The sequence below is a fragment of the Podarcis filfolensis genome (genome assembly GCF_964270895.1).
Source record: "Podarcis filfolensis genome assembly, chromosome: 12".
Classification (NCBI taxonomy): Eukaryota; Metazoa; Chordata; class Lepidosauria; order Squamata; family Lacertidae; genus Podarcis; species Podarcis filfolensis.
The window spans coordinates 26,636,269-26,779,816 of NC_139614.1; the positions used below are offsets into that span (position 1 = coordinate 26,636,269).

The 143,548-nt window shown below is 43.6% G+C and overlaps 4 protein-coding genes and 2 long non-coding RNA genes across 11 annotated transcripts; 3 read left to right on the forward strand and 3 right to left on the reverse strand.

Moving 5' to 3' along the window:
- Positions 1 to 9,319: 9,319 nt before the first annotated feature.
- TSPAN13 (tetraspanin 13) lies at positions 9,320 to 29,199 on the reverse strand. Its single transcript, XM_083578921.1, has 6 exons — positions 29,066 to 29,199; positions 17,910 to 18,077; positions 15,116 to 15,196; positions 12,364 to 12,477; positions 11,900 to 12,010; positions 9,320 to 10,723 (listed from the first exon to the last, which is right to left on the reverse strand). Exons 1-6 carry the CDS (start codon positions 29,126 to 29,128, stop codon positions 10,649 to 10,651), a joined length of 612 nt encoding a protein of 203 aa, XP_083435047.1. The 5' UTR covers positions 29,129 to 29,199; the 3' UTR covers positions 9,320 to 10,648.
- On the forward strand, positions 26,228 to 34,010 carry LOC310745861. Its single transcript, XR_014540399.1, has 3 exons — positions 26,228 to 26,427; positions 26,523 to 29,685; positions 33,884 to 34,010. It is a non-coding gene; the product is annotated as an uncharacterized lncRNA (long non-coding RNA).
- Positions 34,011 to 45,240: 11,230 nt separating this feature from the next.
- BZW2 (basic leucine zipper and W2 domains 2) lies at positions 45,241 to 92,013 on the reverse strand. Of its 3 annotated transcripts, none has more exons than XR_014540325.1 (12): positions 91,852 to 92,013; positions 74,087 to 74,151; positions 72,941 to 73,117; positions 71,359 to 71,462; positions 70,859 to 70,924; positions 64,774 to 64,909; positions 61,255 to 61,364; positions 59,553 to 59,723; positions 57,826 to 57,972; positions 55,747 to 57,333; positions 49,998 to 53,642; positions 45,241 to 45,684 (listed from the first exon to the last, which is right to left on the reverse strand). XR_014540325.1 is itself a non-coding variant. In XM_083578795.1 (12 exons), the coding sequence occupies exons 1-12, from the start codon at positions 91,965 to 91,967 to the stop codon at positions 45,647 to 45,649; spliced, it is 1,392 nt and encodes a 463-aa protein (XP_083434921.1). In that variant the 5' UTR covers positions 91,968 to 92,013; the 3' UTR covers positions 45,241 to 45,646. The 3 variants fall into 3 exon arrangements, 2 of the variants coding, with proteins under 2 accessions (XP_083434921.1, XP_083434922.1); XM_083578795.1 differs by having other exon boundaries at positions 49,998 to 50,120; positions 57,195 to 57,333; XM_083578796.1 differs by lacking the exon at positions 91,852 to 92,013 and adding an exon at positions 76,234 to 76,308 and having other exon boundaries at positions 49,998 to 50,120; positions 57,195 to 57,333.
- LOC310745896 lies at positions 81,494 to 91,941 on the forward strand. Its single transcript, XR_014540438.1, has 3 exons — positions 81,494 to 84,232; positions 84,627 to 89,662; positions 90,130 to 91,941. It is a non-coding gene; the product is annotated as an uncharacterized lncRNA (long non-coding RNA).
- A 231-nt stretch (positions 92,014 to 92,244) lies between the features above and the next one.
- Positions 92,245 to 109,860, forward strand: ANKMY2 (ankyrin repeat and MYND domain containing 2). The gene is made up of 10 exons (XM_083578800.1): positions 92,245 to 92,572; positions 95,518 to 95,582; positions 98,872 to 99,010; positions 101,058 to 101,156; positions 102,607 to 102,767; positions 103,948 to 104,162; positions 106,906 to 107,041; positions 107,827 to 107,955; positions 108,288 to 108,429; positions 109,186 to 109,860. The coding sequence occupies exons 1-10, from the start codon at positions 92,506 to 92,508 to the stop codon at positions 109,407 to 109,409; spliced, it is 1,377 nt and encodes a 458-aa protein (XP_083434926.1). The 5' UTR covers positions 92,245 to 92,505; the 3' UTR covers positions 109,410 to 109,860.
- Positions 109,861 to 111,430: 1,570 nt separating this feature from the next.
- LRRC72 (leucine rich repeat containing 72) lies at positions 111,431 to 131,420 on the reverse strand. 4 transcript variants are annotated; one of them, XM_083578885.1, is made up of 10 exons: positions 131,254 to 131,411; positions 129,500 to 129,573; positions 127,307 to 127,326; positions 126,234 to 126,323; positions 123,464 to 123,545; positions 122,117 to 122,230; positions 115,539 to 115,628; positions 114,167 to 114,325; positions 113,106 to 113,133; positions 111,431 to 111,611 (listed from the first exon to the last, which is right to left on the reverse strand). In XM_083578885.1, exons 2-10 carry the CDS (start codon positions 129,528 to 129,530, stop codon positions 111,446 to 111,448), a joined length of 780 nt encoding a protein of 259 aa, XP_083435011.1. In that variant the 5' UTR covers positions 129,531 to 129,573; positions 131,254 to 131,411; the 3' UTR covers positions 111,431 to 111,445. The 4 variants fall into 4 exon arrangements, with proteins under 4 accessions (XP_083435011.1, XP_083435010.1, XP_083435009.1 ...); XM_083578884.1 differs by lacking the exon at positions 127,307 to 127,326 and having other exon boundaries at positions 114,167 to 114,250; positions 126,234 to 126,303; positions 131,254 to 131,419; XM_083578883.1 differs by lacking the exon at positions 127,307 to 127,326 and having other exon boundaries at positions 126,234 to 126,303; positions 131,254 to 131,416.
- Between the last annotated feature and the right edge of the window lie 12,128 nt (positions 131,421 to 143,548).

Here is a 143,548-nt window from a genome sequence, read left to right on the forward strand (position 1 = left end):
TTCCCCATCCCTGCACTAAAGTAAATATGGGTCCTTGAATAACAGAGGCCTATCAACTGAAGGCAACTGTGGTTGTCTATTGGACCAATAAAGACCAAGAGTCCTCAGACTGAGCCCATTCTGGCTCAAACCATAATGAATGGTTTCATTCTGGCTCAAACCATTCCTGCCAAATATGTTCCCATTCCATCAGGAACATATGAACTACTCCTGCTGAAAGGAGGAAAACCAGTCAAATAACTAAGTGAGTTGAAAGAGGGCTTCCCACAAGTCAGTGTGCCAGAAAAGTCTCCATTACCTCACAGGCAGTCTTAATTTACATAAAAGTGCTGAATAGTTAATGTTTGATTAGCTGGCTCGTTATGTCACACATTCTACATCGGAGCGTGTAAATAAATAAGTTGTAACCAAAGTCTGGTCACCTAATAAATACCAGCATTTAAATATTCATGCTGTACATTGCCTGACCAGGATCACAAAAGGCAGACAGGGCAACCAAACACCACCATCCATTCCACAGCTGAATCTTCATACTCTGCTTGCTCCTGCCCATTCCAAAACACACACAAATGCCTGAATCTTACTTCAACACACCAGCAAAGGGACAGCATCCTTCACTGTACCTCAGTCTAACAGGCTAGCATTATCATCAGCACTTTCTTTCAGCTGGAACTTGCCGGAACTGAATTCCGGCCCCTCTCAGGTGGGCACCACTGCCATTCTAAGAGAATGAGGGGGATGTTCATGGTGAGTTCTGGCACCTCTTTTTCTGGAAAAAGAACACATCATCATTATTAAAATGTTTATACCGCCCTTCACCTGAGGAACACTGGGCAGTTTACAGCATAAAAACACACAAATACATAACATAGAAAAAACAAAAACAATACACCTCCCCCCTCATACACAAAAGTTGTTTAATTAACCAAAGGCCTGTTTAATTAACCAAAGGCGAAGATGAATGACTTTGCCTGGTGACTACAAATATGTAACTGTCAGAGGCTCAGGAGCAGAAGAGCAGGGGAGAGAGCAAATAGAGAGCGGAGGAGAGGAATCAGAGGGGAGCGTAGGGGAATATGACAGTGGACCGAGAGATTCCATGAGCTTCTCCAGCGAATCTGAAGATTCCCAGGAGGGGGCGCCTATGGTAAGGGCGAGGCGAATCCCAGAGGGGACGATCCATAAACAAGGAACCAGAGGGGAGTCCCAAGGGAGTAGCGGAGCTGTAGGGCCAGTTCCCCCACCAGAGCACAGTGGGGGGGAAGAGTCACGTGAGTCAGGACCAGCTTCTCCTCCATCGGGGAGTGGGGAGACGGAGGGAAGACCAGGTCCAGCTAGCCTCCCCGAAAGGGGGAGCAGTGACACAAGTGTAACGGTCAGAAGGAAAGTGGGAGGCTGCGTGCGCGCGCCAAGTTCAAATGTGGAGGAGCGCGGGATAGCAGAAAACCCGGATTGGGAGCCAGGTCCTAAAGCCCGAAAGAGGGGGGGGGGAGGAGTCGGGAGAATCAGCGTCAGAAGAATCTCGGAGGGCTGAGACTCCGACTAGCAGAAGGACCCAGAGAAAGAAGGAACAGAGGAAAAGGTGGAGTAAGGCTAGAATCGTAAGCTGGTGTCAGGGGGGAGGAGATTCAGATGGGAGTTCTACGGTCTGACGGACAGATGTAGCGTTGCACGCTGCGCGTCTAGAAATGAGACTGAACTTCAATAAAGACTTTTAAACTTGGGCAAGGAGCAGCGTTGGTCTTGTGTGAGCTGGGACCTTGGGCAGCGCTGACAGTAACTCCCATCCCACTAAACTCTGCAAGCTCACGGAGATAGGCAAAGATGACGACTGAGGAAAAAGTCAAGCAATTGCAGGAAGCGGTGTCAACGCTCTACGCAGAATTGGCTGCGTCTAAGAAAAAAGAAGAAGACACAGCTGCGCTCTGCCAGGATCTGCAAGCCAGGTGGGAAAAATGGGGAAAGGAGGGGCAGCTGGGAGCCAAGCCGGAGGGAGTTAGCCTCGGGAAAAGGGGGGCGAGCCTTGTGACCCATTTTGACGGGAACCTGCAGCAGTACCCTAACTTCAGAGCAGAAGTAGTCTTCGCGCTCAATTTGCTTCGGAAAGATTTTAGAGATGAGGAGGAGAAAGTGGGTTTCATAATCACTCATCTGCATGGGGAAGCTAAGTCGTGGCTGCGAACCTTGCTACGCGAAAATGACCCCGCCCTCAAAGATTCAAGCGCTTTTATTGGAGCCATGGACGCTTGCTTTAAATCAACGGTGGATGTGGATGTCGCTAGAAGGGAAATGCATGGATTGCGACAAGGAAGAGCGACGGTGCGCCAGTATCATTCCCGCTTTTTTGGGTTAGTAAATGTGCTGGGCTGGCAGAAGGACTCAGCTGCCGTCAGGGATCTGTTCTGGGAGGGGCTGAATGGAGCCGTGAAAGATGAGCTGGCCAGGGGAGAGAGACCCCAAAATACAGCAGAAGTAGTCCAAAGGGCGCTCGCAATTGGGGTGCGCCTGGAAGAACGCCCGTGGAGCAGGGAGGAGGGGCGAAGAGCAAACACGTCAGCTAGAACGACTCCCTTCCTACCCAGAGAGACAGAGCGCGCTCAGTCCACGCCTCCTCTGATGAGTGGAGAGGAGCCAATGGAAATCGGAGGTGCAAGGGCTCAGACAGCAAGCAGAGCCCAAACACCAGGAGCAGTCAAGGCGAAGGCTCCTAGAGGGAGCAGGAAGTGTTACATCTGCGACAGTGCACAGCACATGGCGAAAGAGTGTCCCCAGAGGCTCCAGAAGCACACTGCAGCCTCAGCAACTGTTAAAGGAGGAATTCAGCAGGGAGTAGAGCAGCAGGGAAAAGGCGACGCCTGGTTGGAGATGGAGGCTCTGGGGCTCAACCAGGCGAGTCAGTGAAGCAGTCCCCAGAGATTTTGCAGCCCACAGACCCCCTCCCACCCAAACCAGTGGTGCAACTCACTGCATCGCTCCAGCTGCCCGATGGGCTCACCCTGGAGGTCCCTATTACCATTGACTCTGGTAGCAACGCAGACTTTGTAGGGTTGGACTTCGTCAAGCAGCATCGCATAGCACTCCTGCCAGCCACGACGCCCCTAAATGTTGTCACGGTAGATGGCAGGAAGATACTGGGAGGAGAAGTGGTACAGCAGACACCGCCTCTGGTGATGCAAATTGGGAACCACCGCGAAGTCATCAGTTTCAACGTCACCCACCTGTCGGACACGCCCATAGTGTTGGGCATGAGTTGGCTGGATAGGCACAGCCCGGCACTAGCGTGGTACCAGCGGCAATTGACCTTCTGCTCTTCCTACTGCGCAGCGCACTGCATCCAGACCTGCCAGGAAGAAGAGGGGCAAGAGGATGCACCGCAGCTACACCTAGGCATGGTGCAAGCGGTGCCCAACAAGTACAAGGCCTTTTTGGAAGTCTTCTGCGAGAAGGAAGCAGACAAGCTGCCTCCCCACAGACCCTACGACTGCAAGATTGACCTCCTGCCAGGGGCGACGCTGCCGACTGGGAGACTGTACTCCATGTCTGAAGACGAAATGCAAGAACTCAGGGAGTTCATAGATCGCAATTTGAAGCGGGGATTCATCCGGGAATCCAAAGCAGTGGGGGGCAGTCCCGTGTTTTTCGTGAAGAAGAGAGACACGCCCGAACGCAGGCTTATAGTTGATTATAGGCTCATAAATTCCAAAACAAAGCCCGCAGCATTCCCCATGCCCAAGATCGACGACCTGCTCGCGACAGTGAGGAAGGGACGGATCTTCACCAAGTTGGATCTACGAGGGGCCTACAACCTTATACGCATGCGGGAGGGCGACGAGTGGAAGACAGCCATGTTTACGCCTTTAGGAACCTATGAATACAGAGTCATGCCGTTTGGTCTCCAGAATGGCTCCCATTGTTTCCAAGCTTTCATGCACCACGTGCTAGCGGGACTCCTCTACAAGAAGTGCGTCTGTTTTTTAGATGATATCCTGATCTTTTCGGACTCGCAGGAGGCGCACGAGGAGGACGTCAAGGAGGTCCTGCAGAGACTACGGGAGCACAGACTTTATGCCAAACTGGAGAAGTGCCAGTTCGACACGACAGAGGTGGATTTCCTGGGCTACAAGCTGTCCGACAAGGGACTTGCCATGGACAGCGCCAAGGTCCGCTCAGTGTTGGACTGGAAGAGCCCGCGCAACCGGAAGGAGGTCCAGAAGTTCGTCGGTTTCGCCAACTTTTATCGCAAGTTCATCAAGGGGTTCGCGAAAGAGACGGCGGCCATCACGGACACCCTCAGCTCCAAGAAGAAGAAGTTCACCTGGACGGACCAGGCGGAGCAGTCCTTTCGGAGGCTCAAGCGTCTCTTCGCGTCCGAAGAACAGCTGCTACACGTAAACCCCAGCAAACCGATGAGGGTTGAAACGGACGCCTCGGACAGAGCGGTGGGGGCGGTCCTGTTGCAGCAAGATCCGCAAGGGGACTGGAGACCGTGCGCATTCTACTCCAGGAAGCTCAGCACGTCGGAGCAGAACTACACCATCTGGGACAGGGAGTTGCTGGCCATTCATGCAGCCTTCAAGGCGTGGCGGCACTTCCTCGTCGGAGCCAGACACACAGTGCAGGTCCGCACGGACCACAAGAACCTGGAGTACTGGCGCACGGCGAAGTTCCTGAACCAGAGACACATCCGCTGGGCGGAGTTCTTTGCAGATTTCGATTTCCGGATAGAATACATCCCGGGAGACAACAACGTCATGGCGGATGCGCTATCCAGGAAGCCGCAGTATCTCGAGGAAGCGGCACCGGCAGAGGCCAAACACATTTTCGCACCAGAGGTGTGGGCGTGCGCTTCAGCCGCAGTGGACCTGGACGCAGTCCGTCGCGCGCTACAGGCGGATTCGTTTGCGCAATCCAAGATGGAGGAGGTGCGAAACGGCACAGCGAGGGACGACGAGTTCCAGATACGCGACGGACTACTCCTCCACAAAGGGGCTCTCTACGTACCGGGAGACGACCTTCGCGCGAGAGTTTTGCAGCAGCTGCACGACGCGCCCAGCGCTGGGCACTTCGGCAAGGACAAGACGGCGGAATTAGTAACCAGGGACTTTTGGTGGCCCAAGGTGCGGGGAGAAGTTGCGGATTACGTTTCCAGGTGTGACACCTGCCAAAGGGCCAAGCCAGTACACAGGAAGCCGGCAGGTCTGCTGGAACCGCTGCAGACGCCGCTCGAACCATGGGAGAAAGTGGCCCTGGACTTTGTTACAGATCTGCCCAGTTCGCGCGGCAAAACAGCGGTACTCGTGGTCGTAGACCTCTTCACCAAGATGGCGCATTTCATTCCGTGCGCGAAGGTGGCCACAGCGGAACAGACTGCCAAGTTGTTCATAGACCACGTGTTCAAAGCTCACGGCCTGCCGCGGTCCATCCTGTCCGACCGGGGCCGCCAATTCATCTCGAACTTCTGGCAGAAGCTGCTGGGCATCCTGAACGTCAAGATCAACTTAGCGTCGGCACGACACCCGCAGACCAACGGACAAGCGGAGAGGGTCAACGCCATCATGCAGCAGTACCTGCGATGCTACGCCAATCAACAGCCCTCGACCTGGGTGGACTACCTACCGCTAGCCGAGTTTGCCTACAACAACACGAAGCACGGGTCTACAGGGGTGACACCGTTCTTCGCCAACAATGGGCGCCACCCCAGAACCTTCCCGGGGTTGGAGACCGAGGCAGAGGGGGAGCCACGGGGGGCAGAGCACTTAGCCGCAGAGTTACAGGAGGTCCATGAGCAACTCCGAAGGCACTTGGAACTCGCGAAACACGCCTACAAGATGCAGGCAGACAGGCACAGGAGGGTTGGGGAAGACATACAGGTAGGGGACTGGGTCTGGTTAGCAGCTCAGGCAGTGCCGGCCAGAACGCTAGCTAAGAGGAAGCTAGGACACAAGCAGCTGAGACCTTACCAGGTCGCGGCACAAATCAATCCAGTGGCCTACCGGTTGACACTCCCGGAGGGCTCCAGAATGCACCCAGTCTTTCACAGGTCAGTGCTCACGCCTTACAAGGCGCCCCACAGGTTTCAGGCGCCAGGGACCGCACCAGCTCCACGTAGCCCATCGCCAACAGGGGAGGGACCACAGAGGGCGACCCCACTCAACGAGGTCACACAGATTTTGGACTCCAGATGGGGGGAAGAGGGAGTTGAATATCTCCTCGCCAGGGAGGGTACTCCGGCCAGCGCCAACGAGTGGGTGCCGTGTTACGCCGTGGAGGAGCACTACCTCAAAGACGAGTTCCATTCGATCTTCCCACACAGACCCATGCCGGAGGAGTATTTCGACGACTGGCTTTTCACACCCACACTGTCAGCCAGCACGTTCCAGGGTTTCTCCTCAGATGAGGAGCCGACGCCGGGGAAGAGCTCCCCGGAGGGGTCGCTCTCGGGGTTTGCCACGGACCGCTCCTATTGGTGGGACACTCAACCAGAAGTGGGGTGGAGCAGGGAACTGCTGAGGGAGCCCTTGCACACAGCCTCACCCGAGGGACCGGGTGGAGAGGAGGACATGGACGTGTGGGGGGAGGATCTTGGTTTTGAGCACGACAGCAGAGAAATGGAAGCAGAGGAAGTCGACGTCGACGAACCCATCGTGGGGGGGCCTGATCCCGCTGGCTGGTTGCACACCAGGGGGAGAGAACGGAAGCCAGCACTCACACCCCCAGCGCTGGAGCACCTGGAACCCACACCCGAAGAGGGGGAGGGGGGAAGGGGGGGCTTCGAGGGGGGGATGGATGTCAGAGGCTCAGGAGCAGAAGAGCAGGGGAGAGAGCAAATAGAGAGCGGAGGAGAGGAATCAGAGGGGAGCGTAGGGGAATATGACAGTGGACCGAGAGATTCCATGAGCTTCTCCAGCGAATCTGAAGATTCCCAGGAGGGGGCGCCTATGGTAAGGGCGAGGCGAATCCCAGAGGGGACGATCCATAAACAAGGAACCAGAGGGGAGTCCCAAGGGAGTAGCGGAGCTGTAGGGCCAGTTCCCCCACCAGAGCACAGTGGGGGGGAAGAGTCACGTGAGTCAGGACCAGCTTCTCCTCCATCGGGGAGTGGGGAGACGGAGGGAAGACCAGGTCCAGCTAGCCTCCCCGAAAGGGGGAGCAGTGACACAAGTGTAACGGTCAGAAGGAAAGTGGGAGGCTGCGCGCGCGCGCCAAGTTCAAATGTGGAGGAGCGCGGGATAGCAGAAAACCCGGATTGGGAGCCAGGTCCTAAAGCCCGAAAGAGGGGGGGGAGGAGTCGGGAGAATCAGCGTCAGAAGAATCTCGGAGGGCTGAGACTCCGACTAGCAGAAGGACCCAGAGAAAGAAGGAACAGAGGAAAAGGTGGAGTAAGGCTAGAATCGTAAGCTGGTGTCAGGGGGGAGGAGATTCAGATGGGAGTTCTACGGTCTGACGGACAGATGTAGCGTTGCACGCTGCGCGTCTAGAAATGAGACTGAACTTCAATAAAGACTTTTAAACTTGGGCAAGGAGCAGCGTTGGTCTTGTGTGAGCTGGGACCTTGGGCAGCGCTGACAGTAACAAAGGTGCCAGGCAGGCCTCTCCCTGGGGAGAGCATTCCACAAATGGGAGCCACTGCAGAAAATTTAATAATAATAATAATAATAATAATAATAATAATAATAATAATAATAATATTTTGTTATTTCTACCCCACCCATCTGGCTGGGTTTCCCCAGCCACTCTGGGCAGCTTTCAACAGAACATTAAAAACAGAATAAAACTTCAAACATTAAAAACTTCCCTAAACAAGGCTGCTTTCAGATGTCTTCTAAAAGTCAGATAGTTGTTTATTTCCCTGACATCTGATGGGAGGGCCTTCCACAGGGTGGGCACCACTACCAAGAAGGCCCTCTGCCTGGTTCCCTGTAACCTCATTTCTCGCAGTGAGGGAACCGCCAGAAGGCCCTTGGCTGCTGAACGATGGGGGTGGAGACACTCCTTCAGGTATACTGGGCCGAGGCTTGGTCCAAAGATGTTTTTTTAAGAAGCAGTTTAATGACCGCCTCTTTCAGCGGGGCTGGGAAGACTCCCTCACAGAGTGAAGCATTCACCACCCTGCAGAGCCCATCACCCAGCCCTTCCCGGCTCGCTTTTATCAGCCAGGATGAGCAAGGATTAAGGAGACAGGTGGTTGGTTTCACTTGTCCAAGCAGCCTGTCCACATCCTCGGAGGTAACCGATTGGAATTGATCCCATGCAACTTGACTAGACAGGACTTTAGAACTCTCCCGCCCCAGCCCTGCTCCCACGGTGGAGTCCACCTCTTTCCAAATCTGAGCAACTTTGCAAAATCATTGCAGGAGATCTTGGGGGCCTTGTCAGGCCCCGATGGCACAGGTGGTTCCGTTAAATTACGAACCACCTGAAAGAGTCTCCTGCTTACATGTTGCCACCCTCCTTGTGTAGGGGGCACAGGAAGAAGGGTGTCAGATGGTGATGGCAGGATCCAGAGCTGGTCCTTGGAGCATTGTAGTCCTGAGCCCATGTAAGGCTTTAAAGGTCTAAACCAGCACTTTGAATTGGGGCTGGAAACTAATGGGCAGCCACTGTGGTAGGGCCAGGATTGGCGTAATATGCTCAACCTTTCCTGCCCCAAGTGAGCAACCTGGCCACTGAATTCTGCACCCGCTGAAGTTTCTGGACCATCTTCAGAGGCAGCCCCACGTATAATGTACTGCAGTAATCTAACCTAGAGGTTACCAGTACCTAGACAACTGATGTTAGGCTATCCCTGTCCAGATGTTCCACCAGCTGAAGCTGATGGAAGGCACTCCACACCACCAAGGCCATCTGAGCCTCAAGCATCAGCAATGGGTCCAGAAGTAGCCCCCAAGCTGCATGCCCCCTCCCTCAGACGATTTGCCTAAGCTCCTTTTAAAGCTGTTCACGTTGGCGGCCATCATGGCATCTTATGCTAGCTTGTGCCAGAGTTTTAAGTACATGCTTCCATTGAGGCTTTCCACAGTCTGTTCCTTGCAATGAGTTTACCCAGCTGCTCCTGCTTTGCATTTTGTTATTTCCTTGCATCTCGTTTTCGTTCTGGGATTTTGTAAGGCTCCCTACCCCTGAAATAATTCACTCAGATCTTTTACTATTAAAAAAAAGCACAATGCCTAACTTCAAGGTGTTTTTTTTTGTGTGTGTTTTTAAGCGATCCACGCATGTCATTTTAGAACGACAGCTTTGACGAGGAAGCACAGTGCTTTCCAGTCCAGCCCTTCATTGGGAGCTCTCAACTACAGTGCATGACACTTGACTCTACCTGTTTTGTTTTTTTTAACATACTTCCAAAAAAAGTTTTATTTTTTTATCCATGTGCTACAAAGATACATAACTGTAATGTTCTAGTTCACATTTACGATCAAATATTTTAAATACCGAGTGCGGAAAAAGTATTTTAAATAGCAATGACTGAGCATAATTAGTTCAAGACCAACAGCAGTATCACAATTAACTTACTACACCGATTAAATTTATATGAGAACTCTAGGCATCAAGACTAGTTTTTCTTAGTGTGACAAGCTAACTAAACATTCTTCTCTCTTTTAGCCACTTTAAACTACACACAGGTCATTCAAATGCAAGTTATTGGGTAATACAATGAAGTTTCATATCCCTGTTCATCATCACTTGTTGCATGTTGAAGATAAACTCTATATCAAGGGTAAACAAGCTGGTGCCCTTCGGATGTTGTCAGATTCCACTTTCTACCAGCCCAGTTGGCAGGGCCATTGGTCACGGGTGAGAGATGTAATCCAGTACATCTGAAGTGCACTACATTGGCTACCCTTGTGCCACACTCTAAAGCCAATGCAGAATCTAATATGAATTTTAACCATTCTGAATGGCAAGGAGCCATTGCAATCCAGTGTGTTCATGTGTATGTATACAGAGTTGCAGTGAATTAAGACGCTCACATACAATCCATTAATGCAGTGAAATGACAAAACAGGGCTCTGGAATGGAATCACTACGTTTCCATGGCAATTCTGAAATAGACGGACAACACTAACTAATGTACACAGGTTTTCACATTGCCTATGGAAACAAGGGGAGAAGCAGAACACAGGGTGGGAGATGATTTTCTACATCCCATGACGTCTATGTTATTGGGTGGTGGTTGTGGGGTTTTTTAAACACCCCATAATACCAAAGTTGGAAACAACAGCATCATAATTTACATCAGGTTTCATAACACAGCTTTGGGCATTCAAAACTGATCTTTCAGAAAGAATTTCTGGCAGACAAATCAGATCAGAAATCTCTTTTCTCCTCTTTGCCCACCGAAGGCAATAGCAAGCAATTGTCAAAGACCAGAATGCAGGGTTGGACAGTGTAACATTAGAAGAGCTCCTACAAAACTCCCCCCACATTCCTAAAGTATCCAGATTCTGATTAGGGGCACAGGTGACATTCCAAGCCAGCTAATCCAAGGGCAATACAAGAAAAACCAAGATGAGAAGCAGCTGTAGGCAGGCCATCTTATCTCAAGTGCACAAGGCCGAGGCTGATGTGGAAAGCAGCCAATTGGTAGAGAATTCATGGTTAAAAACACAGGAAAAGAAATATTCAGTCCCCCGAGAAAGTTTCCAGGTCAAAGAAATGCACTAGGATTTGCCCGAGGATCCTTCTGGTTCCTGTATCTGTAGGTGAGCCACACACCCAAGATCTGAAGAAAGGGAGGGGAGGGAGAGAAAAGAAGAGAAGAGAGGAAATAAAACATTTGTTGGGGATCATAAAGTTCTCAAGTTCCATATCCTACCACCACCACATTTTACCTAAGTAGCCAAAACATAGTAAACATAGCTGTCCCGGGAGGCCAGGTGGGGGCCAGACTGCCATCTGGTTGTGTTGAAACAGTGAGCAAGGGAGGCAAATCCCTGAGGTTGGCCTGTCTGCATACTTGGCTGGTGTGTGAAGGGAGCTCCATTTGACTGGGCCACACTCCTCTTGCATGAAAGAGCTCTATGCACATCTACGGTATAAGTATTCACATAGAGCAGATAATGGTAGATGTCAAGCTTGATGGACCTACTTTGTTTTGTTGTGGTGGTTTGTATTTTGTTTCCACAGAATGGTTCAGGAGTCAAATTGCAGATGGAAGCAGTGAATGAACAATGCCTCAGAAACAGTTCAGATTTTTAAAAAAATGCATACCCTTATTATTTCCCAAGTGGTAACTTACTTGAGAAACCAATGATCAGTTGAATGATCAACTACCGTACTTTTTGCTCTATAGGACACACTTTTCCCCCTCCAAAAATTGAGGGGAAATGTGTGTGCGTCCTATGGAGCGAATGCAGGCTCCTTGGCTTCAGCGATACCAATGCTAAGCCTCCCAAAAGCTCCAAAGGCTTCGCGTTGCTTTCGCTGAAGCCTGGAGAGCGAGAGGCGTCGGTGCACACCAACCCCTCTCACTCTTCAGGCTTCAGGAATAGCCCTGCGCAGCTCCTCCGGCAGGGAGAGGCTGAACGGCGCTATGGTTTCTTTAGCCCCGCGCAGCCTTTCCCAGCAGGGAGAGGTTGCGTGGGGCTAAAGAGGAAGCCGAAACAGCCAGCGGGATCCATCCTGCTGGCTGCCTTGGCTTGTGACATAGCAGCGCGCAACCCCTCCGGCAGGGAGAAGCTGCACGGGGCTATGGCTGCTTTAGCCTGTACGCTGCTCTTTGGGGCTGGGGGGGGGGGAAATAAGATTTTTTTCTTGATTCCCCCCCCCCTAAAAACTAGGTGCGCCCTATGATTCAAGAGGAGAGCTTGCAATTATTTTACGTCAGACATTTAGCACTGAAGGCTTCTCCCCAAAAACCTTGTTGCTTTTTACAAAGCAAAAGCCGTGTTTTTCTTACCTCCGTGAAACTAAAGAAGAGTCCAATGCCTCCTACAAATCTTAACACCATCCCAGAATATTCTTTGATTATTGGTGCACATGGGTGACATGACTGTAGCTTAACACAGCTCTGTAATGAAGCAAAGATTAAATACACTTAAGATGTCATATATCCCTACACATCAAGATCGTTTTCCGTATACAAAGAATACTTCTAATTTATGTCCTTCCCCTCAAAAAAAATGCCGTGTGGTGCTGTTAATTTAATGGCCAAAATTCACAACTAGTGTCCAAAGGTTATGAAAGTTATAAAAACCCTCTAGGTGTGATTAAACTCCAATAAAATGCAGGTACCTCACATGCAAGGTAAACAAATTATTTCTTTCAAAGACAGGCAACTGTGGATACTTGATAAGAGTTAGCTGCCCAGTACTTCTAAAAACAGGCTTTGGAGTGGAAAGTGGAACAGAGTTGTTTACTCACGGCCAAGCATGTGTCCGCTTCACTGACATTATTGAATCCGCAACAGTTTAGATTCCTCTCGATATCCTGCTTGGCGTTGTTTGTGTTGTTCCACCCAACTTCTAGAAGCTTGCTCTAGAATACATAAAGAAGTTATTTAGCAGGTGGGTACCCTTTCTTTGTCAACCATTTGACATGACAGTTCTTATTCCCCAGCATGGTTGTATAGTGAGATGTGTTGGTACTATCACCATTGTTCCAGATCGGACATTTTATGTGAACTAACCACACAGAAGAAATTCATGTTTCCCTGTAGCTTTATGAAGGACACAGCTATTTATCTTCCTTCACTCATATCTTTATATGCCTTTGACCATCTAGGACCTACGTTGTATGCAACGTAGTGCTAAGTTAAAGTCCCTTCATGGTGTACAAGTTGCACTGGTGGAACACTGTTGTGCAAAGCAAATTGCAAGCACACTACCAAAGGTTGTCACACAACAGATTGCACAAAAGAGCTGTTGTGCAACAAGCTTCCACTAGTGCAACTGTTGCACTGGGATTCCTTTGTTGAACAACCTTTAGACTTCTGCCATGTGCTAGCAAATGGGCTATTTTCTTTTCGGACGATTATCTGGCAATTCTTTGCATTACTACTTTCCTGGCCTACAGCACACTCATGCTGGTCTTTTCAATGAGCTTTCTATGACAATGCAAAATCACTTTCCTGAGTCATTGCGGCAAAAACCAGAAGAATAATCAGCGCTATGTGCAGAAGCCACTTCCAGCTCTCTATGCAAAAACCCTTAAATATATTAGGTTAACAGAGTTTCATGCCTTCACAGAAGATATTTAGTTCTCCCAAGTTGTACACATCCCAATCTCTGTTTGGGGCAGTTAATTTGCAAGTGGAGGAACCCAAAATTGAGACGTACAGGGAAGACAAAAATCAGATCCTTCCTCTGGAAGGAGGGTCAGATTGACACAGAAGAGTCAGATTGGTTAACTTGATGGCTGGTATGATGGGTGTGAGGCTTGGGCCATACCTAAGTGTGTGGCAGCTTTTGAAAATTCCTGGACCCTCTGTAGCTTCCAAGTGGCATGCAGAGCATTCAGCTGTCAGTGGTAATGGGTGGAGGAATAAGTGTCAGCTGTGACGGTTCATATGTGTGTGAGAGACAGTGGCTGTGGAGCTCTATAATGCTGTGTATCTGTCTGCTGAGAAAGGGGACCATTCTTTTCTTCAGTGACAGATGCAGATGGCCCCTCTCGGGAAAATGGAGGAGGGTTAATGGGCAAGCTTTAAGGCTGGCCTCTTGATATCCACAACACAAGCACAGGAGGAAGGAAAGACATACAGAGCAAGAGAGCAAAGTAGTTAGCTGACCAACCATCATCCCATAACAGCTGTAAGAAACCCAACTACTAGCTCCTGTCTTGGCCCTTGCATGGGGCTGGTAACTGGTTATACTGTTGGTTAATCTGACTATAATACTGTACTATACTATACTAAAGGGGCATGGGTGGTGCTGTGGTCTAAACCACTGAGCCCTGGGCTTGCTGATCAGTAGGTTGGCGGTTCAAATCCCCGCGACGGAGTGAGCTCCCGTTGCTCGATCTCAGCTCCTGCCAACCTCGCAATTCGAAAGCATGTCAAAGTGCAAGTAGATGAATACCACTGTGGCAGCAAAGTAAACGGCGTTTCTGTGTGCTGCTCTGGTTTTGCCAGAAGCAGCATAGTCATGCTAGCCACATGACCCAGAAAAACTGTCTGCGGACAAACACCGGCTCCCTCGGCCAGTAAAGCAAGATGAACGCCACAACCCCAGAGTCGTTCATGACTGGACTTAACTGTTGGGGTCCTTTACCTATTTATACTATACTAAACTATAGTACGGTGGTACCTTGGGTTAAGTACTTAATTCGTTCCAGAGGTCTGTTCTTAACCTGAAACTGTTCTTAACCTGAAGCACCACTTTAGCTAATGGGGCCTCCTCCTGCTGCTGCTGCACCACCGCTGCATGATTTCTGTTCTCATCCTGAAGCAAAGTTCTTAACCAAAGGTAATATTTCTGGGTTAGCGGAGTCTGTAACTTGAAGCGTATGTAACCTGAAGCGTATGTAACCCGAGGTACCACTGTATAGTATAAAGGGCATTGGTAAAGGACCCCTGGATGGTTAAGTTCAGTCAAAGGTGACTAGGGGTTGCGGCACTCATCTCACTTTCAGGCCGAGGAAGCCGGCATTTGTCCACAGACAGCTTTCCAGGTCATGTGGCCAGCATGACTAAGCCACTTCTGGCACAACGGAACACCGTGACAGAAGCCAGAGCACATGGAAAAGCTGTTTATCTTCCTGCCACAGCAGTACCTATTTATCTACTTGCACTGAGCTCAACCTGTCGCAGGGATTCAAACCGCCGACCTTCTAATCGGCAAGCCCAAGAGGCTCAGTGGTTTAGACCACAGCGCCACCCACTCCCCAGTATCTCGGGCTTATATAATTGAAGCTTGATCTTATCGGTGGACAATGAGTTTCAATGACTGCACTTGCCTACTCTGTAACAAATTTTAAATGCTACTAGAGGAAAATATTTTGATTGTTCTGTATGTTTTGAATTGAATAGTTACAAGATTATTTCTAGCAATGACACATATTCCTGCTCTTGCCCTGTTGCAAGACACTCTCGGTGCTTCTCTACGGAAAAGCAGCACACAGATTTAGCCACGGCTATGAGCGGTTTTAGGCAAAGAAGTCACAAGCCATCTCTTACCTGCTGTTCCTTGTTCAATGTTAAACAAGCACAGGAGACCGAAAACTGTATAATAAACACTAGCAAGAGAATAATCATATACTGAAGTTACGTAGTTAAGGTCAACAAAATCATGTGTATCATTCATGAAAACGCAAAGTTAACTGTATGCACAAAATGGGGTTCTTTAGCCAAGAAACTAGGCTCTCTTGGCTTGGAAGAGATGGAGTCCAATCAAGAGGCAAAGTAAGGTAATGAGCACAGACAAGAGGATTTTTTCTGGTGCCATTAAGGGTGAGAATCAGAAACAAACTACTCTAGACTATTCTCTGTTTTGGTTGATTGACCAGCCTGCCAGTCTGCCTGCCTTGGATCAAGTTGCTCTTTAATCAATCTTGGTTCAATCATTTCTTCATATTACCTCTACTGACAAGTGGCATTCCTAAGCCTCATTACTGGAAGTGCCTTTGCTAAGCCCCCACATGACACAAATGCAATGGAGGGTGGGGTTTATTACCCATCAATCATTTTTAAGCAGAAAAAGGTCTTTTGTTTCTTATCAAAGAAAGGGTGGGATGGTGTATGGGGGAAACTCTCTACTGACACCATTCTCTCAAAATGCTGGCAGCAGTCAGATGAGCTATTCTATGCATGTCTACTCAGAAGTAAGCCCCACTGAGTGCAAGTTCAATGGGACTTACTTCCAAGTAAGTGAATCTGGGATTGTAACCTGAAGTATTTTAGTGAGTAACCACTTTTCTTCCCAACTACAGAATCATCTGAAGGAGGATCACTGGCTGTTACCCAAATTGGTGGACGCTCATTTCACGATGACAAAGAAATAGAGTCCTTCATGTCCTAGACCTGATATTGGGGAATACTGTGCTAACAGAGATTCATCAGGTGCCTTCTGTTTCAACTTTTAAACATTTGCTGAAAACTCTTCTATTCCACCAGGCCTATGCAGGCAATTAAGAACATATCTTTCCATAACAGCTAGCTGATTTTTTAATTTCTTATTTCATTTGCATGGTTTTATGTATTATTGTTGTAAACCACTTTCCTTTTTATTAATGCAATAGTGGAATATAAATATTTTTACAATTAAAAAATAAATAATCATTTTTCCTACATTGGGGTGGAGAATTTGTAGCTTGCCAGATGTTGCTGGATAACCATGCTCATCATCCCTGACCATTGGTCATACTGGCTGGGGCTGATGCGAGTTATTAATTAAAAAATATATAATTAATATTAACATTTATCATCATATTTCTCATGTGATTTAAAAAAAACCCCAGACATCGCAACTTACAAAAGTATAAAACATCCAAAATTTAGAGCAAGGCAATAAAAACAAAAACAATTAATTCATATTATGCAGACACAAACTACAAACTCACTTTGCCCCATAAAGGTTGGCACAATCAATATCAGCACAATACATAATTAATAACCAAAGTCCATTAGAAGCTGGTAGTTAATAATGAACAGCCCATCACATCTAAGCAGAGGAGTGTCTTAATTTGGTGCTGAAAAGATAGGAATGTTGGCACCAGGTGGGTTTCACTGGAAAAATTATTCCCTAAGTAGAAGGTCACAACCAAAAAGTCCCTGTCCCTTGTCACTAACTCTGAAACTATCTCAGAGGCGGCTTTAAATGTTAATTTTAGGCATACACTGGACACTTGCAAGTCTAAATCCACTTTCTGTAGGGAGGAAATGCATGGTTGAAAAGTCTAACAGTGGACAGATCATGCCATAGCCAGTATATGTACATGATAAATCTATTCCAGCTGGGAAGCAGCTAGGTAAGTAATTCAAGCAGGGCTTTTAGGCAGCTGGGAAAGGGCAAGCAGGTCTCCCATGTACAAGAATTCTTCTCTCACTGGGCTTCTAAGTATGCACCCTACAATATTGTGCATGACATAAGCAGCGCTGCCTTCTAAAAGAAAACAGGATTGCTGCAGGAAGCATAAGGTATATAATTGCTTCAGAAAGCCCAGAAAACAAGCTGGCATTCCTTATCGGTGATCTGTAACTATTTCAAGGAAACCAGTTGTACCACCACCGTCTTGTGACCCATTTGTAGATGGAGAACTGTTTGCTTTACGAAACAGCTTTTTTTGGGGAAAAAATAAAAATGTCATAACTGGGTCAAGGGCCAACCATGTGATCAATGTTCCTTGTGCTTTAGGTGACTGCGCATTTAGACTGAGCTGCAATGCAAGGAGTTGTCGAGGCAGATGAAGGGGGGAAATAGGGTTACAAATATATTTTTTTTAAATAAATATTTATTAAGATTCACAAAAACAAACATACAAAAATACATAATAACAAAAGAGAAAAAATAAAAAATAAGAAGATAAATAAAACATACAGAAACAACAAGAAAAATTAAGAACAATTGTTTTTCATAACATAAAACGCGTTTGCTTGTTTCTTTGACTTCCTCACACCTCCCCTTCTTGTATTCCCATTTAAATAATCAAATCAGCAAATCCTTACCCTCTTTCATTTATCTTATCTCTATAACTTAACATTTTATAACTCAGTATTTTCATACATTATCAATCCATTTTGGCATATTCTTATTAACTTTGTTGCCAATACCACTTATTTCCAATCCAACACCATTTTAGTTATTTTTTAAAAAAAAAACCTAATTAACCCTTCTTCCATATTCTTAAAGCATTACAGCTGGAAACCACTCAATTTCTATCCAACATCATTCTAACATTCATGAAATAGGGTTACAAATAGCTCCGTGGAAAATGGGTTGTGTGTTAGAAAAACTGCCCAGGTCGAAGGATACGAAGAAGAGCAACACCTGGTGGTGTTTGATGGCGCCGATCAACCCCACCAGAGCAATCAGGAAGAGAAATATCCCCACAGCAATGACTACTCCAACCACCCGAAAGCTGGAGATGAGGCCAAAACCAATGCCCCATGCTGCGATTCCAATCAGCAGCAGGCTCACCAACTGGAAGGAAAGTGAGAGAGAAAAAAAGGATTACTGGGATTTCCTAAAAAGCAAAAAAGAGAAAGATATAAAGCTGAAATCCATGCACATTGCAATTAGTCCCATGGAGCTCGCTGAAACTTACTACTAAGTTCAAGGTCTTACCTTTAATATAATTTGGGACCTTAATATTTTGGGACCAGTTTCCCTGCAAGATCACATCACCCCATATATACCCACTCGACTGCTCCACACTGCAGAACAGTGGCATGTAATACTCACTCCACATCTGTACAAAATTGACCTCTGGAACTCCCTGCCTTTTGACAGCAGGCAGGCGCCTTCACAGCACTTCTTTGTGGTGCCTGCAAAGCCTATCCAGATACATAGAATGATAACAGGTGCTTTAATGTGGATTTTAGCTTAATGTGGAGTTTGCTTGTTTTTAAAGTGTTTTAAATAGCAGCTTTTAACTGTTTTTTTTAAAATTTACTGATAATGTCATCGTTTTGTCCTGCTCTGATGTTGTTGTTTAACAATCAATTGGTATATAAATTTTATGAAATAAATAAATAGAATAAAATTATCAAGCCAAGGATTGGGTTGCATAGCTCATGTTGAAAACTTTAAGTGAAAGTTTTGGTGTGTGTGTTTTAAAAAAGAGAGGAAGAATGGGGGGGGCACATGGAGGAGCGGTGGATGGAAGGAAAATAGCCTTCATGCCCATTTTCCTTTTATACAAGTTTTGCTTCCATGGAGCTTCCATTATGAACTGCCATCTACTTGTCCCAAAACAACCAGGAAAAGATTGTTACTCCAACCAAAACAGACTTTTTGCCAACTGGGATGAGTTCTTTCAAGTCACCAGTGTCTACAAATAGCCGAGGGAGAGGGGTAGGGAGTTTTTTCTCATGGGCAGGTATCATTCCTATAACATTCTTGGAAATATTCTACTAGGAGGTCAGATCAGGCCGTTGTGTAATGACCCAGAAGGATGAATAATATGTTGTTGATTTGTTAGGTGCATTGTTTCGACACCCATGAGCAAGTGAAAAGAAGTGCTTTAAATTCACAACAATTAAGTCGCACAGGAAATTAATTGTGAACCTCGGCTGTTCAAACAGCTTGAGAAATCTCACACCACAGAAGCGTAACTGCAGGCTGAGCTGCCAACGTGTTATCTTCAGCATTCTCTATATTGCTGACACAGGAGGCAGCGAGATGAAGACTTGACCTAAGAGACGTCATTTGCTGGGAAGAGTGCATCCAATATTGTTAATAGGAAGACAGCTTTTTACTGTCACCAAGCCCTTCTTGTCTGAATTTGATCAAAGCAAGTTTGAAAACCTTGGGGATACAGCTGTTTTTCCTGTTCTGGATGACATTTTGAAGTGGAAGATTAGGTTCAGTTAGGTCAGCTTGCAAGGTCATGTTTTATATGCAGGAAGCTCCTGCCTTTCCTGTGTTTCCGTAAACCACAGTACGTTTGTTTGTTTTTTTTAAATAATATTTATTAACAGTTTAAGGAGTATAAAAGAAAAAAAAATAATTCAACAAAACAATACAATACAATACAAACACAAAAACACTACATAACACTGACACTAAAAACATTAAATTAACAAAATACAACAAACACAATTTAAAACACATCCATAATTTCAGTATCTTATCTTTCATTCACTTATTTCCATGACTTCCTCACACCTCCCTTTTTGTATTCCACTTCAATTAATTGTTTCAGCAAATCCTTTCCATCTTCCTCAGTTTTCTGTCCTGTATTTTATCTTAACTTATTTTAACCTTATTTTTTTCCCTTTAATACATAAAAAATCTATTTATACTTAATTCCTTATAACCTTTCTGCTAAAGCCATATAACTTTATTCCAACATTTTTCTAGCATTCATTAATTTTACAGTATTTTTGTAAATAATCTTTAAATTTTTTCCAGTCTTCTTCCACCGACTCTTCTCCCTGGTCTCGGATTCTGCCAGTCATTTCCGCCAGTTCCATATAGTCCATCAACTTCATCTGCCATTCTTCCCGGGTGGGTAAATCTTGTGTCTTCCAATACTTCGCAATAAGTATTCTTGCTGCTGTTGTTGCATACATAAAAAAAGTTCTGTCCTTCTTTGGCACCAATTGGCTGACCATGCCCAGGAGAAAGGCCTCTGGTTTCTTCAGGAAAGTATATTTAAGTACCTTTTTCATTTCATTATAAATCATCTCCCAGAATGTCTTAATCCTTGGGCATGTCCACCAAAGGTGAAAGAATGTACCTTCAGTCTCATTACATTTCCAACATTTATTGTCAGGTAAATTATAAATTTTTGCAAGCTTGACTGGTGTCATGTACCACCTGTAAAGTTTGAGCCACCTAAGTCTCTGCTATAATGTGGGAGAAGTGAAGGCAACGTTAGATAGCAGTGAACTGAGAAGGCCAAGAATTTATCTTGCAGAAGTATCTGAAATTTGAAGGTTCACCTAGCAAATGAACAGACTGGACTGCAACATAAGTTGCAAGGTTTCGATTTTCAAAGAAGGTTCTTCCCAAACCAGTGATGATTTCCTCCAGTACTCTAAACAAGGAAGTCTGCTAATGCAATTCACAAAAACAGGAACCACCAACTTTCGAAAGAAGCCAGAATCCAATAGTTCCCATTGTAATTTTCCATTGGTCATCAGGGCCATCTTGTGAAGCAGGCTTGAGTCATCCACGCACCTTCTAAGTTACAGGAGTTATTACAAGGGCCTTTGGTGTAGCTCACACATCTTCTACGAGATATGCCAAGCAGGTTGAGATGTTGGTTGACTGCACAAGTATTGCTAACTACTTATTGTTTGGCATATCAAACACCCCATGAAGTCAAAAATCTTTTATGAAGGGAGGGGCCTACATTTATCATGGTGTTACCAAAGAAAGGAATGAGGGCTTCTTGCTGTATACTCCATTAGGAGCCTAAATATACACACGTGAACAGCAGTTACATTTTTTACATTCGCCTGTCACATCGCCTTTGAAAGCTCCCAGTGATTTCTGCGCAAGAATTAATTCTTTTAAAGCAAAATTGGTAAAACGGTCCCCAAGTTTCCAAAATAAAAGCCAAGAAGAACCATACAGTCTCTTGAGTAACATGCTCACCGCTTGATAACAAAATTGGAGATTTGGTGATTCTTATAGGTCAATCCATACTAATGCTGCAGAAAACTCCACTGAATTCAGTGGTGGCTTACTCTCAAGTAAATGGGTACTGTGTTCAACAACACACTCCCAAGCATAGGACCACAGCCTAAATAAGCAACAAACACTTATTAGAAACATCTTTCTTGCAACATAAGCTAGAAAAATCTGAAATCTGCAACCCTCTGAAGCAGTGGCAGGGAACTGCAGAGCTGGAGGTTAAATGGGACCCTCAGAAGTCTCCTCAGGCCACAAATCCCCCCTGCTCTGTTTCACACCCTGTGTGACTGGAATGTGTACCAAAACACTAATGATTTCTTGCTTTCCTGGACAGAGAGGGATGTGAGAATGTGCGTAGAAACTAGTCTACCGTATAAAGGTAACATTTACATTGGTTTCTCGGCACATTTTTGCCTCTGGCATTCACTGACATGTGGTCCTTGAAAGGTTGCCAAGAAGGAAATGTGGCCTTCTGGCTGAAAACCATTCTCCGTCCCCGCTCTAAAAATGTGCCTAAACCACTTATCCAGTTGTGCAAGCCAGTCACGAATGTGCCCCTACCCACTTTGCCTAAAGGAAGAAATGGTTTAGCTCAGTGGTGTCCAAACTTTTTCAAAGAGGGCCAGATTTGATGAAGTGAAGGGCCGTGGGGGCAGGATTAGGGCCACGAAACAGACTTTGGACATGCCTGGTTTAGCTCAATCCATTATTGATGCCAAATGTTCCACCTGTCCGTGTGCATGAATGGCTATTATGTTACAGCACAACAGAAGCTTCCTCAAGGAAACTAGCAGGTCTATGCCATGTTCCAATCAAACTGAGGCTGCGGGTGCAGCAACTACATCAGAAAGGCTTGACCCTGACCCTTATAATAATAATAATAATAATTTATTATTTATACCCCGCCCATCTGGCTGAGTTTCCCCAGCCACTCTGGGCGGCTCCCAATCAAGTGTTAAAAACAGTACAGCGTTACATATTAAAAACTTCCTTGAACAGGGCTGCCTTAAGATGTCTTCTGAATGTCAGGTAATTGTTTATCACTTTGACATCTGATGGGAGGGCGTTCCACAGGGCGGGTGCCACTACCGAGAAGGCCCTCTGTCTGGTTCCCTGTAGTCTCACTTCTCGCAATGAGGGAACCGCCAGAAGGCCCTCGGCGCTGGATCTCAGTGTCCGGGCTGAACGATGAGGGTGGAGACGCTCCTTCAGGTATTCAGGACCGAGGCCGTTTAGGGCTTTAAAGATCAGCACCAACACTTTGAATCGTGCTCGGAAATGTACTGGGAGCCAATGCAGATCTCTCAGAACCGGTGTTATGTGGTCCCGGCGGCCACTGCCAGTCACCAGTCTAGCTGCCACATTCTGGATTAATTGCTGTTTCCGGGTCACCTTCAAAGGTTGCCCCACGTAGAGCGCGTTGCAGTAGTCCAAGCGGGAGATAACTAGAGCATGCACCACTCTGGCGAGACAGTCTGCAGGCAGGTAGGGTCTTAGCCTGCGTACCAGGTGGAGCTGGTAGACAGCTGCCCTGGACAAAGAGTTAACCTGCGCCTCCATGGACAGCTGTGAGTCCAAAATGACTCCCAGGCTGTGCACCTGGTCCTTCAGGGGCACAGTTACCCCATTCAAGACCAGGGAATCCCCTACATGGGAATCCCTTATGGAAAAACTTACTTGCCAGCTGAGGGGGGAAATCCAAGGAGAGGGGAAAATGTTTGTGTGTGTTCGTGTACAATGGTTAGTTTAATTTATTATGTTTTGGGGAAAGGGCATGATTAGGACTTCCTTCATCAACTCATGTGGGGCTTTACACAGAGATATTATAGGAGGACTAAGTTAATTTTCTTCTTTTTACGTTTGGCTGGTTGAGTACTTCTATGAGGGTTCCCCAATTGTTTCAGTTAGTGTCTATTTTTGTATGTGTTGTGGCCTGTACATTTGTGAAACATTTTCTGTCAGCTACATGTTTTTCTCTTACATTTGCTGTAACCAAGTAGGTGTATATAAGCTCTGAGTTTTGTTTCTTTGTTTGTTTTTCTTTGATATGTAAAGTCATAATAAACGGTTCTTTCTTTTTTAAAGGGCTTGACTCTCAGCAGTAAAGCCAACCCAAGTCGGGTGTTAAGTAACCAGAACTAGAAATTAGGTACAAGCACCCAAAGCAGCTGTCCAGAGCATCCATGTTCCAAAGGGCACCAATGAAGCAGGAAGTTCTCCATGAGGTGCATTCAAGGGTGCCTTGAAAAGGATACAACTCATACTCAGCCAATTCAGATACAAAGCTCACAAGATTACCACAGAAATTAGAGAGGTCCCTATTTCAGGTCAGGCTCTTTATCCATGTAGCCTAGTATTACAGACTCCGAGACCCTGGAGAACATCTGCTAGTGAAGGCACCCCCAAACTCGGCCCTCCAGATGTTTTGGGACTACAACTACCATCATCCCTAGCCAGTGTGGTGTAGTGGTTAAGAGCGGTAGACTCGTAATCTGGGGAACTGGGTTCACGTCTCCGCTCCTCCACATGCAGCTGCTGGGTGACCTTGGGCTAGTCACACTTCTCTGAAGTCTCTCAGCCCCACTCACCTCACAGAGTGTTTGTTGTGGGGGAGGAAGGGAAAGGAGAATGTTAGCCGCTTTGAAACTCCTTCAGGTAGTGATAAAGCAGGATATCAAATCCAAACTCCTCCTCTTCTTCTAACAGGACCAGTAGTCAGGGATGATGGGAACTGTAGTCCCAAAACATCTGGAAGGCCAAGTTTGGGGATGTGTGTGCTAGTGATTCCTTCCCATCACTTATTACCTGATTCCCCCATCCCACTCCAGCCATTTTCAGCACGCAAAGCATGGTCCTCTACCCATTGAACGATGGCTCCTTACATACAGTCTGTCTATATGAGCCTAACCTGGTGCTGTGAAGGTAAAACACTACTTATATATGATCATTCTGCCATATAAGCCTGTTTACTCCATAAGAGCTGTTGAGCAGACTAGGTTTTTTTGTTTTTGAAGAACAACTGCAGGGAGGAGAGTGACATTTTTAGGTCAGAGGGCCACAATCCCCCATGAAAACCTTCTGGGGGAGTTGGAGCGGCAGGTGGGGAACCTGCCAGTGTGGCAGGCAGGGCCAGAAGCAAAAGTAGGCTGGGTGAAAAGTAAACAGGGGCAGAGCAAAGGATGTGACTCACCCTTGGACGGAAAGCTACATTCCGCCCATGCAAAAGTCAGGAACTTCTAGATACGCTTCGCAGTTCAAGGACACATTCCAGCCAGGCAAAAACACTTGAGGGTTTATGAGGAGCGTGGTCTGGGAGGAGGCAAGGCCTAGAGAGTCCCAATGGCCAGTTTCAAAGTCCTGGAGGGGTCCTTCGGTCAAAGATTCCCCACCCCTGCACAACTGGACACAGCAGAGGGCTTACTCTGTGCCCCTGCCAAGATAGCGGGACTCCCTTAGGAGTGTATTCCTGCAGACATTTAACATGCCCTGTTAAGATCTTTTCAAGGGATGGATACCACCCACCCACCCCATCCTGTTTCTAGGCAGACAGGTACAGCAGATGACAAAGTTATTGCTCTTCCGTTGTTTAACTGTAGTGTTGTTTTATTTTCCTCCCAGCATTTCATCACAGAATCCTAGAGTTGGAACGGACCCTGAGGATCATCTAGTCCAACTCTCTGCAATGCAAGAATATGCAGCTGTCCCACACAGGGCTCGAACCTGCAACCTTGGCGTTACCAGCACCACGCTCTAACCAACAGAGCTGCTCCAGTACAACCTGATATTATTATTTACATTATTGCAGCCCACCCTGAGTGCTATAAAGAATGCCGCAATTCTTCTAGTTAATTAATTTCAAAAACTACTCAAGCGTCCGGATTTTTAACCAGTATCAAATTTTAACTTCAAATGGCTGCAGTAATCCCTTGGAAATCCCTAAATAGCTCTCCAGAGTCCAGCATTATTCAAACACCTTGTTTACCAGTCTCCTTGATCTTGTTCCCCCGCCTACTCCAGTTCCCTGCTCCAAGTACATAAAGGCAGGTAATCAAACTGAGCTGACAGGTGTAACTTACACGTCCCGTAATTAAATGCCTAGCAGATGACGAATGGCCAGACCCAGAGATGTTCCACACATTATGGGGCAAGAGATGCACCTTTGCCATGGTTACATCCTTGCCCACAGTGTCCAAATCACACACATGTATCCGTGATGTTTTCTCCTTTTTTGGTCAGGATGTAGTGTATGGTGTGGCTTTTGACATATTACGAAGAACGTCCTTGGAAGGGATACACCCCTGGCTGACACAGCATGGTCAGCTTTTTCTTTTTCTAATAGCACAGGTAAGATCCTGCTCCATTGTATCCGCCCCAGGCTTTCCTCTACTCCTCCAGTCAGTCAGTCAGTCAGTCAGTCAGCATCTCATACCATTTAACACTCTAAGGTAGCCTTTCTCAACCTTGGGTCCCCAGATGTTGTTGGCCATCATTCCTGACCACTGGGTCTTGCTAGCTAGGGGACATCTGGGGACTCAAGGTTGAGAAAGACTGCTTTAAAGTCTCACTGGCATATTTTTAGTTGACTGTCTCCTCCGTCTTCCATTTTGGCTTCCCCCTACCCTGAGGGGAAAAAAGTCCACAGTTACATTAAAATCTTGGATATGTCTGTCAATGTCTATGGAGAACTCTCTGTTCTGTCCCTGGGGACATTTTTCAGTGTGGACCAAGGAAAGACCTATGCAAATATTCTTTCTACATATGTTTTTTGCCTCCTTTCTTTCCCGCCACTTCATTCTATTCCCCCTCCAACTCAGTTGTCAGTATACTTCCTCTCAGACTCTCAGGATTATGCACTGCCTTAACTTTTCTGATTCCTTTCAGCTTTCCCTTTTTAGTTTGGTTCCTTTTGGATTTTCCTTTTAGCTCTTTTCCTTTAAAGTTTTTCTTTTTTTCTTTTTAAAGCTACAAACATTGGCATTACTCCATGTCTAGGGGTACCTCTCTCTTGACCATGACTGATGCTGGTAAGTGTACACATGGGAAGACTTGAAGCAGTATTATTCTCTACGGTAACATTGCTTGAGCTTGGTTTTTTAGGATGCAATTCAGAAAGTGAAGTTACTGCATTGCAGGACTAATATCGTTATAATAGCCATCATTATTTACAGGGCCGTCTTTACTCAGGGGTGTAAAGGGTGCAGGGCACCCAGGCGCCGAATTCTGGGGGGCGCCAAATGTATACCTACTGTATACCGGTCCCTCTCAATTGGCGGCAGTGAAAAGCAATGGAACCAAAGTCCCCTCCCCCTGCTCTGTTACTCCGTAGAGTCCAATATTCCTGACGAGTCAGGTAACAAAAGCATTTTGTTGTTGTTACAGGTGAGCGATCCCCCCCCAAAAAAGCTTAACAACTTTGAGTCCCCCCCCCCTAAAAAAGGTCAACAACTTTGGCTCCTTCCAAAAAGCTCAATAAAAGTTAATTTTGGGGTGGCAAAACTAAATTTGGGGGTGCTGGGTGGATCTTTGTGCCCCGGTGGCGCATATGCTAAAGATGGCCCTGATTATTATTTTTTGGGGGGGGGGGGAAGCAACTGCTGTAAGAAGTGGGCACAGGGATCCACCCATTCTGTTTGTGGAAGCGTCTGTGGAATGTGAGATTACTCTGAGGTAGCTCATATGAAGTCTATCTACTCCAGGAGAATGTCTTCCACAGTAGTCAACCGATGGTCTTCTCCAAGTCCACAAGCAGGTCGTGAGGGCAACTGCCCACTCCCTAGCAACCAGTATGCAGAATCAATCTAATCTCTGAACCTGGAAGTGGGATATATATATTGATCCTGACTTGTGGCCACTGACCGCCTATGGAGAGAATTTGACCAACGCCATTTTAAAGTCATTTAAGCTACATATGATCCAGTGTCACATTTTGCAACAGCAATTTCTGTAGGTTAACTGTTTAAACATGTTTCACTTCCAGGTGGCTATCACGTTGTACAGTATTTTATCCTGTTCTATTTTGATATGGTCTGTGCCCTATTTCCAGTGCTTTTGGGTGGGAGTGGGGGGGGGCATACTCAGAGGTAAGTAGTACCAGCACCTTTTTCTTCAAATGTTAAAAGTATGGAACTTGCTGTAACAACTTTGTGGTAAGTACCAGCACCATTTTTTCCTAGAAAATAATTATGACTGATTAATTCTGTTCAATCCTAAATTACCATTGTACTATAGAAGTCCTCAATGTTTTGGGGGTTGGAGACATAGTTGGAAGCTTAAGGAACTTCCACTGGCAGCTCAAAATATCCATTTCACAGAAGAAACAGTGTCTGAGGTGGCGGTTGTGCCCATGGGCACTGTCTTGGAGACCCCGGAACTATATGAAGTAACAGCAAAGACTGTAAAGCATTTTGTAAACTGAAGTAATTCTGGCCCACTTAAGTGCCGTAGGTTCCTACTTCTGGCTCAGTTAGCCAGATGTAGCTTCCACTGATTTCAGTGGAGCTCACTTTCAAATAACTGTGCTTAGGGATACATACCAGCAGTTTTGTTTTTAAAAAAACAAACAAAAGTTTTGTCCAACCTACAGTCCCAGTCAAAACACAGAGATACAGGGCATCTTCAACAGATTAAAGAGTTCACTGCTGCCACATCAGGGAAACAAAGAATAAAAGCTGTGATCACATGGCTTATAGGCAAGCTTCCTAAACAAAAGCACAAGACTTAAACTTAGCAGGAAATTACTTCTCTTTATGTGTTTTAAAGTGAAAGGGATTGAATACGAAAAATAGGTTCAAGAGATTAATAAAGCCTGTGGCATTCAAAAAATATATATCAACATCAAAAACATAAGAGACCATTTTCCATAATATTTACATGTTACTATTTTGCAACAACAAAACAAAGGGAAAAAAGCAAGGCAGGCAGCACAATCCTAAACATGTCTACTCAGTTCCATCCAGTTCAGTGAAATTTACTCCCAGGTAAGTCCAAAAAGGATTGCAGCTAACATCCTGCAGTACCTTGGAAACTAGGGAGTTTATAAGGTTCCCGGGGCAGAATTGACTTCCTCACCTGGCAGGTGTAGTAAATATGGCATGTAAAGGATAAGAGCTAAGAGGGAAAGGTAGATGTCGAGTTTACCTGCTGCCTGGCCCAGTTCTTTTTTTTTAATATAAGGCTACGTCATGGAAGATTTTCCAGCTCAATATGACCCACAGCACCCCTTTTGCCATTTTCTCCTGGCAGGTGTCTGCTTGTCCCTGGAAACAGATGCCTAGCAGGCAGAAGCTCAACAAGTGAAGCTTCCCCCACTGTTGGGAGGGGGAGAGACCACGCTGAATTATTACTGCCTGCTCTGCAGTCGTGTTAAAGGCATAGGGGCAAGGTGGGCAACCTCGACGGGGGAAATTTCAGCGCCACACAAAAAAACCAAGCGAGGAGTTCGCTTCCGGAAAAGGGAACACCCCCCCCCCAAAAAAAAACCCAGCTTGTGGCCACGCAGCCCTTTACACCGGCGTCAAGGCGCTTCCCGGAGCGGATTGCAAGCTGCCCCCTTCCTCCGCCTCACCCCAACAGGTGCAGCCGGCGCGCCTAAGGGGCCGGGCGGCTTTTCAGGGGCCGTTGTCTACCCGGTTTCCCAGGCCAACTCGGGAGGCTCCGCTTGGCGACCGCCCAGGCCTCAAAGGTGGCCCTTTCCCGACCCACCGGAGAAAGGGAGAGGTGGGGCCGATTGCCTCCGGGCGGCGAGGGAAAAGAGGCGCGCCAGGCTCCCCGCGTGGGCCAGAGAGGCGCGCCCCGCCCGGCTCCCCCCGACGTGCGCCTCCACTCACCGTATAGAGCAGGTTGAGGGCGCACAGGCAGTTCTTGGAGCAGGAGAAGCCGCCGCAAACCATCGCGCCTCTGCGCTTGTGGCCGCCGCTACTGCGGCGATCGCCTGCCGATCGAGTAGCTTTCAATAGCTTGGGGTGTGGGGTGTGGATCTACTCTACCCCACCCGCTCTTTGGCTGGCTGAGGAGCGGTCCTCAGCTGCCGGAGGATCGCACGCTCCTGGCAGAAAGGATCAGACGCGGCGAGGGCGGCGGAGAAGCCCCTGTTTCCCAGCGAGCTGGAAGAAGCGGTGGCTGCACCAGCTATGGGAAGCTCGAGGGGGCCGGGCCAGGAGCAGCAGCCAGGCGCGCCCATTGGCTGGCCGGAGGAGACAAAGGTAAAAATATGCAAATAGGCGCCCGGCCCGCTGACCCGGCGGGGGCCGAGATCCGGGAAGGGAGGGGCGCCTCGATCGTGGCTGCGCGCGAGGAAATGGGAGAGCCAGAGGCGCCCCGAAAGCCAAACAGGCGCACGCCCATTTCTGGTTGCTCCAGGAAAGGAGGGAGCGGCTAAGAGCACCGGCGTCAAAAAGAGCTTTGCGCCATTTTCTGCGGGTTCGTGGGTTTCCAGTGATCGACCACGGTGGAAGGCCAACGTGGTGCCCTCCAGGTGGTGGTGGGCTCCAGGTCCAATAGTCGGTGGGGATGGGAAGTGGAATCCAATAACATTGGAGGGCACCAGGTTGGCTACTCCAATCAGTTGCCTACCATCTGTTCTAATCAATCACCTTTGGTTGTGTGCAGTCTAATCAATCAATCAGCCTTCAGGAAATCGTATGGGTCTCTGTGGTCTTTCGGAAGGAATAGGTGCATCCCAATAGTTATCTGGACCATTGTTTAAAGTATGTTGGAGGCTGAATCGTTGTATTTTGAAACTGTTCTTTTATATATATATATATATATATATATATATATATATATATATGCCAGGTTCCTTGCCACCCTGAGACTGAAGGCAGCATCGACATCATCAGAATAAAATTTTGGTTATGGTGCAATGCTATGGGTTTTTGGGGGTGGGGGTGGTAAACCTCTTAGACTTAGAAGTTTGATTACAATCAGGCAGCTTTTAAGTGTAGGGGAAATATGTGTGTTTACTCAGAAGTAAGTCCCACTGTGCTCAATGCTGTCTACACTCTAGTAATGGTGTTTAGGATTTAAATCTTTGTAACAACCTGTCTCGGGTTATCTTAGCTACAACAGCACCCTTAACACAGTACAGCTCCCAGAATTCTTTGAGGGAAGCAATAACTGTTTGATGTCATAGCGCTATAAATGTATATTATGCATATGGCCAAAGTGAGCACTACCGGGCTTTCAGTCTCTATATTAACCAACTCCCAGAGTTCCACTTCTGCCATGTATTTGACAACCTTTATGAACTCTGTACTCCATTATGCAGTTGGTCAATATAACATGAACGGTTATGAGTATCTGCACACTCGAGGCGTTTTATTTCAGTGAATCGCCCAGCTAGCTAGGGTGAAAAGATAAAGGCCTGTGTCAATATTTGGAGTGGCAAGTCCACAGTTTAAAGAGCAAGCTGACACAGATGCTACGTCATGCACAAATTTCACATTTCATGCAGCAAAGTCAAAAGGAGGGAAAATGCACTAGGTAGAAAGATGCAAGTAGGCTGCCCATCTGCAAAGGTTAGAACATATTCGAACTGGTATGAGAAGCATTATGGATGAAACATGTATGTGGGTGAAAGGACAAAAGTCAGGGATACCTGGCTTACTAATATAGAACATGTGAAAAGGATCTAGGGGTCTTGGTGGACCACAAGCTTCACATGAGTCAACAGTGTGATGCAGCAGCAGCAAAAAAAGAAAGAAAGAAAGAAAAAGCTAATGCTATTCTAGGCTACATCAACAAAAGTATAGTGTCCAGATCAAGGGAAGTCATAGTACCACTCTATTCTGCCTTGGTCAGACCACATCTGGAATACTGTTTCCAGTTCTGAGTACCACAATTTAAGAAGGATGTTGACAAGCTGGAGTGTGTGCAGAGGAGGGCAACCAAGATGATCGAGGGTCTGGAAACCAAGCCTGATGAGGAACAGTTGAAGGAGCTGGGTGTGTTTAGTTTGGAAAAGAGGAGACTGAAGGGAGATATGGTAGCTGCAGTGGACCCACCACTTATTACCACCAATTAATAATGTGGCAGATCCACTAACTGCCCTCAATTAAATATAGTGCACCCACCTTACAGTATACCAATTAAACACATTTCTACAATTTACCACAGATTATCTAGTGGGGGAATTGTGTGAGGGAAAACTTAATGATTTAGACTCTAAAGAAAAGCTTTATTAAACAAAAAGAAGTTTATTAAATGAAGTGAGTCAAGAAATGCATTCTTTCAGGCAGACGTTAACTTATTTACTTTAAGTAACTATGAGATGACTCAGTCTTAAACACAATGCTATAGGAACAACTCTTTGTAAACTTCAGTTACAAAAAAAATCAGGTGTTAACACTTCAGGTGGTAAATATCCAGGTTTCTAGAAAAGTTGGTAAAATGCTTGACTCCATTTCTGTCACTTAGATATTACAATTAAATACTTTTGACACCATCCCGCTTCCTTTATACCTTAATACTTTGGTTCACTTCTCCTCTGTTACCCACTCTTTTAACAATCCTATACCTGAGGTATTCTCAGACTCAGGGGATCACCTCACCCCATGGGCTAGGAGTCTTCAGTACCTAGAAAAACTCTTCCCTCCTGGCTATACTGGCACCCAGGTAGCCTGCACAAGATCTACCTTTCCTGGTTCACTCACAGCCTTCCCAGGACACTCTTGTCTCTATACCTTTCCCAGACCCTCAACCAGGTCTCCCTATCCAAGCTGCAACGCTCTGTCCTCTCACTATGGATAGTCTCCTCAGTGTGTAAGTTGAACTTCACTCAGAACCAGTTATCCTTATCTCATTCCCTAATTCCCAACTCCAATCAAACCATATTTCTTAACCTGAACCTTTGCCCCTTCTCAAAACCAAACCCCTGTCTAATCTTCTCCCTCAGAAACTGCTCCTTTTATTCTTCCCCCCCCAAACTGACTCTGTAGCCAGTCCGTGAGAGGCTCTAGCACACTGGTGGAGTTTCAAAGGAACTGCATCACCAGACTCTGCTGTCCGTCACAAAGTCATCTTCAAATATCTAAAAGGCTGTCACGTTGGAAGATGAAGCAAGCTTGTTTTCTCCTGCTCTGGAGGGTAGGACTCAAACCAAGTTACCAGAGAGGAGATTCTGACTAAACATTGGGAAAAACCTTTCTGACAGTGACAGCTGTTGGGACAAGAGCTGGTGGACTCTCCTTCCTTGGAGGTTTCTAAGCAGAGGTTAGATCATATATGACCTAGTTGAGATCCCTGCATTGCAGAGGGTTGGACTAGATGACCCACAGCGTCCATTTCAACTCTACAGTTCTATTATTCTATTATTCCTCTTGTTGTGAGCCAGAGTAGGTAGTAGTTGTGCACCTGATCCACATTGGGCTCCTGGCGTGCCTGTTTGATGTGACAATCTGCACTGGTTTATGCATGTGAGATGCTCTCTCTTTTTTTAATTGGTCCATTTTTCTGAGTGCAATAAAACAATGTAGGAATGCATGCAAGGAACTACCATCCTGTAAGCATGAAGCTGTTCACTGGGATCCGTGCATTTTCTGAAATGGGACTGCAGTGCAAATCCGGAAGGACGTGCAAGTTTGAGTTTTAAGGTGGTTTACAAAAAAAGATCTGCTGTCTAGACATATTGACACAACTTCATAGTCTTTCCTGCAACTCCGATACTTTACACAAGCAGATGATTTGGTGGAGCCAGCAGAAAAGCAGAGATCAAATAACCAGAGTCATGTTCCCTTTGTCATAGCTCTGAATTTTTCAGCATCGCCTTCCACTGTCCTGGTCCCTTTCCATCATGCATTATTAAGAGGGGATCCCCTCCCCCAACTGACTGGCAGTCTTTTTCTCACCTGGAGTGGGGCTGGGGAAGCAAGCAGGAATTGGGGAGAATTAGGAGCAAGCAACCAAAAATAATATTTGCAACTTCACATTTTCACAGGCACAAATAACTTTGTGTGTGTGTGAGGACAGTTTCACTCTACAGACTGCAAAGTTTAGGAAGTAAAGTAATCACAGCTGGAGGTGAACTTTGTACTGTGAGTCCAAATATATTTTACCCAGTTTGTTTAATCTGATAAGGAGAAGTCACATTTCCCCCCAAGACTCAAACAAGTTGCTGGGGAAATGCTATCCCCTTCCTTCGTGAAACCCAGCCGTACACACTTATTTACCTGGATGTAACTCCCATTGAACTCAGCGGAGCTTAATTCTGAGCAGAAATAGGTAGGATTGCAGTGCAAAATTAGTTATTGTTATCAAAAGCCACATGTGTGTATGTGTGCAAGATTCAGCTTTTGGCACGCAACTGCACGTGTTGATGGACAGCAATCAACAGACAAATGGACAAGATAAACCTGGTTCACCCAAACCCACTGAATATACTTGTAGCTGCACATAATATTTTTGCACACCTGCAAAAGTGATGCAAAGTCTATGGTGCAAATATTCTAAGACAGGTGGTGCTATGTGTCAGATGCAGCGCATGTGTCTTCTTCCCAAGGCTGATATTTTATGCATAGCACAGTTCTTTTGCACTCGCGTAATATTGCTGCTGCAAGCAGACTTGCAGTGTCTGTATTCTTGCTTGCTTGCTTTGTTTTGAGCCTCCTTTATCCCTGCTCCGTCTCACGCACAGTCCTTGTTTCTTTCAGGCCCCTTTGTTGTCTTTCAATGGCATCGCTGGCAAGTGGACAATATATCTAAGCAGCGGGAATCATCGCTTCCATGGGAAAGGGCAGCAACTTTCCCCTGGTGACCCCATGGCTTCCCTGGCTACCCATGAGTGAATTGAGCAGACAATTGATGCTGTTAGGATATTGGGGTTCAGGACTCAATAACCCATGGGTTCTGCCTGGACAGCCCATGAGATCCAGTTGTCAGTCAAACAGGACATTTTTGCATACCCTCCAACATTTTCCCAATAAAAATAGGGACATTCTAAATAATAATAATAATAATAATAATAATAATAATAATAATAATAATATTAATAATTACACCCCACCCATCTGACTGGGTTGCCCCAGGCACTCTGGACAACATCTAACATATATAAAAACATAATAAAACATTTAAAAAACTTCCCAATACAGGGCTGCCTTCAGATGTCTTTTAAAGGTTGTATAGTTACTTCTTGGTTTGGGGTTCACATAACTCCATATGCTCCAACGTTTCTCCGATGAAAATAGGGACGTATAGTAGAGGGTGAAATACCCATGAAAGTGCTTATTCTTTTCCTCTACGCAGTAACAGCGGCCAGAATAATTTATGCCCAAAGGTGGAAGGACAAAAATAGTCCCACAAAAGGAGACTGGCAGAATAAGCTAATAGAATGCGCTGAGCTAGCAATGCTGACTGCAAAGATAAGAAATGGAGATGAGTTGGATATAAAAGAAGAGTGGGAATACTTTGGCGAATATTTAAAGAAACATAACAATCAGATAAGCTTCCAAGTGGGGTTAGATATATGAGCAGCAGTTAAAAATAAGCAGAAGAGGGGTGGTAATTGAGGTGATGCAGCTCAACAAGGACTTAATAAGACCCCCACAGAGGGATGTGTGGGGGAGCCAAAGAGTGTAAGATAAACAATGACAACTGTATAATTGATATACTAAGATATGTAAAATGCATAAATGAAAGTGTGTGTGTAAATAGGGACATACTAAGGACGCGGGTGGCGCTGTGGGTTAAACCACAGAGCCTAGGACTTGCCAATCAGAAGGTCGGCAGTTTGAATCCCTGCAATGGGGAGAGCTCCCGTTGCTCGGTCCCTGCTCCTGCCAGCCTAGCAGTTTGAAAGTACCTCAAAGTGCAAGTAGATAAATAGGTACCGCTCTGGCGGGAAGGTAAACGGCATTTCCGTGTGCTGCTCTGGTTCACCAGAAGCAGCTTAGTCATGCTGGCCACATGACCCCGAAGCTGTACGCCGGCTCCCTCGGCCAATAAAGCGAGATGAGCGCCATAACCCCAGAGTCGGTCACAACAGGACCTAATGGTCGGGGGTCCCTTAACCTTTACCTTTAAGGAATTTGGACCTTCTGGATTCAGATACCTGACGGCTTCTGTAAATCCTGGACTGTCCCTGGAAAATAGGGACACTTGGAAGGTCTGTTTTCTTAAACACAACATTGTATCCAGCAAGTAGTTGAAGGGTAGCACAGCAAATATGAGAACAGCACACGCTTTTATACACTTCCAAGCAAAGGGAAGCAAAAGGGCAGTTAGGCCTTTTATGGCTGTGCTTCCTTCTACTATAATCATGAGGTGTAGCAGCTTTCTTATCTTTCCTTCCTTCCTTTGTCCTTAACAGTTCTAGCAATAGCTCCTGCATACCTGTTTTTCCATCCTTCTCTTGCAGTGACAACCTTCGCATTCCAACCTTCATTGCTCAACCTTGCTCACCCACATTTCAACCTTTAATGTTCTCATTTATGTATATTTTTCCCCTCCAGCAACACAAGGCAGTGTTGCAGACTTTCTCTTTTTCTTTCCATGGGCAGGGCAGTTGACCATGATCGAAAGGGATTCATCCATCCTAAGACCATTTGGGACCCTGCTATTTCTGATGGTTTTCAGTTGTGTGGATTTCTTGTACAGTTTACCTTACCTTCTCTCGCTAGGCAGCTGTGTAACCCAACAGAAGGCAACCCAACATGGTCCATGAAATATGTGCTGAGGCCTCTTCAAACCTGGAGCTGGTCTGGCATTTGCTCATTGTCCAACCTGGTGCAGAGCTTTGGTTTGCTGGCTTTATGGTGACTTTTGAAGTGGAACCTAATACAAAAGGTTGACGTGACTGCAGCTTTGGGGCTTTTACATATTTAGGGGGTGAAGATTGTGTATATATGAGTATTGTCAGAGTTTTAAGGTCAGTATAGGGATGAACGAATCTGTCAGTTCAGCATCTCATTTTTCCCCATCTTAAATTCATGGCTCCTCATTTCTGTAGCAAGGAGAAAATAAAATTTTACATCACTGTAAAATTTACCAGCATCTTAGTGCAAATTTCTCCCACTTTTGGCACGCATTTTGACAAATATACACAATTTTTGGTTAGCATTTTCCCCTAATATAATGCCTTTTTGTGTGTTTGTTTCACTAATATATGCATTTTTAGTTACGCTTTCCCCTAATACATCCATTTTTGCACGCGTTATTTGGCTGGAGAACTGCACCGCAACATTCTGAGAAGTGCAAATTTTGAAGCACAACTGCGCTTCAGTCAAGTATCAGTTGCAAACAAAATCAGATTTCAATCCCATCCCTGGCAAGTCTCATTTTCTTATTTTTGTACCTATTATTTTTAACACTAGGCTAAACTCCTGTCAGCTTGTCAATACCAGGGAGCCTATTCAGGCGGAAGCGAACTGTCGCAGCTCGCCTTGCAGGTGACAAATCCCCCAGCACAGCACCAGATAAGGCAGATTGCGACCTGACTTCCCAATCTGAGCCTCTCTGGTTGGTGACAGGCTGACATCACCCAGCAATATGGCAGCAGCTGATGGGGAAGCGGGAAAAACAAGACCCGCTCACTGTTAAATAAAACATCACCAGTTGAAAATGAAGGTCTGCTTAATGAGCTCGAAGGAGCTGGAGAAGCATTTAGCAGCCCAGAAGGCCTCCTGCTGTTCTGCCATATGGTTTCAAAAGGCACATATCCTCTCATATCTCTGCGCCTGCTCCAAGAAACGTAGCTGTCTAAAAGAACCAGAAGAGTGTGAAATAATCCTATTTTAACCCATCAAGCAGCTTGGCATGGCCTACAAAGTCCCCCCCCCCCGCCTGCTTTCTTTTATCTTCACAACAACCCTGTGAGGTAGCGCAGGCTGAGAGAGAATTAACTGGCCCAAAGCCACCCAGTGGGCTTCGTGGCTAAACAAAAGATTTGAACTCTGCTCTCTTCACTTCCATTCCCCCCTTCTCATCTGTTTCAGCAGTGGTTCCCAGATGGAGACCTGTTAATTTATTGTCACATTAATTTTGGAAGCGCGCATAGAATCGTAGCTGGAACCAAGTACTGTTTTGACTTTACCCCTCTCAGAACACCCTTACATCCTGGTCGTTGCGTACCATCGATATTGAACAGAATTAAAGGATATTCAGGATTATCAGAGTTGCTTTATATTTCTCTCCCCTCTTCCATTTTCTTTTTTGTCTGATACTGCTTAAAGAGCAACCCTAGGCACAAGTGTAAAGCAAGCCAGAGCAACTTAAGCCATGGTAAATTTATGCCAGATCAAATCTCCATTTGGCAGCTTGGCTGCAGTGGCGTAGCAAGGTCAGGTGGTACCCGGTGCGGAAAATTTCTTGTCCCCCCCCCCACATTAAAATCTAGTTGGACTCCCAAGAGACTGCGATCCACTTACAGTATAAAAATACTGGCTGTGATCTCTCCATTGTCATTGCCAGGAGTTGTTGAACTTCTTTTAGGGAAGGATTGACCAAAGTTCTTGAGCTTTTTTTAGGGGAGGGTTGGCCAAAGTTCGTATCGTATCGTAAAACCTTTTTTGGCATCACATACAACACCCAAAACAAAGCAATACAGAATTACCACTTCCCCAGTGGCACAAAACATTTGCTAAAAGAAAGGAGGCAGAGCAGTCTATCGTTATATCTCTTAGTCTCCAGGGAGATCAGACGTCTGCAGTGTATTTTGATGACAAAAAACCAAATAGAGATATTTAGCCACTAACTTGGTGAGCTCCTGATCATTCCCCAGTAATAGAAAATGTTGGTGAACGTTGTTGAGCTATTTTTAGGGGAGGGTTGACCAAAGTTGTTGAGCTTTTTTGGGGGGGTGACAGGGTTTGGGTCCTGACTTGAGGGGGCTTCTGCTTCTCCCCTCCCCTCCCCTCCCCCCTCTGTTTGCTTGTTTGCTTGCCCGGGAGAGTGGGGTACTGTCAAAACGAAGGGGAAAGGCCGCCAACAGAGCAGCACAACTCACCCCCTTCCCCTGACGGCTCAGGGTAGGTGGGAGTCATGGGCAGGTGGCGCACTGAATGTCACCCCCTCTGTGATGACACCTGGTGTGGTCCGCCCCTACCCTGCTCCACCCCTGATTGGCTGTTGCTGCTGCTCTGCCTAACCCTGGCCGGCGGGGGGGGGGGGCCTTTACAGGAGTGTTCTGTGCTGGATTGCTATGTCATGTATCCAAACTAAATGAGTTTAAGAGCCCACCCTAGGAATGTCCCTTCTGAGGGATTTACACTGGCTGTCCTTTTTGTGGGTTTTCCACAAGCATCTGAAAGGCTTGTCTTCTTTACGTCCTTATTCTAAACTTCTCGTCCTAGCAGGTCTTGCCATAGGATTACCCCCACAGATTGTTAAGAGCAGGGCTTTTTTCTCAGGGGGAACTCACAGGAACTCAGTTCCAGCACCTCTCAGGTGGGTGCCATTGCCATTCTAAGAGAAAGAGGGAGGTGTTTGTGGTGAGTTCCTGTACCTCTTTTTCCAGAGAAATAGCACTGGTTAAGAGGAAAGCATTTTAATGAAACGCCGACCAAACTGAATGCCTTGGATGAAAAGCAGCACATAAATGTGGTAGATAATTAAGAAGAGAATAAATAAGTATCTGACTTCATTTTAACTTGACAGTGAGAGCCCAGCCACTGAATGACAACTGTGCTTTTTTTTTGTTCAGATGACTTGAAATATAAATGGAATCTGCATGTAACACCCAGTAAGTCACACTAGAGGGCACAAAGAGTCTACTGTATGTCTAGAATACTGCCTGACTAGCTTCCAGCAAGGGAAAGACTTTCCCATGCAAATAAATAAACGAGCAGGTTTCACAAAGTTGCTGTTTCCAACTGCAGGGTTTAGATAATATGCAGGATCAGTTGCTTTGCAATTAATGACACTTCAGACTAAATAGAACCCAAAATTGTTCTTTTTTTCACCAAAGGCTTCAGTGCAATTTTTATTCTGGCTGGTTTGTATTAGATGAGGAGCAAAGCAAGTCCAAAGAAACCACAAACTTCCTTTATCGGCAGATCAGAATGAAGCTGCAGCTAAAAGATCTTGGCTAAGGCTTATGCCTGTGAAGATGTTCATCCAATGCTCATCTACCCTATTTAAATAAATAGTCCATGCTTCCTCCTCAAGGTAGATAGCTAAGAAACAGCAAAACTCTAGCAGAGATTATTATGTTAAAATGCAATGCAGCTTAACACACCATGACATCGTAGTAATCATAGGAGTTGTGTGCCTGCCTCTTCCATTTTCCTCATCCATTCTTTTTGTGTGTTAACTGGGGCTGATGGGTCCGACAACATCTAGAAGACTACAGGTTCCCCACCCCCACTGTAAGGGAAGTCAGTATTCTTATCCCTGTGTTATAGATAGGGGTCAGAGGCTGAGAAACAGGCTCACCTCAGGCAACTCACTTTGTTCATGGCGGAGACGAATATTTCATACATACCGAGTGTACACACTGCTATAATAATTTATAATAATAGTAATAATAATAATAATTTATTATTTGTACCCCACCCATCTGGCTGGGTTTCCCCAGCCACTCTGGGCGGCTTCCATAGAAACCAAAAATACACTAAAATGTCACACATTAAAAACTTCCCTGAACAGGGCTGCCTTCAGATGTCTTCTGAATGTCAGGTAGTTGTTTATCGCTTTGACATCTGCTGGAAGGGCGTTCCACAGGGCGGGCGCCACTACCGAGAAGGCCCTCTGCCTGGTTCCCTGTAGCTTTGCTTCTCGCAATGAGGGAACCGCCAGAAGGCCCTCGGCGCTGGACCTCAGCATCCGGGCAGAACGATAGGGGTGGAGACGCTCCTTCAGGTATACTGGGCCGAGGCTGTTTAGGGCTTTAAAGGTCAACACCAGCACTTTGAATTGTGCTCGGAAACGTACTGGGAGCCAATGTAGGTCTTTCAAGACCAGTGTTATGTGGTCTCGGCAGCCGCCCCCAGTCACCAGTCTAGCACAACAAATTCACTTTAAAAGGAAAGTGGACTGTTTGCAGTTAGGAAAGTGATGGGGAAATGCATTGAAAAGTGTGAAATAAACAAATGATTAATAGGAAGATATATAAACACCCTACAAGTAAATCAGGATGAATGCTCATTGCCATATAACCTCCCTACAAACAACTCAGAACAAATGCTCAATGGAAACTAGATAGAATCTAACCGTTTCATAAGCTTTGTGCAAACAGATTTCAACAATTATTCAATGAACAGGTTGCCTGGTCTGGAGGAGTGGTCTAGTCTCCCATCTTCCAACAAGGAAGCAAATACAGTTCACAAATTGAGACCTTTGTTGAGGAAATGTTAGAAATGTGAGGAAGAAAGTCAACTCTTTGAAGTCATGTCGATTTTGCAAAAAACTTGCATCTGCTTCCTTCCGCAACACCAGCATCCTAAGTCAAGATCTGTGTTTAAGTTAGCACTTTTCATCAAATATAGGCGTCAGAATCCAGTTCAAATGATGGGATATGAATAAGAACAACTCGGAGAACAAAGCACCAGATGCTGACACTTTAGGGATTTCCTCTTGGCCCTTAGTAACTTCTCAGGAAATTGCTACAGAAACAGACATTTAATAACATCCATCCAGCAAAGCAACTCTTCTGCAGGATAATTTTCTATTCCTTCCTTTTTCTTACAGACTGAGCCATGAGTCAACAAAGGAGGCTTTAACAACCTTTGAGTGGAGTCGAACATGCAAGTATCCTTTTATGACTATTAGGAAGATCAGTTTCAACCAAAATAAAAAAGAAAGACCCTTTGTTTCCATATAAACATATTTGTTTGAATAACGCTATTGCATGGCTTGGCACCGAGTGTTTGTGCATAAAAGGCTATTTGTCCTTGTCAGGAATGTAAGGATCCTCTGGACCCACTGATTCCTCAAGAGAAACACCAGGAGAGTTCTCTTTTCTACACTCTTCTGATGGTAATGCTCCTTCCCTGTTTCCTAGACTGTTGAAGTGCAGAGCAGCCATTGATATTTCACGGTCTGGGAAACAAACGTGAACACACAGAGCAGGGTCTTTGGGGGAGGGCTACAATTAAATAGGAACCGTTCTGGCGGGAAGGTAAACAGCGTTTCCATGCGCTGCTCTGGTTTGCCAGAAGCGGCTTAGTCATGCTGGCCACATGACCCGGAAGTTGTACGCCGGCTCCCTCAGCCAGTAAAACGAGATGAGCGCCGCAACCCCAGAGTCGGCCATGACTGGACCTAATGGTCAGGGATCCCGTTACCTTTACCTTTACAATTCAGTGGTAAGACCTTGCATGTTTTTACATGCGACCCACTTCCTGTTTATCCAATTAAAAGGATTGGATAGCACTGAAACTATCCCCAGACCTGAGACTCTAGACAAGACTGATCTAAATCATAGGTGAGCAACTTGCACCCCACAGGGCCATGTTGAAGCCCTTGGTGCCACCGGAGTTCCTTTTTTCCTGCTCATTTCCTCATTGTTTTTCTGTTTATGTAGTTTAAGACTACATAAGGGGCATTTTAACACCCACCCACTCCTGTTTTATGGATTGGAGAAAAGAAGCTGCCTGAGAACAAATTGCAATGTAAAAGGTTGTGTATAAATGTGAGTAGCACACTAAAGTCAGGAAGAAATTACTTTCACTGCCTTTCTAGAACAGTAACTCCATTGGTCTGTTCTATCTACATTATTTTAAATCTGCTGCATACTTTTTTAAAAGAATAACCCCACCAAACCCAGCAGGGTTTACTTCTGAAGACAGCCATATAGGATTGGATATTCTAATATGTGGTAGACATGACAAAAATTGAAACAGGTAAATCTTTTTTCCCCTGGATCGGTTAATCTAGAACACTTGTCTTTGGCTCCACCCATTGCCGTCAGACTACAAAAGGCTGCCCCCTCCTGGTCTAGCTGGACAATTATTCTGATGTAGTATAAAGCAGATTCCTGTGCACTACTCTGTGTTTCACAACTGATTGTTTATTTTGACATTTCAATGATGGCTTTAAAGGAGCGGGGGAAATGGCTTAGGCAGCAAGGTGGATGTTTTGGTTTCTCAAAAATGGGTTTACAGAAGATGCCAGCAGGTCAGTTCTATCCAAAGCAAAAGCCAAATTGTCTAGCCCATAGTTCTTCCCCCACTGCAGATTCCTGATGCTGTTTAGACTGCTCTGGCTAAAGGTAAAAAACAGGTACTCTTCAAGGTCAGCCAACATGCTCAAGATGTAATATATTGTACTGTGTGTGTGTGTGTGTGTGTGTGTGTGTGTGGACACATGCATACATATAATATATGCACATACATCATCTAGTATATATACATACTGTATATATATATCTATATATATATATATATATATATATACACAAACACACACACACATTTTGTATATACATATAAATATTGTATATATACTCTCTCCCCCCCCAACATACACGCAACACACATACACAAACATATATATGTGTGTGTGTGTGTGTGTGTGTGTGTGTGTGTGTGTTGTGAACTGCCCTGAAATCTATGGGTATATGGCGGTATACAAATTTTAACAACAACAGGAGGTCCTGTTATTGTGGGCTAGAAACATGCACCCCCAATGAGAAAGTTATCCGCTTTTCAGATCCTGCAAAATACTATTGTTTCTGATGCAGATTAACATGGCTACCTCTCTTTAAAAAAAAAAAAATCCCACTAATGGAGCTGACAAGTATTTAACAATATTCTCTGTACTTCAGTGGCTTAAAGACAGCCCTGTTTGCCCACCGTGACATCACTGCATAAGGGCACCCTACCACTCCTCCCTGTTTCCCTGCAGGCATAACTGGATATGGTCACACACTGTTCTATTAGCAATTTCATTATTTAGTTGTCATAGTTACCGTAAGCCCTTTACATTTTGCTTTCAGAAAGCAATACACCTTAAATTACTACTTGGCCAAGAGCTGTCTGCTAGCAGGATTTTGCTTTCTACTTTTGGTGCTGCGACTTCAGTGAAACCATGCTATGCTATTCTATGTTCCACTTAGATGACAAAGCTTATACAGTCTTACCTTGGAAGCCAAACGCATTGGGAGTCAAACGTTTTGGCTCCTGAACGCCGCAAACCCGGAAGTGAGTGTTCTGGTTTGGGATCGTTCTTTGGAAGCTGAACGCCCGACGCGGCTTATACTTGCGTGCAGCAAATTGGAAGCCTTGGTTGTCGAACGTTTTCGGAAGTCAACCAGACTCCCGGACCGGATTCTGTTCAACAACCATGGTACGGCTGTACTTTGAATCAGAAGCAGTGGGCTTTAATGGTTAAAGCCTTCCTCCAACCTGGTGCCCTCCAGATCTTTTAAACTACAACTCCCATCAACTTCAAGGGATGGTGGGAATTGCAGTCCAAAACATCTGGAGGGCACCAGGTTGGGGAAGGCTGATTTCTATCCCACCACAGCACCCCCTTTTCAGGGCATATGCTGGCCTAATATCCACTGGGATCAGCTCAGCTGGCCGGGTCCTGGCTGAGCCAGGATTGAGGAGTTACACTGAGGTCTCTCTCCAGATGAGGTGAAGATGACAGAGCTAAGCCGGCATAGGCTGGCTGCGTTGGGAATCTCCTGGCTCAGCTGAAGATCTGCTGGATCCAGTCCAGCAGATCTTGCTGTAGGATAGCTCCCTAACCATAAATTGTATAACCAATCAATTACATTCATATTTATTTTCACAAGGGTAAATGCAAGTTTTTTAAATAATACGCCTGTGTTGTAGCAAGCATTGTTTTAATAAAAGGCTTTCCCCACCCCTATCTTGTGAAAAGCAAATTGCCTCTTGAGATGATGCTTGCTACCTATTTACATGTCCTTGTATTAAAAAATACAGTCATACCTCATGTTACGACCGCTTCATGTTACGTTCTTTCAGGTTATGTCCCGTGGCAACCCGGAAGTACTGGAAAGGGTTACTTCCGGGTTTCGCCGCTCACACATGTGCAGACACGCAAAATGACGTCACGCTCATGCGCAGAAGCAGCGAATCACAACCTGCGCATGCTCAGACGTGCCGCTGCACGTTGCGTTCTTTTCAAGTAGCGAACGGGCCTCTGGAATGGATCCCATTCGCAACCAGAGGTACCACTGTATTGTAGTTCTTTTTTTAAAAAAATAATAATCCTGCCAATTAATCAGTCAGTGTTTTAAAATTTATTTATTTAACATATACAGAAGTCTCTTAAAAGTTGTTTTAATCGATTATTATAACCAATTACAGGTTCAGATTAATAAAAATGGGTTTTAAGCTATATAGAATAGAATGAAAAACAGCAATGGATGACTTGTATGAGAGAGGGCAGGGAATTCACAAAGTTGTTATTTCTTATTTAAAAACAAAGCAACCCAAACTCAACTCTAATATAGGTGTTTTAGGGTTGGTAAACATGCTATTAACATTTCCATGTGGAAAGTTGTTTTTCCCTTTGCTGTAACACAGGACTAGGAGATCTGTGTTCCATCAGCCCCAACCGACATGGCCAGTGGATACAGATTATGAGAGTTGTAGTCCAGAAACATTTGGAAGGCCACAGGGTTCTCATCTCTCCTGGAATAGATAACCACCACACATTTTTCCTGGAAACCCTGCAAGGACCCAAAGAGTTTCGAACCCAGCACCATTTGTTCCTAGAGCAGTCTGTCATGGGTGTAAAAAGATGATGCAGAGAGAGTCACACCAAGTTTGCCACATTCACCAGGTGGAGCAGCCTTTGCCTATCTGGTTTCCTACAGATACTACAACTCCCATCATCCTCAGCCAGCTTGGTCATGCTTGCTAGGGCTGATGGGAGTTGTAGCCCCAAATACCCAGAGAGCACAAGGTTGGCAAAGCCTGAGGTAAAGTGTAGACTGGACCTTCCAAAACATCTGCCACAGTGGCTGGGGCAACTCAGTCAGATGGGCAGGGTGCAAATAGCAAAATTATTATTAAATCCTTCTGCAGAAGGTTAGCAGTAGTTAGTCACATGCAAGCCCACTTCTGAAGCAAAAGAAAAATGCACAGAAACATGAAAGTAAGATTTTTAAAAGCCATTTAATTTCCCCAAAATGTGATTATGTCAAATCACACACAAGCAAATATTGAGCTACACGCACAGAACATCCCTATGGAGAAACACTGAAGTGTTCATATGTAGTACCTGAAGACTGTTAATAAAAAAGGAGTCCTTAAAGGATATTACTTCAGTTTTCCTATATGTTGTTTCCTTGCTGAATGCCTCTGCCTACAATAGTGTACAGTGCGCCAGAGGTAGAGTCTCAGCATTTAATGTCTCAAGGCTCCAACATTTTATTCTTCTAAACAAAAGGAAAGCCTAGCCTAGAATTTTCGGTATGACACTGTAGTAAGAGTCTTTCTCTTTGAATGGTACAAAATTCCGTAAGAAGCAGCCAGCCACAACGAATACATTTTGTGCTTTGTTCAGCCATCTTGGTTTTCTTCCCCTTCAGATTCGGATTCTGAGAGGTGAGGGAGGGAGGGAAGGAAAGAGAAAGAGCAGAGGAAAAGTGAAGATTTTTCTCCAACTATTAAAACAATTCATGTGGCAATATTTATACAGTTATTCCTTTAACAAGCCCCAAATCTTATTTTAAGGCTGGATCTACTACACACAGGGGAAAAACCACTATAAGTAAGTCATAAATTAAATCGTTACAACAAAAGAGAAAAACCACTCTATTAAAGTCGCATGGACAAAGTTTTGTGCTCTACAGCGCCATCTGGTGCCACATGTTTATAACACAGTTATAGTGTTGTAACATGGCTAATGTAGCAGAGTCCTCAATCAATGAATCAAATGCACTATATTGTACTGCAGCAGAGGTGGGAGATCTGTAGACTCTCAGGTGTATATTGGGCTCTATCTTCCATCAACCAGCAAGTCAGGGATCATGGGAATTGCAGTCCTGCAGCAGTCGTACGCTAAGGATACGAGACCCCTCTCATAGCCCTTGGGACGAAAGGCTTTCTCCCCACTCTCATGCCCACTGTCTCTCAGTGGCTCCTCAGCATCCCACATGGAGGCTTGACCCCCAATGGCAGCAGCTTCTCTGGCACGAGAGATGGGACAAGTCAGTCTTACGCTACAAAGGGATAGAGCAGGCATAGGCAAACTCGGCCCTCCAGATATTTTGGAACTATGACTCCCATCATCCCTAGCTAACAGGACCAGTGGTCAGGGATGGTGGGAATTGTAGTCCCAAAACATCTGGAGGGCCAAGTTAGCCTATGCCTGGGATAGAGCCAAGTTTCCCAATGCATTGGGGTGGATCAGGATCTGCTAGTAGATCTCTGGGCAATTTGAAGCAAGGATCAACAAGGATCTCCCACTTCCTAACTGTATAACAGTGGCAACAACCAAATGATTCATCCCATAGACTGTATGGCTGCTGAACTGAAGGAAGCTGGTTGTGTGGTAGTTGGGGATGAGGGAGGGAGAGAGACAGATCAGATCAGATCAGTTCAGTTCAGTTCTGGTATTCAAGGTAAAACCCAGGGCCAGATTTTTTAAATTCTAAGCATATGTCTTTTGCACCTGGCTTTGGCTGGTGACTCTCAGGGTAATAATAATCATCATCATCATCAACAACAACAACCACAGCAACCTGCAAGCCTTCTCAGAAATATACTGTATCTGATTCACAGCAACACAAGCACATTGCAAAATGTGTATTAAACCAATTATCTCTCTCTTTCTCTTGTATGTATGTATGTGTGCATTTGACACATTCATTTTGATTTTCCAGAGCCTTCTCTTTATTCTGATTTCAGCTACACTTTCTGAAATTGCTAGAGGCAGATTAAAGACAGAAATCTCTGCAAGGAAAGGAGGGAAAGCAGGGTGCCTGCTGTTTGCCAAAATACAAAAAAAAGAAAAGAAGAAAGCCCCAAGATATTTTTAACTAAAAATAATGTTTCAGGGCTCTTTGACATTTTGGGACAGAATGTTTTTTGCTAACATTTCTATTGGAATCATTACAAGATCTTGACACAGGTTGTTACTCTCCACATCAATTCTAACAAGTAAGCCCATTGCCGTAAAAAATAAAATAAAAGGAGGGAACCAGCAACCTTTGATTGTTGATAAAAACGGACGAAAAGCAAATAATAAGCTTGGATTTTGCAGGGGAAGCTGGCGAGCCCTAATAATTATAACCTGCCAATCTCGTGCAGCTAATATGGGATTAGTCTTCAAGGGGAGCTGCTTAAAGACTTTCTGCAGAAAGCAAAAATAACTCTCCATGGGTGGTCATCAGAAGAAAGGTGGGGGGGAAAGCAGCTCTTGGAACCAGAAAAACGACTCTGTATTACACAGTCCAACTCAGCTTCTACAGTTGAGTTGGCGCCTTAATTTTTTTCTTTTTCCATTAGAGTTTTTCCCTCCCAGTCACTCCCCTCCCTTTCTAACAGGACTCGTATGACAAAGCACGGGGAGTTTTGCCTATGGGTTTGAATCCGTATCTAACCTTCACTCCAGTGACTCTGGCAAATGTGCACAGATTTGTATGCAAATTGTGTGTCGCACAAACACTCCCCGTGCTCCTCCCGGGGCTGGGAAAAGGTTAGTTTAACCTCTGGTTTGCTAGTAAATGGGACGCGGGTGGCACTGTGGGTTAAACCACAGAGCCTAGGACTTGCCGATCGGAAGGTCGGCGGTTCGAATCCACGCGACGGGATGAGCTCCCGTTGCTTGGTCCCAGCTCCTGCCAACCTAGCAGTTTGAAAGCACGTCAGAGTGCAAGTAGTTAAATATGTACCGCTCTGGCGGGAAGGTAAGCGGCGTTTCCGTGCACTGCTCTGGTTTGCCAGAAGTGGCTTAGTCATGCTGGCCACATGACCCGGAAGCTGTACGCTGGCTCCCTTGGCCAATAAAGCGAGATGAGCGCCGCAACCCCAGAGTCGGTCACTACTGGACCTAATGGTCAGGGGTCCCTTTACCTTTACCTTGCTAGTAAAACTGAACTACTGTGTTGCAAAATGATGCACGCCCAAAAAGTGTGTCGCCAACATAAAAAGTGTGGAAAGTTCTGGGACAGCTTTTCCTTTAAGTGTTTGCAAAGGCCTGGCCAGTAGGTTTTGCACTCACGCACCTTAGCTAGGCAATTGGGCCACATCCGTTTCACAAGTGATTTGCCATAATGCACACAGAGGTGCTGATTAAGACAAATCAAGAGTCTGGGTCAAATCAAGAGTGGAACAGCTCATGCTGGTGAAGAGCTCTGCACATATTGGAGCCATGCTAATTGTTTGGTTCAGGAACAGAGTAAAGCTAATGTCCCCATAGCTATCACTGAGAATAGTTCTTCGCATTGCAGCTGAAATCATGCTCAATAAATGAGCTCCTGGTCGAATCCCCCTCACCCCAAATAAATACATATTTGTGGCATGAAACCCACAAATGTTTTTGAATCACATATCAATACTGTATCCTGTTTTATATATAAGCTATACTGTAGTGGGCAAACTTGACTGACATCTTGTTTGTCATCTGAACTCCTTTCAGAGGCTGCTGCAAAAGAAGCAACTGCTTATTTATAAACAACCATTCCTTCAGAATTATTTCCCGACTAGAATGAGGACAAGCTAAAATTCCCAATTGGGGGCGGGGCAGGATTCAAGCCATTTAACCAACATAAAGTGTATTTGGGTGGGTGGGTGTGGCCACATTCACACACATTGGGGGAGGTTCAGTTTTGCACTGCTGTGCAAAAACAGCCCAGACACATGAAAACCCACCAGCTGGAGATGACCAGTGCAATCTGAGGGTTGGGAACATCAGGCCTGGAGGCCAGATTGTCAGTTTGCATTTCTTTGTGCAGAAAGTATTGATCTGATGTGCAGAGATCTCTCCTATTCTAATTAATTCAAGAGGGTTCTGGAAGCTTCTTTGTGTGAAAGAAACAAGAAGAAAGTTCCTGATGTTTGGGTTATTCCTTCAGAGAAGTTGAGTACAGCTGGCTTAAACTGGTTCTGTTATCTCTTCTGTCAAGGTCATGCTGACTATAAAAGTAAGACCAGAAGGAGACTGGGTTTCACTTTCTGTCTCTCTTTCCTTCTGGTGTGGTGTTCTGTATGTAGTGTTAAGGTTTAGTCTTACTGTAAGTTATTGTAAATTTAAGTTAAGTCTGCTGCAACTGGATTTCTTATGGACAGTACCAATCCTGAATGTATATTGGATTTGTGACCATTATGTTCATTTGCCTTTAGTAGCAGTAAAGCTCTGCTGGATGAAATATTAATTGCCTCTGGCCTATTTTTGGGGGAATCCTGCAACGTGTTTAAGTTTTTACTCTGCTAACTATACGCTGGAATCTGCTCTGGATCAATATTGAGTAGAATTCCATGACACAGATGTGGCCCTCCAGGCCTCAGGACTCTTCCTAACCCTTCCTCCTCTGGCTGAAGCCCTCACTGGTTCTCCTACACACCCTCTCCAGGTTTTTTGGCTGGCTGGAACATATCCTGAGCTCTCAATAATGCCTTTTGCTTTCCTGGATAGAAAGTTGCAGGCATAGAATACCTCTGAGGTGCGTGGCTGGAAGACAAAAATAAGAATCGCATCTGTTGCACCTGCCCACCCCTGGCATGTGGCCCCCAGAAAGTTGTCCATGAGGGAATGTGGCCCTTGGGCTGAAAAAAAGTTCCTCACCCCTGATGTAAATCTTGGTCCCATTGCGGAACCTGGGTGATGTGAAATGAAGTAGACGTTTCCTTAATATCCCAGATATACCAAGAAAAACGAGGAGGAGGAGGAGGAGGAGGAGAACCTTACCTTCTTCAGCATTTTGTAGCCACTCAACAAACTTCTTCATCTGGTCAAGGAAGACACTTTTGCCTTTGGCAACATGTGCCTCTTTGTACCACTTCAGGATGGCTTCTTCACTTAGGACATCAGCTGCAATTCAAAACCAGGGAGTATACGGTTAGGAAGTGTTTCTGGGCAGAGAATTAACACACAAAAACCCTAAAACTGCTGCTTTTTTGTTTCTGTTTTTTTTAAAAAGGGGGGCTTTAATGTGACTACACCACTTCAATCGTCAGCAAAGCCTGACAGGAGGGGCTGCAGCTGGAAATGGAGAAACAAGGGAGACTTAACTGTGCCGCTAGTATTCAGTGATCAAGCACTTAAAATAATTTCACGTTACATAAAATTGCTTCCTCCATTTCTGGTTAAAACGTTAACGATCTGCAACACCTCAGCCATGCGAGCGGCCGCCAAGAGGAAGGCCAGTTGCCCACCTGGTGTTGCCTATTCAGTCTTCATCAAGGGCAAAGATAGCCATCTCTGTGGGAGCCATCTGGTGTCTATAATCTAAACATGGATTCTTTGTTTCAGGTTGCCATGGAAAGTAAGCCCCAACAGAGCATCAGAAAAGCCCTGCTGGGTCTGACCAAGGTTGTATCTAGCCCAGCATTTCTGTTTTCACACAAGCAGAACGGAAGCACAGCAGCACTCTCCCACTCATAAGAATTCAGAGGCAGGCTGCTCCAAAACGAGAGGATACCATGGAATCATAGAGTTGGGTGGGACCATGAACATCATCTAGTCCAACCCCCTGCAATGCAGGAATCTTTTGCCCAACGTGGAGCTCAAACTCATGACCTTCAGACTAAGAGTCTCACGCTCTACTGACTGAACTATCTCTCATACTAAATATAATATTAAATGTAGGCATCATGACTAGTAACCACTGGCAGCCTTATTAATTTACAACTCTCCTAAGTTGGTGACCATCATGACATTTTGCGGTACTGAGTTCCAGAGTTTAACTGGGTGCTTTCTTTGGTCTGTCCTGAATTTTACCACATTAGGAATGTAGGAAATTGTCTAATACCAAGCCACCCTATTGGCTCCATCTAGATCAGTATCGTCTACAACAACTGGCAGCAGTTCTTCACAGTTGCCCCAGTCCCTTTACTGTTTTGGTTGCCCTTTCCATACTCTAAGTAGCAGGGATCTATCTTCCATAGATTCCCACAACCATTTTAGAAAGCCGGTCATATCTGCACTGACTGTGGCAAGGAACTCAATAGGTCCAGGGCTGCTTTGGTACACTCTGCCAGAATTCCATCACAGAAGCAGCTTCCACATGAGGGTTTTCATGAATGTCACATGAAAACTTACACATGTGTCATTTATTGTTTGCAGAGGCCAATCACTGATGCTTGCAGAGAAAATCCAATGACAATCATGTACATCATCATCCTTATATGGGATTTACCAACTTTGACACAGCAGAGACTTCTATATAACTGAAGTAACTTTAAGACTGGGCCCACCAGATGCTACTGGACTCCAACTCCCATCATCCTTTGCCATTGGCAGTGCTGGTTGGAATGATGGGAGTTGGAGTCCAACAGCATCAGGAAGGCCACAAGTTCCCCAGCCCTGCTGTAAGCTAACAACATCTGTTCCCAGAACAAACTAATTGAACAGCCGTTTCTTGATTTTATGTTCCTTTTAAGGCTCGCTGCACTTATTCTGTGAATAGCTTCGTCGCATTTGTTTTATGTTGTGCTGTAATAATCATATGCATTGGCTTTAAACTGGAATCAACAGTAATCCCAGTTCTTTGCTTCTGCTGGTTGCACTGCAGACCCGCACAGCAAAGGCAGCCTCTTCTGCACGCCCAGGTCATATGAGACCCTGTGAGAGTTCCCATCGTCTCATTAGAGCTCTGGAGTGGGTGGATGGAATAGCAGTGCATTGAAAAGCATTGGCCACCCAGAGAGCTGCCTTATGGTTTCAAGCAGAAGACAGCGAACCAGAAAAGGGTGTTGTTACCCCAGGATGATTTGGGGGGATTGGGTAGGGATGAGGAACCCATGGCTCTGCAGCTGTTGTCGGACCCCCACTCCCATAAACCTCAGATGCTCAAAGGTTACAGGAGTTATGGTTCAACATCTGGTGAGGAAGTCCCTGAAACAGGGACACAAACTCTTCAATGTTGCAGGTGCTGAAGAATGGATTCAGCTTCAGTTAATAAGGACCATTTTACACACATTTTCCTGACTTGGCTAGGAAGCCTCTCAGCTAATCTCACATGCCCACCGGGACATTGTAATTAACTGCAAGACAAATGTCAACAAGTATTCTGTGTTGGGTTCTGTTCAGATCATTTAGCGCTTATTTTATGTACTGCTTGAAGTCCTACTGACTGCAAAAATTTGCAGGCAGGTGCTAAAACTGACTTGGATCTCTCATCTGGTCGCTGCCGGGGACTGGAATCCATTTAGGTAGCTAGAGCTTTCTGAAGGAAACAATAGAACTTGTAAAAGGAAAAAACAGGGACCACATGGAAGTGGAAAAGAACTGTCTTCCTTATGCACAACCTGCTTAAGAGTCAAACAAGAATGAAGGGATCTTGAACAGGCCTTGAACAAGCACAGAAAAATAGACTGAACGAGTCACCAGTGCGAATTAAAAGGTCAACTGAATTTTCCTTTAATCTCAAGAAAGACAACTTGTAATTTATTCATGCCTTCAGTAGTTCCCAAAAAATATAATATTCTCTTGCCAGAGAGTTGCTCAATTAAGCAATCATGCAGGACAGGGTGCACTTAATCATACCCCTAGGTTGCTTTCTGAAGTACAAGGAACACCAGAGGGGGGGATTTATAGTTAGCTATTTATGATTAAAAATGATTAAGATGACATTTTAAATGCTGCCGCAATTTTAGCTGAGCAGTTGTGGGAAGTGTAGCTCCCCCGTTGCTGCCCCAAGTGATGTCAGTCTGAGCAAAGCCCATGAAGCAATTCGTGGCGACATTCCCGGTGGCTGGAACCAATTCCAACCACCCACTCCTTCGGCCCTAGGGGACTGTTATAGAAACAAGGAGCAAAGGCCCGCACACATGCCTTTAGGGGAATCTGCAAGGCAACAGATAGCTCCTGTTTTACAAATCTGGGATGTAATCAATTTTTAAAAAATGAACTTAAAATTAATTCATATCATATTTCTGGTGGACAAGAGTCAGGGGCACTGGGTTAGTTGGCAAGATATCTCCAGTTGAATCGAACACATGGCGGTTGACCATGTGATGCAAGGACATCTTTTGGATAGTTGTAGTTCTGCAAGGGTGGCCTTACAGATCAGGGTTTGGTGCTGATGATATGCATCAGCCTTTGCCAACTTGGTGACTTCAAGATGTTTTGGACTACAACTCCCATCAGCCCCATCCAGCACAGTCATAATAGTAGCATTTGTAGTCCAAAATGTCCAAGGGACATCAAGTTGGCAAAGGCTGGAGGGACATTCATTATATTTACAATATGAGAACAGACCAATGGCACATCTAGTCTAGTGTCCTACTCTCATAATGGCCAACCAGATGCCTTTGAGAAGACTATAAGCAAGGCCCGAGCACAAGACAACTCTCCAGCAACTGGTATTCAGAAACATTTGCAAGCTGCGAGCTTCCGGGTTGGTGCCACTGTTTAATGGCGGATTCCCTCCGAGCTCCGGAGGGAATCGGCTCCGTAGCGTCTGGGTCTGGCCGCTGCGGCGAAGCGGGGACCCTTAAAATCACAGGCGCGGATGCCTGTGAACACAGAGACTCGGCGGGCACCATTTGCGCCCCCCCAATCCGCGACGGAGCCTTTTTAAAGGCTTCGGAACGGAGGCAGGGTAAGGCGTGGTGCTGAGAGTACTCCCTCGTCTACGGAGTGAAGCCGCAAGCCATTGACAGAGAGCGCCAACTTCTTCTAAGAGTGATTGGATCCTAAAACATCAACCCGTGAGTAATACGGAGATTGGAACTTTAAAAAATTTCTTATCTTGGATTTGGAACGAGCGGGAAGGGGCTAAAAAGGAAGTCCACCCCCCCCCTCTTTGTAAACAACTTAAAGCAAAGGACTGGGCAGCTAAGGTCGAGAGAATCTGTTTCTTGCTTTTTTTAACAAAAGATCCTGACCTCACGGTTTGGACATTATAAGAAGATATTCTGGAGGATAAAAAGAATTTTGGGAGCTGAAACTACACCCCCCCCTAGACCCGGGAACGTCCGATGAGAAAGCCTGTTGCATGGAAGATTTTGACAGCTGTCAAGTGAGCTGCTAGTCAGCTAGTTGTCAGCTGGAAAAAGAGAACATTGTTTCTGCTGTTTTTGCTGGTTTATTCGGGATAACTTGTTGAAAATAAGGTTGATACAAAATAACTGGACTTTTGGTTTTTGAGCTGAAAGGAAGATCAAGGAATTAAATCCCCCTAGAGGGGTAACAAGGATACTACATTACAAAAATGGCTGGAGTGTCTAAATTCCAAGCAGAATTGGACAGAGCACTGGTTCTCTTGGGAAACTTACAAGATGAGTACGATGCTTTGTCTACAGAGGTATCGCTATTACACTGGACAGTAAACAACAGCTTGGAGTCTGATAAGGATTTGAAACAGGAAGCCTATTCAACTGAACAAATAAATGAAACCGAAAGCGTAGATACGATGGAGCAATATGTTCCTTTTGAAGAAAACGAAGGAGGAGATGGAGGTTTGCAGGAGTCAAAGGAGAGCTACAATATGAGGCCTGACATGATGATAAAAAAGGACAATAAAAACTGGATGCGGAAAGCCTGGTTTGATTGGGAATTTGGAAAATGGAGAGATCCTCTTTTGAGGAGATCTGAAGACCTGAGGATTATAAATTTGTTGAAGGTGGAAGCTGGAGCTGTGGGGACATTTGGATTTGAAAGAAATTTGAAACAAGAGTTGGAATACCCCATAGGCTTTGCTTTTGCTTTTAAGTATGGAGGACTGGCTAGAAGCAACACCGATTCTGTTGGGCCGGAGCCCCTCCGAGACCTGGGGCTTAACATCAAGGTCTATCAAAGAGACCGGCAGAAAGGAACTGAGAGAGACATAAGGGCCTCGGACCTGAGATCTCCAGGCTAAATAAATAATATAAAGACTGATGGATATTGGTTGGGGACTGGAACCGGGAGAAGGGTGGGTGGAGGTTGGGAATCCAAAGGGTACATAAGGATAATTTGCATTGCTTTGTTTGTTTTATATTTTGTTAGTGGTAAGGAAATTGGGTAAACCGTGGAAGGGAAATTTTGGTCGACCTTAGGAAAAAGGTTTAAGAATAAATTAATGAGGTATAAGTATTGATGTGTAATTTTAATAAGGTGAAATTGGTTTTTTTTTCTTTTTTTTTAAATTAAGTGAAAATAAGGCTGTTAAAAATAAATGGAGGAAATGGAAAAAAGAAGTAAAGTAAAATAACAGTATGTTAGAATAAATGTTTAAGTTAAGGTGAAGAAATAAGTTAAGGACTTGCTGAATTGACAATTTAAATTGGAATACAAGAAGGGGAGGTGTGAGGAGGTCTGAGAAACAAGGTTGAGGAAAATAAGTATCAGAAACTGTATGTGTTTTTTCTATTTTTCTGTTTAGTTTTGAATATGCTTTTTTGTGTTGTCTTTATTTTGTTTATTCTTTTGTTTTTGTTTGTTGTGTGTTTTTTGAAAATACCAATAAATATTTAATTAAAAAAAAAAAAAAGAAACATTTGCAAGCTGCAACCACTGCTTTTGAAGTAGCCCAGTGTCTGTCCTCACTAGAGTCTTCATTCCCCCTCCATTTTGTTAAGGGCCTGAGTGTTGTCTTTTTTAGCTACATCAGTGAGTGAGAAGGCGGCTCAACAACTTCCAGCTGCCAGACCCAAATGCCTCGGTCTACTGTTGTCATTATGGCACTACAATCAATGCAAACAAGGAGCATTATGAAACTTCCCTGCTGAAGACTTTTCCACCTCCTTCCACTATTTATAGCAACAATGTCATACTATACTCTTAACACCTTGCAAAAGAAAGACAGATAGTCTCTATGACAACAAGCCACGGACCCATTCCCTTATATAAAAGGAAAATGGAGGGGTGGGGGTGGGGATTTGACAGCTTAGCTAAAGAATTGGAAGTGCCTTCCTGGATCTTCCTGAACAAAGAGATAGAATGAGAGATGTGCTGTTAATTGAAATTTCCAAGGAAAGCTATTTAGAGTCTGTTAAGGTGTAGGATCTTTGTTTAGCTTTCAAGCGCTTTCAGTAGAGACACAATTGAAGAGATGCTCAGCCACCAGTTAAGAGTCGACAGCCCCAAGCTACCGATTACAAACCCTCCCCAAACCTGCTTCTGGCCTTCTGCAGCCCTCAAGGCAACTCATGGGATGGCTCTCCTTATCTCCAGGAAGCCTATCATGTGAATGGAGCATAGATCATCGAATGAAAATTGCTTCTCACATCCTGCACTGCTCCTTAAACTGAGCAATAAAGAGGTGGGGGGGGGGGAGCTAACAAGGAAATGCAAAAGAAGGGGGCAAATTAGGGCACACAAATCTCCTTTACTGGAAAGCAGGAATACGTGAAGTTGAAGAGGATGCAGCAAGAAACAGCAGCCTCCTTCTGGATGGGGCAAGGCTGTGGGTCAAGCGAAGAGCAACTACCTTGCACGCAGAAGGTCCCATGTTTGATTCCTGACATCTCCTGCTAAAGCTGGGAGAGAACCCTCTCTGAAACCCTAGAAATGGGCTGCCGGTCAGTGTAGACAATACTGAGATACGAGGAGCAAAAGTCCAGCCCAGTATAAGGCAGCTTCTTGTGTTCCTATGTAACAATTCCAGCAGACAAGTCCCAGGTTTAAATGCACCTGTATTTCATTGCACTGCAAGCTAAAGCAGTATCACCAGACATCTCTTAAATGGGAAGTATTACAGCACAATAACACTGGAGCTGCAGCAATTCACAGGGCAGGAAGATGCAGGCCAGCCCGCAACTTAGCAGCACAATCCCGGCACATTCAGCTTTTATAGAACATAAAGAGAAAAACAGGCAGCGGACACATCCTTTCATGGGCCTCATGCTAACCCTATTGGAGTCCTGATGTTTTAACTCGGAACCCTCTTTAAACATTTTATGTAAATTGAATAATGGAAAAAGGAAGGAAGGGAGGGAGGAAAGAGGCATGGTCAAATACCTTTATAAAAGAGCACCACAATCTTCTGAAAGGCTTTCATAAAGTGGATGTTATCATAACAGTACTCCTGAACCTTCTGGAGAAGGATCAGCTCTGATTGGCCCTGGGTGCTGAATACAGCCAGTAAAGGTGCATATTGCTAAAACAACCAGAGAAGAAATTAAGTTATTCTTTCATAGGCTAATACAGAAGAGAGTGTTATGTTTTGCTGCAAAACAACAACCACCACCAATCCCCAGGATATTCTTTTAAGGGTGTGGGCATGCAGAGTATTATCATCTGCAAAACACACCAGTGGGATATTCACTCTGGATAACCTGTCCGTTGCATGCCTGCAGTTATCCAGTAAACTGATTTACAATGAGCTGCTCTCATAGAGCCTTGAGTGAATAAACCTGGGAGCTCTCCATGCTCCTCCTATTTTGAATAGGCCTGCAGGCTTTGAGAGGATGAGATCTATCACTGCGACCAGCGCATAATGCTAGCCTTCCTTGTCAATGTAAAGCAAGCTTTCTATTGGATGTGCATCTCCTGTCTTTGACAGCCATGCACACACATGTGCTGGGACTGCTGCACAAAAAGAGATCCAACCCTCCGTTCTTACTGTACAAGCCAGCCGTCACTTGCACACCTTCAGATGTTTCAGTGCTTGCTCCGCGACCAGCTCTTCTTTCTTGTTCCATTCAACAGCGTTCATTATGCAGGTCCACAGGAGTCCAATCACAGCCGGTTCTGGCAGGTCGTTCCTCTTCATTTCTTCTTTTACATAAAGCACCATCTGCAGTGGAAGATTTTATTTTATTTTTTAAAAAAAGAAGAATAAACTGAAGCCGTTCTCTTAAGTCACACCTCCTGTCTGCTGCAAAACTCCCTCCCAATGATTTTATTTGCAGGGCTGGATGAGTAATAAAAGAAAACATGTCTTATATTTAATATGAGTTGCTGATTTGGTTCAAATGCCAATGTTTAGTGAGAACACTCAGGCCAGGGATTCATTCAAGAGTATAAATTTTAAAGAGGGTGCACTGCACTTCACACCATGCCGCAAGTGAGCATTTGTACTAGGATACTGTCAACACACCATATGGGGAGTAAAAATAATTCTCCTGGCAGCCACTAGAGGACAGCCACCACACTGGAAAAATAACAACAAGCAGCACTTCTCCCAAAAAACTGTTCCATTTGGCAAGGCCGAGGCGGCTGCACTGCTTTCTGCTCATCCAGTGCAGTGCAAGCCTACAAGGTAGCCTATAATAAAATGTTGCTATTGTTCTTGTCATGAAATTCCACTGAATACTGTTCCAGAGCAGAACTCCTGATGTTTAGTTAGCAGAGTAAAGACTTAAAACACATTGCAGGATCCCCCCAAAATAGACCAGAGGCAATTGTATTTCATCCAGCAGAGCTTTACTGCTACTGAAGGCAAATGAGCATAATGGTCACAAATCCAATACATTCAGGACTGGCATTGTCCATAAGAAATCCAGTTGCAGCAGACTTTAAACTTAAACTTACAATAACTTATAATAAAACTAAACCAGGCACAGGCAAACTCTGGCCCTCCAGGTGTTTGGGACTACAATTCCCATCATCCCTAGCTAATAGGACCAGTGGTCAGGGATTATGGGAATTGTAATTCCAAACATCTGGAGGGCCAGAGTTTGCCTATGCCTGGACTAAACCTTAACACTAAGCATACTATGTACAAAACAGCACACCAGAAGGAAAGAGAGACAGAAAGAGAAAGTGTGAAACCCAGGCTCCTTCTGGTCTTACTTTTATAGTCAGCATGACCTTGACAGAAAGAGATAACAGAACCGGTTTAAACCAGCTGTACTCCGCTTCTCTCAAGGAATAACCCGAACATCATGAACCTTCTGTTTGTTTCTTTCACACAGAGAAGTTTCCAGTACCCTGTCTACACATCAGATTGATACTTTCTGCACTAAGAAATGCAAACTGACAATTCTCATGCCACAGTAAGCAATGATGCTCTCTTGGCAACGGCTCAGCATCAACAGCTGCTTCTATATGTGACAACACACCTTCCCACAGAGTCAAGCAGCTAAAAGAAGCACCTAAATGTTTCTAGCCACTTCCAAAGTCTGCATTCTGAATTCAGAAAGTGCTTCTCTCTCACACACACACAGTTTGCCACAGTCTTTGCCAAACTAGTGACCTCCAATTTTTTGAATCACAACTCCCACCAGCCCCTATCTGATGCATGCACTTACAGAATATATTTTTAATACCAGGTAGCTATCCCTTTCTTAATAACTCAGTATTGCATCCTCTTTTGCAATCAGCATTCTTTTAATCCCCCCCTTTGTTTGTTCTAGTTTGAAAAGCTTTCCCCACCTCTTTAATTGGGCATTCCTGAGAAAGGCGCTCCTGAAGCTCTTTCTGTAGTTCTTTCCGAGTCCCCAGCGACTGCTGGACCCGGAGGAAATCTGACAACTCCTTAAGGCCAGCATCAGTGAAATACTTGGCAAAATGTTCCACATTCTGCCGGTTGGGTGGAAACAGTTCCTGGAAGGAGGAAGAAATTCACTTACTTTTTGCAAAACCACGTAAAATAGATGTAGACGTAAGGGAAGGGTATTTATACAAAAGAGAAACGCAGAACCTCTTAGTAACTTGCAAAAAAGCAGAAGCAGTGCAAGGAGGCCATTTACTACAGTCATACCTCGGGTTACGAACACTGTGGGTTGCGCGTTTTCGGGTTGTGGACCGTGCCGAACCTGGAAGTACCAGAACAGGTTACTTCCAGGTTTTGGTGCTTGTGCATGCACAGAAGCACAAAATGATGTCACACGCATGCACAGAAGCGCCGAATCGCGTCACGCGCATGTGCAGACGCAGCACTTCAGGCTGCGAACACTGCGGGTTGTGAACGTGCCTCCTGCACAGATCACGTTCGCAACCCGAGATATGACTGTACCTAGTCGGCAAATGGATCTGTGCATGTAAGTGGCAAAGCATTCCTGGTAGCTCCTTGCAAGGCTCCAGAGATTGCACATTTCCTTAAAATCACCCAAAGGAATGAGATTGGTTTAAAAAGAAGAGCCTTGGCTAAGTACACAGTTGGGGGTGGCAGTGTGCAGTTCTGGCTAGGAGCGCTTTGGACGTGTTGCACTTCCCATCCTCATGATGAAAAGGCATTAAAAATGACACCATGGAGCATGGTTGCACAAAGGCAAGGTGGCATTTCCTGTGGTTCTCTCCATGCCTTCTCGCATCAGATAGCAGAATGTGCACCAAGCACGGATGCTTCCCATAGTTCTTTTCCTAATCACGGTCAAAAGGCAAGAACTGAATATAGGAAGTGGGGGTTTCTTTGTTTTTCTTTTTAAAAGAGTAGTCTTTGCAAAGGCAGTTTACAATTTTGAGATATTCCCTTAGTATTAAGAAGTTGGCTATTGGAGTATTTGCCCTAAGGTCACATGACCTAGGCAGTTCCAAAGGCCTAGTTGTCATTACAGTGGCTTGCATTAGAGGCTCTGGAGAATAAAGCTGTTTTCAAGTCAGTCTTCAACCCTCTTGTCTGTTTGTAGCAGGGATGCCAACTTGGGCCCCAAGTTATGGATGCTCAATGGCACCCGTGATGTAACATGATGTTGTGATGTCATGACATGACGTTACATCAACGTGCTGCAGCGCTGCTTCTGAGGCTTGGCAGGGCCTCTGACGTGATCTCTGAGGCCTTCTGAAGCCTTGGAGATCATGCACGAGGCCTCGTGAGACCTCTGATGTGACTTCAGGTTTGCATTGGAGGTTGGGGAGGGCGTCCAACGTCACCTTGGGGGCCCGATGTGACTTTCGGTAGAAACCAGAAGTTGCATCACAGAGCCCACGTTGTGGGTGCTGAGCAACCCAAAAAAACTTTGTGGGTATCTGGGCCTCCAGGACCCCCTATAGCTGGTTTGTAGGGTATGAATCATTATAGTACTGAAGTCATCAGTTGTATTTCCTAAGGCAGGATCCAACCTGAATACACAGTAGGAGAAATTACATCCATTTCGCAATGCCCCAGGCAAACATTAGGAAAGGAAATACTTACTAGCAACCTCTTGTCTAAGTTAGCTTTTCTTAAAGCGGAGGTGACCGAATTGGCATCCTTCTCGAGCATCCATGCTTTAAACAATTTGACAGCGAAAGAGGCTGCAATACCTAGAAGAGAAGCGGGGGTACTCAAAAGTACATCTTGCTAATACAGTCATATTTAGAAGGATCTTGCAAGAATCATTGAATCTGAAGCAATAACATTAATGATGGGACTGACACAAATTGCAGGCAGAAGTTATACCAATGAGAGGCTGCTTCACAGATTTATGGAACTCTATTACAGCTACCTGCTGCGTGTACCTACTAAAACCGTAACGTGGGGACTGTAGGCAACACAGGGCCGGAAGGCAAGGCCAGCTGGGCCTCTGCTGTGTTTCCATGGAGATTTTGATGCCTCTCTTGCTGCCTATGTTTAGGAGTGCAGCTAAAACTTTTTAATCAGGTTTCTGAGCCCTCTTAGATATATCTGTCCATATTGTAATTCATGAGATAGGTCTACATCTTACACCATCTACAGCAGCAATAGGGAACCTTTCCAGCTCAGAAGCCCCATTTCAAAGTGCTCCTTTACCCTGTGCTTTTGAGGATCTGACAGTCAGCTGATGGCTGGGACTTCAGAAGCCCTGTTCAAAGCAAAGGGAAATAGAGCACTCTGAGAGGTGCTTCTGAAGGCATCTTGGAGGTTTAAAGAGTGGTGTAAGGAGAGAGAAGTGGTCTCCATTTTTTTAAAAAAGGAATTCTTGCCAGAGTTGCATTTCAGAGGAGGGAAACTGAGCAATAAAGATAAGAAAAGCTAGAAAGGAGGTGTAAAATGGACTAATTAGGGCATATAAACCTCTTTTACTGGAAAGCGGGAGTAGAGAAAATCTAAAAGAGGATGGGGCAAGAAACAGCAGGCTCCTTCCAGATGGGGAAAGAGTGTAGCTCAGGAGAAAGCATCTGCTTTCCATGCAGAGGGACCTAGGTAGATACGACTGGGAGAGACCCATCTGAAACCCTAGAGAGCCATTGCCAGTCATTGTAGATAATACTGAGCTAAGTGGAACAAATGGTCTAACTCAGTTGAAAAGCTGGATGATTCAGGACAAATGGGGAGGCCTGCCAGGCCTAATTCGGCCTGCAGCCTAGGGGTTCCATATCTCTATAGTTACACAGGACTACACTGCATATGACAAGAATGTAGGCGCACTTTTGTGGGGATGGAGTTCCACAGCTTGGGGGTCTCCCAGGCCACCACCCCTCAAACTTCTGGGAGTGGTGGAACTACCAAACGGGCACCCTCCATTGATCTTAGCACCCAAGATGGTCTGAAGTGAAGGGTGTGGTCTTTCAGGTATTTGGAGCCCGAGTCATTTAGGGCTTTAAACACTAATGTGAGCACCTTGATTTAGGCCAGGAAGTGAACAGGCAAACCATGCAGATGTTTTAAACTAGAGGTTATATGAGATCTAAATGCAGCCCCAGCCTTGGCTGCTGCATTTTGGACCAAGGTTAGACTAAGTCAGGCTTTTATTGAGCATTTATTTTTATTCTTTGCAGGGAGGTTATACGACAATGAGCATACATCGTAAATTCATCCTGATTTGCTTGTGTGGTGTTTATATATGTTCCCATTAATCATTTATTCATCTCTCACTTATCTTTGCATTCCCCACTCACGTTCCTAAGTTCTTTTAGAAAAAGAAAAAGCCTGTTTCTTTTTCAAAAGTGTTTTCCCCTTTCTCTAGGGCAACAGAGTGCTTTAATTGCACAAACCTACATTTCTGGTCTTCGCTTGAATCTCTCCCACAGAATACAGACAGTCTGGAGGCAACCCTAAATATTTGGGTGGCCAAATGTCTCTTATTCCAGAACAAAACGGGGAAAAGGAAAGAGAACGGCTTGTCGCTATAAGCAGTTGAGTTACCATGGATATCATCTGTTGAGAATGACTAAAATGAACTTTGCTATTATGCCGTACTTTTGAGTCTTTTCTATATACAAAAGTGGCACGAAGCACAACAAAAAGCTATACTGAAAATGCAATGCTTTATTTTGGTTCTTTAAACTGGAAGTGGCTTTTCATTTAGCTGAATACCTCACACTGCAATCATGCCTGCACATGGTATTAAGTCTAAGGTCCTATGCGCACATGCAGAAATCAATTTCCAAGTCAACCTGCTTAGGAACAGGGTGCAAGACTAATGATACCAGAAGTTTTTAGTTGTACCCCACCTCCCTCCCACATCCAACAATGAAATGAATGCATTCAACCCCAAACACTGGGGAGCAGGAAGGAGGTATAAACAGCTCACATCAGTCAGTGGAACATATGCAAACCAGTCTCTTCTGCACATGCCCGAGTGATTTTTAGTCTACCGTCAGCTTTGAAATCATAAACACACCGAGCAGAAACTTGTGTCCAAACAGCCATGCTAGGTTTCTATTTTGTGCACCAGGAAGCTTCGATTCAGATCAATCCTGTCTTCAAAGCGAGTGGGGACAAATCACTATGCCAGCAGGTTATTTGGGTAGCTCAGTTGTGGCTCCAGTGAGAAAAGGACAGGCTGAAGATCAGAGCTTTCTAGCAATATCCAGCTGATCCCTGCAGGATCATGGCCCTCTGCAGATACTATCTCATCAGGAGGTCTGAGTCATTAGTGTAGCTGCAGCTACCCTTTCAAACTCCCTCCCATTACATATCAGAGGGGCACTTTGGCACATGGGCAGTAGAATTCTACCCTGCATCAATGCTGTCCTTCTGCTTAAAATCACCCCTTTAAAAGATGCCATTTGCCCCTAAAAGTCTTCAGGGAGAAGCATGAATTCTTATTGAACAATCAGCAAGCAGGGAAAGATTAAACCAGGCATGTTCAAAGTCCGTTTTGGGGGCCTAATCCGGCCTCTGTGGCAGTTTACTTCCTGGGGTAAAATCCTAAAAAAACCTCAGCAACTTCAATCCTCAAAAAATGCCAACAACTTTGGTCAGCCCCCATGGCCCTTCACTTCATCAAATCTGGTCCTCTTTGAAAAAAAGTTTGGACACCACTGGGTTAAACCCTCTCTTCCCCTGTAGCGCTGATCTATGTTGCCCCTGTGTCCCCAACCACCTCTGTTTTTTAATAAGAAAGGTGGTAATGTGGCTAGTTCTAAGCATGCTATTAAAATACGCAGATACTGTAATATAGTTTGGGCCTTACTTTTCCTCTACTGATGAGACATCTCTTTTTGCATATACAAAAGGTGCAAAAATGCCATTTGTTTGTTGTGAACAAGGTGATAGTTTGAATACCAAAAAAAAATCCAATGAAGGCAATATTTGCTGATCGCAAAAAAATAGTACAATGAATACCAAAACCATCTTAATTTCTAAATGCATGAAACAATAAGCTTCTCGTATCTCAAGGCATTTCAAAAATTAGGCCACGGAGGAAGAGCTTTTCAAGCGAGAACATTCTATGGCCTCAGGTCCCTGGTGTTGGAAAACGATGACTCCAACCTAATCCAAGAGAAGGTAAGGGAAAAAGAAAATTACCTTCTTTGACAATGTTGTCAGTGAAAAGGCTTGTTAAAATGGTCGCAGGAAGTGTCCCGTTGGCTAGCAAGATTCCAGTGAGCATTGCCAGCTTTGTCTGCTCTGTTTCAGAAAAGGCTTTAAGGAACAACAGGAGCTGTAAAACAAGAAAGAGACGGAGTTTTTGAAGCAATGAAACTATTATGCCACCCTACTTCAACACACACCAGCATGGAATGCCTTTTTCTGCACAGATCTATTGATGTGACAGGCAATCCTATAAAAATCATTTATCAAAACTTTGCCTAAGGTTCTGAAATGCTTACCACTGGGTCAGAACCAGGGGCCTAAAAACAGGCCTGACTTATGATTGATGTCAGTAAAAAGGAAACAACCCTTTTGCTATCAGTATGTGCCTTTCATTCAAGTAACCACAAGTAGCCTCTGCATAGCTAGGAATTAGGGCTTCCATGAAGGGTTGCATTTTCATTGGAGAAATGTTGGAAGGTATAGGATGTCCCATTCCATAATGATAATTTTACTATTTATACACCACACATCTCACTGGCTTGCCCCAGCCACTCTGGGCAGCTTCCAACATATATAAAAGCATAATAAAACATTAAACATTTTTTTTAAAAAAAACTTCTCTATACTGTACAATGGTACCTTGGGTTACAGACACTTCAGGTTACAGACTCTGCTAATCCAGAAATAGTACCTCAGGTTAAGAACTTTACCTCAGGATGAGAACAGAAATCACACGCCAGTAGCGTGGCGGCAACAAGAGGCCCCATTAGCCAAAGTGGTACCTCAGGTTAAGAATAGTTTCAGGTTAAGAAAGGACCTCTGGAACGAATTAAGTTCTTAACCCAAGGTACCACTTTACAGGATTGCCTTCAGGCTGCTCGGGGGTCGGATAACTCCATACCCTCCAACATTTCTCCGATGAAAATAAGGACATCCTAAGGAAAAGCGGGACATTCCAGGATCAAATCAGAAACTGGGATGGCTTCTCTAAATCAGGGATGTCCCTGGAAAATAGAGACACCTTGAGGGTCTGCAAGTTTGAATTTGTAAGTTCTGCTCCTTTTAAATGGTGTTAGTTGTAATTTGTGGTATTATTATTATTATTATTATTATTAATTGAATTTATATACCGCCCTATACCCAGAGGTCTCAGGGCAGTTCACAGCTTTATGCTTTACAGCTGCTGTTTTATGGTTTTGTTCATTGACATTCACAATTCTGTGATTGCACTTTTAGTTTACGTAACCCACTTTGGGACCTGAGGGTGAATAGCTCGTAAGAGATACCAGAAATAAATAAATAAACAAACAAAATCTAACCCTGAATAGCTTGAGCTGAAAGGAAAATCACTAACGAGCTGCTTCCCCCCCCCCCAAATTGCCTGGAAACCTGAATGTTCAGTTTAAAAAGAAAAATTGAAAGCAAACATCTCGAGTGTCAGCGTAGTCTTTGAACAAAATAGGTTTGAAAATAAGATGATTGCGGACAAGAAAAAAACAAGCTTCTCTGCGAATAAGGGCTTGAAATACGCAGTACTGATGGGCGCCATTTAGCCTAGGAAAGGGAATGTTGTGAGAAGGACAAAGGGAAAAAGAAAAGGGCCTGGAACCCCTCAGCGATGAACCAAATATTAGCATCTTTGAATGTATGGAAAGCACCCAGAGTGAGAAACCCCTTCTCCATACAGAATGAGATGCAGGTAACTTTTAAAAGGTTCCCAGTAAATATGAAGGTGCTTTTCCCCCTCTAGCAGACAATCTGCTTATAGATCTGGAATGGGGAACCTGAAGCCCCCCAGATGTTGTTGAATTTCAGCTTCCACCATCACTAGCCAGTGCAGCCAATGATGATGGCCATGGGTCTCCTGCCTCATCAGTGGATCCAGGGACATCTGGGGACGGGCTGTTTCATTAAGAGGGCTCTGCTGCACAGTCTCTTTCTTCCCCCTTCCTCCCATTCTGAAACCTCATCCTCCAGTGCTTCCCATACTTGGTCAGAATCCAAGTGGCTCAGAGGGAATCAACACAAGGAACGAAAATGATTTGGAACGGCATTGCAAAGTGCATGTGGCAGATTTATCAAACTGTTTAATGTGCCTTTCCATAATTGCTTACAGGTTGCAAAAAATAAATAAAAATAATGCAGAAGCTGGGAAACATACACACACTTGACAAAGAAGCGAGGTAGCATGCTACTCTGCTTGCCACAAAGATGAGCAGCACGGCAGAAACAAGGCCTGTGTTTCTGGCTTCAGACCACCCTGGAGCACATTTGTAATTTCATGGGATATCATTTTCCTTTGTTCAAAAGGTGTTATTTGTCCCTTACTCAACTGTTAAGCATTGCCTGAATTAGCTTATGGGGAAAATTTCCAATTCTAATTAACCCACTTAGAAACCATCAATGTTCAGCTTCAAGTTGTTATTACCGCCAGCAACTTGAGGCACTGATTGCATTCAGAACTCTTCCCTGCCTATCACTATTACACTTTTGGTTTCCGGCGCTGTAGGGGAGGTCAGAGAACACTGGAGAGTTTCAGAATAACACTGACCTGCCACCCACAGGACTCCAATTTGTGAGCCAGTAGAAAATCACTGGTATAACTACGTGTACTACATGAAGGGAGTATGGTTTTAGGGGAAATCAGCATGCCTGATGTGCCCCAGTGCGGCACATAAACTCCTCCTTTTTTGCAGCAGGAGTATTGAGCACCTGATTAATCAAAGCACTCTTTCTATTACTAGGATCTCACAGTGTATGATCTGAAGGTTAATGAGGCTGCCACCTTGCTAGAGCTAAAGCACGTCTGGGTCTAGTCATCAATGGTGTCTCCGAAAAATTTTACACATCACTTGGGAAGACAGGCAAACTAATGTCAGTGTACTGGAGGAAGCAAAGATCACCAATGTCATTGTCAAAGCAATGATTCTTCAACATCAACTTTGTTGGACCAGTCATGTTGTGCGGATGCCTGATTATCGTCTTCCAATGCAACTACTCTATTCCGAACTTAAGAATGGAAAGCATAATGTTGGTGGTCAACAAAAGAGGCTTAAAGACTCCCTCAAGGCAAATCTAAAAAAAATGTAGTATAAACACCAACAATTGGGAAACACTGGCCTGCGAGCGCTCCGATTGGAGAACAGCCTTTACCAAAGGTGTTGTGGACTTTGAAGAAGCATGAACTCAGGGCCATAAGGAGAAAACAGCTAAGAGGAAGGCATGTTTGGCAAACCCTCACCGTGATCAACTCCTGTCCAGAAACCTATGTCTCCACTGTGGAAAGACGTGTGGATCCAGAATTGGACTCCACAGTCACTTACAGACTCACTGTTAAAACCATGTTTATGGACGATAATCTTACTCAGCTATGAGGGATCGCCAAAGAAGAAGAAGAAGAGTCAGTGCCTAGATGGGATGCAGCCTTGGAACCACATGTACACCACCTTAAGTTCCATGAAAGAAGAATGAACTAGAATGCCTGAGTGGAAGCTGATTTGTCTTTTTGAGAAAGGCTGTGGCTGTAGCGTAGGGGTAGGGCATGTGTTTTCCATGTAAAAGGTCTAAGGTTCAATCCTCAACATCTCCAGGTACAACTGGGAGTATCTTCTTGCTTCAGATCCTGAAGAGCCGGTTACTGTAGACAATACCAGAAAAGATGGACCAACGTAATTTCCTATGTTACTGCAATTTCTTTGCCTAGAATAGATTTAGTGGGTGCATGGAGGAAAGAGGGAGACAGTTCCTCTGAGTAAGAAGAAATCCTTGCACTGATGGAACAATCAATGAACTCTACACACTGCCTACAGTGACTGGCAGTGGCTCTCCAGGGTTTCAGGAAGAAGATGGAAATGCCAGTGATTGAACCTTTTGCACACAAAGGATGTGCTCCCCTAGGAAGCTACAGCCCTCTGAAACAAACTGAAAGAAGCCAAACACCCTCTAAAGGCGTTACATGTACGCCTTCCAGAGCATGGCTTAACTAATTTATTATGTTGTGAGCTTCCAGAGGCAATAACCTACTTTACAGAATGTAAATGGAGAGATGTGGAAGTCATACCATGGAGTGAGCTACAGTGAAATAACAGGAGGAGGAGTAAGACATAAACCCATGATCAAAAGGAACACTGTAATCCAGATCATTTAATTAATGTTGGTCAAACTGAACACACGTACGTATATGTTATTGGGATAGCCCATATTTCCTTTCCTTCCGTGGATCACATTATGGCATGATCTTGGTTGCCTAGGGCTGGATCTATACATACTCTTTAAACGTTCTTAGAATGATATTTTTGTTATCATCTAAAATGTAATGGCACCTGGTTTCTTCTTCGCTTCCTTTTCTACATGGTACACCCATTATGTTCCATCAGCCATAAGGGTTTTTAATGCAAAATCTGTCTTCCAACTTCTCTACGCTTCAAACGTCTGGTACAATGACTTATTTCCTAAGTTAGATGGGTCCCAGGCAAAGTTTCTCCGGTCCTTACTACAGGTCCCAAATTGTGTCCCAAATCCAATCTTATTTCTGGAAATAGGTGAATGCCCACTTTCCACCAAAGCTTGGTGGGCTGCCTTGAAATACTGGCTTAAGATCTCAGTATTTGGCCTGCGGAAGGGATAACTTGTACATCTAACCAACGAGGAGTTTATCAGCGCATGGCTGAAAACTATGGCCAGAAAAGCCACCTCAACTGGACTGTTACTATCCTTTTGTATCAACTGGGCTATGATACCACCCTTATATCCCTGAGGCAAAGGCTTTGGGATATCTCAAATAGCAACCTGTGATCCAGATCCAATGTAATCTGTGGCCCGATTGCAGATGGAATCCAATATGGGCACGACTTTCAGTTAGCCTCATATCTTAGGAATTTGTCCATACCCACCTATCAGCATTTATTTACCAAAGCTAGATTAAATGTATTTCTATCGGAAGTGCTAAATGGTAGACTGAGAGGCATCCCCTACCAGAATAGGTTTTGTTTATGTTCTCAGGATGTTTATGTTCTCAGGATGTCGACTGCATGAACCATATCCTACTGCATTGTGGGCAGTATGAGCAAGCAAGGGATCATCTGATCAAACCCTTACTAGCAAATTTGCCATGAAAATCTGAAGCCTCCCCTATTAAATACCTTCTGGAGGATAGGTCAAATGATATTACACTGACTGTGGCAAGAAACAAAGACCATTGTGCTCTAGGCATAGCAAAATGACTACCTCAGACTCTTTCACCTGTTGTTTGGTTGTTTTAACAATATCTTATTCTGAAACTGTTTTGTGGGTCTATGTACCACAATAAAGATATTTAATTTCTACATGGTCCACCCACTTATTTGACGGGGAGAGCTTTGCAGCACCCTCTGGTGTCACATTTAAAAGAACATCCTATGGCTATATGATTATCATAACCCCTTTTAAACTCATTTTTAGCATTAAAAACCATGAGTGTAGATGAGTCCTAGGTGTGGTATGCAGTGGGCACCATATGTGCACACCCTTTAATGCAGAACCTTACTTATTACTGCAGTACACAAAGCCTCAAATAAGCTCCCAGCCTGATATGTTAAAATAAACAGAGCACAGTTTGTCACAACTGTGCTAAAACACCATTAACAATCAAGAGTCCCCAGAGGATGGAGGTGGAAAGGAAAAATAGCTGCTTGAACGAGCATAAAGTGCTTTCTGTGCCTGAGAGTGTATGAGTCAGTATTACTCATCACAATATTAACAGTAAAGTTAAGGTTAGGAAAGGAGAGCTGCATAAGTTAAAGAGAAAATACCTTAAATATACAATTCTCATCCTATCGTGTACAAGTTCAAGGGCCCGCACCACCTAATTCTGCATGAGTGCTGCTTAGAGATTTCCTCAACACATACACAACCCCAAAACACACACAGGCTTTCCATCTTGTCTTACCTAGAAAAAGTGTGTAAATACAAACCCTACCATTAAATATGAAGTCACCACCTCACAACGTAGCATCTAGTGATGCCAAAAAACAGCTACTGACTCTGAACATAATACAGGAAGACTTTAACCACCACCACGCCAAGTTGGCAATATTACCTTTTTAATTTCATCTTCAAATGCCTTTTCCAAATATTTATATCTCCTGATGAGTTTGTTGAAGACCTAAAATACAAAGATAAGCAGCCATCTTTAACATGAGAAGTAGAACCTAACTGTTCATAATTAATCTGTGATAAAACGGAAACAACATATAAAAATATACTTCCTATATTTAGCAAGACAAGAAAGCGTTGTTGAATGTATGGTACAGGATACTTCCCAATCACGCATAACTTTACTCCAACAACATGCTTTTAGGTAAATACTTTCATAATTATGCAATCCTACTGCCTCAAGCAATTTGCTACTCCAATAAAAACCATAATCTGTAGAGATGTTCAATTTTGGCAAAATGCACCAGTGGCAAATACTGCCAGAAGTAACTAACGCTGCAGCCATTTTATATTCTGGGTCTGGTAGGGAACAATAGAAACAGCTGGTGTATTATAGTACAAAGTCGACATGAAAGCTTCATCATCAAATCCAATTGGTAAAACCTGAGCATAATGTCGGAGGGCATCATGGTCTTCTTCTGCAGAAAACACACAGTGATTGGTCATCTTGGTCTTGTCATTGTCATCGATTCTTGTCCCTCCAGGAGCTGAAGAGATAGAAGCAATGTAAACTTATATCTTGGAAGTTAGAAATAAAGAGCCAGCTTTCATTCTTCATAATGTACATGCTGCACACATTTGTCATGGAGGCACTAAAAAGTGAAATAAGAGTCAGCATAAAGATTTCTCAAACCTCCGGTGATGGGAATGGCTAGAACATCACATACCGTGAGGTGTCAATCTTGCCGCCTGACCCTCTCTTCCCCACCCATTGACAGTGGCACTGTACAACAATACAGATGGGGAACCTTTTTGGCTCTCAGGAGCCAAATTTGACTGGTGAGCTGAGCCACCCACTTGTCCGGCGCCCGAAAGCACAAATGATGTCAAAGTTAGGAGCCCTAACTTGGGACTTCAAAGTGCAGCCAAACTGAAGGGGGTGGTATTAAAGCCTGTTCAGTTTGACAATATTCAGTGCAAGCTCCTTCCTGATTCAGAAAGGCGTTTGCATTGAAACCACTGCTGAAGCAAAGGGGGAAAGGATAATTTTAGCAGTGGTTTGGGTTTGGGTGTGCTAGAGAGTTCCCTGCAGTGAGCTCTCTTGAGCACCTGAACCCAGCAGGATTGGCCTCCCTTTCTATTGACAGATGTGAGGGGAAGTCAATTCTGCTTTGTGCAATGCTTCAGTGCACGTAAGTTTTCTGCAAGCAAATCAGGATGAATGTTCAATAAACAGGTCCTCTGGAGGAGTCCAGTGTAGACTTTACAATCCCATATATTGACCAACTTTCTCCAATAGTTATGGTCCAACCTGTTGCCATTTTGTTTCTGGTAAAAGAGAACAGCACTGCTATTCTAGATACGCTCTACATCTAACTTTAACAACACTATTTCAAGCCAGTGTGGTGTAGTGGTTTTAAGAGCGATAGACTTGTAAGCTGGGGAACCACATGCAACTGCTGGGTGACCTTGGGCTAGTCACACTTCTCTGAAGTCTCTCAGCCCCACTCACCTCACAGAGTGTTTGTTGTGGGGGAGGAAGGGAAAGGAGATTGTTAGCTGTTTTGAGACTCCTTCGGGTAGTGATAAAGCAAGATATCAAATCCAAACTCTTCTTCTTCTTCATTTTTAGGGTTGCATCCAATGCCAGTTATACTGAGAGTAGACCCATTGAATTGAATGGACTCCATGCAGCCATGTTCATTAATTTCAATGGGTATACTCTGAATAAAACTAAGTTGAAGACCAGCCTTTGAAAAGAATGCACATGGCTAACTTTGGTCCATTAATTTCAGTGGGTCTACTTGAGTTGAACTTAGTTGGGCACAGCCCACAAAGTTTTCCGAATTGTACCAAAAAGGTAAGAGAAACATGAAAACAAAACACAGATAACTGAAAACGTGGAAGAGGAGGATCCAGACCAAGGGGAGAGCCACAGTTGTTGAACATTAGCTGCCAGACAGATAAAACCAAGAGGGCATGTTTCCAGGATCAGCTTTGAAAGTTTTTAGTGTGACATACATACCTAGCATGCTGCCAGCTATCAAGATGTCAAACAGAGTGTCGGCATAGCGGCGATAATCTAGCCTTGAGCCTGTAGCATCCAGAAACTTGGCTACAGCTTCCAGGTCATCACCAGCTTCATTGAGACCTTGGACAATTGTATCCCGGAAGACGGTCGGTTCAAATTTCTCTTTTTCATCTAAAACAGATAGCCAGCGTCAAATCATTTTATGGAAGCTGAATGCCAGTTTCCATTTCTCAGTCATATTTAAACATTCTGTTCTACAGGTGCTCAAACAACCTTTGCTGAATTGTTCACTTCCCACTTTGCATATGCATCGTAACATGCTACTCACTAGGTTACAGAATTTATACAATATAAAGTTGCACATTAAATATTTCATTTTCTTGTTGATTCTTCTTCTTCCCAATCACCTTTTCTTAATTGCATTTAAGGTCATCCTCTCAAGAGGAAGTTGAGCAATGGGGCATGTATTGCAAACTGAGCAATAGGGCAATGCATCACAAACTAATGTATTGCTATGAATGATCTTGGCATGTTACAGTGTTGGTCCCAGATAGCAACATACAAAATAGTTAAGCTGGTTATATTTCACTGGATTGGCCTCTTGTGGTAGGAGGGTATAACAGAATCATGTTTCTTCTGTATGATGGGAGAGTCCTTCATATATAAATAAAGTTATACATCACAATGGTTTGGTTATTGTTATGTACACAAACCACAAGCTGGTTTTCTCCACTGATATGTCTATGAGGATGAGATCAGAAGGACTTCCATTTTCAACTAAGCATGGCTTGCTGTTATCTCCAAATCTGGAACTGTGGCTAGCATTAAAGCTGATTTATTAAAACAAGCCAGGGTTATTAGTCATGGTTTGATGTTGATTTCTTAAAAAACAAAGTTTTCTATTAAGACAATACAGGTGACATGAATACGGCTAGAGTCTTCCAGTATGGTGAATAAGTATTACACTTTTGTTCACAGGGAGCTCAATGTATACCAACAAGTCAACTGATTCAGTCCATCTACTCTTTAATGTTAAATACTGATTTGCTAAGCAGGGGAAACAAAACACAGCAGGCAGCACTGTGCAAAATCTTCAATAAACTGCATATAACGTTCACAAAATGAAATGATCAAACCTACCCCTCTTCCTAGTTTTGAACCGTTGGCCTGTTAGCACCGGCTTCTGATGCTTATTCATAAAATTTCTGGAATACAAGTGTAGAATGTTACAGATGTACAGTTTTAATGGGGATATTTTAAATCAAAAGGATATCAAAACCTTAGCATAATATGAACTATATAGGATAGGAACCCCCAGATGTTGTCGAACCCTTACTCCCATCAGTCCCAGCCAGAATGGCCATGGTCAGGGAAGATTGGAGTTGTAGTCCAGCAACACCTGAATGGCTGCAGGTTCTCCATCCCAGAGACAAGTGAAGGACAAATTACTGGTGACATTGATAGGTCCTGATTCGGGAACCCATAAAAACCACACTTGATGCAACTTGCATGCCAAGCGATTACCACTTGATGCTATTATTTTTTGCAGGTGGCCATATAAACTCCATACATTCCATTCAATGTAGCATAATCTTTTCTGCTGTACCACCCCAAATCCCAGTTAGCTCCAGTTTCCCACTCTTTCAATCAACTCCCTGGTTACCTCTTAGCTTCACCCTTCTCTTGTGACTCTTACATCCTGACCTTGCATCCAAACAACTTCTCCTTATCTTCCAAAAGATTTTGCCTCTTATTTACTCATTCCGGTTATTGAATCTATCACATTCCTCGTGTTTCCTGAAGATCAGAACACCTTCTCAATCCTGAACTCTGCTACCAGGAATCCACCTCTATGTTCCAACATCACCATGTTTCCAAGGTGAATTTTCCAGAACAAGCCACTAGCTCCCAGGATGCTTCACAGGAGGCCATGACCGTTTATGATACTGGAACCGTTTATGATACTGGAATGATACTGCTTTAAATGTATACTGCAGATAGGGTCTCAGAAGAAAGAGTCCCAAGCCAGAGATTAGACTTTCCAGACATGTTTAAGCCCTCAGTTCAGCAAGAGTTGTCCAGAAGAAAACTTAGTGTGGGGAATAAACAGACCAGAACACATTAGCAAGTGTCGGAGTCCCTCTGACTCTCTCCTGCTTCAATCTGATTCTTAGGATAAACTCCCTGGCTGCTATATTTTATGGTGTTAATGGTTTTGGAGGTTAGCAAACAGCAAGAGCAGTTCCACACAAGGTGAAATGGCTGCATCAAAAAAACAACAACACACGGAATCACACCCATCTGAGCAAGGGTCAAGTTTTTATTTGCCTGCCCTCTGAAACCATCTCATCTCTTTCTTGGAAACAGTACATTATTGACACAGCAAACCTTAAAGGGTTCAAACTTTACAAAACAGGCTAATAGATAGCTCAGCTGGTGGAGCATGAGACTCTTAATCCCAGGGCATTGAGTCTGAGCCTCACATTGGGTGAAAGAGTGCAGGGGTTGAATTAGATCAGGTGTCAGCAACCTTTTTCAGCCGTGGGCCGGTCCACCATCCCTCAGACCATGTGGTGGGCTGGACTATATTTTTTGGGGGGTGGGGTGGGGAAATGAAATAATTCCTATGCCCCAGAAATAACCCAGAGATGCATTTTAAATAAAAGGACACATTCTACTCATGTAAAAACATGCTGATTCCTGGACTGTCCGTGGGCCGGATTGAGAAGGTGATTGGGCTGCATTCAGCCCACAGGCCTTAGATTGCCTACCCCTGAACTAGATGGTCCTCGTGGCCCTGTCCGACTCCACGAGTCTATGAAATAAATAAATAAATAATACCCCTGTGCATTAACGATGGTAGGCGCCTCTCAAAATAAACACAAGAAGCTGGCACCAAGAGCAGCTACTGAATAAACACAACAGACACCCGACTCTGCAGCAACAGAGATCTAAAAATATGCAAGGTGGAACTCCCTTCCCCACTGGGACCAAGGGAAGTCTTTTTCAGACTGAGGCAACAACGCGAATGAAGGCTGCTAGCCTTTTTCCACAGGGCTCAGAGCCTTCTAATTGTTGTGCAGACTTCTGGTCACCATCCTGCTTCTATTAATGCGTGTTTTTCTTTCTGAGTGGATATGGGTGGAACAGAAGCAACTCTCCTCCCCGCCCCCCACTCCAGAACCCAGCCTCCAATGCACAAATAAGCCCTTTAAAAACACTGAGGTAATGGGGGAGGGGCGAGTGCCAAATCTAAGCCAAAACCAAGAGGAGAAAAGCAAACTCACCACTTGTAGCGGATTTGACAAATTGCGTACAGGAGTGTCACTCCAGAGGTTATTAGTACCAGAACAGGATCTTGTTTCTATATTTAGCTTTAAAATGCATCACACTCTAATCTGCTTTGGTCGGGGCTTTATAAGGTAGCTGTTAAAGGACGGGGTCAAGGAATACGCACAAGAGGGAGAAAGAGCAAAGGAAAGGGCAAAAGGCAGCAACTGCTAGTCAGACACATTTCAGGCGTTGTCAGGTCAGACTCTGCAGGTCTGCATGTAAAGAGAGGAATGCAATCCTCTATGCCAGAACGTGGCAAACAATGAAAAACAACAGCCAAAATAACAGAACAGAGAGACCCATGGCACTTATTGTGGCAGGATGGAATGAGAAAACCTCTCATTTCTGGTTAGAGTAGTCTACCCAGTTAATATTTTGGAGTGTAAAGGAGGAAAAAAGAGCTCCCCTAGCGTAAGGGCGGGGAAACCTTCTCAGCCTGAGGGCCACTTTCTGGGGGCCACACATCAGTAGGGTCGAAGACAAAATTGGGTAGAGCAATAGATGCAATTATTACCTTTGCAGAGTAGGCTGGTTTCTGCGCAAACCATTTTATATCCTTTGTCTAAGGAAGCAAGGAGCATTATCAGTGTCTATTGACACATTCCAGCCAAGCATAAACACTCAGGAATGGTGCAAAACAGGAGCCAGGAGTGGGTGTGACCTGGGAAAAGTCCTGAGGGCCATATAGAGAGGCATGGAGGGCCACATTCACCCCCAGTTCCCCACCCCTGCCCTAGGGAAGTGCATTTGTTTATTTCCTTACATTTATACCCCACCTTTCTTCCACTATGGACCTCAAGGTGGTATGGAAGTGGTTCCTTCCCAGGCAGTTACCCATACAGGAGATGACCAGGCCTACTTAGCAGCAAATAAATGGTGGCCCTGTGTCTCTTTACAGGCCACATCCTGAGCCCACACACAACTAGACCTCACACAGCCACAGTTACAGGTGAATTTGTGTATCATGGACTTAAAACTGGGCAGATTCAGATTTAAATCCTCACTCAGCCATGAAACTTGCTGCGTGACCTTGGGTTTGGAACAATAATCCCTTTCAGATTTTGTGGGGATTAAGTGAAGGGGACTGGGGAGATACAACATACCTCAGCCTAGCCCAAGCTGCTAGGAGGAAAGGCAGGTTAAAAGCAGGTGTAAATACACCCCTAAGGAGGAGTCTTTAGCCCAGTCTTAAAAAATCTAAAGGGACGCGGGTGGCGCTGTGGTCTAAACTACTGAGCCTAGGGCTTGCTGATCAAAAGGTCGGCGGTTCGTATCCCTGCGACGGTGTGAGCTCCTGTTGCTCGGTCCCTGCTCCTGCCAACCTAGCAGTTTGAAAGCACGTCAAAGTGTGAGTAAATTAATAGGTACCACTCCGGCGGGAAGGTAAATGGCGTTTCTGTGCACTGCTCTGGTTTGCCAGAAGTGGCTTAGTCACGCTGCCCACACAACCTGGAAAAACTTTCTGAGGACAAACGTCGGCTCCCTCGGCCAGTAAAGCGAGATGAGCGCCGCAACCCCAGAGTCGTTCGTGACTGGACCTAATGGTCAGGGGTCCCTTTTTCATTATAAATCTAAGCAGCTGTGAGGCTTGGAGGAGGATGGCAGTGAAATCAACAGCATTGCCTTAAGGCTTTGCATACTTCTGATCACCCAACACATGGCTGACAAGGAATCACAATGGCTACTGACCTAGGTGAAAGGGCAGGGGAATGATGCAAAACTATGATTTTCTAACCTATTACTTTAAGGAGTATTCCCCACATTCACTTGTCTGCCATAGAGCTCTTCAGCATCTCCTGCCCCCCCCCCCTGCATGTTGCAAACAATTGCAATACATGCTCCAGGTGTTTACTCAGTTGCTGTTCCAGGTGAGTGGATGGTACGCACTGATATCATCCCATTGCAGGGGAATGTTGCCCTCCACTAAGCTGTTCTTCAGCAGCTTGTCCACATTTAATAATCTGCTTGGTGAGAAACTCTGATAAGCATACAGTAAATCCCCGAGTTCTCTGAAACACAGCTAGAAAGTCACCTATGTAGGATAATACCTCGGGAGGCAGGAGGTATGTGAGATTCTCAAAATATGGTTGAATTAGGCTGCAAACCCTAATCCCACTCATCTTGAAGAAAGCCCAATTAAACACAGAAAGACTTCCCTCTGAGGAAACACGCACAGCAAATTCCTATTGCTCTGCGATTTTATATCTACACTGCATCATACATTGAACTTCCTTCAGACAATGATTTGAGTTTCTGAAAGCCAAAACTGCAATTATGGTAACCCTTATCTGCTTTTTTCAGAAAGCATACACCTTCCAAAATGTCAGACCATGCAACCCCAAACAGGTTGTTTTTGTGCAAGAGGCAACATTTTTTGAATGTCAAACAGAAGCACAGTGGCAGTTGTTCAAAAACAAAACAAAACAAGGCATGGACAGAGGGGTAGAGAGAAGGGTAATTCTGTTTACATGCTGGAGTATGACTTAATCAAAGCATAGATGAAGAAGAAAAGTGGATGATTAAAAGAGAGAGAAGGGGGGAGGGGGAAGCAGAAGGCACTGAATCAAAACTGCCTCCAACAAAAGCAGAGTCCAGAAGACTCTTAACTGCCTTACAGAGTTGTGTAACAGAACTGGAGGCTAATAAGAATGGTACTTTGATATCTTGGCTATTTTATTTCATTGCAGCTGGCATGCAGTTAACGTTGTCACAGTTCCTTCAAAACAAAATGGCAAAGCTAACCTCCAGCTGTATCCCACTACCCTCCAATAATGTTGATTTCCTATTTATATAAGCTTAAGTTTGACAATTTTCAATGAGTTAGCCTCATCTAAAATTCCCATGCAAAGAGGTGTTAATATACCATATGAACACAATATATGGTAAGGACACGCAGTGAAAAGAGTTGAAAGCCTAACCATCTCAAACAATCAGATTGTTTATGGTAGCTGCTCTATGAGCAGCGGAAGTAGTAAAGCAGAAATGGCAGCAGGATAACAGAGGGCTGTGCAGGGATGACTGACATCTCAGCCTGGACTAGGGATGTAAGATTTCCATTCTGAAATGTATTCATCACAGTCTGTGCCATTTCTGTTCTGCCACAGTTTGGTTTCCAACCAATACTACATTAATCATTCTACTGGCCACTATTTAATAGAAGTTCCAACAACTATTTACAAAACTTACATTCATTTCAATGTAAAGGAAATTTCAGGACAATGTGAAAAGTTTCCATTCATTGTCATTTCCAGATTTAAGAAAAACAACAATGATGTAAACAAATACCAATCACATTTGGTTGACTGATTTCCATTCCCATCATCATCGTCATTATTATTATTATCATTATCATTATCATCATCCACTCATCTGACTGGGTTGCCTCAGCCACTCTGGGCAGCTCCCAACAAAATATTAAAAACATAATAAAACACCAACCATTAAAAACTTCCCTGAACATGCAGACTGCAGCAAATTCCCACTTGTTTTTCCATTTTTGTCAGAATTCTCTGATATCCCTAGCTTGGACCACATGATGGCACGGCAGTGGGAAATTATCCTCTCTGCTTTCTGCTGCCATAGAGTCTGCAGTGTAGGCGGGGCCTGTACCAAATGGCATGGCGTTGATCAATGCTATCTTCACTCTCATTGTACACTGATTGATTTGTTGCCATCAAAATGCAGAGCTGGCAGTGCTAGAGCCAGTAGCACACGTAAAATTGCTGTCCGCATGCCAGCCGATGGAGCGGAGGATCACCCTGGAGAAGCATCTTCAGAGCAGGGCACAGAAACAAACATTTTGCCATCATGCTTCCTCTTTGAGAGAGAAATGCTCTTACATTATAAAGCAAAAGCGCAAGGCCTTGATTAGTCATTAGTCGGCACCCAGCCTCTTGCTGTGGAACAAAAGGATTATGTGCGTACTCTGTTATGTGCGCAGAGATGAATGTGTGAAGCTCATCCCACATCACCATCACCACCAACTCATGGAAAGCAAAGTTCTGAAGTAGGGAGCCTTCTCTACAAAGTGTGACTCACCCTATAATATAGAATTCTAATTATTAAGCTCTCTAATTCAGAACTTTGCCGACTACAGGTTACTGGAGATGGAGATTGGGCAGTGATCAGCACAGCACACTCATTCCAGCTCAGATGCAGGTTTTACAACACAAGAGAAAGCCTGCAGAGTCCAACAATATTGCAATAAATTGGCTTCTTAAAAGCTTATTCCATGGCCCACTGGGGAGCGACTACAAAAAGTGGGGGCTGTGTACACACCATGCATTTAAAGAACATTTTTTTACCCCAAAGTATCCTGGGAACTGGAGATTATTATTATTTTATAATACTTTTGATTAATTTTTAATTATAATTCAATGATAGCCTCATACCAATTTAAAATAAAATTATTATTATCAATCATTCAAATACCAAATTATATAATTTAGTGGGGGCCCATGTGCTATAATTGATGCTTTTCTTTATTTCTGCATTCCAAAACCTTACTGATTTCAATTACATTCCAGTCATAATAATAATCCCTTATACAACAGCTGCAATATTTAAAACTTCTATTCATGTTGACACATTAAATGATTTATAGAGCTACAAGCGAGGATCTCAAAGTATATCCTTGTTCTTCCTGTGTGTGACATTTATTCTGTCTGTGATGTTTCTTCCCCTCCTTGTAAAGTGTTATGTCTATCTTTTCCCAGTTGTTGCTGTTATCCATCATGCCTTGAGCAGAGATGATATCCCATTGTTTTTCTAGAAATTTCTCCCTCACTCAGTCCCGTGCTTCATTGTTTTTGCAACTATGACAACAGCTGCAAAAGTCACTCTACCCCAGTAAATAACCTGTTTTCACCATTTTTCCTCGCGGCCTAGGAAGAAGAGCGGTCTGTCAAACTGTAGATTATTTAGGGAAGCTTTTAATGTTTAATAGGTTATTGTATTTTAGTGTTTTGTTGGAAGCCACCCAGAGTGGCTGGGGAAACGCAGCCAGATGGGTGGGGTATAAATAATAAATTATTATCATCATCATCATCATCATCATTATGTTACGCATTCTGGGAATTGCAGCTCTGTTGAGCGGAAACTACAATTCCCAAGATTCTTGAGGGGCGTGTGCTTTAGGTGTATGGTTTGTATGCAGTCAGAGATAGAGAGATGCTTTGCAGGATGCAGAGTCAGCCAGGTCTGAAAAGCTGTTACTTCATTGTGCAACAAAGTGAAAGAATATCCAAAGTTAGACATGAACTAAATTTGTAAGTGGAAGAACAAGTGTACGTGCATCACTCAAGTTTGGAAAAAGAAAAGTGCTGCAAAGTGTTGACAGGATGAAAGGATGCATCTGGAATGAGATGGAAGAGCAGCAGCTTCTTGTGGAATCCCCATCAAATGCTGCCAGGGCATATATGGAATTTGTCTCTCATCCTTGCTGCAGATGGATAGAGAAATAAGTCGCCACAGTACAAGAACAGAAGAGAACACAGGAAGTCACCTATGCTGCCCAAGTATGACTGACAGCTAGCAACAGCTGGAAGGTCCACCCATGAATGCACACAGAGACCGAAATACCTAAAACTGGTGCATAGGGCTGCTCTTCCCATTCAGAAAAAAAACACCATGTGGCAATATCCTTCAATGACAGTATCACTTCAGAATGTAGGAGGTGTTAAGGATTAGACATTTTTTATGGACTTTTTGCATGAAAGAGAAAATGATCTTGTAATATCTGGATTTGAAGATTGAAAAAATACTGGTTTATAGACGATAGAATGGCTGGATCTTGAGGAATGAATAGCATATACAGCTGCAGTGCAGAGAACCAGAAGTTCTTTTATTTTCTTCATCTTTAGCTTTTTCTTTTTTTCCTCGTTTTCTCTTTTTTAGGCTTCTCCTTTCCGTGGCTTTTCTTCCTTCTGGCTTTGTTCTCTTATACACTAAGTAGCTGTTTTATCTCAGTATATTGTAAAAAGACACTTTGCGTGTTTTTGTATCTCTTTGAATTAGTATCAAGAATTGTTTTTTAAACAGAATATAGGAGGAGCTGTATGACTGAAGCCTGTAGAAAGCCAGTATGCCAGACAGTGATGAATTGTAGCCCTGAGGTGAGTAACTCAGGGGCCGAATACATCCCTCCAGGCCTCGCTACTTGGCCCCTGAGACTCTTCTCAGGTCCTAGTGTTTGCGGACTCTGCTTCACAACCCCAAGTGCCTCTGCCTTACTGGAACGCATCCTTGAACAGTGATAAAGTCTCTTTATTTGCCTCAATGGGGAGGGGAATCTGTGTGTAGAGTGTTCTGACCAAAATGTAGCCTATGTGCAAAAGCAAGCTGCAGATCTACTGCCTGCTATTGCCTCTGCCCCACTTGTTAGCAGAATGTGGCCCCCAGAAAGCTGTCTGTGGTGGAATGCGGCACTGTGGTTGGAAATGGTTCCCCAACCCTTCTCTAACCTATCCTTCCTCTGAATGTGCCAGTTCTTTAAAACAACAACACCCAAAATAAGGCTCACCCCTAGCTCTCCTTTCAAACAACAAAGCCTGAATCTATATGCTATACTTCCCCACTCGGTGTTTATCTTTCTGCCATAACTTTCTGAACATGTCATACTCCTGACTCCAACCACAAAATTAAACACATGAGAAAATATGAACACCTGCCGTTGCGACCACCTTTGGATTTTGGGTGGACAAGTTGCTGCCAAGTCACACCTACAGTAAAATCCCAGATTTCCCAATTATTTTCTCTGGGACTCCATCACTTCTCTGGTCAGGAAAGATGAAAACACAGCTTTAAAATGAAGCCATGTGGTCCCTTCCCCATTCTCCATGTCTAGAGAGAAAATTCTAGGGTGACAAATGAACCAAGGAAGTCCCCAAAACAGCTTGAAAATAAACTAAAAAGTCCCTCCTTCGTTGTTTGGGGAAGGGACTTTGGAGCTATTCTGAAGCTGGTCTTGGATCTTCTCCAAAATGGAGTGGGATTCGCAAAGTAATTGCTTTGAATGGTGCCAGCATTTTGCTTCATAATGTTCTAAGAAAGAAAGAAAGAAAGAAAGAAAGAAAGAAAGAAAGAAAGAAAGAAAGAAAGCAAGCTCAGAGTCTGGGCCCCCCCTCTCATGAAGCTTGTCAGTTACCTGGACTCAGAAGAAGCAGCAGCCAACCCCACAATTTTCTCGTGTGTGCAATTTATTTATGTTTCACGAGGCCTGCTCAAGAGAAGTTCCCAGCAGATTGTTGCCTAGAGAGCACAAAAAAGCTCTCACTCGTTACTGAAGCTTCTTACTCCCCCATATAGCTATAACTTCATTTTTTCACCATTGTAAAGAAAGGGTAGACATGTCACAAATGGAGTATCTGTGAAGTGAGGCATGTTGAGAGCTCTCGGTAATTTCATTGACATGGTTACCCCTAAAACACATAGTCAAAAAATAGTGGATAATTAAAGGCCCAGAGAAACCCGTCTTTTGCAGATATGTCAGCCTGCTGTTCTTCAGGCAGTTATTGATGCCACTCCAACTCAATACACTTTGCTAATAAGCAAGCTATTTTGTGAGCGTTGCTGACAAACTGATGCCCAATCTCCCAGCAACTCCAAAGAAACAGATAAGACAGGGAGTGAGGGGAAATAATGGAAGAATTCAGCTGGCTCAGGAACTTGACAACCTGAAATTTTGCAAGTGGATTAGGAAATGTTAAGTGTTTGTGTGTGCACTGTGGGGTAGTAGACAGCATTAAGGGAAGGGCGATAGCTCAGTGATACAGCACATGATTTAATGCAAAAGATTGTGGGTTCAGTTCCTAGCATCTCCAGGGAAGAATAGGAAACATTTTTCTCTGAAACCCTGAGAGCTGGTCTGTTTAGACTGGAGTAGGGGATGCTTCTCACCCTGAGGCCACACACCAGTATTGTTGGAGGCGAAAGTGAGCTTGGCCAGTGGCATAAGTGGAGGAAAGGGACACAGATGGCACGGTGGTCTAAACCCCTGAGCCTCTTGGGCTTGATGATCAGAAGGTTGGAGGTTCGAATCCCTGCGACGGGGTGAGTTCCCGTTGCTCTGTCCCAGCTCTGGCCAACCTAGCAATTCGAAAGTACATCAGTGCAAGCAGATAAATAGGTACTGCTGTGGTGGGAAAGTAAATGGCATTTCCATGCACTCTGGTTTCCGTCACAGTGTTCCATTGCACCAGAAGCGGTTTAGTCATGCTGGCCACATGCCCCAGAAAGCTGTGTGACAAATGCCGGCTCCCTTGGCCTGAAAGCGAGATGAGCACTGCAACCCCATGGTTGCCTTTGACTGGACTTAACAGTCATGGGGTCCTTTACCTTTTACTTTAAGTGAAGGAAGCAAGGGATGTGACTCTTTCAGTCCAATATGGCTACATTCCAGCCACACAAAAGCCAGAGGTTTCTACACAGACACATACATCCCTCCATTCAAGAAATCAAAATTTATGACCACAGAAAGGACAAATTCCAAAAGGGGAATGGAGCCAAAAACACTTAAGAAGTTCATGGTGAGGGGTGCGGCCTGGGAGGAAGAAATGTCACCAACTGAGAGAAGTTTACAATTATGCAAACAATACAGATATATTTATTGTTTTCCTTTGCCATGCCTTTGGCTTCTTGAGGTTATTTTATCATGCTCAACCTTGGATTTTTTTAAAATGAAAGTATTTCAAGAAACCTTTTCATGGGCTAAGTTGACAGCATAATGCTCTTATTAGGATCAGACATGTTTAACTTCTGGCTAAAAAGAAAATTTTGAATTCATTCTGTGTTCATGCTGTTTAAAGCTTCTGGGTTGGGTTTTGTTTTGGGTTGTTTTTTGAGTTTTAAGGTTTGCTGAAATGTAGTAAAAACATATCCAGACCTGCACATAAGCACCAGGCTTCAAAAATTGTAGATTGATTGCTTTAAAAAAAATGCAGCTCCTTTGCACCTCTTGAATTAGGGATCCTTTGACGTGTTCTCCCTGCACCTCTCCAAAATGTCACATTTCATGTTCTTCCCCACCATGTCAACCATTCCTCAGCAATATCTTATCATTATACTATATGTTGCGCAATTCTGGACAGGAAAATGTGTCCCAAGTTACTTAGCAGGAGAGCAATTAAGGGCAGACTGAACCAGCTGACAAATCTTAGGACCTAAGAAGAGACCAGTTAGATCAGGCCAAGGGTGTGTCTAATTCAGAATTTTGTCCTCATAACAAAATTCCCATGGGAAGCCCACAAGCAGAACACAAGGGCAGCAGTAATTTTCCTACATATGATTTCCAGCAACTGGTATTTAGAGGAATGTAAAACATAAATCATCATGGCTAGTAGCCACTGACAGACTTATTATCCATGAATTTAACTAACCCCCTTTTAAAGCCATCTAAGCTGGTGGCCATATTGTGATAGAGAATGTCATAGTTTCCACCTTCTCCCTATCCACTTAAAGTTAAGGTAACAAAGAACTGGAAGTCCAAGAAGTGTAAAGCATTGCAGTCACTTTACAACTGACATTTTTCCTACATGGGGGTGTTTATGTGTGCATTAGTTACCTAAAGTGTATGTGCAATTTTGAAAGGAATCTGGGGGTGGACAGAAGACTTTCTATACCAATGGACTCCTTTTTTTGATGGGGGATGAACTTTGCCTAAAGAATTACAATACTCTGGCACAAGATAGCTCAGTCAGTAGAGCATGAGGCTCTTAATCTCATGGCCACTTCCAACTCTACAATTCTATGATTCTATAGAAAACTGATGAAATGCCTTAGGCTAGGAATGCCTGGGAATATACTTCAATTGCCATGGTTTGGATGTTCCATTAAAAACATTTTTAACATCATGACAAAATAAAGAAGAGACTAAAAACACTAGGTTCTATCCAGTCCCAGTTACACTACGAGTAGACCCATTGAAATTAATAGGCATGACTAACTTGGGTCCATGAATTCCATCGGATCTTCTTGAGTAAATTTAGGTTTAGTCAGCCTACTCACTTGTTACTGATTTGGGGGAGATGAGTGTGATTTTGGAAAAGAAACAAGGTTCAGACTAGAACACCTCTTCAGTGATCAAATAGCTTTCCTTGGGCTGCACAAGAATCTCTCTATTTGTACAGTGTTTATTCTTTCAAACTCATCTAATAAACATGGAACCAAGTGTTCCTATTTTTTAAAAAAAGCAATCAAAGATATAAATAGTTTCCCCATCTCTCTTTAGAGGCACATAACAGAAGAATAAATGTGGTAGGCACTAATGTACATATTTTTCTTCTTACAGACTGAATTAACATCCTACACAGGCCATGTTGATATTGCCGAAAAAAAGACAGCTTAATGTAAATAGAAACCTACAATCTTATCCTTAAATATTCGGTGGCACTCGCTTGTTTTTGCATTTTCAGAAGAAACCACAGGAAGAATTGAAGCAATGTCAAATCAGAGAGTCACACAACAGGAAAAAGGCTGCAACCATAGACATTGATTTATTTATTTTTCTGCAATGGGGGAGTACATTTCACTTAGTTATATATATAACACAAGGGGAGGAGGTAGGGTGATGGAAAACATTCTCAGGATACAGTGGGGTGAGGGGGAGCTATTGCTTTACAACTTAAGTTGCCTGTTCTAAATCAAACACTTTAGATCAGTCCATAGACTAGTAATCTGCCCTGCACTGCTTAACGTACACTGTAATTACTTGTTCATTAACAAAATGAGGCAAAAACCATAAAGCACCAAAAACTGTCAGAAGAAAAATAAGCGATTCAGATATGCTACATGCACCCAAAAATGGAAGGATGAAGGAATCCCAACGAAAGAAGAATGGATACAAAAACTTATGGACTACGCAGAAATGGCGAAACTTACAGGAAGAATAAGAAATCAGGATAACAAACTTTTTATAAAAGGAATGGAAATGGTATATTGAATATTTACAAACAAATTGCAAACAGATAAAAACATCAACAGGACTATTGTAATAACCTGCAGTTTTTAAAATATAGATACATGAAAATAGATGAATAAAAGAATTATTTAATATAACTTGGAATATGCAGGGAATGAGGATAAAAAAATTAATGAACCGCATAAAGAGGCAAGAAGTCGTTTTGAAATGTTTGATTTACTGTTAAACTACTAGAAAATGTATATAAATGAAAATAATAAAATTATTTTAATTGTTTTTAAGAAAAAGAATTGCTACATGCATGTAATAACTACAAAATCTATTATTTTGCCAGCCTAAAGATTTTGCTACCTTAAACCACAGCAAACAATATGCACAAGCAAGAGAGATGCCCACAGCTTTGAATGGCCTTTAATATCCGTTACTGGCTGCATTCACATATCCCAGTCAAGCTAATAGTTTTCCATAGATGTGCAGATCACTCCTCCCTGCTAGGGGGCAGAAGTGACAGGCCACAATCTGTGGCTTAGTGTTCTATCCAAACCAGGAATCATGGTTTGCTTCACGCCAAACAAGCCATTATCTGAAGCCACTGTTTATTCTTAGCTTACCAATTGTAGTTTGGCTAGAGTGAGACAAACCAGGATCCTTGTGCAGACATAAACATAATGCCAAGGGTTGTGAATTGTTGCTTTCACTCATTAGTGGGGATTCATAGTGAACCATTAACCATGGCATATGATGACTGGGTTGATGATCAAATGTCAACATGAAGGAGCACATCTAATTACAAGTATTGCCAGTGTGTGCCATAGACATAATGGAATCAAGAGATATAAAGTGCATTTAGCAACCATCTGCAAGTGGGAGAGGAGACCTATCTCTTAAAGGTCAAGCAATAATCACAACTAAAGTTCTAATTAGTTATAATACACCTGACCTACTGTTTCAATTATTTTCCAGTCAAACTACAGTTGCTTAAGTTAGGTTTTATTGTGAACATAGTGATGACATTTTGCTTTTTATAAAGCATCCCAGAGGGTTGTTTCCCCTAGGAAATAATGTTTGTAAATTGTGGGTGAATTCGCAGAAACCAGAAAGCCATAAAGAGGGGGTTTTCCATTTTGCCTCAACAATGTAAATAATTCAGAGTTGTCATCCAGGTACAAGCTATGCTAATTAATTGCGTCATGGAATCTGATTTTTTTTTTTAACCGACTTTGGCACTGAGTTACTACAAAAATGTCAAGCTGCAGTAACTTTACTATATTATTTTTCCTCTTAAAAAAAGTCCTTTATAAATCTTATATAATAAATTAACATTCTGTCTTGTTTATACATAGAAGGAAGACATGCAAACTTGCATACACTTCAACAGCTGAATCATGCACAAGCCAGTTTATACATTTTGCACAAAGTTGGCATGACATACTACATCAAAGAGTCTTTAAAGCACAGCAGGGATGCAGGTGGTGCTGTGGTCTAAACCCCGTTGCTCTGTCCCAGCTCCTGCCAACCTCACAGTTCGAAAGCACGCTAGTGCAAGTAGATAAATAGGTACCACTGCGGCAGGAAGGTAAATGGCATTTCCGTGCACTCTGGTTTCCATTGTGCCAGAAGCAGTTTAGTCCTGCTGGCCACATGACCCAGAAAGCTGTCTGTGGACAAACGCCGGCTCCCTTGGCCTGAAAATGAGATGAGCGCCACAACCCCAAAGTTACCTTTGACTGGACTTAACCATCCAGGGGTCCTTTACCTTTTACCTTAAAGCACAGCATATCTAAGGGAGTGGGAAATAAAAATATATGGCCCTGAGTATCTGAAAGTATGATGACAGAATGGGTTGTACTATTTTACAACTCACATTTTCAATAATACTATACATACAAAATTCCCTACTAGTGGAAATTTTACAGAGTAGGAAGGGGGCTGAATTAAAACCTTCCACTCTGCTGCATTATTGGTTTTTTTTAAGAGGGGTGTGTGTGTTTTACTGCCAGTGAGGTTTTACACTGGAATCATTCAAAAAGAGCACCTCCTGTATTCACTCCTGTGGCCCATCGTCCTATTCTGCTGCATGTGTACTGTAGACTAACCACACTTTCTGGTTCCATGCTCAGAAATCACAAACACTGCCTGATAGCACACTCTACCTTTAAGCATTGAAAGAAGAGGGGAAACACCATTGTTCGTCCCATTCTGGCCTCTTGGAAAGTGCACATGATTATTCCAAAACAAAATAAAAAAATTCCTTCCAGTAGGTATCTGAAGAAGTGTGCATGCACATGAAAGCTCATACCAATAACAAACTTAGTTGGTCTCTAAGGTGCTACTGGAAGGAATTTTTTTTATTTTGTTTTGACTACGGCAGACCAACATGGCTACCTACCTGTAATTATGATTATTCCAATTGAAGAACTCTTAGCAGGGGCTAACTCCCCATGGAGCACAACTGGACCTCTTGCTCAGTAAGCATGACAAAAAAAAAAATTTCCTTCCAGTAGCACCTTAAAGACCAACTAAGTTAGTTCTTGGTATGAGCTTTCGTGTGCATGCACACTTCTTCAGATAAGTTGGTCTTTAAGGTGCTACTGGAAGGAAAAAAATTTTTTTGTTTTGACTATGGCAGACCAACACGGCTACCTATCTGTAACTGGAACTATGGAAGGCACCACATTGAGCCGCATGAAATGGAAGTCCATCAACCTCACCAAGAAACTTGCACAGGTACAGACTGATATCTTCTTTCTTACTAAATGCAAGAACCTGGACATTATACCCAAGGGTCTTAGAATTAAGAACCCTCTACAATCCACGTATCCCACTGAATATGCAAGAAAACTATGCAAATAGTTGGTCTTTAAGGTGCTACTGGAAGGGAAAAAAAATTTTGTTTTGACTATGGCAGACCAACACGGCTATCTATCTGTATCAGTAAGCATGTTTAGGATCAGACTGCATTTAACACAAGTTTTTCTATAGTTCAAGATCTAAACATTATTTAAATCACTTTGCCTACCAAAAATAGTATTATGCAGGAGGTGTATTAATTTACAACTCAAGCATGCCAAGCAGAAATTCCCTTAATCCTCAACTGAAAAAAGAGCAGCAAAAGGCTCTTAACTTATAAATTCAATGTACTGTAGTTCATTTAGGCTGCAAAACTACACAATCCAAAAAACTAATCTCCAAGGGGCTAAGCAATACTAGTGACTTGTATCCAGCGGATAAAACAATTATTTAAAATGGTATTTCCTGCTTTTACGCAGCTCCCTTCCCTCCCCCCTTTTTTTTAAAGTGGAAGAAGAAAATCTGAACTCCCTCAAAGAACTCAGATCTCCAATTTAATGCGTAAACAGAAAGTAAACAGCTGAGCGATGTCTAGACTTTTCCTTCCTCCAAGAGGCTTACAAAACACCTGTAACCACTAGGATGACTAAATAATGAATCTCAGCCAACTTTTGAAGCACACCTTTCTTTTAAAAGCCTGAAAATTAAGACATCGCTGTCCAGATTTCATAAGAGTCTCTCTCTCTCTTTTTAAGGGAAACGTTTCCAGCGCCATCCTATGCACCAAAAGCAAGTCCCATTCAGTTTCATGGAGCTTACTCCCCGGAAAATGGGTATGGGATTGCAGTATCAACCTGACACCGGGATGGCTCCCCACATGCTGCCAGGCGGGCTGGTGGCACCACGCAGGTTAAGGTCTCTGGAGTGCCAATGGCGCCTCGGTAATAAAACTGCGCACAAGGCAGCACCGTCCCCTCCTCCTTGCACACACAGATTTGTTGCGCGGCTCCGGAGCGAAGCAACCACCGCGTCCTCCCCACCGCAGCCAGCGCCCAGTGGGTCTGCTGCCGCCCCGCCACCACCATCTCACCAAAGCCAGAAAGGCTCTATAAGGGACCAAAGGCAACTCCTTCCTTCTGCCGCCTGTTTGCACCCAGCAGAACGGACTCCCGCCAAGGATGCAGGCAAGGAGGAGGCGATACGTCTGAACCGTCCCATACACAACACGTTTCTTCGCATGCAGCAGCCACTGCCGAGCACCGGCCGAAGCAACCAGCAAGCAATTCTCCGCCAGAATGATAGAATCATAGGGACCACGAGGGTCATCTAGCCCAAGCGCGGCACCCCCAACTGCAATGCAGGAATCTTTTGCCCAACGCGGGATTCGAACCCACAACCCTGAGCTGAAGGGTCTCGTGCTCCACGGACTGAGCTATCCTTCCAGCATCCCCGTCTCCTAGAGGTGCTCAATTCACCCGGCTTGTTGTTTTTCTCCCCCTACCCCATATAAATGACAGCTCCCCCCACCCGCAACACCGACCCCCGAGTTGTCTCGTGTCACCTTGCGAAAGGAAGACACGCAACCTCGAAGTTCACCGCGGAAAGAGGAAAGCGGACCCTCCCAGCCTGCTGAACTCCCTGCTTTTCCGGCGGCGGCGTCAGCAGCAGCAGGCAATTGAGGAGCAGCGCCCCTCTCTCCCCCTGCCTTTTGCAGGAGAGGGTCGTGCAGGCGCGCTTCTGCCTCTTTTGTGCATTTCGCGGACACTCCCCAGCTATTGTCTTCCTTCCTTCCTCCTGGACCCGCACCCTCTTTCCCACCCCCCCGACCTCGGCGCCTGCCCCTCTCCCCGCACTGCCAAGCTTTTACCTCTCTGGGGGAAGTGGCTCTTGTCTAAGGAGAAGAAGCAAAGAGACAACAGCAGCGGCAGCGCCTCCGCCACAAGCAGCAGCCACAGACAATGGAGAAGTGAAGGACGGACACATTAACGCACAGGCAGAGCGCCGGCTCAGGCCCCGCCTCCTTCCCCGCCCGGCCGCACCATTTTACCAGTGGGGAGGCGAAAATAAAAATAAAGGAAATTGTGCATGTCCAGTTGGGCACTCTCCTGTCTAGACGCGTTCCTCTTTAGGCACCGTCCAAGCCGACTCCTTCGCCCCCCCTCCCAGGCTGAGATGCTAACTGGGAGCGAACGTCGCTTTGTTTCCTTATTCTATACACCCCCCTGTCTTTTGAGCGAGTGGTTTAACCCCCCCTTGTTTCTCACGACAGCTCGGGGAGAGGAAGTTACAATGTCGCGAGCGGCGGGGATCCTGGCGCGGGCGTAGAGGAGGGATATCCGCTGGCCGAAGCGCGACGCGGGGGGCGGGTGGGGGGAGCGCGCCGAGGTTCCCTCTGCTCTGGCGGAGCAGCGGGGGCTGCCCTCATTTTCTCCTCAGTGGAAGGAGGGGGGGGGCGGCGGCGGCGGCGGGGAAGGTGCATGCGCGTGGCTGGGAGAGGAAGAAATAAGGCAGCCAGCGAGCTATGGCGTCTCTGAAGAGAGGGGACTTGAGCGAGGAGGAAAAGGAGTTGCTGGGAGTGATTGGGAAAGGTAAGGCGGGCAAGGGAAGTCTGGCTCCAGGCCGAGCCGAGAGGCGGAGTGACGCGTGTCGGCTGCCTTTTGAGTCTGTGCGACCGGGCCTTGCGCGTCGGGCCCGCGCAAGGAGCTTGCTTCTAGAGGGGGCTTTTTCACCTCGCTTTTTGCTTCCTCGCCTTCTCTCGTGTGCTTTGACTGGCCGCTGCTCCCCGTGACTGTTGCACGCCGGCTGCTTTTTTATCACATCGTGCATATTTTCATGCAAAATAAGCAATAATAATAATAAAAGTCTTCTGAAGACTTGCAATGAGAAATTTTCTATCTTTCTATATTTATTTAACTTTTGAGTCATTCTGTAATGAGTGTACAGTAATTAGAATTGGAAAACGTATAAATGGCAATGATATAAAGGTAAATTTTGAAACCCATGAGGCGGGAGGGAAGGAAGTCGATAGGCTCTAAGAGCCAGGGCGGGATAGTGGATAAAGATGATGTGAATGTTGTATAATATTAAATGGAAAATATATGTATCTATATATCTATATATATATATATATATATATATCTATACCCCGCCCATCTGGCTGGATTTCTCCAGCCACTCTGGGTGACTTCCAGAAGAACACTGAAAACATGATAAATGATCAAACATTTAAAAACTTCCCCAAACAGGGCTGCAGTAATGAGACAAGGGACTGTGTTTCTTTTTATCCCATTTACCCCTTCTTCCAAGGAGTTCATATGATTCAACATGTTTCTTTCTCCTGATCTCCCCCTCCCCCCTCCCCACCCTGTTTTATTTTCACAACCAACCTGCAAGGTAGGGCTAGGGAGACGGACTGGGCCAAGTTGCCAACCTGAATAAAATATTGGAGGGTCCAGGTAAGCTCCACATGATCAGTCACAAGACATGACATGCACACAACATTTGAATGGCAATGCCCATGGGGGGCAGCCTCCTCAAATATTTTATTGGGGGGGCAAAGACACTTTGGCCCTTAAGAGTTGGCTCCTATGGACTTGGTCAAGGTCATCCGGTGAGTCTCATGTCTGAGTAAATATTTGAATGAGCTCTACCTACATACTACACATTTCTAGCACTCACCCACCCAAGAATCGTGTGACCTGGAGTTTACGGGTGTTGGGATATTAACTTGGGGGGGGGGGTGCTTTAAATTCACAGTGTGTACTCAGTAGTTGCATTCAAGGAAAGTCTCACTGTGGAGTGCAGAGAGGAGTAAGGCAGACTGCAGTGACCGGTGTAAAAATCAACACTTTGCTAGCTGTCATACGATTCGAGAGTTATTGCAGACCTTGTCAGCGGCTGCTCCTAAACAGCACTTTTGTTGCAGCAGCAATAGCAGGACATGGAAAGTTATTTCCCTTCCTTTGCTGGAGTACATGCTTCTTCTATAAAAGAGTGTTAACTGGCGGATGGAGGAAATATGCCTTTCAGATTACCCCCTTATTTCGGAGGTGGTTGTTTTGTTTACTAATGGGTGACGTGTTGGCACCAAAACTTCCAAGTTGTTGGCAGGTTGTTGCTTCCTTTGGATGTGATCTTTGTATTGTAAAGGTCACGTGACTTCAGAGCCCGTTATCATAACTAACTTAGTGTGAGAGCCACCACTCATGCCACCTGCAAGTTGCTGGTATTGGGGATGGAGGCAGCCACATGATGCACACAAAACTGCATGTGCTAGATTTAGTTGAATGCTACTTTATTCGGTCATAGTGCTTTATCTATTCATGGAAATAATGCCTTGCCTTTTTGCAATGCTTCTTGAATGTCAGCTGCTGGGAATCACTAGCAGGGGAACATTGTAATGTGTTCTTTTCTGCGTACGGAAGTAGCTACTGAGATTCTTTACACACAGCGCTAGTCAAACTGTGGCTTAGCACGGAAAAGACGGTTCCCAGAGCAGAGATTTCAGCCATTGCATTTTGCAAACTGCAACCATGTTTTGTTTTTGGTTTCACAAGTCATGGTTTGTCTGGAGTGGGACAAACCACAAAACCATGGTTGGATGGCATGCTAAACTAAATCACGGCTTTGCTCATGGCAGCAGGGCAGCAGCAGGACCAGAGGACAAGCAAAGTATCATCATCATCATCATCATCATCATCATCATTATAAATTTCCATTCTACCCTTCATCTGAGGCTCACAGGACGGTTTATTATAAACACATAAATACCTAACATAGTAAACAAACAAAAACATTACACCCTAATAACCTCTCCAAGAACCCACACATTTACACTAAGTCAGGCATAGGCAAACTCTGCTCTCCAGATGTTTGGGGACTACAATTCCCATCATCACTGACCACTGGTCCTGTTAGCTAGGGATCATGAGAGTTGTAGTCCCAAAACATCTGGAGGGCCGAGTTTGTCTATGCCTGCACTAAGCCATACTTTAGCTTAGCATTGCATGTGAATAGAATAAATGTTTGTTTTTGTTTGTTATTTATTCATTAAATCTCCATACCGCACTTCATTCGAAGATCACAGGACAGTTTACAATATGAAAACACAAAAAAATCATAACGTAGTAACAAACAAAAACAATAACCCCCATTCTGAAAATAATTTTACAAAAGTGTCATTTTGGGGAGTAGTAAGCCATACAACGTTGTTACAATATGCGTGGTAGGACAAGTGTTTGACAGGTGCCTCATACTTTATCATGGCAGAATTTTATGATTCCATGATTCGGAGTGAGGAGTTCAGGCTGAAATCCTCATTCAGCCCTGAGATTTACTGGATGGGCTTGGGTCAGTCATGATTTCTCAGCCTAGCCTGTCTCACAAGCTAATAAGGGGAGGAAGAGATAAGAGCTACATACGTTACCATGGTCTCATTGGAGGAAGCATGGGATACAAATGTAACAAATTATTAGATTCACTGTATTGATTTTCTGTTTAACAGTAGACTTCACAAACTCTTCCTTTCCCTTAGGAAGCCCTGAAGAAGCTGCACGACTGCTTGGCAGCAAGAATGTCTGTGTGAATTGTTTGGATGAGGTAAAAGACTTGACTCAAAATATGTGTCTAGATTGGGTAGAGTCAAATTAAAGAAACATTGGGAATTCAAAGGCTGGCAGATTTCTATAAGCAAAATAATACTTATCAAGGAAACCTGTTTAACATACTGCAATCAGAAAGTATCCCTTGAGTATACTGGAAAATGATTACGGTCAAGCAAGTATTCAGTATTCCCTGCTAAAAATGAACTAGTGTAATATGCCTGAACAGAGGTATAATATGCAGATTTTTTTGGACCTGAATTATCCTCTTTGATTTTTCAAAGTAAGCTCATGCTTTTTTTAAAAAAAATAAGAAATCCTCTATTTCTGATAGAAAAGTGACCTGAACTTTTGTTAATGTCAGATTTATTTATCATCTTCTGAGATTACATATTTGAAACCTCAACTTCCCAAGGCCTTATGATGGATTGAGGAGTGAAAGCAACATATTACATAACTGAATATTTCACAAACATAGTGGGCTGTTTTAAAAATGTAGTTGCAAATGGCTGTTTCTGTTTGACTTTTTTTTGCAGGCAGGGGTGGGTCAGAGGTGAGTCTATCAAAAGTGTTACTGTGGGAAAAAGCGTACAGTGTATTTTTAGATCAACTTCCTCATGGGAATATGTACCATAACACATTTTGTGCTTTTGCAACTAACTTTTCGCAAACTGGCCGGAATCCAGTGCAGAGTCAATGGGTTAAGTCTGCCTCATATCATGTTGGATTTTGACTGTTGTCCCTGTAGGTTTTTTATTTGATTTGATTTTTTAGTGAAATAGTTCATCTTGGCAGGAGCTGTTCAGCTGTAGAATTGTCCTAGGAAAGTGTTTCCCATATCATCCAGAAAACCTGCTTCATCACCACTTAATGCAGTATAGTGGTACCTCGGGTTACATACGCTTCAGGTTACAGGCTCCGCTAACCCAGAAATAGTACCTCAGGTTAAGAACTTTGCTTCAGGATGAGAACAGAAATCGCGTGGCGGCGGCGCGGCGGCAGTGGGAGGCCCCATTAGCTAAAGTGGTACTTCAGGTTAAGAACAGTTTCAGGTTAAGAATGGACCTCCGGAACAAATTAAGTACATAACCAGAGGTACCACTGTGCCTGGAAAAAAGTATTCAAATTCATAACCAGACAGGTGCCACAGTGAGCCCCTTGTGGAATATCCTTTCTCTAGTTTAGAGGGAAATACAGTGGTACCTAATGGTCAGGGGTCCCTTTAGCTTTATAGAGTTGAAAGGTACCCCCAAGGGTCATCTAGTCCAACCCCCTGCAATGCAGGAATCTCAACTACAGCATCCATGACAAATAGCCATCCAACCTCTGCTTTAAAACCTCCGAGGAAGGAGAGTCCACAACTCAGGGAGTCTGTTCCACTGTCAAACATCTCTTATGGTCAGAAAGTTTTTTTCCTGATGTTTACTTGGAATCCCCTTTCTTATAACTTGAAGCCCTTGGTTCGAATTCTATCCTCTGTAGCAGGATAAAACAAGCTTGTTCCCTCTTCCATGTGACTTTTGATTGCAAGTCTGCCGGCAGGGACGGTTTTATTCCTATTCATCTGAATCCAGCCCACTATATTTACATAACATGATGAGGCACTCACTTTGTGGTTTCTTCTTATTGGTTGTCTACATGTTGTTTATATAGCATCCTGTTCCGTCTTCCAGTTACTAGGCTTTTTCCTCCACTTCTGAGATTATTTTTGAAATGTTTTCCAGAAGTGCTGTATAATGTGTGAGTTGGCTCTCCTATATAGCTCTGAGGCCAGGTGGTTATCTTTTTTTTTAATCTTCATTATCAATTCATAGGGAGCAGATTAAGGCAGGGAAAAGGCCACCACTCTAGAGCTGGCTTCCTGTACAGGTGGTCTGTACAAATACCTCATTGCTCCTTAATGCGCAAAATTTCATCCCACTGCTTGGAATATATTTTCAGCATGCGGAAGACTCACGTGTATAATTTGAACAAGTCTCCCTGAATTTAAGCATTTTAATCTCTTTAGAAAAGAACACAAAGCAAAGGGAGCTGCTGGAAATGAGAAACAATGGAAGCAGAGGTCCTAAATGCCATTGTTCATTTCTGGCTTAACAAATGTATGATTCATAACAGAGAGTGTGTGTGAACTGCTGCTTAAAATGACAGGTTTTTCACCAGTCCCTGCAGCTAAAGAAACTACCCAAAACTGGTAATGATCCATCTCTCCCACATGGCTTCCCAAATATAAAACTTGCCTATTATATAAATTGCCATACTGCAAACTCAAATATAAAGAGGTCCTTTGCAGGTCTCCCTGCTTGCAGCTGTTACTCTTCTCAGAGAATTGTGTGGTTTCCCACCAAATTAGACATGTTGTTAATTGTGTGAAAGCAAATGATGTGCACATTTAAAAAAAAAAAAACAAATCTTACTAATACTTTTATTAATACTTCAGATTATTATTAGAATAGTTGCCTGGGAATTAAAAGCTTAAACACTTCAGTGTTCATTCTACGCACCCCCCCTTTTAAAAATCTAAAGAAATATTTATTATTGATGCTTTGCAACTTAATTGCTCCTATCTCCAGTGCAAATAAGGGGGCTCTATTATTCGCTGATACACCAAGCCATACTAGCTGCTCCAAAAGCAAAACTGAAAAGCTTTTCATAAATATAGTCATTAGTATAATTTTTATAAGTATTGATGGGTGTGGGGAAGAATTGCAGTTGCCCACATATAAAGGCATGCAATGGTAGCTGATGTTTCCTTCTCATTAGTAGCTTACATTGAAGCTGAATGTGTACAAAGGTATCCTCTGCTAAATTGGAGACATAGTTGGTTTTCTAAAAGCTGGATTTTGTTGAAAGAATATATAGTTAAAGAGTATTCATATGTAGCAAAGTGAACATCAAAAAGGCTATACCATGGGTAGGCAAACTAAGGCCTGAGGGCCGGATCCGGCCCAGTCACCTTCTAAATCCAGCCCACAGACAGTCCAGGAATCAGCGTGTTTCTACATGAGTAGAATGTGTTTTTACATTTATTTAGAATGCATCTCTGGGTTATTTGTGGAGCATAGGAATTTGTTCTTTCCCCCCACTTCAAAATATAGTCCGGCCCCCCACAAAGTCTGAGGGACAGTGGACCAGCCCCCTGCCGAAAAAGTTTTCTGACCCCTGAGCTATACTGTATTTGGAGTGCTATCTTTTCATTTTAGAAGTGTAGCTTGCTTGTGTTTAAATACTACTGGAGAAGAACAAACAGATATATTTGAAGGTCCTGTATTTATTTCTTCTTTCCATAGCATGGCATGACTCCTCTGATGCATGCGGCATACAAAGGGAAAGTTGAGGTGTGCAAACTGTTGTTGCGGCATGGGGCTGATGTTAACTGCAACGAACATGAACACGGATATACGGCTCTGATGTTTGCTGGGCTCTCAGGTATCTATGAGTTTCCCCCCGTTGTTAATTACATCTGCTTCTTGGTGCAGATAAAGGAAGCCTTCGTGTCTTTGTGTAGGCAGAATTTTTATCTTTTGTTAAAGGGTGATGTGTTAGAGGTAAGGTCTACCTCTACTTTATAGGCAAGATTGCTATTCTTTTCTTAACCAAATACTGTTTTTATTGGAAGCCACTGGTAGTCTTTTACTGGAAAATTGGGATAGAATTAATAGCTAATCAGACAACTCTGAGGACCCAGCTTTGCTCTTGGATATCTTTCACCCTCTGGACCTCTCATGGAGGAGGCACTTGAAGAAGGGCCTCAGATGATGATTGCAGGGTCAGTTCATATGGGGAGAGGCGGTCCTTGAGCCATTTAAGGTGTTACAGGTATAGCAGAGTACAGTATTTATATTGTGTGTGCATATTAATTGTCAGGGTTTTTCTTTGTTCTTTAAACCAATAAAATCAAACATCAGCCATCCAGGTGTTGTTCTTGGGCTTAGCTGGAATATACCCTTAAAGGGTAACATCTTTATTTTAAAAAATATGGTTTAGATTTCAGGGTCTATTAAATGTGTCTCTCTCTCTATCTCTAGCAAAAGGTAGACGCATGAATAGCAAACAATATTTGTGAATGCATATATCAGACTGTGGAAGTAAGAAGGCCTCTCTGAGGGGAAAGAGGCGGTGAAAGCGTTGAAGGAATAAGAACGTGAAAGGAAATGCCAATAGGAATTATTAAAATAACATGAGGGAAAGGAAGGAAGGAGATAAGAGAGGAAAGTCGTTATGGGAGGAAGAAGTGAATGTGAAAGGACCATGGAGGAGAGGAGGAAAGAAACTGGTGGTTTTCTCTTGGGGTGCGGAATACAGTAAAAGAAATTACAGGATATGTGCAAAAAGTAGTTTGAGAGCCATCAGTGGGTGGAAAGGGGAAATATAAAACAATGTGCTCTTCACCTAGAGCCTCTGGGTTAGAAAATTCTGCCTAAAATCAGGAGGCTGAATCATAATACTTCCAGAGCACATATATGAACTTAGCTCATGGAAAGCTAAGCTATGGAACTCCCTGCTGCAAAAAAATTAGCAATTTCCAAAGATGGATTAGATGACAGCAGAAAGTGATGCCACTGGGGAAGGCTAGTGCAGCCATCAGGCCTTGGTGCAGAATCTATTCATACTGGCAAGACAGAGGGTTGGGTGAAACCTTGAGAAAGCAAATGGCATCTTCATTTCCAGCTACTGGGGATGAATAAGGACTGTAGCTCTGTGGAAAAGCACCTTCTTCACTTGCAGAAAGACCCAGGCTCAATCTGTGGTGTCTCCAGATAGGGCTGAGAAAGACCTGTGTCTGGAAACTTGGAAGAGCTGCTGCCAGTCAGTGTAGACAGTATTCATCTCAGCCAGATGAAGCACTTGTCTGACTCGGTATAAAGCAGCTCCCCATTTTCTAAATGTTTACTGGCGGCAGCAGTAGCAACAGCCTTAAACTGCAGATTTACAAGGGACGAAATGTTTAATGTCTTGTAGGGGGGCGACTGTCATGGTATTGCCAGAGAATGAAGGGGAGGAGCAGAGACAGGCAGAGGAAGGGGGGCAGGAAGTGGCGATTGAGGAAAGAGGGGAAAGCCAGGAGGCGGAACGGCTCACAGATGTTGAACCAGAGCCTCAACACCACACAGGAAGTTCTGGCACAGATAGTGAAACAATGCCTATTCCGTCTGCCACGGAAAGGAGAGTGTTAAAGAGGAGGGGGGAGAGGCATCACGTGAAACTTCCCCGCCTTTTCTGTTGGAGAAGGAGCCGGCATAAGCCACTCCCAGAATCTGAGCCGGAGGATTCGGATGCATGATTGTAATGCGCTGCTTGTACATATGTAAAATAAAGACTGTATATATGTATCTCTGAGTGAGCAGAGGCATTTCTTGCGAAGAGCATTCACAAGCCATTACAGTGACCCACCCAAAAAACCTTATATGGCTGAAACTTTTATACAGACTCATTATGAGAAATCTAAATGAAAGCTGTTCTCTTCTGTGTTTAGGCAACAAGGAAATTACGTGGATGATGTTGGAGGCTGGAGCAGACACAGATGTTGTGAACTCAGTGGGAAGGACAGCAGCACAGATGGCTGCCTTTGTGGGTAAATGGAGCGGCCATTTTGAATTACCCTTCATGAAGTCCAGGGCGGGAAACCTGTGACCTTCCAACCGTTGCTGGACTTTGACTCCATCATCCCTGACTATTGGCTGTGCTGCCTGGGGCAGATGGAAGATACAGCCCAACAACAAGCAGGTTCCCCACCCCTGCATTAAGGCTCTGAGAAGATGGAGATTGATTTGACTTAATGTTTATTGGCAACGGGGTGTTCAGTACCAGGTTCTTAACTAACTCAAGGGGAATATTCATTGGGTGGTTGCTGCTTTTCTCAAATTGCTCTCTAACATTAGTTGACGGCAGGAGGGGGGAATGTTGAATTCGTAATTAGGAAAGAAATCTGCTCTATTTCGAACTCAACCATCTGATTTTCAGTAAAAATCTGAGTCCAGCTCAAAAATGGGTTTAGCTCCATTTGTGGCCAGTCATTCCCCTTGCCGACTTCCCCCTTTCTTTAAGAAGGAAGATTTTAACTAGCAGCAGGGAGGAGTTTGCTCGACAGGAGTAGCCTCCGTGAGCTGATAACTGTATGTAAATATATATTTAAATAAATAAATGGTGGTGCTCTTTGAGCTGTATTTCCTTTTAAGGATAGACTATGAAGAAGAAGAAAATATTTTTGTCTGTTTTTCCTGGCAAAGGGGTTGGAAGGATTGGTGAGGAGAGACCTTTTACCCAATATTTTTTTTTAAAAAGTGTTCCAAAGTCAAGTCTTTTGGTGATTACATTAAAAAAAAAAAAAACAGACACAAAGAGGATTGTGAGACAAGCAGACTAGTGGATCCAGTCAAAAGACTTACCACTTTATTGCCGGAATCTGCTTACAACTTGGGGGAAATTACACCCACATATCCCATCCACTACATCTGAACAGTCGGTACTTAGTCAGAGATTCAGTCACTGTAATTGCCAGTCTGCATTGGAAGCTTTGCAATCATTGTTTCTAAAAAAAAACAAAAAAAACCTATTAACGAGGCGTAATCACTAAGCATTCTACCGCTGGCTGAAAGGTGAGCCAGCGTCAATCATGCAATCTCATATGAGCTGCTTTGAAATGTCATGTAATGTCATATCTTCCAGAAGAATTACATTTTTGACTGGTTAGCAGCACCATTTTTAGATTTAGTTCGTGCAGTGAACTAAAACAAACTTATAAAAGTGGGAATAACTTTAGAACTGTTTCATAATGTGTCTTAAAAGCCACTTTGCCCATCAGATCCTAAGTTCTCTGAATAGGTGAGTTAGTTTCATTCTGTAAACTTCATATTACATATAGGCCTTGAGCCTTGAAATATTGCCTCTGTGTGAAGCTATTTCTATTTAGTTCCACAGTGGTTTATTAGTATAGTACTTCCTCTAAATGGTGTGTGATTTGTGCTTCATGTGTGAAATAATTGTTCTTCATCTTCATAAAAGATGCACCGTTCTCTTTTTAGGTCAACATGACTGTGTCACTGTTATCAACAACTTCTTTCCTCGAGAAAGGTTGGATTACTATACAAAACCACAAGGACTTGACAAAGAACCCAAACTGCCAGTCAAGTTAGCTGGACCTCTGCATAAGATCATTACAACTACCAATTTGCATCCTGTTAAGGTAGAGTGTTCATATTTTGGTTTATCCTTCAGGCATACTTGTCAAATAACTTACAACCTTGTTGAGGTCGGTCCTTTAAGAAAAAATATTTGGCCTATGGAGTTGGGTGGCAAAATTTGGCCAGCAGCTAATTTATGATTCTGAGCTTCTTCTTGATATTCCATAGTCCTGGCCTGCTCATAGGGGCTTTAGTACCTCATTCTCAAATGGAGAGATATTTATTGTAAAATAGTCCCCAACATGAAACACTCAAAGGTTAGCACACTGAAGATCATTGTACTCAAGTATATACACCTTAAGACTAGCATAGTAGTCTTCAACTTTTTGAGATCCAGGACCTACTTTTAACCCAAACAGACATTTGGGAGCCCATTTCTTAATCATATATTTGTACAAGGGTAATGTTGCTGCTATGACCCACCTTAGATTAGGTCACAACGTAGTAGTGTGTCCCAGCACACTAGTTCAAGACCAGTGATTTAGCAGAAGCAAGAGAGCATCTCATAAGGACTTGCATGCAAAAGAAGAGCTGAAATCTACTTGTGTGACACTCATCTCTGTTATCAGTTTCTGTGAAACCCTGTAGTTTCAGAAAGGGCCCGATGCTTGTAGCTGGAAGCTACAAGTGAGACTTGTAACAAAAAATAGCTGTGTGAGTTGCTACAGTTCAGAATTCAAACAACTCCATTCCATTCCCTGTCTGTAACAGTTGTCAGCATTCCAAGGCCCACTTGGCTTGTTTGGTCCTTGTTGGGCTGTTTTGTGGGTTCCTGTGGGTTTTGTGTTTTAGGGGATTTTTTGGTACTTCTCCAAAACTTGGGGGTTCCCCCCAGTCTGCTGATACTTCCCTTCCGTACATAGGTGTTTTTTGCTACATAAGCAATGTCACTTAACACCCTGAACCTTGGAAACAAGAGAGGGTTATGATGTTCAGTTGCTTGATCAAAGGTGTATTCATTTTGTATGACTATCACTTCCTGTAATCAGTATTGCATGCATTGTGGGCACTAAAATGGGTCAGTCATGTTTCCAATGTGATCTACCTATGGCATGGCAAGTTTCTTAGGTAATACAGCTTATTTAAGAAGATAAAAGAGCAAGCAGTCCCATTAATATGAGCACTTAAAAATTACCTATTGATTCTCTTTAAATCATCTATCTTGTTAATCTTTTCCTATAGATTGTGTTGCTAGTGAAAGAAAACCCTCTCCTAGCAGAAGTTGAAGCAATGCAGAAATGCTACAGAGTGCTGGATCTGATTTGCGAGAAGTGTATGAAGCAGAGAGAGATGAATGAAGTACTGGCAATAAAAATGCACTACATTAGCTGTATTTTCCAGAAATGCATCCTCTTCCTTAAGGAGCGAGAGGATAAATTGGATGGATTAATCAAAAGGTATGATCCCCATCATGAATGACATTTAATGCACGCAGAAAAGCATTTGTGTTCATTTCTATCCAAGTAAAGACAGACTGCTTACCTTGAAAGCTAAAATGAATGGTTTGCTGCTCAGTTTCCTTCAAATCCTATCTACAGCTAGATGAATATTTTCCATAGTTATCTACAGGTTAAGCCATTAGTTGAGGAAAGGGGGAAAAATGCATCTTTTGAGATGCACACAACCGCCTTCTGATATATATATATATTAATCCTACCCATGAAGAAGGGATTCTGCTCATCTTTCCTTCATCCTATCTTCCTGATCCTCCTTCCCTGGGCTCTTCTTCTGTGTCTCTTTTATGCTAGACCAAGATTATTTTTTAATCTTTGCTGAGGCCTTTTAATCTGCTATCGTGTTTAAAGATCTGAGGATGCTGCTGATTCTTTTTAGGCTGTTCTGCTGTAACAGCAGTAATTCATTTTTTTATTATTGCAGTAGTTCACACTGATGGACAAGATAATTAAGTAAAAGGCACTATGACCTGGTTCACATGGCACAACAAGCCAAGCAAGCTTTGGCTATAGCTTGTGGTTAGTGAGGACACAGTGTAACGATGAGCTCAGGTTTGGACGATATGCTAAGCCAAAGCTTGGTTTAGTTCCGTGCAATGTTGCGGGAGCGAAAAGGACTTGAGAGGAGTAAAGTGGCTACAGTGTCCTCTCAAGGTACCCACATGTATGTTGGGAATCTTAGGTGAGATACCCTGCAGTGGAAGTTGCTCTCAATACCAGTCATTACATGGAAGGAGCTTAAGATCCAGTTGGCTTATTGTTGCAGAAGATAAGGCCTAGTTAAATAGTTCTGGGGATAGACATATACAGCAGTAGGCTTTTGCAGCCATTGATACATACAGTGAAAAAGTATATCCGTTGCTCCTAATAAACCAGCAATTCAAGACATGACACTGGATAAGTAACACCAACATACTGAGTAAATGACTGAGACCCTGCTAAGCTGACTTGCATCAATCACAGATATGGTCGGGGCACTGGGGAGTTACCATAGCAGCTGGCTTGGCTGCCTTGCACCTGCGATTACCTCATCCATGGGGTGATTTACGGTCATGCCCAGTTACTCCAACCATGTTCCTGTGTTCCCAATAGCCCATAGTTTAGCTTACCATGTTGCATGAATCAAGTCTATGTTTCAGTTGCCCTCAACTTTTGTTGTAGGGCAAAAGTATCTTTAGCTGCAGAAATGTTCTTGTGAAATCTCAGAGCTGAAAGATATACCGTATTTTTTGCACCATAACACTCACTTTTTTCCTCCTAGAAAGTAAGGGGAAATGTCTGTGCGTGTTATGGAGGGAATGCCTACGGGTGGGGGGGGGAAATCTGCTGCAGTCGTGAGCAGAGGATCCATGGTTCCCCTTCCTTCCCTCCTCCGTGGCTCGCTTTGAAAGAGCAAAGCGGGAAAAGAGCCATTGATGGGGAGGAGAGAGGGACAGAGAGCCTGCTTGCTTTAAAGGAGCAAAGCGGGAGAGGAGAGGAGCCACTTACACGAGTGTAAGCGGCTCCTGTCCGGTTGGTTCCTTTAAAGCAAGCAGGCTCTCTGTCCCTCTCTCCTCCCTACTCAGCTCACTAAATAGCAGCAAAGTTTTTCAGCTCGCTAAGCTGGGGATGAGCGGGGAGGAGGGAGAAAAGCAGAGCCTGCTTGCTTTAAAGGAGCAAAGTGGGAGAGGAGAGGAGCCTTCTCCCCTTATACCCCTCTTCTTCATTATTAGCAGCATCCTTCTCCACCCACCCCACGCATGCTTCTTCTCCCCTTAAACCCCTCTTCTGCATTATTAGCAGCATCCTTCTTGTCCCTTGAGTGCTTCTCCTTCCCTCCCCACTTAAAACGTGGTTACAAAGCACGGATCCACATGGATCCTCAGGATTTTTGCACTGGGTCACCCCAAATTCACCATCAGATCACATAACATGTCCATGGCTACAACTTGCACCAAAAAAATCATGCACCCACTGTTGCCTGGGGCTGCAGTGGTGCAAAAACGTGGTTACGAAGCATGGATCCACAGGATTTTTGCATTGGGCTACTCCAAACTCACTGTCAGATCACATGTCTGTGGCCACAGCATGAATCACAAAAATCATACATCCACTGTTTCGTTTAGAATATTTTTTTTCTTGTTTTCCTCCTCTAAAAACTACGTGCGTGTTATAGAGCGAAAAATACGGTAGATACATATTTTAAGTGTTGCACACAGAAAGTTTGTGCATTAGCATCTTTCTCTGTTATGCTGTGGGTATGTAGTTCGAATATTAAAATAACAATAAAACAATGAACAGGGTGGTGGTACAATGACCACTGCAACCAACACAATCGACACCAGTGGTTTGAGCACTGAACCACTGTTATATCACAAGTGGACTCTTTATTACTGCATTTTCAATTTTTCAGGATAAAATCTATTTTGGACAAAGAATAAATGAGCACTGAACTGCTGATATATTACAAGCGAGCTCTTTATTTACTGTGTTTGCTATTGTTTAAGATAAAACATATTTGGGAAAGAAACTATTTTTGCCCTTTTTATGTATGTTTATTGTTTGTTTACGGAGAGTTGCCTTGGTGATATTATCTTGTGTTGATTGCACCGTAAGGCAGGCATGGCACCTACAAATAAAGCAAAGTGATTACCCAATAGGATTGGCATGAGTTTTTTTCATTCATCTTTTGCTTTAATCTTTCCAGCCTATTAAAAGGCAGAGATGCAGATGGTTTCCCAGTATTTCAAGAGAAGCTCATCCGAGAATGCATTCGGAAATTTCCTTACTGTGAAGCAACCTTGCTCCAGCAGCTTGTGAGAAGCATTGCCCCAGTTGAAATTGTGAGTGTCTCTAGTTTAATAGCTTCTCTTTCTTTGGCAGAACATTTGAAATCCCCAATATACAGCTTAATGGGTACACTTGATATTTGCAGTTATTCTGAAGAACTGTATTTCATACGGAGGATGGAAGATCTTTTTTAATGAGTTTCCTTTATATTCCGATAGTGTCTCTGAATTCCCCAATCCAGGAGCTAGAGTTCCTTCTTAGCTTTATAGGAGAGGAGAGGAGGGGGTATCATGTGCTGCTGAGGATATAGGCAGAAACATAATCTTTCCTTTTCCAAAACCCTGACCAGGGTGTGGGGGAATTTACCTCTTCTGCCACACTGAGCTTCAGAGGAGGCAGAAGCAGCATAAGAGACAATGTGCCTTTGTCCACTCTAAAGTCTAGTGTAATAGGAATCCCCTCTTCCTTCTTCTCTTCTCAAAGCGCATGCCAGGAAACTCAGACATAAGTGGCAACAAGCCAAAGCTTATGCATCCCTGAATTGATTTTCATTCCCATTTTGCAAATAATCTCAACGATGTCACCACCAGTATATTTTACGTTGGAATGGTCAGCAAAGTTAAATCTCTGGAAAGTGGAAGAATAATTTCCCTGCTTCCCTCCATATGCCAGGCTAAGATCTTGCATTTAAGAGCAGTACAAAAGTACTAAAGTGTGCATTGAAAATATGCAGATTTCCCCCCCTATATCTGCATTAGTGTTGTAGCTGCAGGCTTCTCATTGGCTGGGGGAGGGTGTATGTTTGCAATGACTTAACTGTCTTTATCTTTTCCCCCAGGGCTCTGATCCTACAGCTTTCTCTGTACTGACACAAGCAGTTACTGGCCAAGTGGGCTTTGTGGATGCTGAGTTTTGTACGACATGTGGGGGGAAAGGTGCAGCCAAAAGATGTTCCGTATGCAAAATGGTAAGAATCTGCAGGTAAATACCACTGACTGAGATTCCAGCAAGAGATTTCAACTGTTCCTGTATCTGGAGACTGTTCCTTTATAGGAGCAGCATAGATGTTTCAGGTGCTAGATCTTGGATCTCCTAAAGTGAAAGTGAGCAAATAGCTGTTCCTGGTTGCACAAGTCAACAGAAACAAACTATTTGTTATTCTTAAAATAAGCCAGCTATTGCAAGGTTTAGATTTCCAGTTTTCCATATAGAAATGAATGGGTGCCTTATACAACGTGGATGATTCAAATGCAAGTCCACCCTTTTTGTGCATTGAGGCATGGCTTGTTTCATTCGCAGGTGATCTACTGTGATCAAGACTGCCAGAAAATGCACTGGTTTACACACAAGAAAGTATGCAAGACATTAAAGGCAGTCCACGAGAAGCAGGAGTTGGAAGCTGCCAAAGCAAAGAAACAGCAAGAAGCAAAGCAAAAGAGAGGTTGGCACACATCATTGTCATTGCAACAGCTTTCATGTTTGTGGCCAAATTAGAGCAGAGATGTTTTCTAAGCAATGCTAATAATCATGCAACACCTAACTACTCAGTGTTTTCTTAAACAACAGGTGGGGGAACAGTGGCAATCCAGATGTTGGGCTTGCAACATTTATCAGATTATTTTGTTTGACAAGCGGGTTATTAATTTTCTAAACGAAAACAAAGCATTGGCCATGCTGGCTTTCGTTAAAGATAAATGAGGTTCATTCCTCTTCCTCCAGATCTGTTAGGATTGCACTGTCAATAAGGAGCCCCTAACAACATCTTTATAGAAGGACATCCTACAAAGTTAAGTGGGGATTTCTCCCCTCTAAATGCGAGTTAGGATTGCAGCCATAGAAATGCACATCACATGCACTCCCTATTCTCATGGATTAGCAGCAACCTGCCCCCTAAACTCAACGTACTGTTTCGGAACAGCTGAGCTTGCCTGTGCTCTGTAACAAGCAGCTGCTTTCTGAAACTGCCCATGGAATCATAGTTTGGTTAATTTTGTTCTCTGAGCCATTTTAACTTCTATTCCTGGTTTGATTAGTTTATTACAAAATAGCTTCTAATACTAGCATTAGTTTCTGGGATGAAGGAGCCAGTGTTGCTTGTGGGAGTATGTATGTATGTATGTATGTATGTATGTATGTATTTATTTATTGCTGCACATTGCAATATATGCATTTCCCGCGCCCTGTGTTTCTCCTCTAGAGGCAACACGTGCAGCAGAATCTGCTTTAACAAGTGAAGAGCAGTCGTCCTCTGAACCAGGAGACAGTAAAGAAGAGGACCTCAAATGTGTGGGAGACAGAACTGAGGAGATAGTTCCTAAAAAGGAGGTGCCTGCACTGTCCCCTCAGGATGACAAGGCCCTTGAAGGAGAGACTAGTCTAGCAGACATCACGGTTGAAAAAGCTCATGAGTCCGAGGAGTAACAAACGCTGGAGAGCCCAAGGCTTTATGGAAGATTTCCTCTAGACCACAACATCGGGATATGCAGGTCAATGGAATGCAGTTATAATGCTCACTCTTGACATATGCTGTGATCCAGCATATGTCAACTTATTTGTCCTGTGTAACTACATCGCATCATCCTAGACTGTGATGACAAGAGCTGAACCATCCAATCAAAACTGTAAGAGCATACCCATCTGCCTTCATACCTGCACAAAGCGTAGAAGACTTAAAAGGTGTCTTGAGAAGAGGGCCATTTGCTAGCAAAATTTTAAAAAATATCTTAGACTTCAGTGCAATAAAGCGCTTGGTCATGATACTGTTAGATCATAAGGGGTGCAACCATCTAAAAGTTAAGTTTTTCTGGCTACAGATTTTGAAAGCCAGTACTGCTACCAGTCTGTTTTCATTAAACAAAATCCTGCTCATCTACGTTGGCTTTACTTCCTTGAACTTTCTCTTTCCACTTAAGTGGCTCAATGATTAAGAACACATCATAGCGTAAAAATATTAGTGTTCCCCAGGAAAATAGGCTCCCAGCATTTTGCTACACTTTTATAAGATACATCACGATTTTGTTTGTACTTAGCATCACTAATCTTTAAGTACTAATAGGTACAGCATGAAGGGTCCGCTCCAGTTGGATTGGGAGTGTGTGCAAATGTAAGGAGGAAGGGTTGTTGACCTGGGTCCAGTTATTCCAAATACTTGCAAGCTTTAGGGGAGAGTAGCGGAAACACTGAATCACATACTGAGGTGTTGCAACCAAGTGTCCATTTCCTACTAGAGAAGCAGGATGAAATTACACAGAATGAGTTGTGTAAAGCATTAGACAATAATAATAATAATATAATAATAATAATAATAATAATAATAATAATAATAATAATGTATTATTTATACCCCACCCATCTAACTGGGTTGCCCCAGCCACTCTAGGCGGCTTCCAACAAATTCTAAAACCACAGTAAAACATCAGACATTAAAAACATCTCTATACAGAGCTGCTGTATATCTGATCTTCTTAAAGTCAGATACTTGATTGTGTCCTTTATATCTGACGGATGTCAAGGAAAGTGTATAGAATTTGTATATTCATAACTGTCAGCAAAGTTGGCCTATTCAATGGGTCTGATCTTAAGACTGGGGCTCAACTAATTGGCAAACCTATAGCTGAACTGCAACATTTGAACCTGCAATTGGAAGTGCATATGGCTGAATTCTCTTCCATACTCCCCTCTAGCTAGAAAGCTAGCAAGTTCTATCTTCGTCTCCACCCACCTATCCATTACATGCCACTTTCTTCTTGGAGGAAGGAGCATTCAATCTGTCAGCCCAAATGCACATGTGCATGCCTTTGGGCTCATGGTAGTATTTGGAGATAAAGCTGTGCTATATTATCCTCTGAATTTACAGGGAAAGGACAAATAAAGTCTCCCCCAAAAGGCATTAAGAGACATCTCTTCCGGTCTGTTAACTATATACTTGGTAAAAATGGCAGAAAGGCTTTTATTCTCCTATATGCAGATGTTAATCACCAACAGAACAGTGGTCAGCTCACTTACTGCCCCCTGAGTCATAATCAAGCTCGCTAAACAGCTACTCTGTTTCTTAGCTTTACAACCCCCAGAGATTGCGACCTTAGGAAATTAAAGCCTTTCCAAACTTGGCAAGTAAGCATTTTTTAAAAAAGGACATGCTGCCAAGTTTATTTTTCATTTGAAAGCGTCTCAACCTAAACCTATATGCAGATCAGGAATCTGGCTTACAGCAGACCATGGTCAACTGCTCAATAACCCAACTTCAAACCATAGGCTGGTTTAACTAACCAATGATTTTTATCGTTTTAAATATCACCCCTTCATACTATGCTAAAATGGTAACGTAACTGGATTATTTTCCTGCTTGAAATGATTTTAATTGATGTTTAAAGCGCAACAATACCAAGAGCAGCAAAAGAAATGTGTTGTTTTTTTTGTTTGTTTTTTAAGAGACAACTGTCGGAGAAAAGTCACATTTATCGAAACTTAATTGTCAGTCTCTCTGGCCTTTTTTCTGGATTGCTGCCAAGGCGTTTCTCTTCGCAGGTGGGCATCTTCTCCCAGTCAACAGTGGCGAACTCCATGACAGATCGCCTCATGGCCCTCACAAGTACAGCATGTTCTGGGTTTTCATACGGAATCCTTCCAAAGAATCAAACAAAAAGCAGGGGGTGGGGGGGGAGAGAGAGAAAGTAAATGACCATATTTTTTTTTTCTTTTGCAATGAGAAAACTAAAGTTTAAACGTGAATGGATTTGATAGTAATATGGCACCCAATGCATAGTAAATATTTTTTATGGTTTACCGTATTTTTCACTTCATAAGATGCCCCTGACCATAAGACACACCTAGTTTTTAGAGGGGGAATGCAAGAAAAAAAAATTCTTTAAAGGGAGTGCTGAGCAGAGCCTGTATGAATCCCAGGCTCCCTTTCATGAGCCACGTGGAGCGTGTCTGTGTGGTGCTTGCAGGCTTTTCCCTGAGGAGGGAGAAGGGACTGACGGGCTGCCCTTCTCCTTCCTCGGGGAAAAGCCCCCAAGAGCCATACACACACTCCACGCAGCTCTTTAAAGGGAGCGCTGAGCAGAGCCTCCTGCCTGCATTCACTCCATAAGACGCAGACACATTTCCCCTTACTTTTTAGGAGGGGGAAGTGCATCTTATGGAGCGAAAAATACAGTACAAAAATTTTGTACCTCTTAGTCAAGAAGTAAAGCAAAGTCAGGGGAAACAGAATGGGGGTGGTTTCGCTACAAATATTTATCTGCAGCCCACCCCCACTTCCCAGCTGAGCAACAAGACTCTGCTGCCGTGCCCCACACTTCCCGCACAACTCAGCTGTTTCCCTACTGCTCCTCTGTGTGGGTGGAGGAATGGCTTACAGGTGGGGCTGAGGTACGTGTGAGAATCCATTCCTCAAGGGCGGGAACTCTCAAAATGAATGGATGTGGGGTTTTACGGGGGTGGGGGAGATAACAACCCACATCTGCTTCTTCACACACATAGAAACATTTATGGATGGAAGGAATCTTGTGTGGAGCCCCATTGTGAATGAGGAGTAAATGTGTATCTACAGCCCCCCAACTCCTGCTTAGCCAATGACAAGAAGTGGGGAGGGGAGGGAGATGAGACTACAGCAATGCCCCCTTTCCTCTGCTGATCAGCAAGAGGGGATGCCACAATTCGCATAAAATTAGAAAGCGGGCTGCAAGGAACCATTTGTCCGCTTCTGATCTAGAGAGAGAAATAAACAGCGTTTTCTTGGAGAGTGCTGCATATTGACCAGAGAATGTAAAAAAAAAAAAAAGAAAGAAAGCATTTGAGATGTGCTTATTCTACAAGGCCTGTTGGGAAAGGGGTGTTTTTAGTACTGACCATGATCCCCTTTTTCATTAGCAGGTTATGTTCGCCTTCTCCATGCACAGTAGCCGGTTACTACACACATGGGGGCCATGTGAATGGAGTGGCTGGCTAACCTGTATCTGCCAGCCGGGGATATCACTTCATGCATCTGATGAAGTGTGCATGATGTATTAGGGCAAAATAAATCTTTCGTTTTTAAGTTGTTGTTAGACTGGAAGCCTCGTATCTAAATATTAATGGATTAGAAATAAAGGAAAGGCAGATCTTGCTTACTTAACCAGGTGATTTCCAAACTCGCAACCTAAAACAAAGATAGGAAAAAGTTATTCAAGTCTGCATAGCCCTTGACATGCAGAATACTGAACAGTTTCAGTCAATTCTAAATTCCATTAGATTCAAATGGCAAGTTTTGTTAAGTTAGCAATTTGGCTTAAATGGTTCACTAAGTGAGATAGTTTTTTTCTAGTTACTTGCTTAGCCTTATATACAGTTAACTTGTGATTGATTTCTCCCTGTGGACAAAATCATATTTGCTCCCCATTTGTCACCTGCTTCAACTACACATAACTAAGAAAAAGGCAGCAGCAGGTAGAGGTTTCTAAAGATTTTTGTGCACCGATTAGGAATCTTCAATGGCTGTGGCAGTAGTCACTGGAATACAACTGAAAAGACTCGTCATAAAACTGGAAATCTATGACTTGTGGGCCAAGTTTCGCCTGCCTGCTTGACACCTGACAACACATGTCCATCAAGCTGGGGCTTGGGGAGTTCAGTTCTGCTTGGTTTGGGATGTGCAGGAGAGGTTGCTCACCCAGCTAATCCCTGCAGGAAGCAGGATTGAGCCTGCCCTCCAGCTCTTATATGTAGAGTTCAATTCTGCTTGCTCATTTGCTCCTAATGTGCCAAACATTGACTGCCAAAGGGGTGGGTGGGGGGAGTATCTGACCCACCAGGTGAAAAAGCTGCCCTATAAATGAGAAGGAAAGCAGCTATATGTATGCAGCACATGCCAAGCCCTTTTTATTTTCAAGCTTTAAAATCTTAAAGACCGATATTAGATATCCGGAAAAGGAAAGAATAGCTGAATTATACAGTAAATACCCTGAGTAATTTAATGATGGTTTTTTTCTTCTAAAAGATAACAGCTTTTACTGAGAAGCCTAGAATGACAATGAGTGTAAATCACAGCAAGCCCTCAAAGAATCCCAAGTAGACTGCTAAAAAGCAAGGCAATTATATAATTATGAAAGTCATTTAATGTAAGGAGGCAATGGTTGTTCATCTGCATTATTATTATAATTATTATTATTATTTTCTGAATCACTGTTAAATACCTGGAGGCAATCTTATCACTTTGGTTGGTGTTAGGCAAAATGATTGCTTGGGCAAAAACGGTTCATCGATTTTCTTCCCAAATCCTATAGAATGAAGCACGAGGGACCGTTCATGGTCATATATATGAACAGCTTGTACTCTTTCTTTTGAAGTTACTTCTGTAACATAGGAATAGATGGCATTATCTGGAGCTCAATCAGCTGCTGACATACTATATTTCTTTATTCTTTAGGTGGGTGACAGCCTAGCACTAAGGGATGTTGCGACTTGTGTGATTTACAGACAGTAGTAGCTTAATGTTTCTAGAGAGGCAGGCTTCTGGTCACAGTCAAGAAAGCTCTTTTAGGTGCACCCATGTGTTACCTCTGCTCCCTGTGGGGCTTTTTGACATCCCCCCCCCCGAGCTACAGTCTCCCCTGATATATTCCAAACTGCTTTTGAAACTGCCCTATGTCGCTTACAATTGATTTGGTTATGGGAATTGAGAGGACTTCCTACTGCTAGTGTGTGAAAGGGGTTCAATAGGCTCCATAGTCCACCTTGAATAGGCCAGTTTTAGTAAGCATTACATAGGGCTTGTTCCATGAAATTAATGAATTAACTTTGCAAATTAATTTAGCAATGCCGGCTGCTTGTGTTTTTAGCACTGCTTTGTGAATGGCCACTATGCCTACTTTACAAACATTTAAGTACTTCTGTGATGCTTGGTTTGTACTTTTTGCATTTTGCTGCCTTCTGACCTCACTGTTTACATTCACACACAACTGCATCCATCAACAGAGGATAATAAATCCTTCATGCAGCAGATACATGCAATAATAATTGTACCCTACTCATCTGACTGGGTTGCCCTGCCAGCCTGGGTGGCTTCCAAATATATAAAAACAAAATAAAACATTAAACATTAAAAATCTTCCCAATACAGGGCTATCTTCAGATGTCTTCTAAAGTTTGTATAGTTACACATCTCCTTGACATCTGATGGGAGAGCAAATAATAATCATGATAAATCTATGTGTCTTTAAGGAGCAATAAAATGTTGTTGCTTGTGTGGTAATAGACGAACAAAGACAACTCCCCTGGAAACTGAAATAAATAAGCTGTTACAATTTCACTTAACCAGGCTATAGATGCACGTTCATTTCCATGAAGGTTTCTTAAAAGTAGGGCCAGATAATTCTATTAAAGATGAACGATGTCCTGCGGTGTATCCACCCAATACTAACAAGCATTGTATGTAATCTTACAAAATTGATGACTGCTGAGTAAGGGCAGCCACAAATATATTGCTTCTTGTTCAGATATAAAAGCATTAAGTGATTATCCTTCATGTCTATTAAGAAAAGAAAGCGGGGGAGAAACAGTTTCTACCTTTTCTGTCAAACAATGTTACTGAAGGAATGTGGTATATTACGTACAGATGGTATCTGCGATCATGAGACATGGGGTTATTAAACAGGTCTGCAGGAGTTGAAACAAAGAGAACAATGGTCAAAATGACTGAGCAAAGACTTGGCAACCTCCTCCATATTTCAGTAGATACTATACAGACATAATCAACCAGTTTGTATTCACAAAGCACCTCCTTCCTGAACGTTGTGGCCCATTGTGAGCTGCATGAAAAATGATCTGTAACAAATGCCTTTTTTGCCACTTGTTATGAGTCTTTGAAGTTCTTGTTTGTTCTTTATGATTAACCAGAAAGATTCTGATACTCCAATCAAGTTTCCCATCATGTATTGCACCAATGCATCTCGCCCTCCCAGATAAGCCCCAGCAAATCCCAAACATATCTAGAAGACAGAGATGATAACTGTAAAAGACTTTCCACTTCTCCATTCCTGACTGAGAGGTGGTGTGACTGGTCTGGCCACTCACAAGAGTCCTCATCAGACTTCAGTGAATGCAAAAGCATTCAGAAAAACCAAACTGCTCTAATTTTAATCTTCCTTTTTGTGTGTGACAGCTGAGCTTTGACTAAGGCACCATTCCATTTTGTCTGTCTATATCAGCACAACACATTTAATTTAGTTCCTATTTATATATATATAAAAAAAACCCAACATGATTCGCTGGCACATCATAGTTGATGGTCGTTCTTTGGTGGGGAAATAGGAACCTTTCTGTTTACAGTGAGCGTACAATGGGAACCAGCATTAGTTGGTTCCAGAATTCTTTGTCTTCAACATGTAAAAAAAAGGATTCTAGATGATCCAGTCCAAATCCTCTGTATTTACACAGTTGCACAAAGAGCAGATTAAAGGGGCAAATCACATCTTTTTATGCAGATTGCTGGTTATCATTCCATTAGAAAAAGTGACTAGCAGGAATTAGGTGTCTGGGATTTTATCAAAATCATTGCTCTTGTGACTGAAATGCTTCAGAATTTAATGCAGGTAAGTCATCTGGTGGCGCTGTGGGTTAAACCGATCAGAAGGTCAGTGGTTCGAATCCCCACAACGGGGTAAGCTCCCATTGCTTGGTCCCTGCTCCTGCCAACCTAGCAGTTCGAAAGCACATCAAAGTGCAAGTAGATAAATAGGTACCACTCCAGCGGGAAGGTAAATGGTGTTTCCATGTGCTGCTCTAGTTTGCCAGAAGCGGCTTAGTCATGCTGGCCACATGACCCGGAAGCTGTATGCCGGCTCCCTTGACCAATAAAGTGAGATGAGCGCCGCAACCCCAGAGTCATTCACGACTGGACCTAATGGTCAGGGGTCCCTTTACCTTTAAGTCATCTGCAGTGTCCTCCATACCCTAAACTCATTACATAACTATCTTATGTGATTCTCTATTGCTGCATTGCACAGTATAAAAGAAATGCTGATAAGTGTGTAATACCAGCAGAATACTGCAGGCCGTGACATTTCCCTGGTAGAGTATAGATTTACTTCAAAGCACATGAAATGGCCACCGTCTCTCTCTAAGCACACAATGGTCTTTGCTTTCAGCCTATTCAGGTTAAAGAGCCTTCCATCTGTTCAATATATGATTTCTACTCCGGTGGGGAGTTTCCCTTTGACAAAGTGTAGGATCATTGCAATGAAACTAATAAATAGAGTTGGGGAGATAACACAACCCTGTTTAACACCTGATCCCACACTGAATGGTGCACTTTGAGAGCCATTGTTATCTGTGATTGTTGTTGAAGCTGTCGAACAGTGAAAATCATGTCCACTGTCCCCCTAGAAGGTTGAAAACCATTTTTGGATTCAGAAAGGGCAGCCTCTGATATTGTTAGGAGACAGTTTGCTAAGATGCTTGCAAGAATTTTGTCGTCCGCAGCTAATAAAGAGATGCCTTGATAGTTTCTTCAATCCGTTCTATCACCTTTTTAAAAGATATATACAGGTGTATATTTATATATACACCTGTACTCATCAATAATCTCACAGCTCTATTTTGGGCCAGCTGGACTTTCCAGGCTATTTTCAAAGGCAGCATCACATATAACACAGTACAGTTATCTAAGCAGGAGATTATCGGATCTTAGATAACTGCTGCAAGCTTATCTCTACCCAGATAGGGTCGTAACTGGTATATCCAATGAAACAGAAATAACACACTCTCTGCCTCTGAGGCTAACCTGTGTTGGATCATGAAGCATCCTCAAACTACAAACTTTCTCTCCTAGAAGAAGTGCAACCCCATTCAAAACACGTTGAAGATTATTTAATTACGCAGACAAATCACCCATAAAGTAAATGCTAGCAAAGTCCTTCTCCTGGCCACATGGGGAGGGCAAGTGGGAAGGGGGAAGGGTGAAAGCACAAGATTTTGCTGAAGCTTGTTTCTACTCACACACATAGCGCTAAACCATGTTTTAATATTAATTGTGAACCAGCTCATTATGCTACTCCATTTTTCTCATGGCAGAGGGGGAAAGCTTTAAAACACTGACAGAGAAGCAACACAGTAGTGAGGCATTTTAGTGCTTTGTGCTTTGAGAAGACACTTTCAATGTATCAGTGGTTTCTTTTAATAATGACAATATCGGGATAAAAAATATAATCTATCTTTTTTCCTGCCCATATCCTGAAAAATCTCGTTCATCTATTTTTGTGATTTTTTTCCTCGCTCAAAAATAAATGATGGTAATGGATTGCATGCAAAGAACCACTAGATGGCAGTAGTAGAAAGAACACTACTTTTATGGCTATGAAGTAGAGATTTAATCATCTCTGTAGAAATAATCTCATCACTTTGAATAGTGTACAGAGCCTAAAACCTCCGTATGCAAGAATATCAGAAGGCCTTTATACAAATCTATGGAGTAACTGCAGTCGAAATGCTGTCTAAAGTGTTGGTCGCTGCACCTCGAAAAAGGAGGTTATAGAGCTGGAAAAGGGGGGCAGTCAAAATGATCAATGGGGCAAGTCCTCTTTGAGGAAAGTTTACAACATTGGAGGCTTTTTCATTCCGGAAAAAAGCAAGTAAGAAAGGGACATGGTAGAGGCGTGCATAATTTGGAGAAATTATACAACCTTCCCCCCTCTCATAATACCAGACAAGAGGAAATACTTCACTCAGCATATTGTTGAACCATTGATTTTTTTACCAGCGTGTTGGCTGCCATCTTGGTTGCCTTTAAAACATAGGTAGGCAAACTAAGGCCCGGGGGCCGGATCCTGCCCAATCGCCTTCCAAATCCAGCCCGCGGACAGTCCGGGAATCAGCATGTTTTTACATGAGTAGAATGTGTCCTTTTATTTAAAATGCATCTCTGGGTTATTTGTGGGGCATAGGAATTCATTCATTTCTTTTCTTCCAAAATATAGTCCAGCCCCCCACAAGGTCTGAGGGACAGTGGACCGGCCCCCTGCTGAAAAAGTTTGCTGACCCCTGCTTTAAAAAGTATCACAGGCCTTTGGATGCCATTTGCCAAGGATAATGAGAAGGGGGCGCTGTTGTGCTCATCTCCTGCTAGTGAGCCTCTCAAAGGCATCAAGTTGGCCAGTGTGAGAGTGGAAAGCTGGAATAGAAAGGTCTTTGGCATAGGAGCCAACACTGAGAGGCCAAGGTCCCTTTGCCACACACCCCCAATAAAATATTTGAGGCCCCCCAAAGTTGCCATTGTTGCCATTAAGAACACAAGGAGAAATGTGACCGGGCCATTAAAAAACAATTGACCGTGCAGATGCTGTCCTCCCCCCCCAGATGTGTTAGTTAGCAGAAGACAAAAGCAGAGATGAGAGGGGGAGGTTGTCAGGGTAACCGTGGGGCGCGATGTCATCACAGGAAGAGAGGTTTTTGGAATAGGTTTTTGGAGCAGGGTTTTCTGGGAAGAAGGAGAAGGAAATGGACAGAACATGTGGGACTGAAGGGCAGCACCCCCCCTCTTGGGATATACCGTATTTTTCGCCCTATAGGACGCTCTTTTCCCCCTCCAAGAATGAAGGGGAAATGTGTGTGCGTCCTATGGGGTGAATACAGGCTTTCGCTGAAGCCTGGAGAGCGAGAGGGGTTGGTGCACACTGACCCCTCTCGCTCTCCAGGCTTCAAGAAGCTCCGCGCAACCCTCGGGAGCCCGGCGCGAAGCCGCGCTGGGCTCCGGAGGGTTGCGCAGAGCCGCCTGTGCTCCCGGGCTCCGCACAGCTCTGCGCAACCGTCCAGAGCCCGGCGGGAAGCCGCGCCGGGCTCCCAAAGGTTGCGCAGAGCTGCCTGCATTCCGAAGCCTCGGGCACGCTGAAGAGCGTGCCCTGGCTTCGCGCAGCTCTCCGCAAGCCTGGGGAGACCGGCGCGTCTCCCTAGGCTTGCGGATAGCAGGCTGTTCTGGGGGCTGGGGTCAGGGGGAGCTCGGTTTCCCCCCGCGCCAGCCCCTGCCTGGGGGGGGGGGGAAATAATTTTTTTTCTTTATTTCCCCCCCCAAAAAACTAGGTGCGTCCTATAGGGCGGTGCGTCCTATGGGGCGAAAAATACAGTAATTGCTGTGAGCTCTCCCTCCATAAAACTCAGGTGTAAACATGTGTCAATAAACTGTATTTCTAAGATACTACAGCATCATTTCCCCCAAGGAAACACAAAGCCTGGTTAAGTGCCAAGACCCCTGGAATCACTTGCTACCACGCGGCAGAGATTAGGGTGGCCTGTAACAATATTAAATACCTCTATTAATTACTTTACTCAGGCATTAAATTAGTTCCTGCTTCTTAAAAGTTCTGAAAGCCCTGGTATGATCTATGAGCACATTCCTTTAGGGAGGGGGAAAAAACCTGAGAAAGATTGCTTACACTTTCACTTTCAACAGGTTAACAGTTTATAATCCTACTTCCCTGAAGGCGATTTGAATGCAGGAACGCTTAGTGGCGCCAGCACCATCATGTTTATCTTAATATGAAATTTCAGAGTCTCAAGCATTTCATCTACCCCTTGCTCTGTCAGTAACGTAAAATAAAACAAATGCAGACACTAGTTAAAACTGATACTGGTATGTTTAATTAGAGAATCTTATTTGCTCAGCAAAAAGCATTTCCAAAAAAGGCTAATATATCTTATTCAATCCTTCTCCTCAAAACTATCTGTTTTCTACTAAATGTATGAGGGGGTCCTGTCAGTGTTGTGCTGCATGGGGAGGAAAAAGAGAGAGAGAGACAAAGGTAAATGACCCCAAGATGGTTGTCACCAATGGAAGCAAAGGCTCAGAAAAAACTCAATATGGAGGCCAAATTGCCGAAATATTGGGAAATTCTGGAACAAGAGGGAGACAGATTAAAACTGCAGAGTTTTGAAAAATTAAAAAATAATCAAATAATCAAATAATGGAGGCATATAATTTGGACAAAAAACTTGGCTTCCAGGTGGAAAAATCAAAATTGGAAACAGAATTGTTAGATCCCATAGTTAAGAATTTGTCAAGAATGTATAACTTGCTGTTGAAATGGAACACTCAGGATGAAACAGTGAAATCTGCTATGATTAAATGGGCACAAGATGTTGGACACAACATTATGATGGCTGACTGGGAACAGTTATGGACCACAGGTATGAAGTTTACGGCATGTAATGCCTTAAAAGAGAATCTAATGAAAATGATCTACAGGTGGTACATAACACCAGTCAAGCTTGCAAAAATCTACCATTTGCCCGATAATAAATGCTGGAAATGTAATGAGACCGAAGGTACATTCTTTCACCTTTGGTGGACATGCCCAAGGATTAAGACTTTCTGGGAGATGATTTATAATGAAATGAAAAAGGTATTTAAATATACCTTCTTGAAGAAACCAGAGGCCTTTCTCCTGGGCATGGTCGGCCAATTGGTGCCAAAGAAGGATAGAACTTTCTTTATGTATGCTATAATAGCAGCAAGAATACTTATCACAAAGCATTGGAAGACACAAGATTTACCCACCCAGGAAGAATGGCAGATGAAGGTGATGGACTACATGGAACTGGCGGAAATGACTGGCAGAATCCGAGACCAGGGAGAAGAGTTGGTGGAAGAAGATTGGAAAAAAATTAAAGTCTATCTACAGAAATACTGTAAAATTAATGAATGTTAGAAGGATGCTGGAATGAAGTTATATGGCTTTAGCAGAAATGTTATAAAGAATTAAGTAAAAATAGATTGTTAATGGGCCAAAGTGGAAAATTTAAGGTTAGATTGTGTTAAGATAAATTATAGAACAAAAATTGAGAAAGATGGAAAGGATTTGCTGAAATAGCTAATTGAATTAGAATACAAAAAAGGGAGGTGTGAGGAGGTCGATGAAACAAGTAAATGAAAGACAAAGATATGGAAATATTGGGTGTGTTTTTAATTGTTTTTGTTTTTCTTTTTGTTTTGCTGTGTTGTTTTTTGTTTTTTTCTTTTCTTTCTTATGTATTGTAAGGTATTGATTTGTTCTGTTTAACTTTTCATTTTTTCTTTCTTCTTTTTTCTGTAATCTTTAAACCCTTAATAAATATTATTTTTTTTAAAAAAAAGAGAGAGAAAGGTAAATGATTACTTAAGGTCTGCAGATGCTGCATTCCTTGAAGCTCTTTCACAGTTTTCTCCAGGGTTTTCAGGTGATTGTTGTGAAGCATCAGGATTTGCAACACATGAATATGTTTCAGAGCACCTAAAATGGCAACAACAATTAACAATAAAAATGCCTTACTTGTGCTCATATTTTGTTTCTTCAGTTTGTTACATCTCCTTATCTTGCCCAGTGACTTACAACCAAAAACCAAATGAACAACAAACAAAAAAACCCCATATGGATACATTTGAACCAAAATACATTAAACATTAAAAAACATCCAACCCACGCTAAAAGGTCTCAGGTAGTTAAAAGGCTGAAAGCCTGGTTAGAGAGGAAAGTGTTTGAAGGGAGCCTAAAGATATCTAAGACAAGCCTCCCTCTATAGAGCACTCCACCAACAGGGAGCCACCACAGAAAAGACCCGTTCTCATGTTGCCCGTCTGGACCTGTCATGGAGGAGGCACATGAAGACGGGGTGAATTCATACAGAGTAAATTCATATGGGGAGAGGCAATCCTTGAGGCATTGCGGTCCTGAGCTATTTAAGACTTTATAGGTCAAAACCAATAATTTGAATTCGGCCTGGAAGCTAACTGGCAGCCAGTGCAGTCAAGCCAGGATTGGTGTTATGTTTCCAAACCATCTTGTCCCAGTGAGAAACCTGGTCACTGAATTCTGCACTAGCTGAAGCTTCTGAACCATCTTCAGAGACAGTCCCACATATAACACATTGAGGTAATCTAACCTAGAGGTTATTAGAGCATAAACAACAGAAGTTCAGCTATCACTGTCCAGATAAAGGCGGAACCGGGCCACCAATTGAATCTGATGGAAGGCACTCCACACCAGAAAAATGCCCAGGCTCTGTACACGCTCCTTCAGTGGGAGTGTAACCCCATCAACCTCCCAGCCATCAGAGCTAGGGAGCCACCAACTAATAGGACCTCAGTTTATCTGAACTGAGCTTCAGTTTATTGACTATCATCTAATTCTTTACCGAGGCAAGACAACCATTTAGCACATCCACTGCCTCACCTGCAGGTGTAAAGGAGAAGCAGAGCTGTGTGTCATCAGCATATTGCCGACAACATACTCCAAAACTCTGGATGACCGCACTCTGTGATTAAGCAGCATGAGGGATAAAATCGAGCCCTGAGAAAACCCACACTGAAGGCTCCATGGGGCCAAAGAACATTCCCCCATTCTATTTTTGTGAAGCACCACTCGTCTTATTTCCAGGACTTCTTGCAGTCTATTTCAACCAAATTTAACACATATATGCTCACAGGAATCACTCCCGGTTCACAAGAGATTATGTTAATGCCATACCTGATATATCTCGGATTTCGTTATTGTTGAGGTACAGTTCTGTCAAGCAGCAGTTATGCTTCAACATAGTTAGATTCTGAATCTGAATTATGAGAATTAGAACAATAGGTTCATGTGATTTTATTGGTGAAGAACTATACCATATAGCATATATTATATGCTATCTTTGTGGGTTTAAATACGCCTGTGAAATTTCCCATATAACGGATTAAAAATATAACAGGCCTCAAAATGCACAGTAGAAATGTTCTTTCCCTCTATATTAAGCATCTCCCTATAACGTGTTTTTGCATGTCATATGATTGCCATACTGTTGAAATTAGTGAACGTAACTAAGTTAGGTCCACTAATTTCAGTAGGTCTGCTCTTAGTAAAACTTCACTGAATGCCATCCAGTGTGCTGAAACCTCAGCCATTTTACCCTCTTCATCCTTTGTCCTGAAGTGGCACAAACCACATATAGCTGGAAAAGGAGAGCTTCAGCAAAGGATATATAGTCTGCTAATACTTAATCTGCTACATATTATAAGTATTAATATTATTATTAATTAAATTTATATTCTGACCTTCATCAAAAGACTACAGGGTAGTTTACATCACAGAATACAAATGTCAATACATAACCTAATATTTATACAATGTATAATTTATACAATGTAAAAATCAAAACAGTTATGTAAACACAGTTATAGTAGAATACAGATTCTCAGAAAATACAGAGTGTTAGAGTGTTAAACAAGGATCAGGTAGAATGCACATTTTATTTACTAAATTTATATCGTGCCATTCCTCCCAAATAAGTCTGGGGCACCTTTAACAATGGCTCAGTTTTCACAAACGGTGGAAGTGATAAGCTGGTCCCAGCACATGGGCTGAAGGGACAAGATGCAGCAAGCTTGCTGAACTTAGCCATGCTCAGTGGCCTGTAAACCACCTTCAACTGCATTGTGGAAGTGGATAGATGTAATAAAATGCTTGCGTGTGTGAGTGAGAGCCCTCATAGACTTTCTGTATTCAGTAAATGTGGTGTTCTTACCTTTCTCCCATCCAACAGTCTCATTCTTCTGCTTTAAAAATATATATAATATCCCTCTCTTACACTCTTTCTCCACCCCACAAGTCTTTCTGCATCCTATATTTCATGTTTAGGTTATCTTTCCCCTCCCCTTCTGCACTCCCTGGTACGTTATGTCTATTCCTCCACCAGCAACAGCTCACAAGACTTCCACTCTCTCAGCCTTTCAACTTTCCACAGGTATGGGAAACAAGCAACAGGTATTTGGAATTAACCCAAGCAAGCAAGCAAGCAAGCATAGAGGTGGCCCTACATTGTACAGGCCTGAGCTGTACAAAGAAGCTGTCTGCTTGCTAGCATACTGAAAGATGCAAAACATTGTAATAACGGCAGCCTTTCAACATGGTTGACATTATATGGCATGTGATTACTCTTAGCCCAAGGCGATAAACCTGTATGTTCTCCCAAATTATATGGAATTTTACAGTATCTTTTCCTAGCCTTAGAAATGTATGTATGTATGTATGTATGTATGTATGTATGTATTTACAGTCATATGTGAGCAGCCAGTGACAGAACCTGTGGCTATTGTGTGACTTTCAAAAAGCCTTCCGTCTGCCTATTTATTCTTCTTGATTCATTGTTATAACATGTATTCATGTTTCTGCTTTTAAACTTGTATATATTCTGCCCTGAGAGTCCAAGGAGTGCACCTGCCCCACTATAGAGGCTGCCTAAATGCACTCAATGTTCAGTCTCAAACGGAGGCACCAAATAGCTCTGAACTGCAAAGGATGGTGTTTGTGGCTCACCAGGGGTTGGGAGCAAATGGCTCTGGGAAAGTACCCAAGGGCAAATTCTCCCTGCCTCAGCAATACAGAAGCAGAGGAAGCTGCTGAAAGTATCTGACAAATGTCAGATCATTTGTCCCGAGAGTTCAGGATTGTTTGCACTGACCAGCAATTTCACATGGGAGTTTTTCCATCCCTTAGAGCCCTTTCTCCCAACCATATGGTGATACTTGTACAGTGGTACCTTGGTTCTCAAATGCCCTGGTATTCAAACAACTTGGAATTCAAACACTGCAAACCCGGAAGTAAGTGTTCCGGTTTGCAAACTTTTTACGGAAGCCGAATGTGCTCTGTTTTGAGCGCTATGCTTCCGATTTGAGTGCCACGCTTCCGTTTTGAGTGTTATGCTGAGGTCTGTCTGTTTTTGCTATCTCTTTTGCATTTCTGTTTTTGCGGCTCTTGTTTTTATGACTGTGTGGAACCCAGTTCAGCTACTGACTGATTGATTGTGTGACTGCAGTACATTGTTTATTGCTTTCATTTTATGGATCAATGGTCTCGTTAGATAGTAAAATTCACGTTAAATTGCTGTTTCAGGGGTTGTTTTTAAAAGTCTGGAACGGATTCACCCACTTTGCATTACTTTCTATGGGAAAGCATGCCTTGGTTTTGGAACGCTTTGGTTTTGGAATGGACTTCTGGAACAGATTAAGTTTGAGGACCAAGGTACCACTGTACTAGTACTAAACACACAGCCAAAATTTGATTCCATTGTGGCAGTTAGGCATATGTTTAAATCTCTTTTCTTGAAATGAATGGGGTTGCATTTTAGCTTTGGACCCAGTCTATAAATTCAACAAATTCTAAGCTTTTTTTTTTTAAGGCTACAAAATCCCCCATTACTTTTTATTGCCAAAAATAAAGTCCAAAGTGTAAAAAATAATGTAAACTTTATATTTATTACCTTATTATTATTTAGCCACAAATGGCTTAATATCCGGAACTGTGATAAATCAGGGATTTCTTTTAATCCTCTGAAACAAAAGTTATATAACTTCAGTTGTTAATACCCACTTTAATATACTATTATACATCAGAAATAAGCACTGAAGCAGTTATGTAATTGCATCAGTAACAGCTGCTTTTTGATTCAATGTGCTCACATACTGTTGGCAGTAAGCAACACTCTTTTGTCAGAAAAGCATATACAGTACTGTTTATGAAGTAATACAGTGGTACCTCTAGTTACGAACTTAATTTGTTCTGGAGGTCTGTTCTTAACCTGAAACTATACTTAATTAGAGGCGTGCTTTCGCTAATGGGGCCTCTTGCTGCCGCTACACTGCCAGCACATGATTTCCGTTCTCATTCTGGAGCAAAGTTCTCAACTCGAGGTAACTCTTCCAGGTTAGCGGAGTTTGTAACTTGAAGCGTCTGAAACCTGAGGCATTTGTAACTTGAGGTACCACTGTATATGGAAATTCATTCACACCCAGTGGTTGCTGAGCATCTAAAGTAGTAAATAAATGACTTTTGTTAAGTACCAACAGTTCTCAGTCTCCACAATTTTACCTCATGTTTGGTGAGGAACGCAAGTATCAGTGGTTGACTTCAGATGATCATGTATCAGCTTGGTTAGCAGCTTTGGAACAAGCCAGGATATAATATCATGGTTTAATATTCTGGCTTCTTCTGAAGCTGATAATCTGGGTTGTTTTGCTTGTTTTGGATGAAACAAAAACCGTAGTTAATTAGAGACTTAATGGTCTGAGTGATCACACTGCAAAGCAACTGAGTGCATGGGGGAAATGTCCATTCATATATTAACATTAGCACTCTTCAGGTGTGAGACGAGCAGCAAGGGTCCTTCTCTTATATGTTGGCATCACAATTACCATCACAGTAAGTTAGAGGGGCCTCTTTTGAAGCGGGGAGCTTCCTGTACTCATAAAAGCCCAGCTTCCTCCACCCATGACTGCTGTTGGTGAAAACAAAAGAAGGTGAGATCTTCCATGTACCTCGGATCTTCCATGACACATTTGGCCCTAAGTGGTTATCTAAAAAGAAAAAAATATCCATATATTGCAGCCATTTCTCAATGTACTTTCCATTTGTCATGATCAATGTATATTAAAGACGGGGGGGGGGGGGAGCTATGAACCATTTGGGGTGAGGAAATACCTGGAGATGTATGGCTTCCCACCTAACAGGAACTAGATGATGTGGTGAATGAACACTTGTCTTCTATTTGGTCTGCTGCCAGGCTTGAAGAGCCTGTCTAACAATGGCAGAGGAAGCCTAGTGCAATTGGTTTGATCTCTCTAGGGAAAAAGAAAACCCGGAACAGATACTCTGCATACAGTGGTACCTCAGGTTAAGTACTTAATTCGTTACGGAGGGCCATACTTAACCTGAAACTGTTCTTAACCTGAAGCACCACTTTAGCTAATGGGGCCTTCCGCTGCCGCCATGCCGCTGGAGCACGATTTCTGTTCTCATCCTGAAGCAAAGTTCTTAACCTGAAGCACTATTTCTGGGTTAGCAGAGTCTGTAACCTGAAGCATATGTAACCTGAAGCGTATGCAACCTGAGGGACCATTGTACTGCATTCAGTTATGGTACAGATTCTTGGCAATTTAGCCATGGCTTAAAGGACTCTTGACAAAACGACATACCTGGGCAAAATTCTCAATCCCATGATGTTTTTATTTATAGAATGCTGGAGCTCTGCACAATGCACACACAACAATCACTTTTCCTTATTGACTTCTATCCACATGCAAGTTATCTCCTATTTCTCTCTCCAAAAGTTTAAACTTATTTTTAATTGGCTTCATCCCCCCCCCCCACCAGCCCCATATCTCCAGGCCTACCCTTTTGATGAACAGACTGCAGCCCTCAAACCACTTACTCTAGAGACATTCTACTGAAATAAATAGAACATATCTGGAGAAACTCATCTGAGGATTGCACCCAAAGGCATTACATTTCTTCCAAGGAGAGTTTAATTCCAATAATTTTTTTAACCTGCCTCTTTATGCAGGTCTTTCTAGTCTTTGCATGCCCTTTGGGCCTCCAGCATTCTTTTCCAATTTACAACTAAACTAATCAATTTCCTCAAGATGACAGCTTTCTCAGAAGCAGAATTTCCTGTGCTTCATTAACAGTACTGGAGGATTTTAATGCACAGACTTAAATATTTATTAGCTTTTTATAGCAGCCCCGCTCCAATCAACACAACACAAGTCAGCCAGTTTAGAAGTAATGTTGCAAACTATGGTTTGGGAGGTGTGGAAACAACCACGCTCTGGTTATTTGGTCCTTTCTTCCCCTTGTATGGGCAGATACAATGAACTGCTTCCTGCTTACATATGCCTAAACTGCAAAGCAGAAGCAAATCATGGTGAGCAATTATGATTTGGAGGGAAACTACAAATCAGTTTGCTGGTTTGGATGTGCAAACTCTGGCCTACATTCAACATTCTCTGACTGCTAGAGCAACCCCTACAGTAAGGAAGATAATAATGATTGTGCATTATGCTGGTTCCTGCGCCTTCTCTTGTGCAAACCATTCTGCTAGCACAATTTGTACATCACTAAGGGAATTCTGATATTTAGCCTTTTCTAAGATGAGCCCTATGGGACGCGGGTGGCGTTGTGGTCTAAACCACTGAACCTCTTGGGCTTGCCAATCGGAAGGTCGGTGGTGAGGTCCAGTTGCTTGGTCCCAGCTCCTGCCCACCTAGCAGTTCGAAAGCACGTCAACATGCAAGTAGATAAATAGGTATCACTCCGGCAGGAAGGTAAACGGCATTTCCGTGTGCTGCTCTGGCTTCGCCAGAAGCGGCTTAGTCATGCTGGCCACATGACCTGGAAAAACTGTCTGCGGACAAATGTCGGCTCCCTTGGCCAGTAAAACGAGATGAGTGCCGCAACCCCAGAGTCGTTTGTGACTGGACTTTACCTTTACCTTCTTTAAGATGGTCAGGGGTCCTTTACCTTTACCTTTCTTAAGATGAGTGCTGGCCTCACAAAATAAAGATTTAAGAATGAAATGGCAACTTACTGGTCCTGGAAACAAACTATTTTATTTTCACAGAACCAAAAAGAAATTCTGTTTTCTATTGCTTAAAGAGTAATCAGTCTAAAAATTGATTCTTTTCAGCTGAGCCTAACAGAACAGTGCCTTAAATCAGCAAAAGAAGAAGAAGAAGAATATACGGTACTTACTTTTCACCAAGATACAAATCGGTAACTTCATTATTTTTCTTATAGCCACATATTTTCAACTGTTTTCCTAAAGCCTGGAAACAAATGCTGTGTCAGAAACAATGCACATAATTAAACAAAATATATTCTTATATATAAAAAGAGAAATTGAATTCACAGGATCTCTTTCTCGCCTATTCTTGAATAGAAGAAAGAAAAAATACCTACAGCTATTACATTCCAGTTTTTATCCTCCTTACTTCATTTCGCTTCAGTACGTGCCTTACCACATATTTGTGGGGAAGACAGCACTGAATGCCTGGGGGCAACACTGGCTCCTGGAAGATAGAGGAAGAAACATAGATATGAGGATTGCTATATAGCTCTCAGCTATTAATTCTTTGTTTTTCGTGATTAGTCAGTCTAGAGTCATGGGAATTTGGAAGGGAAAAAAAGATTCACTCCTACAAATCATATATTCAAAGCATAGCTATAAGAGTATGGGGGTGGGGAGCCTTGTTCTATGGGAGTTAATAAACTCATGGCTGAACATGAGTTTAGGGCCAGTTCATATGATATCATTCTTAATTGGCTGGACGTTTTCTGCCAAAGTTTCTTATCAGACCAGACTGATGCAAGCATGATACTGTTTAAACCAGCTTTAGGATTCCTTGATGTGCTGAACTACAGCTGGCAGGCAATTCAGACTACCAATCTTGCATCGACAGATCAAAACGAAACAAAACCAAGCAACAGAGACGTTTAAGACACAGATGTCATCTGCAGTGCTGGCCCACCCATGAGGCAAAGTGCGGTGGCTGCCTTGGGCGGCAGGATCCACAGGTACAGCAGATCTGGCCTCTAAGGAAGGCATTGCCTGCTGCTGCCACAGGGGCAGCGATGGCTGTGGCATGTTCCTCAGAGGCCTCAATTGCAGCCTTTTCAGAAGCCCCCCGCCCCATGCTGCCTCTACAACACAGGAGGCACTGCTGGTCTCTTCCTCACCCCTGCCATGTCATGAAATTCAAGAAGAAGAAGAAGAAGAAGAAGAAGAAGAAGAAGAGGAGGAGGAGGAGGAGGAGGAGGAGGAGGAGGAGGAGGAGGAGGAGGAGGAGGAGGAGGAGGAGGATAGATTTGCTATCCCACTTTGTCACTACCCTAAGGATTCTCTTTTTTTAATTTTAAAAGATTTATTGAAATAATTCAACATTTATACATTTATACATACATATTATGGATATACAAACAAACATACCATTTCATACAATCCTTAAAAATATTCATACATACCCACACACAATCCCTCACATACTTTTCCCACCACTGTCCCTCACCCCTCATGCCACCCTGTGTTAGACTTCCAATCTACTCAATTGCCAATTTCTTTCTATTTCTATTACTTTCTTTCACACACTATTAAATCAACTTTCTACTTCTTTTTCTGTAACACATTGTTATCCATATTCTTTGGTATTTCAGTATTTATAATGGAACTTGTTTATTCTAATAGGAGTTCTACTACCCGAAGGAGTCTCAAAGCGGCCAACATTCTCCTTTCCCTTCCTCCACCACAACACTCTGTGAGGTGAGTGAGGCTGAGAAACTTCAGAGAAGCGTGACTAGCCCAAGGTCACCCAGCAGTTGCCTGTGGAGGAGCAGAGATGCGAACCTGGTTCACCAGATTACGAGTCTACCGTTCTTAACCACTCCATCACACTGGCTCATAATGCAGGAAGAAGCTGCTTTACCCTCAGGTGGACCATCCATCTGCCTACCTCAGCAGCCTCTGCACTGCTGCATCGTGGCTCCCCAGGCTTTCTCAAAGACCTCTCTCTCAGGCTTGACGCAGGGTGCATAATCTCCCCCTTCGCCAACCAACCAACCTTCCCCTGGATGCTTCATTCACAAAGGAGGAGAAGCAGAATCCAGCTTGACTGCGTCTAACTGACATTCTAACTCAACCTTCCTTAAAGACATGGCGACAGCTTTCCACACTGGCCTCCTTCAAACTGTCACACCTGAAACTCGCTTCCACCTCTTTTCCTTTCACTTTCCTCTGGCATGTTTGCATCAGGCCAGCAGGCGGATGTGCTCTCCACCTTGCGACCACATCTGTCAGCTGGCCTTATAGTTGCTCACTCGGGGACAGCCTCTCCACCTGGCACCCCAGACTGGTGAAGATGAGGAGCAGCCTGGCATTTATGGTGAACTCACAAAGCCTTGCCCATGGATGAAGGAAAGGAGATACATGCAGAATTAGAAAAAGGGCACATTTGTAACTGGGGTTATCTTTTCAAGTGGTCTATTGGTGGCATCCCTTTCCACACACCATATGAACACAAAGCTTCTCTGCACGGGGACAGACAAGTGCTTGAAGGCACTCACCTGCTCCCACTCCAGGCTCTTGTTGCAGCTTAAACAGCTGCCATTTTGGAACTGCGCTTCCCAGTCAACTATCACAGCAAAGCCAGCCACTGAGAGGCAGGGAAAGGGGAACAGCAATCATGGAGTGCTTGCGATGGGCTGAGGGAGGGAAGGGTGGTGTTGTTTTGTGGCTGGAATATCAAAACTCTGACTGTCTTTCCTTCAGGGTGCTGAGCCAACCGTTGAAAAGCAAGTTCTAGTTGTCATATTCTTGGTCATGTGTGTTTTGTTGTGTCCTCTGCATCAGATTTATTATTCACTGAATTTATATCTTGCCTTTCCCCACCAGAGGAGTCCAGGGCAGCAAACAGATGCACAATTAACAAAAACTAAAACAAAGAAAAACACTCTAGAATAGTTAAACAGTTCTAAAAACAGTTACAAATAAAAACAATTGTATTTCTACACACCTGCCTCAGTTCTCTATCCAGGCCTACCAGAAGTATTACTAGAGTTCAAAGGCACATTTCAGCCGGGCGAAAACACTCGAACAGGGTATGAGGAAGGGCTGATGGAAAATGTGGCCTGGGGAGAATCCCAAGGGACAAACAAATCTGAGGAAGGTGGCATGGACTGAATTACTTATGTGCCTGTATCTCCTTGGCCATATTCACACCATACATTTAAAGCACTATGATACCACTTTAAGCAATTATGGCTTTCCCCAAAGAATTCTGGGAGCTGTAGTTTGTTGAGGGTGCTGAGAGTTGTTACTCACCTCAGAGAGTTACAATTCCCAGTGTTCTCTGAAAAGAAGAGGGATTGCTTATTAGACCACTCTCGGAGTAATAGCTCTGGGAGTGGAATGGGGTCTCCTAACAACTCTCAGCACCCTTAACAAACTACAGCTCCCAGAATCCTTTGGGGGAAGCCCTGGTTGCCTAAAGTAGTATCATGGTAATTTAAATGTATGGTATGAATGCAGCCCTTGTCTGTACCTCTGTAAAATAAATGATAAATGGATGGAGCTAAAAATAGTGTCAAAGAAATTTAGTTTTCATGGAGATTTAGTATCCATGGTGCCTGTTTTATCAGCAGTTTTCTTTTAAGTAAATAAACCATAGCACGTATATCAGTGTATCATGTTTCTTTTCCTTTTTTTAGTTACTAAAGCTACATTAGGTAATTGGAGTGACACGGTCGTCCCATACACCAAGGAAGAACATATGTGACTTTGAAGCACAACTACACATAAAAACGGGGTATTTATTATAAGTCTCACACATGAAAAAAAAAATGTTTAGACTAAAATGTGCCAAAACTCTCACTTTAGAACTCTATGGGGACAGATCAAATGATAAAAGAAAAGAATAGAAATAAAGTTTTCATTTCTTATAGGAAAATTACGTCATCACGAACATTTCCAACAGCAGGATTAATCACTGAACAGCAGACTTCTAAATGGAGAAGATGCAGCTTTAGGCCTCTGGGAGCAGATGCCTTAGGCTTTGACTTTGAAGTCTTTTTTGACGACATTAAGATGCTTGCTGAAACTTGGGTGCGTAGTGAATATGTTTCTATTTTCAGCCTGGATCACTGCTTAGGTAGTCACACTAAAGACTAGCTCACCTTATAGCTCATCAAAACTAATTTTGGCTCTTCATCTTCAGTGTTTGGAGTATTGGCTCTTTGTCACCACTTGTACACATTATAGGGATAGGGCCTACTTTATTTTGTATAGTAGCTAACTCGCTCAGATTCACATATTACACTCCCATTATATATGAAATAGTAGATGAAGCAATATTCAGAACAGAGGCATAGCGTGGGTTGCCAGTGCCCGGAGCAGGGCAAGTGTTGTCCCACCTGGTGGACTGGGAAGCTGGGGTGGAGCAGTGTGCTGGGGGTCGCATGTGGAGCCCGTGAGGCACATGACTGCTGCCACTGCTGCTCCTGGTGGCGGTGGTCACACGCCTTCTTGGCCTGGCTACTCTGCCAACTCAGGGGTGGGGTGTGCCCCTCTGCTTACCACGCTATGTCACTGATTCAGAAACTAGACTTGCACAATTAGTTTCCAGATTCATTGATGGACCAGGGAACACATATTATCAACTTCTGAAGGAGCCATCAATGGCCTGAGAGAAATTTTGAGGCAGTCCATCCCTAACCATCCCTATGGCTACTTAAGAAAACTGTATGTGCCTTGAGGAAATGCAGAAGGAAGGGAGCTCAGGCAAGGGAGGGCATCATGTCACCTCCTGAAGCAACATCAGTGAAGTACCCTCAGGACTGAGACTGACTCTGCTCACTCTAGCTAGTCATGGGATCTTCTGGATACGAAGGAGTAATAGCAGGGTTTTCTGCTCCTACTGAGCCTTGCAACGAGGTTTTCCTGAGCTCTGGGATGTTCCTGTATCCTCAAGTCCTGATGACTGGCTTGCTTCTGCCTCCTGCTTTCTCTTTTGGTCCTGATTTGCTTATCAGTCCTGATTTCTGACTTGTCTCTCAGACCTATATTTTGTTTTATTCTCAGGCCACTGGGCATGAGTACTTGCTTGACCCACAACTCCTGGTTCCTGACTCACCTTCTGGGATCCTGCTGAATGTGTGTTCTTGATGTTTTGCCACTTTCATATTACTTATGACTCTCAGTACCTCAAGGCAATATAATAATTTAATTTCCCCTCCTGCTCCCAAAAGAAAAATAATGCCACCCATTTTCATCAAACTTGAAAACTGGCATAAAGCACCCCTTCTCTGTCAACAGCTCAACATAAGTGGTTATTACATATTCTTTGCATCTGAGACCTTATTCTCGCTAACCCTTGTTGGGAAACAGAAAATGCCAGGTTAAGCACATTCTTCTTTAGCATTCACTGTGAATCTGTTTCATGAGCTGGTTAAAAAAAAATAAATCTAGTCCCTAAGCAGAGCTAAGTTAATAAGCAAGACTGCTGGCCCAAGAGATTTTGTGGCATGAAGCAATTTCAGCCAATTGGTCTGGCAGTTGAGCTTTACTTCAGCGCTGTCAACAAGACAGCATTTCTGAGGGAAGCAAGTTTGCTTAGGAGGTGCAGGGCAGGCCGTGGGGCACACATAGCTTTTTACTCCAACACTTTGCTGATGCTCCCTGGTGCCCCCTCTCCAAATCTGATGCCTGAGGCAGGTACCTCACTCTACCCAGTGGTAGCGCTGGGCCGGTTTATGGTTCTGTATTTCTCACGAAACAAAAATTCCATAAGAAAATTCATATTTGAATGTCTGATCAAGTAAATTACTATGACACTCTCTGTGGGAAGCTTCAGTCAGTACAGAAGATGGAGGCCATCTTCTCAAGGAACCTAGGCTTATAGGATCCTGGAAGAGCGGCTGCCAGTATGCAGCCAGGTGAAATTCAAAATGCAGAAGATGACCTATAAAGTCCTGTGCAGCACTTGGGACTTAAATATTGAGGATCATTTCCCCTGAATTAACCCACACATGTGTTAAGATTGCCAGGAGAGGCCCTTCTTGTTACCCCATTGCCCATTATAGGCTGCCCATTCATTTTTTTGCATTCATTAGTCTTTTTCAAGGATATCACTTCCACTGGGGAAAGTCACCATGGTGTCTTCTGCTCTAACAGGTTTTTATATTTTTCCCATACACCATAAATTGCTTTTCTTACCAAGTGATTCAAAAAGCCTTTATGCATGTTGGTCTTCTCATACCATAAATATGCATGCCAACCAAATCTATTATCTTAACCCTCAAGGTCTAAAATATCTGTATTTTTTAAGGTTATCCACTCCCGTAGCCAGCAGAGACATGACGCCTCATAATATAATTTCAAATCTGGCAGAGAGAAGCCACCTCTTTCTTTGGTATCTGTTAATAGTTTATACTTAATCCTTGGTTTCTTCCCCTGCCAGATAAATTTGGAAACATCTTTTTGCCATTGATATCTTAGGGGGGGGGGGCAAATGGGAGAGAACCTTCTTTGTGGTAGCATCCTGTATGTGGAATGCCCTCCCTTTTGAAATACAGCTGCCACCATCTCTTTTTGGGTTGTGTCACCAGCTGAAGACTTGCTTATGCAGGCGAGTCATTTGTAAGGTATTTGTTCTTACAATCAGGCATTTGTAAGGTATTTGTTCTAGGCCAAGGCTGAAAATACAGTATTTATATATTGTCTGCTGTTTACTAATTTCTTACTGGACATTCATTCATTCATTCATTCATTCATGTCAGTTATTTAATCCTATCTTTCAGGATACAAATCCTCTCAAGACAGATTACAAGTAATATCACTCTTAAACATCCTTCCTGCTGGGCAGCTGTTGATTTTATGTTATTATTGGCTGGATATAATTGTTGATTTTAAATTGGTTTACTGTACCACACCTGGGATTGCTAGCAATAAGGGAGGATTAGAAATATTCTAAATGAGTACATAAGGAAATGCTTACGTTTGTGTGCATATTTATCTATACCTGTGTGTACTGTGCGTCATTAATAGGATTTAAAAGTATATGGCAGGCCATAAATAGTAGTAGTTTCGCAAGCATACAGTACAGTATCCAGCAGATGAAACCAAAAAAATGTATTTGTTCTTACATTGCTTGTAGCCACTAGATGGCATTCTTCAAGCATCTCTCCTTAGAACTGACTGAGAAGAATTTTGGTATAAATCTCAATCTGAGTTTGAAATGTATATCTGGCTATATCCAAAATGGGTGATACTTACCAGCGCACACACACCCCTTATAAAATATAGCAGAACTAATAAAGAAGTGGAGGATAAAAATCCTCAACCTGTGCAGTATTGACCAGAAAGTGGTGAAGTAAGGCCATTAGGCCTCTCCTCAAAAGCCTCTCCTCAGTCATCTTTGTCAGAAGATACAGGTGACGGAGGAGCCCAGGGAGTTAGTGAAAGTTAAGCAGAATGGCTGGATCACAGCTGGGTGTCCATCTTAACTATTTATATGGAAGTACAGTGGTACCTCAGGTTACATACGTTTCAGGTTACAGACTCCGCTAACCCAGAAATAGTTCTTCAGGTTAAGAACTTTGCTTCAGGATGAGAACAGAAATTGTACTCCGGCGGCACGGCAGCAGCAGGAGGCCCCATTAGCTAAAGTGGTGCTTCAGGTTAAGAATGGACCTCCGGAACAAATTAAGTACTTAACCTGAGGTACGACTGTAGAGGTAAAGGGACCCCTGACCATTAGGTCCAGTCGTGACCGACTCTGGGGTTGCGGCTCTCATCTCGCTTTATTGGCCGAGGAAGCTGGCGTACAGCTTCCGGGTCATGTGGCCAGCATGACTAAGCCGCTTCTGGCGAACCAGAGCAGCGCACGGAAATGCCATTTACCTTCCTGCCGGAGCAGTACCTATTTATCTACTTGCACTCTGACGTGCTTTCGAACTGCTAGGTTGGCAGGAGCTGGGACCGAGCAACGGGAGCTCACCCCATCACGGGGATTCGAACCGCCGACCTTCTGATCAGCAAGTCCTAGGCTCTGTGGTTTAACCTACAGCGCCACCTGCGTCCTGTTTATATGGAAGTAGGCCTTCCATTTAGGGGGCCTGGCTATTGTGCAATATTTAGGCGTAAGCCACAGAGTCTTTAAGGGGAGGCAAGGTTGGGACTGACATAGGTGAGGTAAGATGATATTTTCAGAAGGAGAGCAGCAGCATCTGTATGATCGTGGCCTGCGCAGTTAAGAGAGTCAGTGGTCTCCTCTTGGTCCAAACAAAGCCTCAGACCAAGATGGCTGCACAGTGGCTTCAACCTTGTCACATTTGTTGAATGTTTGACAGTCACCCCACGGCTTTCACTACAATTTCAACATTTGTAGGGCCCGGGGGTTCATACTGTTGTGGTGCAGCGATGGAGCGTGCGCCACAGTTCAGGGTAGGGGAAGGGCAGGGAAACTGCTGCCCACTTTCCTCCTGCCCTCCGCAGTCAAGTCAGGCCTGACCTGACAGCAGAGGTGGAGCTGCTACAGCCGCAGCCAAGGTGGGATGCTTTCTGCTGCCTGGTCAGATATGCTGCCACGTGTGTGGTGTGCCGCAGCTGAGGAGGGTGGGTGGCAGTGCTGCCTAGCTTAATTAGCTTTTAATACTTGCTGATTGCTGGAAATCAATAGCGTCTAGCACACAGCTCAATACACAGGAGTATGGCTTAAGAAACACTGGCTTCATACACACTCAGTCTTAATATTGGCACCCAGTCTTAATATTCCAAGCATTAATTAATAACTACTGGACCCAGGGATTTAGGGTTCCTAGCACCCACATACTCATAACAATACCAAAACCAAGGTCCCTCATTCCATGAAAGGCCAGAACAGATTGGTGAGACAGACTCCACATAAAAAACAACACGTAAAGACTTCTTCATTAGAAAATTGTGTCCCAGGACCACACAGTGCTTCCATTCAGCCTGTGGTTGAGGATATTCCTTGTAATATTTGTTGAAGCATCCTTTAAGAGCTTGCATGTGTGACTCAGCCATTTTCATCATCTTGTTTGTACTTTGACCAACGTCCTCATATGTGCATCTTCATGTTCCTCTTAACATGCCAAATTCATGGTCAGAGTAATCTGAAATTTCCATGCTGTTCTCTTCCCCCCCCCCCCGCCCCTTTCTTTTTACAGCCATCAGAATTTCCTGTTTACAAAATATGAGTCTTTCTAGTTATTCAACATGTGTGGCTTGTTTTTGGCAAGTGTTTGGGACGGTGGATTGAACGCAGTTGCTTTCAGCCAATGCAGTTGTTTGGGAGCCAAAGGAGATGCATCAGCAGCACCTCTGCCTTGTTTAAGAACGGAACTGCCACAATCAGGTAGAAAGTGGGGGGGCGGGTCTGAGCTGAGAAGCAGACTAGTGGATTTTCCCTCTCACACACAAACAACGTACATCCCTACAGCTTCTCTCATCAGCCTAACTCTGATACCAGCTGTTGCTTGGGCAGGGTGAAAAGAACCACAGAGAAACATAAGTTAGGTCTTTTTTGCTTTCAGAATGAGACTCCACCAGTACAGAGTCGTTGCTGTTGCATCTAGCTTGGCCCTAGTAATGTACGCCATACATTAAAACACATGGCTTTCCCCAAAGAATCCCAAGAACTGTAATTTACACCCAAGTGTGCTACAATTCCCAGCACACTGAACAAACTACAATTCCCAAGATTCTGGGGGGGACGGGGACTCATGTGTACCAAGCCATAAACACTGCACGTGTTATTTTGGGGAAAAGATAATGGTCCAAGGCTGTCAGTAAGAAGAATTCAGATGCATACATGGAAATTTAGGTTTGCACTATTAAAGTGAATTCAAGTACTCTGTCACTCTAGTACTGTACAGCAATGACAACAACAACACCCCCCCCCCTTTTAAAGGCCTTTTGCAGTTAAAAAAGTGTTGGGGAAGTACATTGGAAAGTGTGGAATGGGTGCATGATTTATAGAAAGACATAAAAAAACCTTGCAAGCAAAAGAGGATCAAGGCTCATTGCCACATTTCTCTCCCTGCAAACAAATCAGAACAAATGCTCAGTAAATATATAATCTAACCTCCACATAAGCTTTGTGCAAGCAAATCAGGAAGGAAGCTCAATAAAGTAGCTTCCACGACTGAAGAGACAAACCATGGTTCAGTTGCAAAGCAGCAGCCTGCCTTGTCAGCTCCAGTGCATTTCTTTGATGTCTTTTCTTCATAATAATAGTTTGTAAACCCTTGGAGATATTTCGGAATGAACTTTGTACACAAAGCATATTATATTATTACAGCTGCCTTCATGGGAAAGGCTGGGCGAATAATGCATGTTTGGGAAACCATCTAGAGAAATTTATTGACTATAACTGTTGTTCCCAACCCACAGTCAGGGGGGGATTAACGTGATTTATCTTCAGCCAAACTGGAAATTTGGAAGAAGGGAGAAGGCTTGCATTAAATTATATTTTTTGTTGCTGTAAATCAGCACCAAACATCATGAACACATGCACCAAAAAAAGAAGGACAGTCTCTCCTCATCCATTTAGGATGGGGGGGAATCTAAGTAGAGACTAGAAAAGAAACAGCAGGTTCAGGGGACACAGCAGGCAAAGAAAGAAAAAAGAAAAAAGCAGATGAGTTAAGTTTTCCATTTTAATTTGTTTTCCTTTTAAATTAATCTGTGAAGAAACACCCTGTTGCAGAATACCCAGGGGCATCCCTGCTTCTGCCAAGTGTCTTCAAGAGGAACCTCTGATGAAATGTGAGAAATGTGGGATGCAGCCCTTCAAGTCAGGGAAGAAAAATCCAACGTGGGCCTTTCCAGGACTTAACTGGGATTGTCAATGGGTTATCCCCCAGCTTTCATGAGCCTAGTGCCCTCCAGATATTTTGAAGTACAAACCCCAGCCAGCACTGAAGGGCATCCATACTGTATTATATGGCCCCTCCACCACCATCCATGCTGTGGTCCTGAAACACCTACATTGGCTCCCAGTATGTTTCCGAGCACAATTCAAAGTGTTGACGCTGACCTTTAAAGCCCTAAAAGGCCTCGGCCCAGTATACCTGAAGGAGCGTCTCCACCCCCACCATTCAGCCCAGACACTGAGCTCCAGCTCTGAGGGCCTTCTGGCGGTTCCCTCATTGCGAGAAGCAAAGTTACAGGGAACCAGGCAGAGGGCCTTCTCGGTAGTGGCACCCACCCTGTGGAACGCCCTCACATCAGGAGATAAATAACTATCTGACTTTTAGAAGATATCTGAAGGTAACCTTGTTTAGGGAAGTTTTTAATGTTTAGTGTTTTATCGTGTTTTTTTATATTCTTTTGGGAGCCGCCGCCCAGAGTGGCTAGGGAAACCCAGCCAGATTGCTGAGGTATAAATAAATTATGATTATTATTATTATTATTGGTAGTAGTAGTGTTAGTGTTTGCTCCAAGAGGAGTTCAGACTTCCTGGGTACTTGCCACAATTGCTGGCTCACCATCTTCTCAATGAAAGGTGATAGGATCCTCTTTTAAAGGAAGTAAAAGTCCTTCCACCTTCCAGCAGCACTAGATCTAGGGTTGTGCAGGTGGAGTGGGCACAAACTTGAGAAGATCCATAATGGAGAAGATCTAGTTGGGGGTGCCAAATGTTGGCCTCGCAAGGGACGCCATATTACAAAGGCCACCCCTGTTCTCAGGCCTCTCTAATGATAGCCTGGGAGAACTATTATTTTACTTCCAGGGCTCTTAGAGGATAACAGGCTGCTTTGCAGCTAACAGTAATAAGGCATGATCTCATCCAGACTTTGGACTGAGCAACGTGGCCAGGATGATGTTGGCTTATTAGACACACCCTATATTTTCAGGATTGATTTTATTTTGAAGAACGTGAGTGGTCAGAGCACGGTCTCTTAATTAAAAGGATATTGTTTATTTTGCTTCAGACACCTGTCTTGAGTACCCTTTTCCCTTCCTTCAGACAGGGGTTTCTCTCAGCCCTACCTGCAGAAGCCAGGGATTGAACCTGGCTGGTAATTTCTGTGTGCAAATTAACCATTTTCCTTCAGAACCACAGCCCTCCTCCAGTCAGCTTGGGAAGAGAAATCTCATGATTCTCAATTAAAGATTCCATTTGCACAACTTTTCCCACAGAGGCAGCTGCAATAATGTAATGCGGATCCTTATTATAGCTCCTTGCGTTCTGAACTATCTCAGAGGGTTCACAGATCATTGCTATGAAGAGTGGACACCAAAGAAATGCGCTGGTGGGTCTGCTGATGATGAGAGCTGTTGTTTCTCAACCGGTGCACAGCTTGCCTCTCCGGCAGTTGGGAACTGCTTTCTGTAAAACAACAACGGGGCGTGAAGTGGCTGCACATGCAGTTTGTAGTTTGATTACTAATATATAGAAATGGAAACATGAAACCATATGAGACAATACAGAATAGCTGGCCAAAATGGCTGGCATTAGTCTGTCACAAGAGACAACGGAAGAGGATGCCTTCAGGGGTAAAGTCAAACCCTTGGAAAGTTACAGTGCCTGGGGTGGCTGTAGAGACCAATGCAGGAGAGATCATGTTTCATTGCAGCTGGGGCCCATGAAGGCATCTGCTTCCACTGTTCCAGATGCACCATGGCGTCTCTTTTTTTGCGCTCCTCCCAGCGGTCATTTCTCCTCCTGTGGATCCCTGACTGTCTGCCTCCAGCCTTAACAATAAAAGAGCACTGCACCTCCCTCCTCCAGTGGCCTAATCAAGAAGGGCCCTGTCTGATGTTTAAGTAAAGAATTTGAATTAGTGATCAGCCGTGGAATGGTGATCAAGATCACAGTGGTGGCTTTGGGTTCATCTTACCATCAAGTTTTAACTTTTAATGAGTAAGTTTTGGACTTTAGTTGCAGTCAGTTTTGAGTCCAAGGTGGAATCTACACATATATAAAAATTGTTCTGATTTTAAGGTGAAAAGGACTGGTTTGGGGCAAAGATATGTTCTAGAGCATTATACTGGGATCAGTATATGTAAGAAGAGAAATGTATAACTGAAATGTATAATTGTATTGTTTATTTATTTTGTAACATTTAAATCAAGTTTCTGAAAGCTTTAAAATCAATCAATCATTCTGAAAATGCTTTTTTAAAAAGCATTTTTAAAAAGACATTGAATTTTCCATAAGGCTCACCATCGCCATCTAGTGTCACATTGTGTCTTGCACTTAAAACACACTTTAAATGTTTTATTTGCAGCTGTATAGCTGAGTCCAAGGCATTCTGACTGCATATGGTTTGCATCTGTCTGGATATGCAGATCTTCCCACTCCACTGGAATAATTAGGGCAGCTTTTGTGCACGCAAGACCTGCATTCATGTCCAAGGTCACAGAGCTCTCTAGATCAAGGCGATTGCTTGAAACATGCTTGCGGGTAGCTTGCAGAAGCTCGCTCTTGATATAGCTGTAAAATGAGAAAACATAATGCATGTCTGAGATTTTAGATGATAGGAATGAGCTTTTGGGAGATACTCCTACCACACACAAAGCATATCCATGCTGAGAGGCAGAGCGCAAAAGGAGTAGCAGAAAATCATCCACAATTTGGAGTATTTCAACCGGGTTGATAAGAGATCCCTATTATTATTATTTTAAAAAGCAACTACTTAAGTGTGTTTGACTCTTTCTAATGCATAACCTCGATGCCAGCAAAAGCAATTGAAAAGTTAATGAAACCTCATTTCAGATGCAGGCACATGAACAGTGGCTGCCATTCTTCTTGCTGTAACTGGCAAAAATAGTTTTATCTTCTTAATGGTTAAATGCCACTCCTTCCTTTTTACGTTTTTCATCATTTTCATCTTACATCCTACCCTCCAGATTTCTCCCATCTCCTATCCTGATTCATATTGTAACATGCATGCTAGGAATAAGAGAGGAAGCAAAAATGTTTCCACCTGGGGGGCACTCTTCGACAGCATTTTTTACTTTGCAGGAAAAAAATATCCAGATCCAAGACCCTTGAAGTCAACGGAAATACCTCCGTTGATGTCAGTGGGCTTCAGTTCAGACCCTCAGGTACCAAAGCAAGATGTGCCTTAATGAAACCACAGACAACTCTTGTATCTTTTCCATTATGAAGCCAATTGACTGTCTTAAATGTTTCAACACCAAATTGTCAAAAATGCTCATAAGAATTTTGCTATGAGGATTTGCTGACATATGGAAAGACAAATGTGTTCTCGTTGACGCAC

Coding starts and splice junctions, on each gene's coding strand:
- TSPAN13 (XM_083578921.1), bottom strand. CDS start 29,128: ATGGTTTGCGGCGGCTTCTCCTGCTCCAAGAACTGCCTGTGCGCCCTC. Junction 18,078..29,065: donor CCCTCAACCTGCTCTATACG/GTGAGTGGAGGC, acceptor CTTTCCTTCCAG/TTGGTGAGCCTGCTGCTGAT. Junction 12,011..12,363: donor AAGCGGACACATGCTTGGCC/GTGAGTAAACAA, acceptor GCTTCATTACAG/AGCTGTGTTAAGCTACAGTC.
- BZW2 (XM_083578795.1), bottom strand. CDS start 91,967: ATGTGTCCGTCCTTCACTTCTCCATTGTCTGTGGCTGCTGCTTGTGGC. Junction 64,910..70,858: donor TTGAAGATGAAATTAAAAAG/GTAATATTGCCA, acceptor CTTGTTTTACAG/CTCCTGTTGTTCCTTAAAGC. Junction 45,685..49,997: donor GCTACAAAATGCTGAAGAAG/GTAAGGTTCTCC, acceptor CTCACCTCTCAG/AATCCGAATCTGAAGGGGAA.
- ANKMY2 (XM_083578800.1), top strand. CDS start 92,506: ATGGCGTCTCTGAAGAGAGGGGACTTGAGCGAGGAGGAAAAGGAGTTG. Junction 92,573..95,517: donor GCTGGGAGTGATTGGGAAAG/GTAAGGCGGGCA, acceptor CCTTTCCCTTAG/GAAGCCCTGAAGAAGCTGCA. Junction 107,042..107,826: donor GCATTGCCCCAGTTGAAATT/GTGAGTGTCTCT, acceptor CTTTTCCCCCAG/GGCTCTGATCCTACAGCTTT.
- LRRC72 (XM_083578883.1), bottom strand. CDS start 131,334: ATGCACCCTGCGTCAAGCCTGAGAGAGAGGTCTTTGAGAAAGCCTGGG. Junction 123,546..126,233: donor TGTGGCTAAATAATAATAAG/GTAATAAATATA, acceptor CTCATAATTCAG/ATTCAGAATCTAACTATGTT. Junction 111,612..113,105: donor TTTGGAAATCACCTGGTTAA/GTAAGCAAGATC, acceptor ATTCTTTGGAAG/GATTCCGTATGAAAACCCAG.